A 121,896-nucleotide genomic window follows, 5' to 3' on the forward strand; every position below is an offset into this window, starting at 1 on the left:
AAGTACACGGACTTTCTCTTTATTGAAATGGAAGCATTATGACACAAAATTTTGACAAAATTCAGGGTCGCAAAATAATTCTAAACTTACTATGCAAAACCAATAAAAATGTGACTTTCACTTTTAGTAAAGAAATTAATTATAGTTTTTCTCAACTTCGCTGGACTAAAATTCGAGCTGACTTTGTCATTGCAAAAATTGGATGACTTTAACCAACTCACATGATCATGGACACAGCGCTTTCAACTTCGTCCTACATAAAGTGTAAAGCATTACAAACATTTTGTATGTTTGTAGGAAAACTTATTGCTTCGTCTGATTGATTTCAAACTATTTAATTACATGTGTGAAAATTTATACATTCATAAACCGCTTGTAACACTATCTTCCCTTGCACAAATAATTGAGGCATCTTTCTCTCAACTTCTCCTGTCTTATGGTACACGAATAGCAAAAATATATATTCTTACTTGACCGGTTAAAAACACTAAAACATCTCCTGGTTCTTGTTCCAAATGTATTCCTATGACGGCATCGACACTGGCCTTTATGTAGTCAGCAACTGGACTGATAAAAGATAATGACGTAAATGGTTTGAATCCGGGAGTATCGTTACATGTTTGTAGATGTAGATCCTCCAGGGTTGTATAGTCCTGAGAAGGACTGTTTTTGTTGTTGTTGACTGACGTTTCAACCACCTTAGCGGTAGTCATCTTCAGAGTCAAAAAAAAGAAGCAAAATATGAAGATGACTCTGAAGATGACTACCGCTAAGGTTAAAGAAACGTCAGTCAACAACAACAAAAACAGTCCTTCTCAGGACTATACTAACCTGGACGATCTACATTTACAAACATGTAAAAGATAATGACATGGTTTCTTTAAGAGATGTTTTAAGATTGTAGTTGTACTTCTATGTAATCCTTCCTGAATTATTTGACAATCATCTTTCTCCTAATAAACAACATTAAACTATGGTATACATCTCTCTCTTCATAAACATTTCACTATGGTATACATCTCTCTCTTCATAAGCAACATTTAACTATGGTGTACATCTCTCTTTTCATAAGCAACATTTAACTATGGTGTACATCTCTCTCTTCATAAGCAACATTTAACTATGGTGTACATCTCTCCTTCACAAGCAACATTTAACTATGGTATACATCTCTCTCTTCATAAACAACATTTAACTATGGTATAAATCTCTCTTTTCATAAACAACATTTAACTATGGTATTCATCTCTCTCTTTATAAACAACATTTAACTATAGTATACATCTCTCTTTTCATAAACAACATTTCACAATGATACACATCTCTCCCTTCATAAGCAACATTTCACTATGGTATACATCTCTCTCTTTATAACAACATTTAACTATGGTATACATCTCTCTCTTGATAAACAATATTTCAGGTAACAAAAATTGTGCTATGCAAGTTAGTATTGAGTGGCAGTTTTCAAAAAAAATTTCCTTTTACCTTAAGACATAGTAGATTTCAGTGGGGAATGTTCGTCCTTCGACAGACAGAATTGCAGCCGTATCTTTGCTAAAAAAATCAGCCAATGAAAAACTCAGAAATTCACATCAAGCAAAACACTTTATCATCGTTATTACAGAACAAACCTTTTATCCTTGGATATGTTTGTGTTAAAAAAGTCTCTGAACATCTACAGAGTTTAGCAATAGTAAGACGTCATTATCAAAGATTTACTACAAGGCTCATGATTGGATAACAACGTATAAAACTTGAGAAAAATAATTTTTAACCTCTGCATCCATTGTTGCTGATGTCACGATGAGTTTAAGATCTTTTCGTTTCTTTTGTATCTATAGACGCAAGAAGTAAAAAGTTTTGAAAAAACCAACACAAAAGCAAAATTTTACATCAGACGGGAAAGTTACAAAGCCTGCACTCTCCATTGGATCGATAGTGACTTTCTCAAGCGTGTTTAAAAGGCGATTTTAATTCTTTGTGAAAATGAAACTTTGATAAGTTTGAGTTAACGTTTTATTCCATTTGCTAACCAACAGATAATGAAGTTTTAGTTTAGCAACAGTTGAAAACCATAAAAGACTAGTTTATCGATTTTATGTGAAAAGCATAAATCTTCATGATGTTTTACAAAAAAGGACAAAAACTAAAAGCGAAAAACAACGAAACTTTTTAACAAAAAGCAGTATTCAAACCTTCTTACAATTACACAGCTACGCAATAGACGAACAATAGTGCATAACAATCTAATGAACCTGGGCCCGAGTTTCACAAAAAAATATTTTAGCAAACCTTTTTGAGCAAACCCAAAATGACGTCAGTGTATAATGTCCTCTCATGTACTTCATCTAACATTATTACAGTGTACTTCGTTAGTAAAGGATCCGCCATCATTTCACGGATTAACATTCCATCTGTTACAAAATAAAATTTTAACGTCTTTAGATTAAAGCATGTTGAATTTACTTACACTGGCATGGATATAGAGAGAGGGATGTTGAGGACATAGGACTGGCATGGATATAGAGAGAGGGATGTTGAGGACATAGGACTGGCATGGATATAGAGAAAGGGGATGTTGAGGACATAGGATGGTGGTGAGGTTTGAAGCACATGTAGAGGAAGGTTGTAGAAATAAGAAGAAAGAGGGTTCTTGGATTGGAAGGGAAGATGGTTGTGGAATAGAAAGAGCGGAGTTGGATAGATAGTGAGATAGAGGGTTTGAAGAATAGGAAGAAAGGGGGGGTTGGAAAAATAGGAAGAAAGGCGGTTGGAGGAATAGGAAGAGCAGAGGTTTGATAAATAGTGAGATAGGGGGTTGGAAGAATAGGAAGAAAGGGGGTTGGACAAAAAGGAAGAAAGACGGTTGGAGGAATAGGAAGAGCAGAGGATGGATAAATAATAGGGAGAAAGGGGGGTTGGCGGTATAAGAAGAAAAAATTAAGGTTGAAAAAAGAGGAAGCATGGCGGTTGGAGGAATAGGAAGAATGGAATAAGAGGCATAGGCAAAGGTGTTGATTTTACATGGAATGAGGGTTAAGGTTTTAAAAAGTGGTTGGTTCCATGCATAGAAAGGGAAGTAGAGGTACTGAATATCAACATAAATTAAGAAAAAACACAGCACTATTTACAATAAATTTCCTTACTTTGATGGCAGTTTTCTGTGGGTCAGTACAGTCATCAAATCGTATGTGATAACCAACTTCTTGACCAATCATGGTTCCTTTTTCTTCAGCAACACGCATAGCAACCTGATAATTACAACAACAAAAAAAAATGATATGGATCCTGTAAGTAAAAGAAATTCTACCAGAAAAGAGCTGCTTTCTCAAAGTTCCAACCAATCATAACAAAGATAAAATGTAATTTATGGCATTTATCAAAGTTCCAACCAATCATAACAAAGATAAAATGTAATATATGGCATTTGTCAAAGTTCCAACCAATCATAACAAAGATAAAACGTAATTTATGGCATTTTTTGAAGTTGCCGAAAATCTGACACGAATTTTTCCAAAGTATTTTTTTTAACAATTTTACTTACATATTCTTTTACAAAAGTATCAGTAGGTATTATGTTTATTGAAGTTGTTTTCAAATTTGTCTTTGACAATCACCAAATCATAAAAAACTTTTTGGCTGAGAACTCATGAAAGCAATGTGTTTTTCTTACCCTGGACTTTGCTTTGGGCAAAAGCCAAGTTCTTGATTAAACAAAACACATTGTTTTTCTTTGTTTAGTCAATAAGTCATAAATGTTTTTATCAGATCATGGACTAATGTTAGACGGTAATTTCTATTTTTTACTTACTGATGTTGCAGCAACTCTTCTTGGTTGAGTTACACCAATAACTTTGCCATGTGAAGCAAGACCACTTTCAAATAAATACTGTAAGATTATGGAAAAACATTTCGACATTAATGACTTCTTAAAAACACAATGTTTTTGTAATTTACAAATTCAAACTAATAGCTATGTTTCAAAAGTACATTATTGACCATTTTCTAAGATCTTGTGAAGTTTGGATAGCAACAGATAAAAATAGATAACAATGGATAGCAATGGACAGCAATGGATAATAATGGATAACAATGGATAATAATGGATAGCAATGGATAAAAATGCATAGCAATGAATAATAGTGAACAGAAATTGATAAAAATGATAAACATGAAAAGCAATGAATGGCCATGGGTAACAATGGATAGCCAAGTGCAACCATGTACATCACCATATTCATATCATTAGTTTGTCATCATTTGTTACAGTGCTTACCTGAGGGATCTAAAAGGAAAAGAAAATCAATTAACTTTGGTTAGTGGTGAGAAACTTCAATGAAAATGGAGTTTATTGAATGTGTCAATCTAACAAATAGAAAAGAAACAAACCTGTGTTGATTTACCACAACCAGTTTCACCAACAATTATGACTGTCTGGTATTTTTCAACAAGATATAAAATGTTTGTACGATGCTAAAAAATATATGAATGATTTCACTTTAAAGTTACCATATGAAACAGGAGGGAAATCATTGAACTGCACTGATTCACTATCATAGCCAGCCAACACATTTGGTAATAATGTCTTGTTTTACTTATATAGTGTACCAGTTGCAAAAGGTCAAGAATTTTGTCTATAAGAACATTCAACATTTCACATCAATGTCTGCACAGTTAGTCTACATCTACATTGATAGTAACTGTTGCAACTAACCAGGTAAATAACCTAAGGGGGTAGGGGCAAGAAGATTTAAGTTCCTTGATGCATGTGTTAACTTGCAAACAATTACAGCCATACTATAAAAGACTTCAGAGCACAACAATCCAATTGCTGACCTGAATTGAAGATATTTTACTATTTTAATAAACTTAGGATGTTGGATGAAGTTAAATGCATGCCCTCTATACCTACCTTAAACACAGGCAATCGTTGACGCAATCTCGCGATAGACGATGACACAACATCACTGGGAAAGGCAACTACTCCAGCTTCCTCGCCATCTTTATCAGTCCTTTCATGTTGGATGGAAGGCGCTTCTGTCCCTAAAATTCATAAAAGAAAGCAAGGAGGTTTTTAGTGAAGTAAGGAAAACCTCGAGACTGTCAGAATTAGTTCTTACGAGGAACTTAAGTAGTTTCTTACCTGGTTTCCAAAACTGCAATCTCATCCCTCCAGCCGCCATATTTAAGAAAATTACGGATATATGGAGATAAGTTAACCTATAATCCAAAGCGATAATCTCAAGGATTTAAATCTTTCTACAGTGACCAAAGAAATGAAAGAAATGAAAGCCATGCTGTTTCAAATGTTGGAAAAGTTAGTCTGTACATAAAACACAACAATCTAAAATGCTGGAAGATATGTACATTCAGGGTGAAAGTAACAGTTTGTTTTGAGTATGTCTTATGTGATATCATATAACTGGACGACAAACGTATCGTTCTCAGTTCTGTTCACAGAAGTGTGGATCACATGAGAGAGATTGAGGACTTTTTACACCCATGTGTGTAGAGTTTTGCGTCAACAGTCGCAGGGCATATTAAACAAATAATCATGGGATACTGATATTGAAATCTATTCTCGTTAGTTTTTAGTGTCATGGCAACGACAATACCGTTTCTAAAGTAAATGGTTTGAATCATTGGTTTGAGCCCGGGAGTATCGTTACATGTTTGTATATGTAGATCGTCCAGGTTGGTATAGTCCTGAGAAGGACTGTTTTTGTTGTTGTTGACTGACATTTCGACAACCTTAGCGGTAGTCATCTTCAGAGTCAAATGAAGTTGAGTGGTCTAAAAGTAAAAGTGAGTAGTGAGAATACCGTTTCTGTTTGTAAAACTTTTAACATATAGCTTCTTTCTCAAGCAAATAACACTTACTGCTCCCTCAAAAAGGCAGCATTTACTGTCTTTTACCTATTCTAAGGGATAATTCTCTATTTTACTCAGTGACATTGCAGCCTAAGATCTTTTCTTCCTGTTCTGTAAAAAAGGACCTTCCTCATTTTTTCTGAAACAATTATTCAAATTTTCCATATATCTTTTATAAAACAGTTCACAACTCCATCCAACGTCATGTTGTTGACTAAAACTTCATTTGCTTGAATTCACTCACTTCACTTACCAAATTGTTTATGTCTTTTGTAGATCTGCTTCATTTCGTTATTTTGCTTAACATAAATATGTTAAAATATAAACCTGGGCGTTGTGATTCTTTCCTTTTAACTTCCGTGTTTATGCCACGTCGACAGAAAATTTCAACTTATCTTCTTGTAAACCAATAATTTCGTGTCTGTGGATTGATTTTGACACTGAATTATATGCAACAACGTATAAAATGGCTTGTCGCCCTAATGATGACGATTCATATGGATATGATGAATCAAGATTTGAAAGCCCTGTCAACGATAACTTTTATTGTCCAATATGTTTTAATGTCATGAAAGACGCCAGAATGTGCCATAATCAACAAAGTTTTTGTTGTTCCTGTATTAAAGAACATCTACAAGTTAATGCACAAAGATGTCCTCAATGTCAAGATAATTTGACTGTAGCTACACTTCTTCCAGCGCGTTTTGTAAACAACTTGATTTCAAAGTTCAAGATAAGCTGCGACTACGCTAATCGTGGTTGTCCAGAATTTATCAACGTTGAAGATCTTGAACGACATGTTGAAAATTGTGGTTTTGCTCCAGTGTTGTGTTCCAATGAACGTTGTGACAAGGAGATAAACAAACGACACAAGATTAAACATGAAACTGAGTTATGTGAATACAGAAAGATTCCTTCTCACGATTTTGCGGAGACAAAAGAAATGTTTCAACAAAGTTTTGGGGATCAAGTGAAAATGCCAATTGATAAAATAAATGGAAAAATGGAGTCATTTACGTGCCAAAACTCAAAATCACAGAAAGAAATAATAGAATCGAAAGGAGAATTAAGAAAAATTCAACAAAATCTTTCCACAGTTACCAAAGAAATGATGGAATTAAGGAAAGAAATAAAAGATGTTCAACAAAATCATTCTACAGTGACCAAAGAAATGATGGAATCAAGGAAAGAAATAAAGGATGTTCAACAAAATCTTTCTACAGTGACCAAAGAAATGATGGAATCAAGGAAAGAAATAAAAGACGTTCAACAAAATCTTTCTACAGTGGCCAAAGAAATGATGGAATCAAGGAAAGAAATAAAAATTGTTCAACAAAATCTTTCTACAGTGACTAAAGAAATGAAAGAAATGAAAGTCATTATGCGTCAAATATTGCGAAAGAAGACTGAAAATGAACATGTCAAAACATTGCCATCATCAATTGAGGGAATGATGAACTCAGGAAAAGAAGATATTTTGATTGCTGGTGGTTATCCACATGGTTCCTTCAAGAGAGCTGGAATATTTTCATGGAAGGATAGAAAATGGTTTAAGATTGCATCAATGGAAAATAAGCACAACAGTGCTTCATCATTTATTCATAAGGATAGTTTGTTTGTTGTTGGAGGAATTGACTGCAAGTCAATGGAGACATTGAATATAAAAAAGTTACCTTCGACATGGAAGATATTTTTCACAAAGCTTCCTTATGAATGTTTTGGTCATCAAACTGTTGTTTATAAACAACAAAACCTTCTCATTGGAGGACACATTGATTGGGGAGCATCAGATTTGATCAGTGAAATACAGATTACTGTTACAGCATCTTATGTTTTGAAAAAGTTGTGTCGTATGCCTGAACCACGGTATGACCATGGAGCTGTTGTTGTTGATGATAAAGTTTTTATATTCGGAATGAAGGGAAAGGATGGCAAAGTTTTGTCAAGGGTTTTAGAGTTCGATCCAAGGACTCTTACATTTAAGGAAATGCCTCCATTACCTCATCCATGGACTGGAATGGCTACAGTTTAATGGAGAGATAAAGTTGTTCTTCTTGGAGGTTCTGATGGAAGAGAAAAATTTAACAGTGTTATCATGTATGACAGTAATACAGGTAAGATTACAGTCTTACCATCCATGTTGGGAAAGAGACGTGGGTGTTGTGCAGCTATAACTGGTGATACAATTGTTGTCATGGGAGGTTTGAATTATGAATATCTTAAATCAGTGGAGTGTTTCGAAATGGGAAGTAGTTCTTCATGGACATATCTTCCTTCAATGAGTCAACCACGAGAGGGAGCCATTGCTGAAGTTTTACTCTTTTGACAAAAGCATGTCTGAATAAGAAAATATTCAACAAATGATCTGAACATTATAACTAATTAAGAACTTATTAAAATATGCATAATTGAACATAATTGAACATTAAAATATGCATAATTGCCTTTCTTTGTCGGAAAATTCAAAAGGCTTAGCTGATTGTGTGCTGACAGAAAAGCAATTTTCAGCATTTTAGGTATAGTGACATTTTTACATTCTTCTGAATATCTCGATGACAACGAATATAAATTGTTACTTCCTTTTCTCAAAAGACTGTCGTGAAAACCAGTATACAAATAGAGGCGTAACTAGAACTTAAATTGGGGGGTGGTGGTTTATATTCATATATTCCGTTGTGCCATATTGATTTCTTTTGAAAGTGATTTGAATTTCAAAAGAAATCAGTAGCGCACAACTGAATATATGAATATACACCCCCTCAATTAACGTTCTAGATACGTTTGCCAAAGTTTTTTCATTGTCTTTAGTTTATGTCTTTGATCTCATGCGAATAATAAATTTTCCTTGTATAACTGCAGCTAGATGTTTGTTCGTACTTATGGACACAAAATGTTCAGAAATATTTGAAAAAAATGTTATTTTTCTGGTAATATTAAATCGGATATCAACTGCCTCTGGATCTAAGGACCCTCCTCATTGGTTTGGGAACTTTATGTCTTTCATATTAGAGCTGGAAGAACCTGGCAAAACCTCTCGACCATTCACAAAAGTTAATCCAATAACTGAAATCAACTACCAGCAAACTAATTCATCAACTTACATATTATTCAACTTTTTGATATTTTATATGAAATTGTTCACAACTCCATTACGTCATGTACTTGACTAAAACTTCACTATTTTTATTAACTTCAAACAGCTCTCCCACTCACATCAATATGCATACACATACTTAAAATTGTTTATGTCTTTTGTAGATCTGCTTCATTGCGTTATTTCGTTTAATTTTTTTAATTGTCTTTGCTTTGCTTGACATAAATATGTTAAAATTTAAAACTATGCATTGTTATTCTTCACTTTTAAACTCCGCGTTTGTCAAAGGTTGCCTGCCAATTTCAACGTATTTTCTTTCTTCAACTTGTAGCGATAAACAAAGAAATTCGTCAATTCTTGGACTATCTTTGATGCTAAATTATATAGGAAGACCTATGAAATGGCTTCCCGCCCAAATGATTACGAAAGTGGATACGAACAATCGAGATTTCAGACTGCTGTTGATGAAAATTTTCACTGTTCAATTTGTCTACATGTCGTTAAAGAAGCAAGAATGTGTCAACATAACGAACACATCTTTTGTCGTTATTGCATTGAGGAACATCTACGAGTTAATGCACAAAGATGTCCTCAATGTCAAGATAATTTGACTGTAGCTAGACTTCATCCAGCGCGTGTTATAAATAACGTGATTTCAAAGTTAAAGATCAACTGCGACTACGCAAATCGTGGTTGTCCTGAATATATTAAGCTTGAAGATCTTGAAAGACATGTTAAAAATTGTGGCTTTGCTCCAGTGTTGTGTTCTAATTAACGTTGTGGTCTGGAAATAAACAAACGAGACAAGATTAAACATGAAACTGAGTTGTGTGAGTACAGAAAGATTCCTTTTCACTACTTTGAAGAGATTAGAGAAATGTTTCAACGAAGCTTTAGAAATCATGATGACCAAATGAAAATGCAGATGAGGGTAATGAAAGAAAAACTAAGTCAAGATATGGATGAAAAATTAATTGAAATGAACGAATCAATAAAAGAGACGGTGGCGCTTTGCAAAAATACACAGAAAAAAATGATGGAATCAAGGAAAGAAGTAAAAGATGTTCAACAAAATCTTTCCACAGTGACTAAAGAAATGATGGAATCAAAGAAAGAAATAAGAGATGTTCAACAAAATTTTTCTACAGTGACCAAAGAAATGATGGAATCAAGGAAAGAAATAAAAGACGTTCAACAAAATCTTTCTACAGTGACCAAAGAAATGATGGAATCAAGGAAAGAAATAAAAGACGTTCAACAAAATCTTTCTAAAGTGACTAAAGAAATGATAAAATCAAGAGTAGAAATGAAAGATCTTCAGCAAAATCTTTCTAAAGTGACCAAAGAAATGGAAAAAATGAAAGCCATGATGTTTCAAATGTTGGAAAAGATAAATATAAATGAAGAAAATATTCAAACATTGACATCATCAAGTAAAGAAAAGAAAATCTCTATGAGATACGATATTTTGGTTGGTGGAGGTCACCCAGATGGTTCCTCAAAGCGTGTTGAAATATTTTCATGGAAGGAGGAGAAATGGTTTAATATTGCATCAATGGAAAATGAACACAAGTATGCTTCATCATTTATTTATAATGAGAATTTATTTGTTGTTGGAGGATTTCGCTGCAAGTCAATTGAGCAATAAAGTCTTGATCAGTTACCTTTGACATGGAAGACATTTCCTGGAAATCAGTATTTTGGTCATCAAGTTGTTGTTTATGAACAACAAGTACTTCAGATTGGAGGACGTATTGGCTGTAGAAGAAAGTTATCAGATTCGATATGTGAAATACAGATTACTGGTGTAACATCTCATGTTTTGAAAGAGCTGTGTCACATGCCTGAACCACGGTCAAGCCAAGGAGCCGAGGTTGTTGATGATAAAGTTCTTATTTTTGGAGGTGGTGGAAAAGACAACAAAGTTTTGTTCAGTGTTTTGGAGTTTGACCCAACTTCTCTAACATGTAAAGAATTGTATGAATTATCTCATCCATTGTTTGGAATGGCAACGGTCGGATGGAGAGATCAAGTTTTTCTTCTTGAGGGTTATGATGGAAAAGAAATATTGAACAGTGCTATCATGTATGACAGCAAAACAGGAAAGAGCAAAGTCTTGCCATCCATGTTGCAAAAGAGATGGGGATGTTGTGCAGTTATAAAAGATGATACAATTGTTGTCATGGGAGGTGTAAATGATAAAGATGAATCTCTTAAATCAATGGAGTGTTTTGGAATTGGATGGAGCTCTTCATGGATATATATTCCTTCAATGAATGAACCACGAGAAGGAGCCTTTGCTGAAGTTTTACCATTTGAAAAAAGTATATCTGAGCAGGTGTTTCCACTTAAAATTTTGTATTTTCATTCAATAAAGCCATATTTCCCCTTTTTGCGAAAAATTCGTGTCAAGAAATTGGGAAATTTCTTCCAAATTTCTTTCTCTGTTTTTAATGATTCAAGGTAAAAATAGATCATCAATAGTAAAAGAAAGCAATATTTTTGAATATTAAAACAAAGAACAAGTGCTCTGTCTGTGCTCTAAGGCACGAATCAAATGAGCAAGTCTAATTATAAAATAAACACAATGAAACGCGTGCGCTGATTGTTCTAGAGCTGTGTTTACATTAGCCTATGAAAAACACATCTGAGCTCAACCAATCAAATCAATCAAAACAATCAATCATTCAAAGAAAATTCGCAAATCGATCATGAATACATTTTAGATGAAAAATTAAAATGTTCGTCCTTTTCGTAAAAGAAATAAAAGATGTTTTTCCTGTTCTCACTGATTTATGCAAACCTTGGAGACGTTTGTGAGAACTCCAGAGCAGGTGCAACCCTCGACCTTCGGTCTAGGCTTGCACTGATCTGCTCTCGTGTTCTCCCAAAGTCTCCTCGATTTGCATAAGCCCGTGCAAGCACAATAAACATCTTTTATTTCTTAAATAGAGTACAATATAAGTGCCATAATTTGAGCACAAACATAAACGTACGTATGTTTTATAGACTAGTATTGTGTAAAAATAAGACCTAGGGACTAACACTAAAATAATTTTAGTTATTCATTATCAACAATTACTGATCATGATTGAAAAGATTCAACAATTAAAAAATTTCGTTTCATTCGGAAGTTGAATGAACAGAAAAAAAAGTTGAATGAAAGAGGAAAAATCATTCAAACTTTGCAATGTGTACGCGCGATTGAAAAAAAATTCCCTTTCCGAATTGCTTTTTGGCTTTATCGTGTTCTTGTGCAAGCTATTTAAAAAGTGTTTCTCGGTTACACAATTCTTATGCTATTCTACAGTGTGAGATTAACCATTAGAAGTCAAACTTCTTATTCCACCAAATGTTTATGAAGATCTTGCACGCTGAAAACTACAGCGACGTTTTCGTAACTGTTCAGTTTTTTTATACACTCAATGTACACCACCGACACGACATTATAAACTAAGTAACGTTTGTCGGTGATGATGAATCAATAACAGACAAAAAATCTCCTGACAATGTTTACGTGAAACATAAATATGTATGAATTTAATTGGTCTAATCTAAGATAACAATGTCTACAGGAAATTACACAAGTATAAATTTAGAGAGAACTAAGTTTACCTTAAGACTGAGCAGAGTCATTTTTCTTTTCTTCAATTCGCGAAATATTCTTGATCAGTCTAGAATTTTTTTTTGACTTTTTCAACACTTTAGCATTCTGAATTTGTAATTCTTTAATCATTTTAATCAACGTCACTAGATCTTCATTTTTTTCGACTTGCTCCGAGCTCACGTCTTCTTTATCGGAGGAAAAATCATAAAATATAATTCCATCAACAAAATTAGATAATCCACCTTCTTTGTTGGGCAATTCCACCAAAGGACTTTTAAGTGGCTTTTCTTTTTTCGTGAAATAAGAAAATATGAACTTCTTTCTTTCAAGGTTGATGATCATGTTCGCCTATTAATTGGTTGATAAGACGGAAATAAAGAATTCAGTTGCACGTTACAAGGAATTTATAACTTTTAATCTACTTCGTAATTTTATAGTGTAAATTCTAATTTTATCTTAGATTATATTAAAAAATGATACTTCACTAATTCGATCGTTTTGCCATTTTTCTTACCGTATGAATATGTTTCCGCAATTTGGCGTCCTTTTTAATCTTAGATACATCCTCAATGGCAAGGGCGAGAATGAGGTTCATAATAACGACAGGCATGACGACGACGAAAACGACAAAAAGAACTATCTGTGTTGGGTAAAACATGTTGTAATAATGGTGACGAAGAAATGTCTCCTTAAAATCAATTTCTCCGATCGTCATGATCGCTGTAGTTAACATCGAGGTTCGAAAATTCCCGAATCCCTCTCTGTCATTCAGTATCACTGTAAAAGCTGCTGCAAACGCGACGAAGAAAAATAATAACAGACTCAAAACCTAAACAAAAATATGAGGAATTATTTTAAGTCCCGTTCACACGATCCGATTTGTCGGATATTGATATCCGATTGTTTCGGTTCCGACTTTTGGTTGCTTTTTAAAACGGTCCAATAATTTTGCCGATATTTATATTCGCTTAGATATTTATAGTCTTGGGAGCAGACATTTGTGGTATTCAGTACATTTATCGATATATTTTTCGTATTTTTATTCTTGTTTCCAAGCCTTTTTCAAACCTAATGTTTTGCGCCAAGTGAAATTTGCAAAGTATGGAGAGTGAAAGGTCCGGGACTAGTCGGCTTTCTTTGATCTTGTTGGATGAAAATAGAGCAAGTTCTATTTCCATCCGATTTTTAGACGGACAGATCCGACTGTCGGAGGCTCGCTTTATATGTGTTCTCACGATCCGTTTTTTAAGATCCGATAAAATCGGGTGAACGGCCTTAAGTCTGAGAAAACTTTGATTAAATATTCAATTAAATTGAGCGTCTTAGATATTATTTCTTAGAACGTTCTTGAACATTGCCTTGTTTCGTGTTCGAAATATGTTCTTTAACATGAGCTAAATGATAGACACCAGGGCCCGGTTGCACGAAGCCTGGATAGCGTTATCCAATGGATAGCAAAAATTTTCAAACTTGTAAAAAAGGTGCTTATATTTTTCTTACGACAAAGAAATTTCGTAATCTTCAAAACAATATTTTTTTTCAGTGATTGTTCAGTTTAAATCTTATACTTTTTGCTATTTAAAAGGTTTTATAATATATTAATCCTAACACGATTTTAATATGCACATGAAAAACATGTGACTTGGACGAGATTTGAGCTCGGTTTTGAACTCGGGAAAAGGTTTTATAAAAGTTTGAAAAAACGTGATATCCAATGGATAACGCTATGCAGGCTTTGTGCAACCGGCTCCTGATGGATAAATGACAGTAATGATTATGGAAAAACGCTAATGTGAATGACGGTTACACGATTTAATTCTTTGCGGATGTTATTTTGCACAGCCAACGTCTGCCACACATGTTTCTTTTTGCAAAATTATTTACCATGTAGACGAACCTTGATCAATGTGACGAAAATTTTCCTCATCATTTGTATAACAATACCGTAGTAGGCAAATCTTCTGAAATACATAATAAGATTCATCCAAGCACAGAACAACGCCACAGAACAGGCTTTCCATTGTAAACTTGTCTTTACAGAGATATTGTCGTTAATCGGTGCAGTAAAGATGAATGTTGATATGAAGAGAGTCCATTCCAAATAGTTGACTGGGTCGCGTAAATAACTCTCCCTGTTAAGCACCAACTAAACAGCAAGAACACGATTTCAATATGCAGCCAGATTTTTGGCATGTATACAATTACGATACTTTCTTTCTCATATATCAATGTGTTATGATGTAAATGAAATGAAATGATATAATAAATTTGAAACAGAAAAAAACATAGTGTTAGAAAAAAATACACACCTGACAAATTTCTTTCATTGTCTGAAAGCCGGCAGAAACAAGACAGATACTCATCGCTATCATAACAGTTATTGATGCATCTGGTAATTCTTTAGGATGTATAAAAATGACACAATTTGTTAAACAACTGAAAATTTTGTAAAATCACATATATGGTCAAAATTTCGACTAATAATTTATAATACTTATATTTTTTGGTCGCAAAGTTGGTTAACTAAATTGTGTTCTTGGTTATAACTCTTGAAATCTACCGAATCGGTTAATATGCCAGACCAAAGCAGTTTCTTAGTATTAAAGGGGTACATCACATTTCGGCTTATACATAGCCAAACTAAGGACTGTTTACATGATCCTGGCTAACCGAGATACAGTGAGGCGTGAAATGATTTTGAGTCATTCAAAGGAGGTACATCTTCAAGCTCAAAAATTATAATTTTCATTAAGCACCACATTCCTTTTGTAATTCTCAAACTATGCCAAAATGGTTGTGTTCATTTTAAAGGTTTTGCGTAGTTAATAAATCAGAATATTTTGAAAATGCAAAAGAAGATTTATTTGATGATAACTATTGATTCGTTTCCATTTGTCAGAATCATTTAACGCTTGTCTGAATCCTGACTACCCGGGATCATATAAATAATCAGCCTTAAGTAAGTCTTTCTGACCTTGATTATTAATTGACTCTTCGTATGAAGGAATTTTGAACGCATAAACGTTTAGAGAAACCAGAAACACGACATAAATTAAAAATCCAACCAAATAAACTTTGAATCCAAATGCCTTCCATTTTTCTTTCAGATATTTACAGCAGACAGGATGCTGTAAGCATTTGTAGCTGCCACTTTTTACCATCGCTTCGATGGCAGTCAGCGGCTTCACATTTCCTATCAGAGAAAACAAAAAATGCCTAAATGATTTTTCAATGTCCATGACATACAATAAATTATGACATATTTGCTGTATCATACCATTTGCTCTAGCATTATTTTTCTGTAAACACATAAAGTCGTATTTAATTTCGTAATTCTTGCTTTCTGGATCACCTGTGTGCGTCTCGCTGTTAACGAGTGCTTGATATGCCACTTCGGACATACCTTGGGAAATCAACTTTTTCATCGTTGCTTCAGGACCATGCTTTGTTGTTTCCATTATCTAAAGAAGAAACACAGTTTCCAACAAATTCTTATTTCTTAAATGATATGATAGGGTGACTTATTCAAACAAAAATGAAATTTATTAACTTAAATGTTTAATACACTGTAAAAACTGATTGCTTAAAATAACCATTAAAATTGGTTACCTCAAATGCATTTAACCACTTTAACTAATATTTTTATGGTCACTATAACCAATCATATGGCTATTTTAACCAATCATTTTTCACGGTGTAAGGAAGAAAGTTTCAACCGTTTCGGAAAAGTGCTTTTTAATCGACAGTTCAATATGAAAAAAAATGAATAAAAACCTCTTTCCATCTTTCATGGCACATCATCGCCATAGCTGTATCTTTATTTCCATTACTAATCATTGCGTCAAAATAAGAAACGTAATCCTTGCTTGTAACTTTATTTCCATTACTAATGTCTGCTTTATTATCGAGTAAAAATTTCACTACATCTGTCTTGCCATTCGAGCAAGCTTTAAACAGTGGTGTCTCTCCATCTTTGTCTTTGTGGTTGATCAAGGAAGGTTTGTGTTTTAGCAGCAATTTAACAGTTTCGAGATGTCCATGACACGCTGCAATATGAAGTGGAGTGGGATAGTCGATGTCGCTATATAAAAAGAACCAAAAAAATATTGGCTTAAATTAACGTCTCAACTCCATCAACGCTGCGGCCTGCGTTAATTTGTGTTCTCACGTGGATTTAGCTTCTTAGAAACACAACAGATAGAAAATTTACCTCGTCATAAATATTTCGTATTTCAGAAGATATTCAACGACCCGTGAGCTACTATAGTATGCAGCTGTATGAAGCGGAGTTTCATTGTTGTCATTAACCTTGACAATTAACTCTCTACAATTGTCAAGTAATAATTTAATCACACCAAGATTCTGAGAACTAACAGCGCAATGTAATGGCGAACTTTGGTTTTCTGAGAGGACGTTCAGATGAGCACGGTTGTCAATCAAAATTTTCACACTCTAAAAAAACGTTGTTTACTTAAACCTAACGTTGCTAACAAGTTAACTTCAAAGGAAACGAGCTCAAATACCTCGACTCGGCCTTCTTTAGCTGCGGCATGAATTGGAGCATAACCATCGTCTGTTCTTTCTTCATTTATCAATGAAACAATGTCACTTTCCTAAGAAGTAATTAAAATTCCAGCTTTTCTATTTACCCCCAACATAAAATCCGAAAAAATTATACCTTCAGCAAAATCTTCAGTAGTTCAGGATGAGCTACTGCATAATGAAGAACTGTGCCATTTTTATCTCTTTTAACGAAACGATTTTCTTTTAGAAATTCTTTCACGTCTTCAACATGACCACCTTCTACTGCAAGGAGCAAGGCTCGATGAGAGAAACCTGCATAACGATCGCGCGGACACGTAGGCGACGCTTGGCCGTTGTGCGGGATTTCATCACTGTTGTAAAATGAAGGTAAATGCAAATAAATAGGTTAGGCTGGTGATAGATCAAATAATATCACAAGGCCATTTTAAAGTAAATAATACTGATGTAATGGACTTGTGTGCGTTTAAAACATTCTTCATGAAGGCATGAAATTGTGAAATAATTTAACATGAAAGTAAAAATAACTTACGATAAATGATTGAAATTCGATTCTTCTCTTATGTTGCGTCTCTTGCTTTTTGTATCTCCCCTCAGTTCTTCTATTTTCTCGTCATGCTGTACAAGTGAATCTCTCACCAATTCTTTTCTTTTCTCGTCAAGCGGTACAAGTGAATGTCTCACCGGTTCTTCTATTATCGCGGCATGCTGCACAGGTAAAGCTTCCTCCGATTCTTCTATTATCGCGGCATGCTGTACAAGTAAAGCTTCAACCGATTCTTCTATTAACGTGGCATGCTTTACAAGTAAAGCTTCCACCGGTTCTTCTATTATCGCGGCATGCTGTACAGGTAAAGCTTCCACCGGTTCTTCTATTATCGCAGCATGCTGTACAAGTAAAGCTTCCACCGGTTCTTCTATTATCGCGGCATGCTGTACAAGTAAAGCTTCCACTGGTTCTTCTATTATCGCGGCATGCTGTACAGGTAAAGCTTCCAACGGTTCTTCTAGTATCGTGGCATGCTGTACAAGTACAGGTAAAGCTTCCACCGGTTCTTCTATTATCATGGCATGCTGTACAGGTAAAGCTTCTTGCGGTTCTTCTATTATCGCGGCATGCTGTACAAGTGAATCTCCCACCGGTTCTTCTCTTATCTTGTTTTGCTGTACAAGTGAATCTCCCAACGTATCAATAAACCTTGACAATATTTCCTCCAAGCCGTTTTTACGGACAGCGTCAACCAAATAACTACCACCACTATTCATTTCTTCTTGCAAACAGGAACGTATCATATCTTCATCTTGTTGCAGACAAACTTCTACAGTACTTTCATCTCCGCTGTCCACAACTACATGAAGTATATTTTGGTGATGTTTCCCGCCATGCTCCTTGCTGAACAATAACTCTTTCACTCTACTTTTTTCTATGGAAAAGACCATTTATAACATTAAAGAAAATAAACAGCAAACAGTCTTTACACTTTCTAAAATATAAACTAAGATACTGCGTGTTCGCGTATATCGTGATGAATGAACAACAGAATATGAATAGTAATAACAGTCTTTATCATACACCTAAATTAAAAACTAACATAAGTTGTGTCCGTTTGGGATATAAAAAGAGCACAATTCATTCTTTTTTAAGTTTTTGGTGGCCATAGTCTATAAGCATTTATGCATGACATGAGCAATGTACAACAAAACAAAAACATTTTACCATGCTTTAAGAATAGATCGAGCAAGCCAGCTCGTCCTTTTTCTGCAGCGATATACAATGGTGATCTGTTTGAGCCATCAACTTTTGTCATATTTCCACCATGTTCCAGCAACACCTTGGCGACGTCGACAAAGTTGTACATGGCAGCAAAGAAAAGTGGCGAGCGGCTATTCTTGCTTTCAACATCGTTCACAAGATGAACAACGAAATCATGATCCAACAATTTTTTAAGAATACCTACATCAGAAATTGATGCAATATTATTAAAATCTACTTCTTTAGCCTTTCAGAACTGGGTATTGTTCTGTTCAAAGTAAAGTGAACTCCCACAGGCTAAAGCAATGAAAGTAAACTTCATACAGCTGAGCCAAAGTTAGATCTACAGCATCCCTACCAATGATTTACATCTTCCTTAGATTTCTACTAACTGCGGTGTCAAGGTCAGTAAACTGAATATTTAAATAGCTGGAATCATAACTGAAGCCAAAAATTGAAGCCAAAAAAATATTTGTCGTCATCATTTGTCATCACTCGTGTTTCTCGCGTGTTTATAAACAATTTGTATTTTTTCGCATCCTAGATCTTTAGTTTGACCTCAGTTGATTTCATTTTACTAGTCAGTTTTATCTTCACGAAGAAAATTTTTTGAATTATATTTATTTCAATTCTACATCATCCTCAGTGCAAAAGTATTATTACGTTTTTCAAATAAACTAAAAGGATTTGTTGGTATGAATTTTTATTCGACAAAATTTACATATAGAATGAAAACATCTTTAATATAGCTACTATATATTTTTGTCATACACAGTCGATCTGCTCTTAAGCTGAGGTTTTCCTTTAAGACATATCAAAGTCTTTAAGGATATTTAATTATTGATATCGAGATGACAACTATTTAGTATTTCAAGCACTATCAAAATCGATGAAAATGACAATCGCTCTGTAAAAAGTAAAAATGCAAGTTATAGACTCAATATTTTTTATGAAACTGGATATTCAAGTTTCTTTTTTCTTCGGAAAAACAGATCTTTAAATCCACTGAAATGACAAAAAAGACAAACACTGTCTGACATCGTTTGAAAATTTACCTTTCGATGTAAGAAAAATTTATGCTTGAATATTTTCTCGTCATATTTTTTATTGTATTGTATTTTTAGCATACAGTGTATTTTTCAGTTGGCTTTTCCTCGTTCCAACTCGTAAGTTAGAACGAACTCACTGTAGTAAAGTTTCAGCTGTAAAAAATAACCTTTTGCGAAGAGTTAGCCTCGTGTGTTGTTTGTCGTGATGTTGTTTATATGTTTATGCTTTAGCAAATTTGTATTCAAATTTATATTGGCCGTGTATGTTTGTCACTCAGGGAATGAAACTGACGTACAAACTGCGTGAATATTCGACTTTGAAGGACTGGAACTGACGTACAAACCATGCAAGAGACTAGGACTTAGGCTTCAATTTTATATATATAAAATGTATTGTCGTTATCATTCCATATATATATATATATATACTAGGCTCACTGCGCGTGCGTAGTTTGAGCACTCTAGGATTGTGTAGAGAGTCTCATATGGAGACGTTCACCGTGTTCGCGATATGCAAAGCTCACCTTTATAGGTTTGAGCACTCTAGTGACTGAATAAAACAATCCATAGGATGTGTTACCGTACGTCCTGTGTCCCAAGTGCAGGAGTCACCATTTTAATATGGTGACAGCCGGGAGGGCACATTGTTATACACTTTGTACATTACTACTTATATATATATATAAGGATGGAGTTCACTGTTCAAGGTAAGGAAAGGACCGCCATTTTGAAAGGTTGTGAAAAGTAAACTTTAACAAAAAAAAGTTAAAAGAAAATTTCAAACTCAATCCTATCAAACATTTTACAAACCAAACATAGAGCACCAACCTTGCAACTCTATATCAACCCAAAAAAAGCAGAATTTAGAGGTAAATTAATATTGTCGATTTTTCTACCTTTCAATATGGCGGCTTTCCTCAATCGTAACTATAGAAGATTTGAGAGGGTAGGAATTTAGTAGATTCGGTTCTTGGTCATTGACCGTTACGTGCTTACCAGCGTCATTCATTTCCGTGGCTACATGAAGTACAGTTTCTCCATTCTTAGCTGTCACACACTTCGTATCTTTCACTTGATTTAACAAACAAGTAAGCGCACGAAGACTTCGGAACTCCACGGCATAAAATATGCATGGTCGTCCTTTTTCATCAAGTTCGGCAAGTAAGTTTTGAACTGAAAATGAACATTTTTTTAATTATCAAACTGGAAAGAAACATTATTTACATCTTATTAAAGGCATACTAACTTTCTCGTTCACTTGTTTTCTCCCTCAAGATATCGTTGATCATTTTCTCATCATCGTTAAATACTGCAAATTTCATTCGGTTAATATCCTTCATCTTATTGTCATCTCGTTCTACTATATTTGTTTCGCTCTCTGCTTCGATAGATAACAGGGGTGTCAATGCTAAATCCTTGGGTTCGTTGACTGTGTCTTGTGTGAGGTCCAGCTTAGTCCACTTCCATGATCTGTTAGACATTGCTGACAGAAATAAAAGAATTCTTTTCAAAAGGACGAAGCGTTAACAAACCATGAAACTGAAACAAAATGTCATGCTATTGTAATAAACATTTACATTTCAGTTGTTTTTAACTAATTTTTCAAATTTACTGTTTTCATTAAGTTATGAAAGCATAAGAAAGAGTAGAAAACATGTAAGTAAGAAACAAATAATAATGCCAACTATTTTGCAAGATGATGAGGTTCGTCCCACTTAACCGAATACAATCTATAAATTGTGTTTTGTAGTAAAGTAAATGGCTTGAACAGGGGAGTATCGTTACATTTTTGTAGATTTAGACCGTCCAGGTTAGTGTAGACCTAAGATGGACTGTTTTTGTTGTTGTTAACTGACGTTTCGACAACCTTAGCGGTAGTCATATTCAAAGTTAACGATTGGTTGTCGAAATGTTAGCCAACATCAACGAAAACAGTTCTTCTCAGGACTCTATATTGACCGGGACGGTCTAAATCTACAAACATGTAAATTGTCTTGTGTCGTACTGAACGACGTATTCTTTATAAATAGCTGGTAAGGAGTTTTGGTACAGTGTTATGTCGGATATAAATGAAAACTTTAAAGTATGATGTTGATTGATTATGACTTATTTTCTCAATACTTCTCTCCCACGTTGCCGTATGCATGGCAATATCAAGGAAACCATCCATAACTGATAGAACAAAAAAACTTGGAAAATAAAGGAATGAAAAAAGCGCAGCATTTGACAGTTCATCAAACAGAAAACATTGTAAAAAATGTAAAAAAATTGGTTTTACTATAAAGTGCTCCAGCAAGTTATGGAAGCAATAATGACTATTTCATTTATTTTAAGGAAGATAAATGTTGCAGGTAGCTACGTTCTCATGGAATCACAAAAATTTCGAAAGAATTCGTCGCCATTTTGATCAAAGACCATTTTTTTAAAATAGCCATCCACATCTTTGATTTCTTTTTGCAAACCTTCATCTTGATCAAGGCAAATTCTACTGTCCTTTCATTACCAGTGTCCACAGCTACAAAGACGCTTTTTATCGTCATTGCAAATCGTTGCATGTTTTATTATATCAAAATCCGTCATCTTATTCCCAAGTCACTCTACTTCCGTGGTGTCTTTTTCCTAAATATTTTCCTGTTTAATACCGAGTGATGTCATTAAGTTTGCAAATTCTTCATGAAGGTAAATAGTGACGGTGGACTAGGTAAAGCGCTATTTGGTCGTGCTGTGTAATTATGACATCATGCATTCGCATTATTCATTTCATTAGAAATCAATTCATTTTTACAGTGAATATTTACGTAACACTACCCAGCTTGCTTGTTGGCTACGTTGCTAAACTAATAAGAATTACTATCAGTCGTGCAACTGACTTCCACATTTCAAATTGAAATAGTGATAATTACTTTGATTTTTAAAGCCAGTAGTTGAACGATTAAATTATGTTTTTGACCAGATCATTGGGATTTTAAATGATCTTGAAGGATTTGACTGACAAGGAGAAAGCATGACTTGATAAATGAGAGAGCCAATGTTAACTTTTAATTGATTGTTTTGTTCATTCTTTCAGTTGTGTTATCAGAGAGGGGCCTGGGCACGCACGTGTCAATTGCAACTTAACTTTTCCTCCACCTGCCAAAGTTTACTCTATTTTAACTATAAATAGAGCGTTCTTAGTTCGCAGTACTGGAAACTGGGAAAGAAGCACGAGGCATTATCGTTACTTCTCTCAAGGAATTTACACATTTCTTACTACAGTACAAGAAAGCGTTCTGTGAACAGTAAAGTTTGCATGGCAGTTATTTTTTATATATTTAATATTGTGCATAAGATGCACAAATCCGTGTTGGTGAAGAAGTGAGAACTAAAAAAATTAAAAAAATTCATTTTGTGAAAGACGTATCGATTTTTCTCTTCGAATTTTGTTGTGCACACGCAAAAACTATCTTTTGGCTAGTGCTCAGTTCGAAAGTGAAACTTTATGATAGTATTGATAGTTGTTGTATTGGGAAAAATTGTTTTGCAATGTAAAACATTAGATAGATAGATAGATAGATAGATAGATAGATAGATAGATACCTAATCCTAACCCTAACCCTAACCCTAACCCTGACCCTAACACTAATCCTAATTTATAACTTAAAAAACTTGCAGCCTCTGTAGCATCATATTGGCTGAAAAACGTATAAGTATTACAAATATAAAAAATTGTGTATTAAAGTAACTGTATGCTGCTATTCAAAAAGCAATTTCACGAGATAAAGTAAGGAAACATGTACTGAGTGTTATGAATAGCACGTCGAACAGAGTCAGCAAAATATTGTATAGTCTTGTGCTACTTTTTTAGATTTATTTATAATCTAAAGCTTTCGATCTGATGACGCTGATATAGGCATTTCGTGCAATATCGGGATTTCCATAAAACAGCCATGAAACATTCATGACTTTCACTAAGACAGCAAGTCTGAAATATTTAGATCGAGATGAAAAGGAAGAATACTGAAAGTCGTAAATTTTTTCACAAAAAGTAAAGTATTTTTATTATGAGATATTTGGGACGAAACAATACTTTCCGCAAATGAATAATTTAATATAAAATGTGAAATCCCGATTTCACTGCCGTAGTATGACGTAAAACAAATAAAGAACTCCCAATAAGTTTAAGTAGTCGCTTGAAAATTGAAATTGCGAAAAATTCTGAAACAATAACAAATATTCTGATGGAAATCATGGAATTATCTTATATAAAACTCAACATGTTTGTCAAAAATAAAAAGCGTGAACAAGTTGAAAAAAATCCTCCTTTTGTTATAAAAAGTCATATAATTTCCGTGTTATCTTCGCATTTCTGATATACAGTGTTATGCAGTGATAACGATAAACGTCTCAGACTGCCCAAATTTCATAGTGTGGTATTTACAAAGGCAGAGTTGGAAGAGGTGTAGTATTTCAAAAGGATGAATTGAAACTTCCGACCCGACTAGTAGAATGAGTGTATTATAATTTAAGAGAACAGTTGTAATTCTTTTCTAGCCTTAAGTCCCGTGTTGAGAAAAGGTTTGTTATGTTTGATGAGAAGTGCTTCAAGGAAAGCAAGAATGTGGTAGTTGTTAGATTTGGTTGAGTGAAGTATTTATAGTTGTTGAATACGATATTTTCTATAGGAGAGGGAGTTCTGAGAGGTGGAGGGAGATCATTGAGTTGTGAGAACTGGTTTTGTAGAGTCGCCAGGAATTGAGCTTTTCGCACTCAGAGAAATGCTGGCCAACTGCACTAGAAAAATAAGTCTGGTTGCATGTTCTCTGAGCCATACAGACAGGCATCTTTTTTTCATGCCGATGTAGGTTTTACCACAGCCAGGGAAAGTTATTTCGTGTACAAGATTACTGCGAGAAAGTGAAGGAAGTTTGTCCTTGTTAGAGACAAAATAGGAGAGTTTTCTGGTGTCATAAATAGTAACAAATTTCACCGGTTGAGAAAGATGTCTTTGTATTTTCTTAAAATAAGACTTTAAAAGGAAATCGCCACGCATGGCAAGATAAGGAATGCGAGCCCAGATTTTAGGTAGATTATCATCTATAGCTAACAGTCTTACCCACCTGTGTTACCCATTTGTGCGAAGGAATCTTTCAACAATTAATATTTCACCACACGGACACCATTTTATACCAGTGAAGAGTCTCTTGTCACAACGACAGAATAGATACAAAACAGAAGCGCCACTCGATGTCGGAACCTTTGAAATTCGTGTCACCTGTTTTATGGATCTATTCTGTGTCAACACCATTATATAGACATCCTGTGACAAAAAAATAATGAATACTCTTACGTCATGTAGCAACACATGACCGTATTGTTTATTATATGGAATAAAATAAAACAGACAAAAGGGCCGTTTTGGCTCCATAACGGTTTTTTTGCTCTTCAATTGGTGCCAAATTGCTTCGAGATCAACTTGATGACTGCATCGAATCGGGTGACTCAATCTTGTTGTTTTCTGTAGCTCAGCTTCAATACTGAATTTTGCTCCTATACTGATTCTGAACAAATAAAAACACATTGTTATATATGCTTTAATCATTCTGGTTAACAAAAGCCTATTTTTTGTTGAAAATACTTGAATAATCTTAAATTGCACAAGGAATGCACGAAGTTTGCTTCTTTTCTTATTTACATTCATGTACTTTCTATTCGTTGTTGCATAGTAACAAAAAACTTAAGTGTAAAAATTTGCTAATGTGGAAGTGATTTAAGGTAAACAATTTTTTCCACAAACCCAAATCATTGTTAAATTGTGTGCACCATGTGCATTCATCTAAAATCTGCAACATAATGATATGCTGGTTTCATTTTTCTTCTTCAGAGTGACAGCTAACCTGTAACACCAATTCAGGTTGATGCACTTCTGTTGCTGATCATTTTAGTTATAATACAGTATTACACATTAGCAAATTTTTACATTTAAGTTTTTTGTTACTATGCAACAACAAATAGCTGGGTACATGAATGTAAATAAGAAAGAAACAAACCTCATGCATTCCTTGTGCAATTTGAGATTATTCAAGTATTTTCAACAAAAGATAGGCTTTTTGTTAACCATAATGATTGAAGCATATTTAACAATGTGTTTTTGTTTGTTCACAATCAGTATAGGGGCAATATTCAGTATGGAAGCTGAGCTACAAAAAACAACAAGATTGAGTCACCCGATTCGATGCAGTCATCAAGTTGATCTCGAACCAATTTGGCACCAATTGAAGAGCAAAAAAACGGTTATGGAGCCAAAACGGCCCTTTTGTCTGTTTTATTTTATTCCATATAATAAACAATACGGTCATGTGTTGCTACATGACGTAAGAGCATTCATTGTTTTTTGTCACAGGATGTCTACATAATGGTTGTGACACAGAATAGATCCATAAAACACGAATTCAAAGGTTCCGACATCGAGTGGCGCTTGTTCTATTCTGTGGTTGTGACAAGAGACTGATAAAATGGTGTCCGTGTTGAAAATTCCTTCAAAGATTTTAAAATGAGTGAGTGGGTATTGTAGCTATAGATGATAATCTACCTAAAATCTGGGTTCGCATTCCTTATCTTGCCATGCGTGGCGATTTCCTCTTAAAGTCTTGTTTCAAGAAACATTGTTACATTTAATAATACATAAAGTCATGGTTACATACAATAATACATAAAGTCATGGTTACATATGAAACATTGTTACATTTAATAATACATAAAGTCATGGTTACATATAATAATACATAAAGTCATGGTTACATATAATAATACATATAGTCATGAACCACAATGGTTCTGTTTTTGGGGGAGGGGTCCTCTAGCTTAGATTAGTCTTTGATAACTTGTTGCTATAAATATTATGTCAGACATATGGAGAAATCTTCTTACTTGTTTATTAATGTTACGAGATTTCTATTGTTGGTTTTATTTGTATTTTTTTGTAGTGATAATAGTAATAGCACCACCATAAGTCCTGCTCCTTCACACCCCTCTCCTAGGCTCATTCCTACCAGTGTGCGAATTAGTTCAGAAAAAACGATGTACAATTTTTTTGACAAAAGTGTTTCCTTATAGGCATAATCAAATCGATATTACGTTAATTATTATATAGCGCTAATTGCTAAATTAATATTTTCAAAAGTGAACAAATCCATATGATTTACAACAGTGTTTTTCGTTAAAACCGCTGATTTTTGCACATCGTTTGAAAAAGTGATGTGCAATTGCTTTCATTTTAGCTAAAACGATGTGCAAACTGCACATTGCACACCTTTTATTCGCACACTGATTCCTACTTAAACTTGCTGTGAACATTCATTAATAGTTCATTTGTAATTTTTAGTGCCCAAATGCAATTTGCCAGTACCTCAAAAGTATGCAAGTTTATTGTCATTTGTTCAATAAATGGAAATTGAAGTACTTCTAAAAATCTAATTTGCAATTTAGTAATATTTTACTTGTTTCAGGATTGGTCACGGAACTACAAAATTCCAAATCATGTAAGTACAATACACTAACAGCAGCTCATTTATTATACAGTATAGTAAGAATATTAAGCTTAAGTGGGTGGTTAAAGTTAAAGGCTTACAAAAGTTATTAAGGTTTAAGTCCTTTTAGAGGTGAGCTGATGAATGATCAGCTTTTGTTTTAGATTTAGTCTCTCAACGGCCATTTCTTTACCCATTTTATAAATTTCAAAACCACATTTGTAGTTCTAAATTTCTGACATTATCTTGCCCCTAAAATAGCCTCTAACCATTTTTTCGGGAGGAGAAGACTGGTCAGAACAAATATTTTTGTGTTTTAGTATTCTTATGCTGTTGAAGCTGTGCTGAAAACAGAGTATTTACATCCAAATCTGATTAACGAGCTCATCAGAGATGTCTGCACAAGATATGTGTGCTAAGATATACAAACCAACCCAGAAAAACAGAAAGTGTAAAGATTGCGCTTATGATTGTTGAATCATATCCATTCCTGAAGGATCCACTATTAGATACAAACTCAAAGCCATGGGTAAATGATACTTAAAAGTGTTTATAATATGACATTTTGTTCAATTATCGTTTTGTTTTGTTTCATTATACTAATGTGTCAAATAATAATGAATGTTTATCACATGAATGTTAGCTCCTTGTAAGCAATAGGAATTTCTTAAAGCTGACATGTGTGATGTCATTAATTGTATTTTACTGTTAGCAAAAGTAAGAATGTATGAACTCTCAAAAGTGATTTTGCCAGACAAGTTAAAACTTTGTACTTCAGAAAGCATTTTGGGCAGTTACAAAGTTTTAACTTGCCTCAATAAATCTCTTTTAAAGAAACCACACGTTCTTTTTGCTAACAGTCATGACAAATACATTTAATGACGTCACACCTCAATATCTTATTATCATGCCTGCTAAAATCATTAACTGGGTGACTAACTAACTAACACAAAAATGTAAATCAGAGATGTGTATTCACGATTTTTTTGGTAGGGGTGTGTCTTTGGGAATAGCTTGGGTGTGGTTTAGGTTACTACTTGTCTAGAGTGGATGTGATTTCTGTGAGTACGTATTTGTTGCCAAAGAATGTCAGACTTATATTGTTAAATTCTGTTATATATTTATTACGTTCGTAGATTTTACCAATTATAGTGACATCGTCCATTTATTTCTATTCACAATTGCTTTTGATCTGACTGAACTCCACATTTTTGGGATTAAATTACTTACAACAATTAGTAAGCGCGTTCTCATACACTTATAATTGATATGAACCTTCAATGTTGATAGAATTACTAGGCTTTAGTATTTGTGATGAGAAGTGGACGCATCTTCCCATCCCATCCCTTAATCCAAACTATGTGATGCAAATGTACATTATCACCTTGTTATATGCATGTTAGTTGTAATGGGCTGCTTGCGTCTCTATTTTGTTAATGATAAAAAATAAATTTATTTGTCTTTTATTACTTGTAAATGAAAGCTTTCTTTTATAGGGATCTATTGAGATGAAAATCTATAACCTATTCAAAAAATTGCAAAGAAAGAGATCTAACACGCCTGTTACCAATGTCTCGCAAACTAAAGGCAAAACAACAAAGAAAAGGAACAGTCACTTTGGACGAACGTTCCCGAGCCGTGTGAAAGTGAAGATCTTACAGCAGTGGTATCAAAAATAAAAAGGAGTGGCAGTCAGCTAAAAAGGATCATGAAAAAATTCAAGAGTTGATGGCTGCATGCTATGCTTCAAGGAGATCACTTGTCTTAGAAGACGTCAGAAGAATAGTGGAAGTTGTTGAAATGTTCCCTCCTTTAAAAAATCTGCTATACGTTAGTAGCTAGTTGTATTTTTATCCCATAAAATACGTACATAAGTTTAGCAAAGCTTAAAGGTAACTGCTGTTATATTGTATTACTACAGATCAAGGCTGAATTTGCAAAAGTTATGGGAATAAAGACGTAGCTACACAGGTAAAAGAAAACTTCAAAAAAGTCTGGCGTCACAGGCTGTTGGCTTATGCTGAGAAAATATGGGGGTAAAAATTCAGAAGACTTGAACAAAACGCACAATGCTTTTGACAGTGGTATCCTTGAAGAAGGTATTTCAGCTGATAATCAACTTTATACACATCAGAAATTCTCTTGAAGAAAATAAAGCTAAGAAGGATCAACAGTTGTTTCTCGATCAACATTTGTGTAGCAGTGTGTGCCATTTTTTAGGCGAATGTGCTGGTAGAGCAGCTATCAAGATCGCTCAAATTGTCTTCAAGCAGCCAAACAGTAGTAGGGACCCCTCATGTTAAAGAAGCTGTTATCAAAGTTGTTAAGGTAAAACTGGCATTATATCTTTACTATAAAATGAGTATTACCATACTACTTCATTTTTGTTTCTCACATAACAAAAAGTAACTTGTGAACCCTAATGAAAGTAGACACTTAAGACATTATTGTGCAGTCTCAAGCTTATTTTCTAAATTTTCTGCTATGTCTTTTTATCGTAGAATGGCGCTTTCCTTGCTGAAAGGGTAAGAACGCAAGTTCAACCTGTATTTTGGTAGGGGATGACATTTATCAAAGTGACATTATATATGTGGTGGCAGAAGGAATAGTTTTGTACCATGTAACAAACAAAAAGATTGGCGATGCTCTGGTTGCTTTGTTGGCCACATATTACATGTACAATGTAAATACATTGAGGGCAAGAATGTTTATAGCTTTCTTGACATGGCATTGTTGAAAATCATCCCAGAGAAGTGTTAATCTTCTGTCAAAAGTTTGGTTGGAGTTTTATCAAATGTCTCCAACTAATGACGCATGCACCAGCAGGCATGTATGCTATATTAGAGCATGTTTTATTTCAATTCTACATTTGTAAAGTTTATTTGTGTAAGGTGTTTTACGGAAGATGTTAAACATTTATGTGCATGTGTATATTATACGAGACTTGTTAATTGCAAACTTTATGTAGTGTCACTTCTTTCCTGGGCACGGGGCTGCTTTTGAGCCATGGCCGATTTGATGAAATAATGGGGCTAAATTGGCTATTCTGTCTAGAGCTGAATTTCACACAAAAGGGGCAAAATAGCTCCCTATGGGGCTAAATTGGTCCTCTTACCTGGGGCTGTTTCAGCTACGTTTTGGGGGTAAAATTGGCAAAATAAACGGGGCTAAATTTGGCCCCTCTTTAAAGGGCCAAAATTAGCTCTAAATTGTGGGGCCGTTCTGGGGTCAATATTTTGGTCCCATTTTGGGGTAAAATAGCCCTTTTCCTTTTAATGTGTATAAGATGTGTTTGTACATGCGCATCTTGTTGTTTTCTTCCTCCTGGGTGCACGAGTTTGTTTTGGATTCGATAAAAACCGTTAAAAAAACGTTGAAATTTTACTCAATGTTTAAGTACTTACTTACCTTTTATATTGTAAAATAATAAACAGAGTAAATTACATTTAGCAAAATCACACCTGTGAGGTATTTAAGCAGGAAGTTTAATGTCAATTTATATTAAATTCCTCTAGTCGTGTACGACATTGGATTTAAGGCCTCAGTAAAAATGATCACACAGTGCCATGTTTTCACCTAACCCTAAAAGTTTTTTTTATCAAAATGTGATGTGTTTCTTTGATCGCTTATATAAATGCACGTAATTTCCATATAAAGACCATTAGTGGACAATTAAGACGCCATATGCATATTTCTTTTATAACGTATTTCTTTAAGCTGTGCATATTTCTTTTATAACGTATTTCTTTAAGCTGTGCATATTTCTTTTATAACGTATTTCTTTAAGCTGTGCATATTTCTTTTATAATTTATGTTGTAAAAATAAATCTCAAAAACGAGCTGCTTTGTATGACACAGTAATTGCAAGCAATCTTGACTGGATGATACAACATCACTGGGTGAGGCAACAACTCCTGAACTCCAGCTCCTTCGCGATCTTTGTCAGTCCTTTCATGTTGAGTGGAAGGTGCTTCTGTCCCTAAAATTCATATAAAGAAAGTGAAGAGGTTTTCTATGAAGGCAGAGAAGCTTCAAGACCATCAAAATAGTTTTTCCGAGAATCTAAACAGTTTCTCGCCTGGTTTCAATAACTGCAATCTCATTCCTCCAGCCGCCATATAAAAATAATATATAATCCATAATCCATAGCGATGATCCATTTAGATAATCCATAATTTTGAATCCAACCAGTGTTCTTGGATCCATTTGTGTATCCTAGAATCCATTTGAGTGTTCTTGAATCCATTTGTGTATCCTTGAATCCAGGGGCGGATCTAGAGTATGTCAAATCCGTCGCGCGACTGATGTTTGAAATTCAAAAATTACCTATTCATATTAATTAAAAAATCACTAATTATTCTTTATTATCGCATTTACTTCGTGATAAAAATCCAGCTTTATTTATTATTGAAAACTAATGACTAATGCAACGAATATCTCCTTGGTAACCAGATCAGTTGAATTTTAATTGACCTGGAATAACCGACTGATAAGCGGGGTGGCTTGACTGGTTCGACTTATAAAGGAGTCTATGAACGCCAGAAACGCTATTTTATTGGTCAATGGCCAGATCAGTGGACAGTCTGGAATAATCTCGACCGATAATAGGGGTGGCCGGACCTATAAGGAGTCAATTGCTATCTTACAATTGGTTCATTTGAATTTTGTCTTACTGTGATTGGTTTGACCGATTTCGACTGATAGCCAACTGAACTAACATAGTCAAGCTCACTGTCTGAATTGAATGTTTGATCGTTCATAGTAATTTTCTGAAGCATGATAGAAACTAAACTACAATCAGATGGAATTTATGGAAATCTTTTACAAATTCATATGTTGACATGAATGCTGCTTTCCAAACTGGGAATTTTTCAAGAGGGTGAAAAATTTATGGATAAATTGTAAATGCTTGGCAAAGACGATCTCATGAGCGACATTTCAGTCATTGATGTTCAAAAGCAAGCCAACATTGTTTTGAGTTTTATCAGCAGAAATTTACATCGAAAATCGTAAGTAAAGGACAAGTGAAGTGTATGCATGAATGCAATATATCAAAGTCAATTTATGCGAGTGTGTGATGCGATTTATGTTAATATGGCGTATGGTAAGCAGATTGATGCTTCTAAAATTGTTGTTGCCGAAGGACTTTTAGCTATGATTTCTTTAATGCTTGGGAATCGTGGCCGTTATATGGCAGCGAAATCCTACATTTCAAATATATTTCAATGGACAAAAATCTGTAGCCATAAGGTGCCATACTATTATTTACTTTATCATAAACAAATGTTTGGGGCTTTTCAGTTTATGATCATTGATCATTCAATCATTGGACAGTTATACTACATATTGTTTAAGATTTGAGAAAACTAACATTGATTACATGAGAAGCTGTTTACTATAACCTGTGATTTTGAGTCTTATGATCCATGAAGCTTTTATTTTGACAATTTGACTGGAATGGTATTAAACCTGAGTATTTCACATACATGAAATGTTGTCCCATGTCACATATTGTCCCCTTTTCTAACTGAACACCTCATGTAGAGATGTAAAGGTGTGTTAATCTACGGCTCATACCAGATTGTTTGCCATAAATTCCAAAGGGCTATTGATGTATGAATAGCATTTTCTATAAAGTAAAATGTCTTCCAATGTATGCAGATAAACCTTGAAATTTGGCAAAACAGCAAAGTATTTTCATGATCACTAGGTAATTTTTCTGATGATCAGTATAATTTCTAAACTAAATTATTTCAGATTTACATTTAAACGAGCTTTGATCATATGAAAGATATTTATCATAAACAGTAAGCATGACACATGAACCAATTTTAACATTCATGTAATTATATAATTAAAGACATGTTGGTTACATTCTGTTTGTATTTGCAAATACAATGCTACTAGTGATTGCTATATAGCACACCTTGCATATACTTACAGAAGATAGTGAAATGCCTAAGAAACATTCATGGCATTAAGCTGTCCTTAACTGCAATTTTTCACTTTGATAATTTTCTTAATCTTTGACAGAAAAAAATTTTGAGTTTTTCTCAAAAGTGAATTGCTGGCTCTGATGTGGAGATGGGTAAAGGGTTACAATAAACTTGCATGGTTTGAAGTCTGAGCTTTTCTATATTTATGAACTGTCACTTGTAGTACCAAATTTCTAACTTAACTTATTACATAGCGGTTTGAATGGGGGTCTCTAGGGGGGTCTATGCCTGACAACTTGGTAGAAATTTTTAAAGACTATATCTGTCTTTGAATAGCATTATTGTAAAATAAATTTTACGTTCCTAGACATGCTAATGAGCCATATATTTGGCATGATAATGAGCCTAATTATTTGGCAAAACATTCAAGTATTGTTCACTTCATTTTTTTTTTGAAAAAAACGTAAGCAAAATGTGTTGTTTTTACCGAAAAACGATGCCCACAAAATACATCTTGTATTGCTCTAAAACGCTGAAAATGGCATTTTAGAGGTTCTGAAATTCAAAATTTCTCAGGGGAGAATGCCTCAGACCCCCCCCGGCGCGGAGTGCCTCCGACGTTTTATGACTGATGTTTGAAAAATCCTAGATCCGCCCCTGCTTGAATCCATTCTAGTGTTCTTGAATCCATTTGTGTATCCTTGAATATATTTCAGTGTTCCTGAATCCATTTGTGTATCCTAGAATCCATTTCAGTGTTCTTGAATCCATTTGTGTATCCTAGAATCAATTTCAGTGTTCTTGAATCCATTTGTGTATCCTAGAATCCATTTTAATATTCTTGAATCCTTCTCTGTACATTTTAATTCATTGCAACAGAAAGTATATTTATTCTGACAAGATCGTATAATAAACAATATTTTCCACGTAGGAAAATTGTTGGCAAACTTCCGTGTTCCTTAATTATTCAATTCATAGATATGAACAAATGAAGGATTTAGTTACTAACATACGATATGATGACAAATTGTATTTCAAGACGTTGGCAAAAAAAAAGGAAAGACAATTCCATGCTCACTCAAATTAGTGGTAAAATAGATTGAATACAAAGTATCCAAAACATTTGCTATTGCATAAATATGTAGATTTCACAATTGTTACTATTTACTTTATGACATACATAGAGGCACAGAATAAGTCACTGTATCCCATAGTTATATGATACATTTTACTAAGTTCATCCCACAACTACACATGATGTGAGACATAGTATATAAAAATACAATTTATCCACTTTAGGGAGACTTAAAGAAGTGTCAATGTTTCTGGACCATGAAAGACTGGATCATTGTTAATGTTTCTGGACCATGAAAGACTGGATCATTGTTAATGTTTCTGGACCATGAAAGACTGGATCATTGTTAATTCAAAGAGACAGTTTGAAACAACGGTTGATGTTCCAGAACAGAGAAGAAGGTATTTAAAAAATTCTTCCCATAAGCCCAATGAGCACAATTTTTGGGAAAAAATGTGGACAACAAAGGCCAGGTTGAGCTCAGAAAAAGACATGGTATGTCAAACAATGGGGACTTGTTTAGCTAACAGTCAAATTGAGTAGTAGTATAAGGAAGAGTTTTTGGATTAAAGACATTAGTACTTTTCAAACAATGCTCTACTCTTCAATAGTAATCATCATCATCCCTCTTGTCCTCCTGTTTTATTGTGAATTTAAACCTCTGCATCCATAAGTATCCATCAGTATCTCTCATCAGCAAAACCACTGTCATCTCTATTCATGTTTGGCTCTTTTTGCTGCTAATTCTCGAGCCTACAATGAAATATCATTTATATTAAGCTGGTGCTCATTCCCTTCTATAGACCACAAAGCTGCTTACAGTGCCATATTCATAATAATGAGGAGCTAGTTCATACAGCCAAGAGGACTGGATCTAGAAAAGAAAAAACGAAAGACTTGGTCATGTTTACTCAGTGACTCAAACCCAGTCTTCAAACTAACACGACGCTCATGGAATTGTTTTACGAATGAAGAGATGATATCTACAGCTGTTTGAAAGTACAAGCAAAACTATTTATTGAGAAAACTTTTAAATGACCTAATTGAGACGTTATTCCGAAGGAAAACACGAACTGTTATTAAATAAAAATAATGAATTAGTCACAGCTGATTCGTGTTACACAAGAGCCAGATCACCCTCTCCTCCCACAAGAAAAAAAATATAACAAAGTTTATTTCATCCAGTTTATAACAAAGTTTAAAGAGACTGCAGTCACCGACAATTAAAAGTAACTATCCAATGGGACACGATATCTTGGCTTTGCAGCTTCTCTATTTACCCCCAACATAAAATCCGAAAAAAATATACCTTAAGCAAAATCTTCAGTAGTTCAGGATGAGCTACTGCATAATGAAGAACTGTGCCATTTTTATCTCTTTTAACGAAACGATCTTCTTTTAGCAATTCTTTCACGTGTTCAACATGACCACCTTCTACTGCAAGGAGCAAGGCACGATGAGAGAGACCTGCATAACGATCGCGCGTATACGTAGGCGACGCTTGCCCGCTGTACGGCATTTTATCACTGTTGTAAAATAAGGGTTCTTCTATTATCGTGGCATGCTGTACAGGTAAAGCTTCATCCGTTTCTTCTATAATCGCGGCATGCTGTACAAGTGAATCTCCCATCGGTTCTTCTCTTATCTTGTTTTGCTGTTTAAGTAAATCTCCCATCGTATCAATAAACCTTGACAATATCTCCTCCATGCCATTTTTACGCACAGCGTCAACCAAATAACTACCACCACTATTCATTTCTTCTTGAAAACAGGAACGTATCATATCTTCATCTTGTTGCAGACAAACGTCTACAGTACTTTCATCTCCGCTGTCCACAGCTACATGAAGTATATTATGGTGATGTTTCCCGCCATGTTTCTTGCTGAACAATAACTTTTTCACTCTATTTTTTTCTATTGAAAGACCATTTATAATATTAAAGAAAATAAACAGCAAACAAACTTTACACTTCCTAAAATATAAACTAAGATACCGCGTGTTCGCGTATAAGGAGATGAATGAACAACAGAATATGAATAGTAATAACAGTCTTTATCCTACACCTAAATTAATAGGAAGCCAATAATATAAGAAACTGGTTGTATTGATAGCCCGAAAAACTTAAGAATTAAGCGATCATGTCAGAAAAGATGAACAACATATGGAACAGAGCAAGAATATTGAAATAAAACACATAAATTGCAAAAACCGTGTAAAAAGGAGAGCATGTGCTCTTTAAGATAGAGAGAAGAAACACAATGAATCTGAGTGTTGTAAATTTTTAAAGAGTAGAGCAAGAAGCAATATGGCTTGAGCGAAAAGTATATAAATTTGTCTTAATTAAAACACCAGGAATGGTTTGGAAAAACAGGCGGCATGAACAATATAGCATATAGACAAAGAGATAGCAAAGACAATGCATTAGCAAAATGATAAAGTGCGTCATATGAGAAACAGCTGTTCAAGTTGTTAATTTATATTATAGTTTATATTGCCTTTCATTAGTAATAAATAGACGATCTTATAATGCTCAAAAAGATGTGGTCTATCTTATTGTAGAGTTGTTAACTCCAACGAAAAATATTTTCGACTTAGTTTCATCTCTTATTTTTCACCTTCATATTCATATAAAAATATATTGATATGTAATACATTAAAAGATTCGTCATTAGCTTTATAAGATTATAAAATTACATATTCACTCAATATAGAATCTCCTAAAATGCCAACAAAGACCTAAGCAGGAAAAAAGTAAACCAAGAATACAAACAACTCACCGTGTTGATAGCATTTCAGAAAAAGATAAATGTCATTTATAAACCCGTACTGCATTTAAGAGTTTTTCGATATTTGCCCTAAAATAGCTCTTTTAGAGGATAAAAAAACATTTAAAACACTTTTTGAGCTTAGAAGAAATTGAAAAAAATGTTTGCACCTTGAGGCTTTGAAACTCGTGTAAAAACAGAAAAGTTTTCCGTCCTTGCTGATAACTGATAGGCTGGTGGAAACACGATATTCACGTTTGTGCAAAGAAGTTCCAAAAATAGTGACGTTGCGAAGTTGTTTGACTGTTTTCTTTCTTGTTATCATCGTCAAGAAAGAATGTTTGGCTGAACCTAGAAAGATCGGGAATGATTTTTTCGATGACGATAACGCTCACGTATTTTTGAAAAGCAAAAGACGCATAAAATATAAACCAAGCCAAGGAGATAACAACATATTTGGAAGTATTCTAAACAAAGAGAATAAGGAAAGAAAAGATCCGAAGAACGGAAGAAAAAGAGACGAAATGACTGGAGTTAAATATTAGACAATTCAAACGTAAAATCAGTAGATGTTTAAATGGAAGAAAAAAATAATGTCAAAGGAAATTAGGAAATTCTCGCGACAAACATTTCCTTATTATGATACATGTATATAGAGTAGAATTTTCGCCATATGATTAAAGTATTCTCACAGTTAATTAATTTTTTTTGTTTCTATGAAAACATTCCATGAAAATTTTGATAAAGACCAAAAGAAAACATAATGTTATGGTCTTAATATTGGCAATATACATATTAAACACAGAATTTGAAGTTTATTCAAATAATCCCTTACCTACTGAAAAGAAATATACTGGGAAAATGGCGTCAGTCTAAATTTGACCCGAGTAAATTGTCAAACGACTGAATCGCGATACAATATTAAAATGAGAACTAAAACTAAATTTTAGAAAATTTCTTTTTCTCAAGTGTTACATGTTTGCCTTCTTGTGGCTTGCTACATAGCAAATTGTAAGTCTGCGTCTAGCTGACGTTACCCTTGTTATGGCACTGCAACTTTTGTGTTAGCAAATAACTATCATATTAATATATGCATGATATACTAATATATTTGCCTTTTGAAATCCATTGCTATCTGCAGAATATAACATGCAAACATGAATACGTTTCAGTCTTAGAGACAACTGATTTCAATAAAAGAAATAATAAACTAGAACATGCATTTATGTATATGTCTCGCTCAAATATCAATCATTCAAAGTCCCTTAGTTGTCTGGGAGACAGCGATACCCCACACAGTAGAGCTCGACAGCTTTGGTCATACTAAAAAAAGTATTTGATTTAATTTTGTTTATTTTCAATTCAGTAGCTTTGAATGATATCGCCTCACGGTTATCTGTTACCAGTCTTTCTATTAGCATGTGCGACCTTCTGTTGGAACAGAAAAACGTGATATCTATTAAAGCAAAATATATTTAAACAAGGGAAACAGAAAACATGACTTGGATGAGTAATAAACAACTTAAACAACCTAGCAAGCAGAAACTTGAATATAGAAAAAAATTATCTAGTGTGGACAGGAAACAATTGATTTGAAGGGAAATGATGGCAAAAATACACCACCAACATATATTTTCATGATGGGAAACAGGACTTATACGGAAGGTTTTAAGATTTGTCCGTGTTCTATGTTCTTCAGCGTATGATCACGCACAATAGTTCGTCTCGTAATATAGTTTCTTAACTGTTTGTTTTTTTAATTGCTTTTTTCCTTTTGACTACATTATGTTGGAGTGAGGTTTGGTCATTGATAAGAAAAAATGAGTACACTTTTAAAAATTTGGAATTCAATTAATCATAAACGTTCATGTGGAATACTAAATTCTAAATGTGCTTCCAATTAATAAAACTCACACTCTAAAATTTGTCGGTGTCTGAGACTCCGATGAGACCGTGATGTCGATGTCTGATGGCTTACTGAGACCCTTATAGGAAATAGCATAATTTTATTAAGCAGCTGACATTAAAATATTGGGTTTTATGGACGTTGCAATATCTGCCCTAAAACCATCAAAAATGTTCTGAGGGTGTTTATAAGAGTCATTGATGCATGTTTGCACCTTTGCAGCTCCACATGTTTTACTAAAGTATAAAAGCAAGAAAGTGTCAACAAAGCCTGAGTAAGTGGGATAGATTCTGTTTTTTGCAAAAACATTGTGTAAATGAATGAATTGCGACTATGTTTAACTGTGATTTTCCTGACTCTATGGTCAAAAGATTGTCTGTGTGTGCAAAAAAGTATATGAGATGAATTTTTTGACGACGATAATAACGCTTACGTGTTTTTGAAAAGCAAAAGAAAATCTGAATATCAAAATACATAGTACGTGTCAATGAAATTTTTCTTCCTATGATCATTATATAAAAAACAATATAATATATATATATACTACACAATCAGACGCCGAATCCAAGAATCAAGATCACACAAACAACTCCATTCCAACACAAACGAATTTGTCACAAACATCTTGAGCAAACCACAACCGAACAGCAAACTAAAATTCTAAACAAAGGATCAAATTGCAACTTAAATAACCAGAACAAACTTGACTAGATTGCCGACCTGGAATCTGCTTTAAAATACACCAACCTAACAGACCAAACAAAAGAAACATTCGTCCGAAAATCACCAATAACCTTTGCCACCAACCACCAGTCACCATGGGCGACTCGAGGATTTTTGTTCTTAGTCAAAATGGCCTGAGGCGTTAGCTGCCTAGAGGGCAGCCGGAGGCATGCACCCTCCTGAAAAGGAGTTTTTCAAGAAAATAGCTTAAGACTATGGAACTTAATCCGTATCGCTCAATATCAGAGCTCATCAGCATAACTGGGATACAGTTGATAAATGAAATTTTTATTCACTGTAGCATTTGACATGGACGGCCAGGCCTTAGCAAACCCAAACTTAAAAAAATTCTTTAAGATTAGCCACGATAATTAGCAGTTGTGAGCATGATGATTATTACTGAAGACACACCACCAAAACATAAAACATATCTTAAGTCAAAAAAACAAAGAAAATCGAAACAAGACTCGCAGAACACAAAAACGCCATAAAACGACGAGATCTAAGCTCAATACCGGCAGAACATACCCACGGAAATAACCACACATTCGACTGGACAGAAACTAAAGAACTAGCACGCGCACAGACTAAACACGCAAGCAAAGTTAAAGAAGCTTGGTACTGCAAAGACAACGACACGATAAACAGACATATTGACATACCAATTTTATGCTCACAACTAAAGAAAAAGGACAAAAAAACTACAAATAACACCAAAAATACAACATTACACTTGAATAATATAAACACCAAAGATATTCACAATACATCAAAACCATGACAACGTATTCCACACTATCCAATCACATTAATCCACCGGCTAATCCAATTAGATGATCCAAACGTCTACAAATTAAAAACAATTGTAAACAACTTCCTATTTCATTCTGATGAAGGCTCGAAGCACCGAATCGAAAGCTCATTAAAATTATTTATAAAAATCCGGAGAAACTTTTATTTTTAAATAATATATTTTATTGTATATGAACTATGCATAAACAATAATCGTGTTGTGCTTTTAAAAAATCGTTTATATGAAGAAATTTTTTGCGAACACATATGGCTAGCATGATATTTTAAGCATGAATAAAGATGAGATGAAAAATATAAGATGAAAACGTTGCTAAACGTCGAATACTTAGAGACGGTTTTTAAAAGTATTATCAATTTTACAGGTTAGAAGTATACCTTCAAGATAGATAGAATGAAAAAATGCCATAGAAATAAAAGATGCTATTCAAATGACCGGAATGACGACCTGAGAGCAAGAACAAAAGTGAAGGATGTCATCGAGAAAGTTAATAAAGCCAAAGGAAAGTGGGCAGGACATCTAGCCCGAATGAAAAATCATGAATGGGCAAAGAAAACAACCGAATGGACCCCGTGGGACAAGAAAAGAGGCAAGGGAAGACCAAAAAGGAGATGGAGAGATGACATCGAGCAGAGAGCGGGCAGCATGTGGACCCAGAGAGCCCAAGACCGTAAAGAGTGGAGAAAGATGTGGAGGCCATCCGCCAGCAGTGGCGTGACAGGCTGATGATGATGATGATGATGATTCAAATGACCTAAAAGTGTTTGTTGATTTGAGTGACCAGATGTATGAGTGAATTATATTGAATATGACTAAGCTATATTAGCTCGTTAAATAAAAAGCAACCAATGTGTTTATGCAAATTCTATAAGCATCAATCAGTCAGCTATAATGAAAATTATAAACACAGCACAGAACTGTTAAGCATAGATTGTTAAGCAATTTCTTTTGAAATTTACAGAGCAGAGGGTCTTAAAGTTTGTTCTTGTTTATAAAAACGAGAAATGGTTATTTTTATGATATCAATATTTGCAAATTCTTTTATCCTTACAACTACATACAATTAATTGCAGGAAGTAAAATGAATACCTCGGAGCATGCAGGAATACTGAAAAGCGTAAAAACACACACAAATAATTTACATCATTACAAAATGTGAAAGAATAAAGATGATTATTCTTAACTCTGGAAATGAGACCATAAAATGGATAGCAGCATCATAATTGGAAAGTGGAGAGATGTGTATTTAAGAAGTTTTGTTTTCAAGAGTTTGAAATATTCAGGGGCGGATCTAGAGTATGTCAAATCCGTCGCGCGACTGTTTGAAATTCAAAAATTACCTATTCATATTAATTAAAAATTCATTAATTATTCTTACTTTATTATCGCATTTACTTCGTGATAAAAATCCAGCTTTATTTATTATTGAAAACTAATGACTAATGCAACGAATATCTCCTTGGTAACCAGATCAGTTGAATTTTAATCGACCTGGAATAACCGACTGATAAGCGGGGTGGCTTGACTGGTTCGACTTATAAAGGAGTCTATGAACGCCAGAAACGCTATTTTATTGGTCAATGGCAAGATCAGTGGACAGTCTGGAATAATCTCGACCGATAATAGGGGTGGCCGGACCTATAAGGGAGTCCAATTGCTATCTTACAATTGGTTCATTTGAATTTTTGCCTTACTGTGATTGGTTTGACCGATTTCGACTGATAGCCAACTGAACTAACATAGTCAAGCTCACTGTCTGAATTGAATGTTTGATCGTTCATGGTAATTTTCTGAAGCATGATAGAAGCTAAACTACAATCAGATGGAATTTATGGAAATCTTTTACAAATTCATATGTTGACATGAATGCTGCTTTCCAAACTGGGAATTTTTTCAAGAGGGTGAAAAATTTATGGATGAATTGTAAATGCTTGGCAAAGACGATCTCGCGAGCGACATTTCAGTCATTGATGTTCAAAAGCAAGCCAACATTGTTTTGAGTTTTATCAGCAGAAATTTACATCGAAAATCGTAAGTAAAGGACAAGTGAAGTGTATGCATGAATGCAATATATCAAAGTCAATTTATGCGAGTGTGTGATGCGATTTATGTTAATATGGCGTATGGTAAGCAGATTGATGCTTCTAAAATTGTTGTTGCCGAAGGACTTTTAGCTATGATTTCTTTAATGCTTGGGGATTCGTGGCCGTTATATGGCAGCGAAATCCTACATTTCTGCAAATATATTTCAATGGACAAAAAATCTGTAGCCATAAGGCACCATACTATTATTTACTTTATCATAAACAAATCTTTGGGCCTTTTCAGTTTATGATCATTGATCATTCAATCATTGGACAGTTATACTACATATTGTTTAAGATTTGAGAAAACTAACATTGATTACATGAGAAGCTGTTTACTATAACCTGTGATTTTGAGTCTTATGATCCATGAAGCTTTTTATTTTGACAATTTGACTAGAATGGTATTAAACCTAAGTATTTCACATACATGAAATGTTGTCCCATGTCACATATTGTCCCCTTTTCTAACTGAACACCTCATGTAGAGATGTAAAGGTGTGTTAATCTACGGCTCATACCAGATTGTTTGCCATAAATTCCAAAGGGCTATTGATGTATGAATAGCATTTTCTATAAAGTAAAATGTCTTCCAATGTATGCAGATAAACCTTGAAATTTGGCAAAACAGCAAAGTATTTTCATGATCACTAGGTAATTTTCTGATGATCAGTATAATTTCTAAACTAAATTATTTCAGATTTACATTTAAACGAGCTTTGATCATATGAAAAGATATTTATCATAACCAGTAAGCATGACACATGAACCAATTTTAACATTCATGTAATTATATAATTAAAGACATGTTGGTTACATTCTGTTTGTATTTGCAAATACAATGCTACTAGTGATTGCTATATAGCACACCATGCATATACTTACAGAAGATAATAGTCTAGTGAAATGCCTAAGAAACATTGCAAAACTGTCCTTAACTGCAATTTTTCACTTTGATAATTTTCTTAATCTTTGACAGAAACAAATTTTGAGTTTTTTCTCAAAAAGTGAATTTGCTGGCTCTGATGTGGAGATGGGTAAAGGTTTACAATAAACTTGCATGGTTTGAAGTCTGAGCTTTTCTATATTTATGAACTGTCACTTGTAGTACCAAATTTCTAACCTAACTTATTACATAGAGGTTTGAATGGGGGTCTCTAGGGGGGTCTATGCCTGACAACTTGGTAGAAATTTTTAAAGACTATATCTGTTTTTAAATAGCATTATTGTAAAATAAATTTTACGTTCCTAGACATGCTAATGAGCCATATATTTGGCATGATAATGAGCCTAAATATTTGGCAAAACATTCAAGTATTGTTCACTTCATTTTTTTTTGAAAAAAACGTAAGCAAAATGTGTTGTTTTTACCGAAAAACGATGCCCACAAAATACATCTTGTATTGCTCTAAAACGCTAAAAATGGCATTTTAGAGGTTCTGAAATTCAAAATTTCTCAGGGGAGAATGCCTCAGACCCCCCCCGGCGCGGAGTGCCTCCGACGTTTTATGACTGATGTTTGAAAAATCCTAGATCCGCCCCTGGAAATATTTACATACAAAAATTACGATATTCTTATTGCTTGTTGAAGAACGTATAAATCATGTTAACACCTTTGCATCTATCACATGATCAGTTGCAATATAAAACCAAATAGTGTTATGGTCTAAACATAAAAAGAACAGACATTTGCTTGGTATGTTGTTGACGAAAAATTTTGTGACAATGGCTCTTTTTCGATTGTGTTTAATAGTTATTTTCCTGGCGTTTATTGTCAAGAAAGAAGATCTCGTTGAGGGAAGGAGCATTGTGGGCGAATTGTCGAACGACGATAACTCTAACGAAATTTTAGAAAGCAAAAGAGATGGATTGGTGATTTTGAGTAAGGAAGACCTTGCAAGAATTCGGAAAGCGAAGTTAAAGAAAGCAAATGGTGCCCTGACGTATGCTCGGGGGAAAGAACGTGATTATTGGAACTAAACTTTCTACGATTATAAAGCTAAACAAACGACTATGCAGCTATAAATATGGATATAAAAATATTGTTGAAAAAAGTTCCTTAAACAACCGTCGTTGTAATTAATATGTAGAACATATTTGTAGTCATTTAAATAAAGTGGTGTCACAGTTGATTTAATGCCATTTTATTTGAATAAATTAAGATATACAACGACTCCATTTTCGATAAAGACAAACCATGCATTATGATTAAATATTAGACTGGAGATTTCCAGTTTGCTCATGAAGTTTTCAGACAATGCCTCGTCATTTAATGAGACTAATACGCATAACAACTTTGATTGTCAAAATTCTATTTAAGTTAATGTTGAAGAGCGTTTTTTCACTACGATATTTCACTGCATAAAAATATACTCAAAAACGTTTATGAGTGTGTTAAACTTTGCTTTTTGTAAAGTACAAGCTATTGAGTATTGAGTAAGATTAGTATCTGGGCTATGCTTTCTTTAGTACGAAAGTCACCCAAACAGGTGAATATTTTACTTTAATTTAAATCATTGGCACGTCACCTTTTTTGACATTTTTGCTTATATCACTGCTCCGTATAAGCATTTATTTGTCACCTGACATGTGCTCGTGAATGTATATTTCTATGTTCTAAGTTCTTTGACTTTGTGGATCAAAGTCGTTCACGCATATGCCATGTTTAATATAATATTTCAGCGTCAACGTTTGAAAATTAGAGCCCAAAAATATAAAGAAGGAAGCTTGAGACTACAATAGTAGTCGCAATAATTGTATATGATCTGTAACCAGGACAAGCAGACAATCGTAAGTAAAGCAAAATAAAACAGATTCCGAAAACGGACATCTCGTTTTCTTGATATCCAAGGTAATACAAGAGTTTGAAAACTAAAGATGGTGTAATATTTCGTCTTTATTCCAAAGACATCATCAGACTAATAGTTTACAATGCAGGCTGCGTAGTTTAAGTGCAACAGGGTTACTCATGTTAACAAGGTTACTCATGTCAAATAAAATGGGAGTTTAACATGTTTAAATTTTAACACATGTAGATTTTTGACAGAATCCTTTGCTTATTAAATTACAACTAAGTCACAAATGGTTTGACAGTTAATAAGTAAAATTCAATTTCCTTTGAAAGAGGAAGATTTTTTATGAGAAGAGTTTTTATGAATTTTTATAAATAAGAATTGTCTTTACATAAACATGACTCATGTTTGTGTACCTTCTAAAACCTTATATTGATGCATCACATGATTTGGCAGCATCTATAGCTATCAATATTTAGCTACGTACTTATGAATAATTTAACTCACCAAAACATTTATATAATGCTAGCGACAGTTTCAAATGATGATGACGACGATGATGATGACTTTGACGACGATGAGGTAAAAGATACTTTCTTCGAAGCAAATTTTCTAAATGATGATGACGACGATGATGATGACTTTGACTACGATGAGGAAAAAGATCCTTTCTTCAAAGAAAAGTTTCTAAATGATGACGACGACGATGATGATGACTTTGACGACGATGAGGAAGATCCTTTCTTCAAAGAAAAGTTTCTAAATGATGAATATGACATTCGAGATGATGTGCACGCAAAACTCAGAAGGTATATACTTCAAACTAAAATTCAGCTAAGTCTATGCTAATAGTTTCGTAATGGAAACATTGATAAAAGTTAACGCAATAACTTGATTTGAAGAGCCCTTAGAATGTACAAATGCCTGAAACTCATTCTTTCGTTATAATAACTAAATCTTTCTTCTATTGCAAACAGTTTGGAGAATTTCCTTGTTTTATGATCCATAACTTGGTCAAACAATTTCAATATTTCTTTTAGCATTCACTTCGTAATCGCTTTATTGCAAGAATTTTATTTACATTTAAACTTCATACAGTTTACCGTGGATACGAGGAGAGTATGGAACAATTGGTCCTAACGAGATAATACCCTACGTTCACGTTTGTGTCACAGTTGACTATGAAAAAGGAGGTTCTGATGAAGATGTTTTGAAGAATGAAATTGATCAAAAATTGGGAACTTGAACTTCGAAGTATGTCGAATTCCGTAAAAAATCATATGAGAAACCGAACCTTGAACTGTTATCGGATATTGCTGTAAAAAGAAGTAATGAGCTATCAATAAGAGGTACATTGACTATGTTCTGTTACAATAACGACAAGCACCACGCGTTGACCTGTTTTCATGTTGGTTACAACAAAGATGATATCGACCAATTTCCTGATATGCTTCATGAAGTAAATAATGACCCTAACGGAGTGGAGTTGTCGTTGAATTCAAATAAATACTTCTACACTCCACCTGAAAACCCTTCTGAAATTCCATTGGGCCATCGATGCAGACTTTATAGTGTAAAAGAAGATACTGATATCATGGCCATAGAAGTCGATGAGAATGTTGATGTAAATTGCAAACGACAGGGAATTAACCGCCCTCGCTGGAGTTCTTTGTGGAAGGAGCTTTGTTGTAATTTACCATTCTCTGGCTTTATTTAACTTTAAAACACAACTTAAAATACTACAAAACAATAATATGGCGGATTATATATAAGAATGAGTACCGCTGGTCTGAAGTACCGCAGATAGTGGCACAGGGAGACCAATACCAATAAAACAATAATACAAAATTCTCCCTCCCTTAAACAGAACTGATAATAACACTTATGAGTTCAAAGTTTAGAGCCTATTGGTCTTCAAAACCTTAACGGGTTGGTGGTTTTACGACACGCACTGAGCGCCTCAGAGGGCATGTTGCTGTCCCAATTCAGTTGAAATACTCTCCTTCTCAACTGCTTGATGCTCAGCCGGAACATGTGCCTGGTCCTTTCCCTCTGCAATAGGCGGCGCGGTGGCAGGGATGGTGTGATTGTGAGCTGGGGGCCATGGTGCCAGATCTCTCAGTGATACTGTTGATTCTCTGCCGTCCAAATATTTAATATGGGAATAAGTAGGGTTAGCTTCCTTCAACTCTACCTGGTCAACAAGTGGGTCATTCTTGCTTGTTCTCACATACCGGTGGAGCAGAACCGGTCCGGGGGACTGTAACCAGGTGGGAAGTGAAGTACCATGTGTCGAACGGCGTTGGAAGCCAAAAATCTCTCATGTGGAGTTGAGTTGGTGGCAGTGGAGGGGAGAGACCTTGCTGAATGAAGCGCGGCAGGGAGTACCATTTCCCATTTACTGTCCGGCAGGCTTGCTGACTTGAGAGATAAGCGAATAGCTTTCCACACTATACCGTTATAGCATTCTACTTGGCCATTGCCTATCGGGTGGTAGGGTGTAGTTCGGCTCGTGGCGATGCCTCTCTGAGAGAGGTATTCTTTAAGTTCCTGGGACATGAATGAGGCACCTCGGTCTGAATGGATGAAGCCCAGCGTCTCACACAGAGTGAATAACTGATCCAAGCATCTGATAACGGTTGATGAACTCATGTTTGGGCAGGCAAAGCAAAAGGGAAGCGTGAATACTCATCCACGACTGTTAGCATATAGGGATTATTACTAGTCGTAGGTAGTGGACCTTTAAAGTCCACGCTGAGTCGCTCCATAGGTCGGGTAGCCTTGATGAGGACTCCTTGCTGTTGTTTGTAAAATTGGGGCTTGAGCTCAGCACAGACCCTACAACTAGAACACACCCTCTTAACTTCTTCTGTAGAGTAAGGGAGGTTTTTCGACCTTATGAAATGTAACAATCGAGTGACACCTGGGTGGCATAGAGCAGGGTGTATCTCAGTAAGGCTAGCTGCAGGTATGGAAGCTGTGAAAGCCCGAGTAAAAGATTGGGGAGCAGCGTTATCCTTACCGGGCCGGTATTTTATGGTGTAGCTAAAAGAGGCTAGTTCTAGCCTCAAGTCCTGGATTTTATTGTTCTTTACTTTGGTGCGTCTTCGGTTGTCAAACATAAAGGCGACTGACTGCTGATCGGTTTTGAGTGTAAAATGTCTGCCTGCAAGAAAATGTTGCCACTTCCTGACAGCTTCAATTATGACCATTGCTTCCTTCTCTACCGCAGGATAGTGGAGCTCACTTCCTTGGAGGGTCTTGGACATAAACGCTACAGGTCTGCCTCCTTGATTTAGTGTAGCAGACAGGGCAGTTTCTGAAGCATCAGTCTCTACAACGAAGGGGAGGCTCTCGTCAATAGAGTGTAATGACGCTTTCTGCAGCTCCTCCTTCAGCATTGTGAATGCATTCTGGGCATCGCCATCAAGTGGAAATGAGGTTGTTTGTAGTAGCGGTTGTACTTTGTCATAATAGTTTGGTATCCATTTTGCGTAGTATGCAAACATACCGATAACTCTTTTCAAGGATTTGGAATTTTCGGTAGGAGGGAAGCTTTTAAGTGGACGAAGCCTTTCCTGGTCTGGGGCGATGACACCATTCCCTACACAGTAACCAAGTAGATTGATAGAAGACTTGGACTCTACTGTCTTGTTTTCATTCAGAGTGAGGTTTCGGCGCTTTACAGCCTCTCTGAATTTCCTCACATTTTCGTCATGCCCAAACTGATCGTAGCCTGCAACAGTTATATTATCGAGGTAAGCAAATGTATCTTTCAGGCCCTCCTCTTCTACGAACTTGTCCATCGCTCTTTGGAAAACTGCGACGCCGTTGATTACTCCAAAGGGGATGCGACAGAACTGGTAAAGCTTACCATTGGCCTCGAAACCGGTAAATTTTCGGTCGGCTTTCTTGATCGGTACCTGGTGATAGGCACTCCTTAAGTCGAACGTTGAGAAGACTCTATATGAAGCTAGGTTGTTGACCATGTTGTCGATACGGGGTAACGGGTATGCATCGAGTTCCGTGTAGAGGTTGACGGTTTGAGAATAATCAATGCAAAGCCGCTTCTTGTGTCGTTGTAGTGGGTCCTTTGATACGACGACTTGAGCCCTCCAGGGCGAGGTGCTAGGTTCGATTATGCCTTCAACGAGTAGGTTGTTAATTTCTTGTTTGATGAATTCCTGGTCCTCCCTGCTGAATTTCCGCGACTTGCTTGCGATAGGCTTACATTCGGGGAGGATGTTCGCGAAGAGAGATGGTTCCTCAATAGATGCTGCTGCAAGAGCACATACAGGTACCCCGTTGGGTACTTTAAGTTCGGGCTTTTCCCCACCGAACTCAATGACAACACTTTTATGTTTCCTTTGAAAGTCCTGGCCAAGAATGATATCACTACAGAGATCCTTCAGTACCCCTAGACGTACAGATGAATAACCCTGGTGGCCTAGTTGGATGTCAAAAAAGCAATGGCCAAGAACTTTGGCTTTAAGTGATGTGAGAGCCATAGACAAACTGTCATCTGACTTGAGTAATTTGAGTTTGAGCTGGATAGCTACCTTGTCGTTGATGTAGCTATCTGAACTCCCAGAATCAACAAGGGCAGTAAGAACAGTACTGTTGACACTGACTTTGGTGGATGCTTGCATAAGGCTCTTTGGAAAGGCGGCACTTATGGAGCAGAGTGAGGCAGATCTTATTGATGCTGTAGTCTTAGTCCCTTTTACAGCCTGAGACTGGCAAACTTTAGCGTAATGGCCAGTTTTACCACAATTGTTGCAGACACAACTGCGTGCAGGGCACTCCTTTCTATTGTGAATAGGGCCGCCACAGAAATAACACTTTCTTTGGGGTTTGACTGCTGCTGACACATGGTTATCACTTGGTAAAGGATCCTCACCACCACTTTCAGTAGAAATAGAAGCTGCCGAGTTTTCGGTTGGAGCATAGGCTTCAGAGTTTTTCTGGGCTAAGTCTAACGCGTTGGCCTGATCAAACGCCGTCTTCAAGTCGAGTTGCCTGTTCTCCAGAAGTCGTTGGCGGATTAGTGGTGATAGAAGACCATTAATAAATGAGTCACGGACTAATTCCTCCCTATACTGTTCTGCAGTCACACTTCTGACGTTACAATCCTTGCTTAACCTTTTAAGTTCCTGTAGGAACTCTGTAAGCGACTCACCAGGCTTTTGGCGCCTTGTAGCAAGTAGATGACGTGCAAATATTTCATTCGGAGGCTTGATATACAGATTATTTAGTGCTTCAATAGACGAGTCGAAGTCCTGACAATCTTCGATGTAATCGTAAACGTTGTGAGAGACATAATTGATGAGAGTACGGTGTTTGTTTGGGGCTTTATCGCCGCATTCTTGAATGAAATTGTTGAACGTTCGGAGCCAATGTTTCCACTCTTTCGCGGCTGACGGCGAATTTGGGTCCAAGTCGAGACGTTGCGGTTTCAATATCGTTTCCATATTGAAGAATTTAAATAAAGTTAAATAAATTGTTGTAATTTACCATTCTCTGGCTTTATTTAACTTTAAAACACAACTTAAAATACTACAAAACAATAATATGGCGGATTATATATAAGAATGAGTACCGCTGGTCTGAAGTACCGCAGATAGTGGTACAGGGAGACCAATACCAATAAAACAATAATACAACAAGCTTCACAAAAGAGTTAATAGTCGCGTGACTCCTAACCCTATAGTGATGAAATTTGTTGGTGAAAATAATAGAAAAGGAGAAATTTTTAGGACTAATTTCTGCTATTTTAATGAGGAAACAAACATTGACATTAAGAATGCTGTTCTAGTAAAGAGCAAGAAGCATTTTCTTAAAAATGGTGAATCGGGAGTGCTCGTGTTTTTCATAGATAAAAAAAACAAAAAACAAGCCTTTGGATATGGTGTTGCAAGATGGACGTTTGAAGAGGATGAAGAGGAGAAACCTGTTCCTGATCCCGAATATCCTTATTATTACATATGCTTTAAGCTACACGTAATTAGCTAAATTACGAGGGCTTTACGTAATTTATTTGGCGAAGGAAATTTTGAGAGATGTGGCTGTTTTGAACGATGTGCAAATGGAGACTACAACCCAAACGGTCTTCCTACAGTTTAGAAATAACTAACAAACAAACTAGCCTGAAATTTTTATTTGCATGATCTTGTTTTTAGTTTTTAGCCGTGGTAAATTTCCAATGGGTAAAGGCCACGATGATGAATAATATGTTGAAGACATTTTTTTGTTCACTGCAAATCTATCCAGTATATTTATTAAACTCCCATTTTTTGCAGTGCCGTAGCCAGACATGATTTGTCACCGAGGCAGAGATCACCCGAGTGTGCTCTTAACTCCTATCCCCCAAGAAAAATTTTGAAATTCTCATGGTCGCGGGAAAATGGTTTCGCCACAAAATGCTTTAAACGTTTATAAATATTTATACAATGTAAATTACCACAATTTTTTAACTGTCACTAAACTCCGTTTTATTCAAATACTTGGTTGACTAATTGAGCATCATGTTAAATTCATTTTGATATATTACTTGCAAAACTTGTTTGGGGGTATATTTCAAATTTCAGCAAACACACCACAGCGGAGAAAAAATGACAAATTTTGCTTACTGTGTTTGAAGGGCTTGTACAAACGGAGGAGACTTTCGGAAAAAACTTGAGAGCAGATTTGTGTAAGCCCGAGACCGAAGGGTTTCCATCTTTGCACTGTTTAAAATAAAAATAATTTAAAACTAGAGGGCACTCAGACTGCATACCTCCGCCAGGTTCATTATTTTAATTTCTGCAAACGTACCTTGCAGTCTAGTTGGTCAAATATGTAACATGGCGACGAACTCGCTCACGAAATCCATTTTGTTTAAGTAGGTATGTAAATGTTTTTCGGATAAACACAGATAGATTTAAATCACAGGTTTGATAAACTAGACAACGGTGTACTCAGAATAAGTAAACGTTTTGAGATTGCTTCCTTTTTTGCGTAGCAATATATTTATTGTTGTAAGATTACATTTATTGTATTGATCTACTTACGCATTCAGTAAGTTTGCAATAAGCAATAAAAATTTTTCTTCATTTCTTCGTCAATTTTAATCCAAATTCAACCAAACTTTTATCAGTTCTTCCTTCACCGGTGTTTCGTTAGTTATCGAGCGCACAGACAATCACAAACACATACACATACAAGTGAAAGCATAACCTTCCTGTTGGAGGTAACAACTTTTTCTTTCAAATTATGTTCATGATTGATTTGCAATTATTCTCTTTTATTTAACTAAAGGCCCATTCTCACAATCCAATTTTGTCGGATCCATCCTAAAAAACGGATCAAAATGGACCAATAGTTTAGATAAATAGGGGGAGAGGGGTTTGGAGGAATAGAAAGAAAGAGGCTTAGGGAACAGGAAGAAAAGTGATTGGTTGATAGGAAGAGTGCATTTAGAGGCATAAGAAAAGATGTTGGTGTCATAGGGAAAGAGGGTTAAGGTTTTAAAAAGTGGCTGGTTCCATGGGTAAAAGAGTAAGAGGAATACTTAATTAAGATCGAAATAATTTGAGAAACAAAACAGAGCACTAGTTTCAATAAATTTCCTTACTTCGACGGCAGTTTTCTGTGATCAGTACAATCATCAAATTGCATGTGATAATCAACTTCTTGACCAATCCAAGGTACCCCTTTCCTCAGCAACACAATGTCTGAATTACCTCATCCATTGTTTGAAACGCCAACGTTCAGATGGAGGGAGAGATCAAGTTGTTCTTCTTGGAGGTTATGATGTAAAAGAAATATTGAACAGTGCTCTCATGTATGACAGCAAAACAGGAAAGAGCAAAGTCTTACCATCCATGTTGCAAAAGAGATGGGGATGTTATGCAGTTATAAAAGATGATACAATTGTTGTCATGGGAGGTGTAAATTATAAAGATGAATCTCTTAAATCAATGGAGTGTTTTAGAATTGGATGGAGTTCTTCATGGATATATCTTCCTTCAATGAATGAACCACGAGAAGGAGCCTTTGCTGAAGTTTTACAATTTGAAAAAAGTATATCTGAGCAGGTGTTTTCACTTAAAATTTTGTATTTTCATTCAATAAAGCCATATTTCCCCTTTTTGCGAAAATTTCGTGTCAAGAAATGAGGAAATTTCTTCCAAATTTCTTTCTCTGTTTTTAATGATTCAAGGTAAAAATAGATCATCAATAGTAAAAGTAAGCAATATTTCTGAATATTAAAATAAAGAACAAGTGCTCTGCCTGTGCTCTAAGGCACGAATCAAATGAGCAAGTCTAATTATAAAATAAACACAATGAAACGCGTGCGCTGATTGGTCTAGAGATGTGTTCGCATTATTCTGTGTAAAACACATCTGAGCTCAACCAATCAAATCAATCAAATCAATCAATCATTCAAAGGGAATTTGCAAATCGATTATGAATAAATTTTAAAGGAAAAATTAAAATGTTTGTCTTTTTCGTATTATTGTTATTTTGTAAAAGAAATAAAAAATGTTTTTCCTGCTCTCACTGGCTTATGAAAACCTTGGAGACGTTTGTGAGAACTTCCGAGCAGGCACAACCCTTGACCTTCGGTCTTGGGATTGCACTGATCTGCTCTTGAGTTCTCCAAAAGGTCTCCTCGGTTTGCATAAGCCTGTACAAACACAGTAAACATCTTTTATTTCTTAAAAAGAGTACAATATAAGTGCCATAATTTGAGCACAAACATAAACGTACGTATGTTTTATAGACTAGTATTGTGTAGAAATAAGACCTAGGGACTAACAAAATAATTTTAGTTATTCATTATCAACAATCGCTGATCATGGTTGAAAAGATTCGACAATTAAAAAATTTAGATTAATTCGGAAGTTGAATGAACAGAAAAATAAAGTTGAATGAAAGAGGAAAAAACATTCAAACTTTGAAATATGTACGCGCGAGTGAAAAAAAATACGTGTCCGAATTGCTTTTTGGCTTTATCGTGTTCTTGTGCAAGCTATTTAAAAAGTGTTTCTCGGTTACACAATTCTCGCGCTATTTTACAGTGTGACATGAACTATCAGAAGTCACATTTCCTATTCCATCAAAGGTTTTCTCAGATCTTGAGCGCTAAAAACTTTAATGACGTTTTCATAACAGTTCAGTTTTTTAATACAATCTGTGTACACTGCCTACATTATAAACTAAGTAACGTGTGTTGGTGGTGATGAATTAATAACTGATGAAAAAATGTCCTGACACCGTTTACGCGAAACATAAAAATATATGAATTTTATTGGTTTAATCTAAGCTAACAATGTCTACAGGAAATTACACGAGTATAAATTTAGAGAGAACTAAGTTTACCATGAGACTGCGCAGAATCATTTTCTTATTCTTGAATTCCAGAAATATTCCTGATCAGTCTAGAATTTTCTTCTGACTTTTTCAACACTTTAGCATTCTGAATTTGTAATTCTTTAACCATTTTAATCAACGTCACTAGATCTTCATTTTTTTCGACTTGCTCCGAGCTCACGTCTTCTTTATCGGAGGAAAAATCATAAAATATAATTCCATCGACAAAATTATAAAATCTACGCTTTTGGTTGGGCCATTCCACCAAAGGATGTATAAGTGCCTTTTCTTGTTTCGTGAAATAAGAAAACATGAACTTCTTTCTTTCTAGGTTGATGATCATGTTCGCCTATAAATTGGTTAATAAGACGAAAATAAAGAATTCATTTAAACGTTAAAAGGAATTTATAACTTTTAATCTATTTCGTTATTTTATAGTGTAAAGTCTAACTTTATCTCAGATTATATTAAAAAATGATGCTTCACTAATTCGATCGTTTTGCCATTTTTCTTACCGTATGAATATGTTTCCGCAATTTGGCGTCCTTTCTAATCTTAGATGCATCCTCAATGGCAAGGGCGAGAATGAGGTTCATAATAACGACCGGCATGATGACGACGAAAACGACAAAAAGAACTATCTGTTGTGGGTAAAACATGTCGTAATAATGGTGACGAAGAAATGTCTCTTTAAAATCAATTTCTCCGATCGTCATGATCGCTGTAGTTAACATCGAGGTTTGAAAATTCCCAAATCCCTCTCTGTCATTCAGTATCACTGTAAAGGCTGCTGCAAACGCGACGAAGAAAAATAATAACAGACTCAAAACCTAAACAAAAATATGAGGAATTATTTTAAGGCCCGCTCACACGATCCGATTTGTCGGATATTGATATCCGATTGTTTCGGTTCCGATATTGGTTGCTATTTAAGAAGGTCGGATAATTTTGTTCATATTTATATTCGTTTAAATATTTATAGTCTTGGTAGCAGACATTTGTGATATCCAGTACATTTATCGATCTATTTTTCGTATTTTTGTTCTTGTTTCCAAGCCTTTTTCAAGTCTAAAGTTTTGCGCTAAGTAAAATTTGGAAAGTATGGAGAGTGAAAGGTCCGGGACTAGTCGGCTTTCTTTGATCTTGTTGGATGAAAATAGAAGAAGTTCTATTTCCATCGATTTTCAGACGGACGGAACCGACTGTCGGAGGCTCGCTTTATATGTGTTCTCACAATCCGTTTTTTAAGATCCGATAAAATCGGGTGAACGGGCCTTTAGTCTGAGAAAACTTTGATTAAATATTCAATTAAATTGAGCATCTTAGATATTATTTCTTAGAATGTCCTTGAACATTGGCTTGTTTCATGTTCGAAAGATGTCTTTAACATGAGTTAAATGATAGACACCAGGGCCGGATCGGTTGCACAAAGCCTGGATAGCGCTATACATTGGATAGCAAAAGTCTTCAAACTTGTAAAAAAAAGGTGTTTATATTTTTCTTACGACAAAGAAATTTTGTAATCTTCGAAACAATATTTTTTTTCAGTGATTGTTCAGTTTGAATATTATACTTTTTACTTTTTAAAAGGTTTTATAATATATTAATCCTAACACGATTTTAATATGCACACGAAAAACATGTTACTTGGACGAGATTTGAACTCGGTTTTGAACTCGGGAAAAGGTTTTATAAAAGTTTAAAAAAACGTGATATCCAATGGATAACGATATCCAGGCTTTGTGCAACCGGCTCCTGATGGATAAACGACATTATTGATTATGGAAAAACGCTAATGTTAATGACGGTACACAATGGTATGGAGTGATCACGTTTTTAATTCTTTGCGGATGTTATTTTGCACAGCCAACGTCTGCCATACATGTATGTTAGTTTCTTTTTGCAAAATTATTTACCATGTGGACGAACCTTAATTAATGTGACGAAAATTTTCTTCAACATTTGTATAACAATACCGTAGTAGGCAAATCTTCTGAAATACATAATAAGATTCATCCAAGAACAGAACAACGCCAGAGAACAGGATTTCCATTGTAAACTTGTCTTTACTGAGATATTGTCGTTACTCGGTAGAGCAAAGATGAATGTTGATATGTAGAGAGTCCATTCCAAATAGTTGACTTTGTCGCGTAAATAACTCTTCCCGTTAAGCACCAACTAAACAACAAGAACACGATTTCAATATGTAGCCAAATTTTTGGCACGTATGCAACTACGATACTTTCTTTCTAATATATCAATGTGTTATGATGTAAATGAAATGAAATGATATAATAAATTTGAAACAGAAAAAAACATAGTGTTAGAAAAAAAATACACACCTGAAAAATTTCTTTCAACGTCTGAAAGCCGGCAGAAACAAGACAGATACTCATCGCTATCATAACAATTATTGATGCGTCTGGTAATTCTTTAGGATGTATAAAATTGACACAATTTCTTAAACAACTGAAAATTTTGTAAAATCACATATATGTTCAAAACTTCGACTAATAATTTATAATACTTATATTTTTTGTCGCAAAGCCGGTTAACTAAATTGTGTTCTTGGTTTTAACTCTTGAAATCTACCCAATCGTTTAATATGCCAGACGAAAGCAGTTTCTTAGTATTAAAGAGGTACATCACATTTTGGCTTATACATAGCCAATATAAGGACCATTTACATGATCTTGGCTAACCGAGATACAGTGAAGCGTGAAATGATTTTTGAGGCATTAAAAGGAGGTAAAACTTCAAGCTAAAAAATTACAATTTTTTTTAAGCACCACATTCCTGTTGGAATTCTCAAATTAGGCCAAACTGGTTGTGTTCATTTTAAATGTTTTGGGTAGTTAATAAATCAGAGTATTTTGAAAATGCAAAAGTAGATTTATCTGAGGATAAGTATTGAATCGTTTCCATTTGTCAGAATAATTCAACGTTTGGCTGAATCCTGACTACCCGGGATCATGTAAATAATCAGCCTTAAGTAAGTCTTTCTGACCTTGATTATTAATTGACTCTTCGTATGAAGGAATTTTGAACGCATAAACGTTTAGAGAAACCAGAAATACGACATAAATTAAAAATCCAACCAAATAAACTTTGAATCCAAATGCCTTCCATTTTTCTTTCAGATATTTACAGCAGACAGGATGCTGTAAACATTTGGAGCTGCCACTTTTCACCATCGCTTCAATGGCAGTCAGCGGCTCCACATTTGCTATCAGAGAAAAACAAAAAATGCCCAAATGATTTTGCAATGTCCATGATGTACAATAAATTATGACATATTTGCTGTATCATACCTGTAGCGTTATTATTCTGTAAACACATAAAGTCGTATTCAATTTTGTAATCCTTACTCTATGAATCACCTATACGTGTCTCGCTGTTAACGAGAGCTTGATATGCCACTTCGGACATACCTTGGGAAATCAACGTTTTCATCGTTGCTTCAGGACCATCCTTTGTTGTTTCCATTATCTAAAGAAGAAACACAGTTTCCAACAAATTCTTATTTAAATGAAGATATGATCTTTGCACTTTGCTGGACAATTTAAGCAATCGTCTCAGGACCTGAAAAAATCAGGTGACTCAACGGGATTCGAACCCATGACCTCTGCGGTGCCGGTGCAGTGCTCTGACCAACTGAGCTATGAAGTGACACAGTGGTGAGCAGGTAAATATTGTTGGGCTCATGTTTTCTCGTGAAAGGAATGTCGTACGAATGTTTTATGCAGTGCGGTGTTTGAAATTAAATGAAGATATGATCTTCGCACTTTGCTGGACAATTTAAGCAATCGTCTCAGAACCTAAAAAAATCAGGTGACTCAACGGGATTCGAACCCATGATTTTTTCAGATGCATTTAACGACTTTAACCAATATTTTTATGGTTACTGTAACCAATCATATGGCTATTTTAACAAATCATTTTTTACGGTGTAAGGAAGAAAGTTTTAACCGTTTCTGAAAAGTGCTTTTTAATCGACAGTTCAATATGAAAAAAAATGAAAACGTCTTTCCATCTTTCATGGCACATCATCACCATTGCTGTATCTTTATTTCTATTACTAATCATTTCGTCAAAATAAGAAACTTTATCTGTGGTAATGGCTGCTTTATTATCGAGTAAAAATTTCACTACATCTGTCTTGCCATTCAAACAAGCTTTAAACTAGCAATTCAAACTAGCAATTCAGCCGCAAGGCTGCAATTAATATTTTAATAAACTACCTACCTACCTACCAAATAGTGGTGTCTCTCCATCTTTGTCTTTGTGGTTGATCAAGGAAGGTTTGTGCTTCAGCAGCAATTTAACAGTTTCGAGATGTCCATGACACGCTGCAATATGAAGTGGAGTGGGATAGTGGATGTCGTTATATAAAAAGAACCAAAAAAATATTGGCTTAAATTAACGTCTCAACTCCATCAACGCTGCGGCCTGCGTTAATTTGTGTTCTCACGTGGATTTAGCTTCTTAGAAACACAACAGATAGAAAATTTACCTCGTCATTAATATTTCGTATTCCAGAAGATATTTAACGACCCGTGAGCTACTATAGTATGCAGCTGTATGAAGCGGAGTTTGTTTGGTAGCATTAGCCATGGAAATTAACTTTCTACAATTGTCAAGTAACAATTTAATGACACCAAGATTCTGAGAAATAACAGCGCAATGTAATGGGGAACTTTGGTTTTCTGAGAGGACGTTCAGCTTTGCACGGATGTCAATCAGAATTTTCACACTCTAAAAAAACGTTGTTTACTTAAAACTAACGTTGCTAACAAGTTAACTCCAAAGGAAACGAGCACAAATACCTCGACTCGCCCTTCTTCAGCTGCGGCATGTATTGGAGCATAACCATCGTCTGTTCTTTTTTCATTTATCAACGGAAGAATGTCACTTTCCTAAGAAGTAATTAAAATTCCAGCTTCTCCATTTACCCCCAACATAAAATCCGAAAAAATTATACCTTAAGCAAAATCTTCAGTAGTTCAGGATGAGCTACTGCATAATGAAGAGCTGTGCCATTTTTATCTCTTTTAACGAAACGATCTTCTTTTAGCAATTCTTTCACGTCTTCAACATGACCACCTTCTACTGCAAGGAGCAAGGCACGATGAGAGAGACCTGCATAACGATCGCGCGTATACGTCGACGCTTACCCGCTGTACGGCATTTTATCATTAGAGTGCAATAAGGGTTCTTCTATTATCGCGGCATGCTGTACAGGTAAAGCTTCCTTCGGTTCTTCTATAATCGCGGCATGCTGTACAAGTGAATCTCCCATCGGTTCTTCTCTTATCTTGTTTTGCTGTTTAAGTAAATCTCCCATCGTATCAATAAACCTTGACAATATCTTCTCCATGCCATTTTTACGCACAGCGTCAACCAAATAACTACCACCACTATTCATTTCTTCTTGCAAACAGGAACGTATCATATGTTCATCCTGTTGTAGACAAACTTTTACAGTACTTTCATCTCCGCTGTCCACAGCTGCATGAAGTATATTTTGGTGATGTTTCCCGCCATGTTTCTTGCTGAACAATAACTTTTTCACTCTATTTTTTTCTATTGAAAGACAATTTATAACATTAAAGAAAATAAACAGCAAACAGTCTTTACACTTCCTAAAATATAAACTAAGATACCGCGTGTTCGCGTATAAGGGGATGAATGAATAACAGAATGTGAATAGTAATAACAGTCTTTATCCTACACCTAAATTAATAGGAAGCCAATAATATAAGAAACTGGTTGTATTGATAGCCCGAAAAACTTAGGAATTAAGAGATCATGTCAGAAAAGATGAACAACATATGGAACAGAGCAAGAATATTGAAATAAAAAACATAAATTGCAAAAACCGTGTAAAAAGGAGAGCATGTGCTCTTTAAGATAGAGAGAAGAAACACAAAGAATCTGAGTGTTGTAAATTTTTAAAGAGTGGAGCAAGAATCAATATGGCTTGTGCGAAAAGTATATAAATTTGTCTTAATTAAAAAACCAGGAAAGGTTTGGAAACACAGGCGGCATGAACAACTTAGCATACACAAAGAGGTAGCAAAGACAATGCATTAGCAAAATGATAAAATGCGTCATAAGAAAAAACAGCTGTTCAAGTTGTTAATTTATATTATACTTTATATTGCCTTTCATTATTAATAAATAGTCGATCTTATAATGCTCAAAAAGGTGTGGTCTATCTTATTGTAGCGTTGTTAACTCCAACGAAAAATATTTTCGACTTAATTTCATCTCTTATTTTTCACCTCCATATTCATATAAAAATATATTGATATGTAATACATTAAAAGATTCGTCATTAGCCTTATAAGATTATAAAAATTATATATTCACTCAATATAGAATCTCCTAAAATGCCAACAAAGACCTAAGCAGGAAAAAAGTAAACCAAGAATACAAACAACTCACAGTGTTGATTGCATTTCAGAAATAGATAAATGGCATTTATAAACCCGGAGAGCATTGAAGAGTTTTTCGATATTGGCCCTAAAATAGCTCTTTTAGAGGTTGAAAGAGCACTTAAAGCATTTTTTGACCTTAAAAGAACTTGAAAAGCATGTTTGCACCTTGAGGCTTTGAAACTCGTGTAAAAACAGAAAAGTTTTCCGTCCTTGCTAATAACTGATAAGCTGGTGCAAACACGGTATTCACGTTTGTGCAAAGAAGTTCCAAAAATGGTGACGTTGCGAAGTTGTTTGACTGTTTTCTTTCTTGTTATCATCGTCAAGAAAGAATGTTTGGCTGAACGTAGAAAGATCGGGAATGATTTTTTCGATGACGATAACGCTCACGTATTTTTGAAAAGACAAAGTCGCATAAAATATATACCAAGCCAAGGAGATAAAAAAATATTTGGAAAAATTCAGAAACAAGAGAATAAGGAAAGAAAAGATCCGATGAACGGAAGAAAAAAGAGACGAAATGACTGGAGTTAAATATTAGACAATTCAAACGTAAAAGCAGTAGATGTTTAAATGGAGGCAAAAAAAAGGAAAATAGGAAATTCTCGCGACAAACATTTCCTTATTATGATACATGTATATAGAGTAGAATTTTCGCCATATGATTAAAGTATTCTCGCAGTTAATTCATTTTTTTTTTGTTTCTATGAAAAAATTCCATGAAAATTTTGATAAAGACCAAAAGAAAACATAATGTTATGGTCTTAATATTGGCAATATACATACTAAACACAGAATTTGAAGTTTATTCAAATAATCCCTTACCCACTGAAAAGAAATATACTGGGAAAATGGCGTCAGTCTAAATTTGACCCGAGTAAATTGTCAAACGACTGAATCGAGATACAATATTAAAATGAGAACTAAAACTAAATTTTAAAAAATTTCTTTTTGTCGAGTGTTACATGTTTTCCTTCTTGTGGCTTGCTACATAGCAAATTATAAGTCTGCGTCTAGCTGACTTTACCCTTGTTATGGCATAGCAACTTTTGTGTTAGCAAATAACTATCATATTAATATAGGCATGATATACTAATATATTTGCCTTTTGAAATCCATTGCTATCTGCAGAATATAACATGCAAACATGAATACGTTTCAGCCTTAGAGACAACTGATTTCAATAAAAGAAATAATAAACTCGAACATGCATTTATGTATATGTCTCGCTCAAATATCAATCATTCAAAGTCCCTGAGTTGTCCGTGAGACAGCGATACCCCACACAGTAGAGCTCGACAACTTTGGTCATACTAAAAAAAGTAATTGATTTAATTTTGTTTATTTTCAATTCAGTAGCTTTGAATGATATCGCCTCTTATCTGTTACCAGTCTTTCTATTAGCATGTGTGATCTTCTGTTGGAACAGAAAAACGTGATATCTATTAGAGCAAAATATATTTAAACTAGGGAAACAGAAAACATGAGTTGGATGAGTAATAGACAACTTAAACAACCTAGCAAGCGGAAACTTGAATATAGAAAAAAATTATCTAGTGTGGAAAGGAAACAATTGATTTAAAGGGAAATGATGGCAAAAATACACCACCAACATATATTTTCATGATGGGAAACAGGACTTATACGGAAGGTTTTAAGATTTGTCCGTGTTCCATGTTCTTCAGCGTATGATCACGCACAATAGTTCGTCTCGTAATATAGTTGCTTAACTGTTTGTTCTTTTTAATTGCTTTTTCCCTTTGACTACATTATGTTGGAGTGAGGTTTGGTCATTGATAAGAAAAATGAGAACACTTTTAAAATTTGGAATTCAATTAATCATAAACGTTCTTGTGGAATGCTAAATTCTAAATGTGCTTCCAATTAATAAAACCACACTCTAAAATCTGTCGGTGTCTGAGACCCTGATGAGACCGTGATGTCGGTGTCTGATGGCTTACTGAGACCCTTATAGGAAATAGCATAATTTTATTAAGCAACTGAAAGTAAAATATTGGGTTTTATAGACGTTGCAATATCTGCCCTAAAACCATCAAAAATGTTCTGAGGGTTTTTATAAGAGTCATTAAAGCATGTTTGCACCTTTGCATCTCCACATGTTTTACTCAAGTATAAAAGCAAGAAAATGTCAACAACGCCTGAGTAAGTGGGATAGATGCTGTTGTTTGCAAAAACATTGTGTAAATGGATGCATTGCGACTATGTTTAACTGTGATTTTCCTGACTCTATGGTCAAAAGATTGTCTGTGTGTGCAAAAAAAGATCTGAGATGAATTGTTTGACGACGACAATAACGCTTGCGTGTTTTTGAAAAGCAAAAGAAAATCTGAATATCAAAATACATAGTACGTATCAATGAAATTCTTCTTCCTATATATATATACTATACAATCAGACGCCGAATCCAAGAATCAAGATCACACAAATAACTCCATTCTAACACAAACGAATTTGTCACAAGCATCTCGAGGAAACCACAACCGAACTGCAAACTAAAATTCTAAACAAAGGATTAAATTGCAACTTTAATAACAAGAACAAACTTGACTACGTTGCCGACCTGGAATCAGCTTTAAAGTACACCAACTTAACAGACCAAACAAAAGAAACATTCGTCAGAAAATCACCAATAACCCTTGCCACCAACCACCAGTCACCTTGGGCGACTCTAGGATTTTTTTTCTTAGTCAAAATGGCCGGAGGCGTTAGCTGCCTAGAGGGCACCCGGAGTCATGCACCCTCCTGAAAAGGAGTTTTTCAAGATAATAGCTTAAGACTAATGGAACTTAAGCCGTTTCGCTCAATATCAGAGCTCATCAGCACGCCTAGGATACAGTTGATAAATGAAATTTTTATTCACAGTAGCATTTGACATGGACGTCCAGGACTTAGCAAGCCCAACCTTAAAAAAATTCTTTATGATTAGCCACGATAATTAGCAGTTGTGAGCATGATGATTATTACTGAATACACACCACCAAAACATAAAACATACCTTAAGTCCATGACAAACGCGGAATGTAGTACACAGATCTTGCATCAATAGATGAAGCAATCTACATCTTTAAGCAAAACAAAGTATAGATTTTCACTCAGTACAATACTTCATATAAAATAAACTTCAAGTAAAACAGAGAACGCTTATGCTGGTTAAAGCATTTGACGTAGTAATTTCTTTTCAAGCAAGATGTATATTGTTAGAAGTGAGAACTGTCGATATAACTTAATGTTTTATGAAATAGAATAAAATGGAGTGAAGTAAAAAAGGTTTTCTCTTTTAGCTAAAAGCCAACTTAATCTTCCTCTTTTCCTTTGTAAACAAGTCAATAACTTTTTGAATATCCAACTCTATGTCATTGTGAATGTAAAGCAACGCTAAACCATTTAAACGAGTCTCGACCATCGTACTTCGACTATACTCTTTAAGTCTCCAGACGACATCGTTGCTATTTTTAAAAAAGACAAAACTGAACAAATACTACACGCCAAAAACAATACCACAAATAACATAACCTTCACTATAGACGAAGAGCACGACAAACAGCTTACTTTCTCCAACATCCTACTGACAAGAACAGATGACGGTACATTAAACACACAAGTATACTGCAAAACCACCCACACAGACCAAATACTCGATTTCAACAGCAATCACCCAACACAACACAAAATAAGCTGGATTCGAACACTTTTTAACAGGATAAACACTCATTGTAACACCGAAGAAGCCAAGAAAACAGAACGCAACTACTTATACTCCACATTTATTAAAAACATTTACCCTAGAAACTTCATAAACAAAACTATATACAAAATACAAAACAAAACACAAACTGACAAAAGCAACAAGCAACCGGACGACACAGTAAAAATCGTCACATTACCATACATAAACGGAACATCAGAAATGACTGCCAGACTTCTTCGACCATTTAATATTAACATCGCCCACAAACCTACATAAAACTCAAATCATGTTTCACCAAACATAAAGACAAAACAACAATTCATGATACAACTGGCGCGATCTACATGATACCATGTAAAGACTGTTCAAAGCAATACATAGGACAAACATCAAAGAAAATCGAAACAAGACTCACAGAACACAAAAACGCCATAAAACAACGAGATCTAAACTCACTACCGGCAAAACATACCCACGAAATAACCACACATTCGACTGAACAGAAACTAAAGAACTAGCACGCGCACAGACTAAACACGCAAGCAAAGTTAAAGAAGCTTGGTACTGCAAAGACAACGACACGATAAACAGACACATTGACATACAATTTTATATTCACAACTAAAGAAAAAGGACAAAAAAACTACAAATAACACCAAAAATACAACATTACACTCTAATAATATAAACACCAAAGATATTCACAATACATCAAAACCATGACAACGCAATCCACACTATTCAATCACATTAATTCACCGTCTAATCCAATTAGATGCTCCAAACGTCTACAAATTAAAAACAATTGTAAATAACTTCCTATTTCATTCTGATGAAGGCTCGAAGCACCGAATCGAAAACTCATTAAAATTATTTATAAAAATCCGGAAAAACTTTTATTTTTAAATAATATATTTTATTGTATATGAGCTATATATAAACAATAATCGTGTTGTGTTTTTAAAGAATCGTTTATATGAAGAAGGTTTTTGCGAACACATATGGCTAGCATGATTTTTAAAGCATGAATAAAGATGAGATGAAAAATAAAAGATGAAAACGTTGCTAAACGTCGAATACTTAGAGACGGTTTTTAAAAGTATAATCAATTTTACAGGTTAGAAGTATACCTTCAAGATAGATAGAATGAAAAACGCCATAGAAATAAAAGATGCTATTCAAATGACCTAAACGTGTTTGTCGATTTGAGTGACCAGATGTATGAGTGAATTATATTGAATACGACTAAGCTTTATTAGCTCGTTAAATAAAAAGCAACCAATGTGTTTATGCAAATTCTATAAGCATCATTCAGTTAGCTATAATGAAAATTATAAACACAGCACAGAACTGTTAAGCATAGATTGTTAAGCAATTTCTTTTGAAATTTACAGAGCAGAGGGTCTTAAAGTTTGTTCTTGTTTATAAAAACGAGAAATGGTTATTTTTATGATATCAATATTTGCAAATTCCTTTATCCTTACAACTACATACAATTAATTGCAGGAAGTAAAATGAATACCTCGGAGCATGCAGGAATACTGAAAAGCGTAAAAAAACACACAAATAATTTACATCATTACAAAATGTGAAAGAATAAAGATAATTATTCTTAACTCTGGAAATGAGATCATAAAATGGATAGCAGCATCAAAATTGGAAAGTGGAGAGATGTGTATTTAAGAAGTTTTGTTTTCAAGAGTTTGAAATATTTACATACAAAAATTACGATATTCTTACTGCTTGTTGAAGAACGTATAAATCATGTTAACACCTTTGCATCTATCACATGATCAGTTGCAATATAAAACCAAATAGTGTTATGGTCTAAACATAAAAAGAACAGACATTTGCTTGGTATGTTGTTGACGAAAAATTTTGTGACAATTTGCTCTTTTTCGATTGTGTTTAATAGTTATTTTCCTGGCGTTTATTGTCAAGAAAGAAGATCTCGTTGAGGGAAGGAGCATTGTGGGCGAATTGTCGAACGACGATAACTCTAACGAAATTTTAGAAAGCAAAAGAGATGGATTTGTGATTTTGAGTAAGGAAGACCATGCAAGAATTCGGAAAGCGAAGTTAAAGAAAGGAAATGGTGCCCTGATGTATGCTCGGGGGAAAGAACGTGATTATTGGAACTAAACTTTATACGATTATTAAACTAAACAAACGACTATGCAGCTATTAATATGGATATAAAAATATTGTTGAAAAAAGTTCCTTAAACAACCGTCGTTGTAATTAATATGTAGAACATATTTGTAGTCGTTTAAATAAAGTGGTGTCACAGTTGATTTAATGCCATTTTATTTGAATAATTTAAGATATACCACGAATCCATTTTCGATAAAGACAAACCATGCATTATGATTAAATATTAGACTGGAGATTTCCAGTTTGTTCATGAAGTTTTCAGACAATGCCTCATCATTTAATGAGACTATTACGCATAACAACTTTGATTGTCAAAATTCTACTTAAGTTAATGTTGAAGAGCGTTTTCTCTACGATATTTCACTGCATAAAAATATACTCAAAAATGTTTATGAGTATGTTAAACTTTGCTTTTTGTAACGTAATAGCTATTGAGTATTGATATGGTTAGTATCTGGGCTATGCTTTCTTTAGTACGGACGTCACCAAAACAGGTGAATATTTTACTTTAATTTAAATCACTGGCACGTCACCTTTTCTGACATTTTTTCCTATATCACTGCTCCGTATAAGCAATTATCTGTCACCTGACATGTGTTCGTGAATGTATATTTCTATGTTCTAAGTTCTTTGACTTTGTGGATCAAAGTCGTTCACGCATATGCCATGTTTAATATAATATTTCAGCGTCAACGTTTGAAAATTAGAGCCCAAAAATATAAAGAAGGAAGCTTGAGACTACAATAGTAGTCGCAATAATTGTATATGATCTGTAACCAGGACAAGCAGACAATCGTAAGTAAAGCAAAATAAAACAAATTCCGAAAACGGACATCTCGTTTTCTTGATATCCAAGGTAATACAAGAGTTTTAAAACTAAAGATGGTGTAATACTTCGTCTTTATTCCAAAGACATCATCAGACTAATAGTTTACAATGCAGGCTGCGTAGTTTAAGTGCAACAGGGTTACTCATGTTAACAAGGTTACTCATGTCAAAAAAAATGGGAGTTTAACATGTTTAAATTTTAACACATGTAAATTTTTGATAGAATCCTTTGCTTATTAAATTACAACCAAGTCACAAATGGTTTGACAGTTAATAAGTAAAATTCAATTTCCTTTGAAAGAGGAAGATTTTTTATGAGAAGAGTTTTTATGAATTTTTATAAATAAGAATTGTGTACCTTCTAAAACCTTGTATTGATGCATCACATGATTTGGCAGCATCTATAGCTGTCAATATTTAGCTACGTACTTATGAATAATTTAACTCACCAAAACATTTATATAATGCTAGCGACAGTTTCAAATGATGATGACGACGATGATGATGACTTTGACTACGATGATGTAAAAGATACTTTCTTCGAAGCAAAGTTTCTAAATGATGATGACGACGATGATGATGACTTTGACTACGATGAGGAAGAAGTCCTTTCTTCAAAGAAAAGTTTCTAAATGATGATGACGATGGCGATGATGACTTTGACTACGATGAGGAAAAAGATGCTTTCTTCAAAGAAAAGTTTCTAAATGGTGATGACGACGAGAATGATGACTTTGACGACGATGAGGAAGAAGATACTTTCTTTAAAGCAAAGTTTCTAAATGATGATGACGACGATGATGATGACTTTGACGACGATGAGGAAGATCCTTTCTTCAAAGAAAAGTTTCTAAATGATGAATATGACATTCGAGATGATGTGCACGCAAAACTCATAAGGTATACACTTCAAACTAAAATTCAGCTAAGTCTATGCTAATAGTTTCGTATTGGAAACATTGATAAAAATTAACGCAATAACTTGATTTGAAGAGCCCTTAGAATGTACAAATGCCTGAAACTCATTCTTTCGTTATAATAACTAAATCTTTCTTCTATTGCAAACAGTTTGGAGAATTTCCTTCCCTCCACTTGATATTTCCTTGTTTTATGATCCATAACTTGGTCAAACAATTTCAATATTTCCTTTAGCATTCACTTCGTAATCGCTTTATTGCAAGAATTTTATTTACATTTAAACTTCATACAGTTTACCGTGGATGCGAGGAGAGTATGGAACAATTGGTCCTAACGAGATAATACCGTATGTTCACGTTTTTGTCACAGTTGACTATGAAAAAGGAGGTTCTGATGAAGTTGTTTTGAAGAATTAAATTGATCAAAAATTGGAAACTGGAACTTCGAAGTATTTTGAATTCCGTAAAAAATCATATGAGAAACCGAAGCTTGAACTGTTATCGGATATTGCTGTAAAAAGAAGTAATGAGCTACCAATAAGAGGTACATTGACAATGTTCTGTTACCATAACGACAAGCATTACGCGTTGACGTGTTTTCATGTTGGTTACAACAAAGATGATATCGACAAATTTCCTGATATGCTTCATGAAGTAAAGAATGACCCTGACGAAGTGGAGTTGTTTTTGAATTCAAATAAATACTTCTACACTCCACCTGAAAACCCTTCTGAAATTCCATTGGGCCATCGATGCAGACTTTATAGTGTAAAAGAAGACACTGATATCATGGCCATAGAAGTCGATGAGAATGTTGATGTAAATTGCAAGCGACAGGGAATTAACCGCCCTCGCTGGAGTTCTTTGTGGAAAGAGCTTTGTTGTAATTTACCATTCTCTGGCTTTATTTAACTTTAAAACACAACTTAAAATACTACAAAACAATAATATGGCGGATTATATATAAGAATGAGTACTGCTGGTCTGAAGTACCGCAGATAGTGGCACAGGGAGACAAATTCCAATAAAACAATAATACAACAAGCTTCACAAAAGAGTTAATAGTCGCGTGACTCCTAACCCTATAGTGATGAAATTTGTTGGTGAAAATAATAGAAAAGGAGAAATTTTTAGGACTAATTTCTGCTATTTTAATGAGGAAACAAACATTGACATTAAGAATGCTGTTCTAGTAAAGAGCAAGAAGCATTTTCTTAAAAATGGTGAATCGGGAGTGCTCGTGTTTTTCATAGATAAAAAAAACAAAAAACAAGCCTTTGGATATGGTGTTGCAAGATGGACATTTGAAGAGGATGAAGAAGAGAAACCTGTTCCTGATCCCGAATATCCTTATTATTACATATGCTTTAAGCTACAGAGGGCTTTACGTAATTTATTTGGCGAAGGAAATTTCGAGAGATGTGGCTGTTTTGAACGATGTGCAAATGGAGACAATAAGCAAAACGGTCTTCCTACAGTTTAGAAATAACTAACAAACAAACTAGCCTGAAATTTTTATATGCATGATTTTGTTTTTAGTTTTCAGCTGTGGTATATTTCCACTGGGTAAAGGCCACGATGATGAATAATATGTTGAAGACATTTTTTTGTTCACTGCAAATCTATCCAGTATATTTATTAAACTCCCATTTTTTGCAGTGCCGTAGCCAGACATGATTTGTCACCGAGGCAGAGATCGCCCGAGTGTGCTCTTAACTCCTTTCCCCCTAGAAAAATTTTGAAATTCTCATGGTCGCGGGAAAATGGTTTCGCCACAAAATGCTTTAAACGTTTATAAATATTTATACAATGTAAATTACCACAATTTTTTAACTGTCACTAAACTCCGTTTTATTCAAATACTTGGTTGACTAATTGAGCATCATGTTAAATTCATTTTGATATATTACTTGCAAAACTTGTTTGGGGGTATTTTTCAAATTTCAGCAAACACACCACAGCGGAGAAAAATGACAAATTTTGCTTACTGTGTTTGAAAGGCTTGTACAAACGGAGGAGACTTTCGGAAAAAACTTGAGAGCAGATCTGTGTAAGCCCGAGACCGAAGAGTTTCCATCTTTGCACCTGTTTTCAAGTTCTCCCAATTAAAGGTACAATAACAACAGCCTCTTTAAAATAAAAATAATTTAAAACTAGAGGGCACTCAGACTGCATACCTCCGCCAGGTTCATTATTTTAATTTCTGCAAACGTACCTTGCAATCTAGTTGGTCAAATATGTAACATGGCGACGAACTCGCTCGCGAAATCCATTTTGTTTAAGTAGGTATGTAAATGTTTTCGGATAAACACAGATAGATTTAAATCACTTTTGATAAGCTATACAACGGTGTACTCAAAATAAGTTAACTTTTGAGATTGCTTCCTTTTGCGTAGCAATATATTTATTGTTGTAAGATTGTATTGATCTACTTACGCATTCAGTAAGTTTGCAATAAGCAAAACAAAATTGTTCTTCATTTCTTCGTCAATTTTAATCCAAATTCAACCAAAATTTAATCAGTTCTTCCTTCACCGGTGTTTCGTTAGTTATCGAGCGCACAGACAAACACAAACACATACACATACAAGTGAAAGCATAACCTTCCTGTCGGAGGTAACAACTTTTTCCTTCAAATTATGTTCATGATTGATTTGCAATTATTCTCTTTTATTTAACTAAAGGCCCATTCTCACAATCTAATTTTGTCAGATCCATCCTAAAAAACGGATCAACATGGAGCAATAGGTTGGATAAATAGGGAAGGAGGGGGTTGGAGGAATAGAAAGAAAGAGGCTTAGGGAACAGGAAGAAAAGGGATTGGTTGATAGGAAGAGTGGATTTAGAGGCATAAGAAAAGATGTTGGTGTCATAGGGAAAGAGGGTTAAAGTTTTAAAAAGTGGCTGGTTCCATGGGTAAAAGAGTAAGAGGAATATTTAATTAAGATCGACATAATTTGAGAAACAAAACAGAACACTAGTTTCAATAAATTTCCTTACTTCGATGGCAGTTTTCTGCGGGTCAGTACAGTCATCAAATCGTATGTGACAACCAACTTCTTGACCAATCTATGGTACCCCTTTCCTCAGCAACACAATGTCTGAATTACCTCATCCATTGTTTGAAACGCCAACAGTCAGATGGAGAGATCAAGTTGTTCTTCTTGGAGGTTATGATGGAAAAGAAATATTGAACAGTGCTATTATGTATGACAGCAAAACAGGAAAGAGCAAAGTCTTACCATCCATGTTGCAAAAGAGATGGGGATGTTGTGCAGTTATAAAAGATGATACAATTGTTGTCATGGGAGGTGTAAATGATAAAGATGAAGATCTTAAATCAATGGAGTGTTTTAGAATTGGATGGAGTTCTTCATGGATATATCTTCCTTCAATGAATGAACCACGAGAAGGAGCCTTTGCTGAAGTTTTACTATTTGGAAAAAAGGATATCTGAGCAGGTGTTTCCACTCTTCAAATTTTGTATTTTCATTCAATAAAGCCATATTTCCCCTTTTTGCGAAAATTTCGTGTCAAGAAATGAGGAAATTTCTTCCAAATTTCTTTCTCTGTTTTTAATGATTCAAGGTAAAAATAGATCATCAATAGTAAAAGAAAGCAATATTTCTGAATATTAAAATAAAAAACAAGTGTCTGCCTGTGCTCTAAGGCACGAATCAAATGAGCAAGTCTAATTATAAAACAAGCACAATGAAACGCGTGCGCTGATTGGTCTAGAGCTGTGTTCGCATTATTCTGTGTAAAACACATCTGAGCTCAACCAATCAAATCAATCAAAACAATCAATCATTCAAAGAGAATTTGCAAATCGATTATGAATACATTTTAAAGGAAAAATTAAAATGTTCGCTTTTTCGTATTATTGTTATTTTGTAAAAGAAATAAATGATGTTTTTCCTGTTCTCACTGGCTTATGCAAACCGTGGAGACGTTTGTGAGAACTCCCGAGCAGGCACAACCCTTGACCTTCGGTCTTGGGATTGCACTGATCTGCTCTTGAGTTCTCCAAAAGGTCTCCTCGGTTTGCATAAGCCTGTACAAACACAGTAAACATATTTTATTTCTTAAATAGAGTACAATATAAGTGCCATAATTTGAGCACAAACGTAAACGTACGTATGTTTTATAGACTAGTATTGTGTAAAAATAAGACCTAGGGACTAACACTAAAATAATTTTAGTTATTCGTTATCAACAATTGCTGATCATGATTGAAAAGATTCAACAATTAAAAAATTTAGTTTCATTCGAAAGTTGAATGAACAGAAAAAAAAAGTTGAATGAAAGAGGAAAAAACATTCAAACTTTGAAATGTGTACGCGCGAGTGAAAAAAAATACGTGTCCGAATTGCTTTTTGGCTTTATCGTGTTCTTGTGCAAGCTATTTAAAAATTGTTTCTCGGTTACACAATTCTCGCGCTATTTTACAGTGTGAGATGAACTATCAGAAGTCACACTTCCTATTCCATCAAAGGTTTTTTCAGATCTTGAGCGCTAAAAACTTTAATGACGTTTTCATAACAGTTCAGTTTTTTAATACAATCTGTGTACACTGCCTACATTATAAACTAAGTAATGCGTGTTGAAGGTGATGAATCAATAACTGATGAAAAAATGTCCTGACAATATTTACGTGAAACATAAAAATGTATGAATTTAATTGGTTTAATCTAAGCTAACAATGTCTACAGGAAATTACACGAGTATAAATTTAGGGAGAACTAAGTTTACAATGAGACTGCGCAGAATCATTTTCTTATTCTTGAATTCCAGTAATATTCTTGATCAGTCTAGAATTTTCTTCTGACTTTTTCAACACTTTAGCATTCTGAATTTGTAATTCTTTAACCATTTTAATCAACGTCATTAGATCTTCATTTTTTTCGACTTGCTTCGAGCTCACGTCTTCTTTATCGGAGGAAAAATCATAAAATATAATTCCATCGACAAAATTAGAAAATACACGCTTTTGGTTGGGCCATTCCACCAAAGGATCTATAAGTGCCTTTTCTTTTTTCGTGAAATAAGAAAATATGAACTTCTTTCTTTCAAGGTTGATGATCATGTTCGCCTATAAATTGGTTGATAAGACGAATATAAAGAATTCAGTTGCACGTAACAAGGAATTCATAACTTTTAATATATTTCGTAATTTTATAGTGTAAAGTCTAATTTTATGTTAGATTATATTAAAAAATGATGCTTCACTAATTCGATCGTTTTGCCATTTTTCTTACCGTATGAATATGTTTCCGCAATTTGGCGTCCTTTCTAATCTTAGATGCATCCTCAATGGCAAGGGCGAGAATGAGGTTCATAATAACGACAGGCATGACGACGACGAAAACGACAAAAAGAACTATCTGTTGTGGGTAAAACATGTCGTAATAATGGTGACGAAGAAATGTCTCTTTAAAATCAATTTCTCCGATCGTCATGATCGCTGTAGTTAACATCGAGGTTTGAAAATTCCCAAATCCCTCTCTGTCATTCAGTATCACTGTAAAGGCTGCTGCAAACGCGACGAAGAAAAATAATAACAGACTCAAAACCTAAACAAAAATATGAGGAATTATTTTAAGGCCCGCTCACACGATCCGATTTGTCGGATATTGATATCCGATTGTTTCGGTTCCGATTTTGGTTGCTATTTAAGATAATTTTGTTCATATTTATATTCGTTTAAATATTTATAGTCTTGGGAGCAGACATTTGTGATATCCAGTACATTATCGATATATTTTTCGTATTTTTGTTCTTGTTTCCAAGCCTTTTTCAAGTCTAATGTTTTGCGCTAAGTGAAATTTGGAAAGTATGGAGAGTGAAAGGTCTGGGACTAGTCGGCTTTCTTTGATCTTATTGGATGAAAATAGAAGAAGTTCTATTTCCATCCGATTTTCAGACGGACGGATCCGACTCTCGGAGGCTAGCTTTATATGTGTTCTCACAATCCGTTTTTTAAGATCCCATAAAATCGGGTGAACGGGCCTTTAGTCTGAGAAAACTTTGATTAAATATTCAATTAAATTGAGCATCTTAGATATTATTTCTTAGAATGCCCTTGAACATTGGCTTGTTTCATGTTCGAAAGATGTCTTTAACATGAGTTAAATGATAGACACCAGGGCCCGGTTGCACGAAGCCTGGATAGCGCTATACATTGGATAGCAAAAGTCTTCAAACTTGTAAAAAAGGTGTTTATATTTTTCTTACGACAAAGAAATTTCGTAATCTTCGAAACAATATTTTTTTTTCAGTGATTGTTCAGTTTGAATATTATACTTTTTACTTTTTAAAAGGTTTTATAATATATTAATCCTAACACGATTTTAATATGCACACGAAAAACATGTGACTTGGACGAGATTTGAACTCGGTTTTGAACTCGGGAAAAGGTTTTATAAAAGTTTACAAAAACGTGATATCCAATGGATAACGCTATCCAGGCTTTGTGCAACCGGCTCCTGATGGATAAATGACATTATTGATTATGGAAAAACGCTAATGTGAATGACGGTACACAATGGTATGGAGTGATCACGTTTTTAATTCTTTGCGGATGTTATTTTGCACAGCCAACGTCTGCCACACATGCTAGTTTCTTTTTGCACAATTATTTACCATGTGGACGAACCTTAATTAATGTTACGAAAATTTTCTTCATCATTTGTATAACAATTCCGTAGTAGGCAAATCTTCTGAAATACATAATAAGATTCATCCAAGAACAGAACAACGCCAGAGAACAGGATTTCCATTGTAAACTTGTCTTTACTGAGATATTGTCGTTACTCGGTACAGCAAAGATGAATGTTGATATGTAGAGAGTCCATTCCAAATAGTTGACTTTGTCGCGTAAATAACTCTTCCCGTTAAGCACGAACTAAACAGCAAGAACACGATTTCAATATGTAGCCAGATTTTTGGCACGTATGTAACTACGATACTTTCTTTCTAATATATCAATGTGTTATGATGTAAATGAAATGAAATGGTATAATAAATTTGAAACAGAAAAAAACATAGTGTTGGAAAAAAAATACACACCTGACAAATTTCTTTCAACGTCTGAAAGCCGGCAGAAACAAGACAGATACTCATCGCTAACATAACAATTATTGATGCGTCCGGTAATTCTTTAGGATGTATAAAAATGACACAATTTCTTAAACAACTGAAAATTTTGTAAAATCACATATATGTTCAAAACTTCGACTAATAATTTATAATACTTATATTTTTTGTCACAAAGTCGGTTAACTAAATTGTGTTCTTGGTTTTAACTCTTGAAATCTACCCAATCGTTTAATATGCCAGACGAAAGCAGTTTCTTAGTATTAAAGAGGTACATCACATTTTGGCTTATACATAGCCAATATAAGGACTATTTACATGATCTCGGCTAACCGAGATACAGTGAGGCGTGAAATGATTTTTGAGGCATTAAAAGGAGGTAAAACTTCAAGCTAAAAAATTATAATTTTTTTTAAGCACCACATTCGTGTTGTAATTCTCAAATTAGGCCAAACTGGTTGTGTTCATTTTAAATGTTTACGTAGTTAATAAATCAGAATATTTTGAAAATGCAAAAGAAGATTTATCTGAGGATTAGTATTGAATTGTTTCCATTTGTCAGAATCATTCAACGTTTGGCTGAATCCTAACTACCCAGGATCATGTAAATAATCAGCTTTAAGTAAGTCTTTCTGACCTTGATTCTTAATTGACTCTTTGTATGAAGGAATTTTGAACGCATAAACGTTTAGAGAAACCAGAAATACGACATAAATTAACAATCCAGCCAAATAAACTTTGCATCCAAATGCCTTCCATTTTTCTTTTAGATATTTACAGCAGACAGGATGCTGTAAACATTTAAAGCTGCCACTTTTCACCATCGCTTTGATGGCAGTCAGCGGCTTCACATTTACTATCAGAGAAAAACAAAAAATGCCCAAATGATTTTGCAATATCCATGATGTACAATAAATTATGACATATTTGCTGTATCATACCTGTAGCGTTATTATTCTGTAAACACATAAAGTCGTATTCAATTTTGTAATCCTTACTCTCTGAATCACCTATACGCGTCTCGCTGTTAACGAGAGCTTGATATGCCACTTCGGACATACCTTGGGAAATCAACGTTTTCATCGTTGCTTCAGGACCATCCTTTGTTGATTCCATTATCTAAAGAAGAAACACAGTTTCCAACAAATTCTTATTTAAATGAAGATATGATCTTCGCACTTTGCTGGACAATTTAAGCAATCGTCTCAGGACCTGAAAAAATCAGGTGACTCAACGGGATTCGAACCCATGATTTTTTCAGATGCATTTAACGACTTTAACCAATATTTTTATGGTTACTGTAACCAATCATATGGCTATTTTAACCAATCATTTTTTACGGTGTAAGGAAGAAAGTTTTAACCGTTTCTGAAAAGTGCTTTTTAATCGACAGTTCAATATGAAAAAAAATGAAAACCTCTTTCCATCTTTTATGGCACATCATCACCATTGCTGTATCTTTATTTCTATTACTAATCATTTCGTCAAAATAAGAAACTTTATCTGTGGTAATGGCTGCCTTATTATCAAGTAAAATTTCACTACATCTGTCTTGCCATTCAAACAAGCTTTAAACAGTGGTGTCTGTCCATCTTTGTCTTTGTGGTTGATCAAGGAAGGTTTGTGCTCCAGCAACAATTTAACAGTTTCGAGATGTCCATGACACGCTGCAATATGAAGTGGAGTGGAATAGTTGATGTCGCTATATAAAAGGAACCAAAAAAATATTGGCTTAAATTAACGTCTCAACTCCATCAACGCTGCGGCCTGCGTTCATTTGTGTTCTCACGTGGATTTAGCTGCTTAGAAACACAACAGATAGAAAATTTACCTCGTCATTAATATTTCGTATTTCAGAAGATATTTAACGACCCGTGAGCTACTATAGTATGCAGCTGTATGAAGCGGAGTTTGTTTGGTAGCATTAGCCATGGAAATTAACTTTCTACAATTGTCAAGTAACAATTTAATGATACCAAGATTCTGAGAAATAACAGCGCAATGTAAAGGCGAACTTTGGTTTTCTGAGAGGACGTTCAGCTCAGCATGGTTGTCAATCAGAATTTTAACACTCTAAAAAACGTTGTTTACTTAAACCTAACGTTGCTAACAAGTTAACTCCAAAGGAAACGAGGAAAAATACCTCGACTCGGCCTCTTTTAGCTGCAGCATGTATTGGAGCATAACCATCGTCTGTTCTTTTTTCATTTATCAACGAAAGAATGTCGCTTTCCTAAGAAGTAATTAAAATTCCAGCTTCTCTATTTACCCCCAACATAAAATCCGAAAAAATTATACCTTAAGCAAAATCTTCAATAGTTTAGGATGAGCTACTGCACAATGAAGAACTGTGCCATTTTTATCTCTTTTAATGAAACGAGCTTTTTCTTTTAGCAATTCTTTCACGTCTTCAACATGACCACCTTCTACGGCAAGGAGCAAAGCACGATGAGAGAGACCTGCATAACGATCGCACGTGCACGTAGGCGATGCTTGCCCGCTGTGCGGTATTTCATCACTGTTGTAAAATAAAGGTAAATGCAAATAAATAGGTTAGGCTGGTGATAGATCAGATAATATCACAAGGCAATTTTAAAATAAATAACACTGATGTAATGGACTTGTGTGCGTTTAAAGCATTCTACATGAAGGCATGAAATTGCGAAATAATTTAACATGAAAGTAAAAATAACGTACGATAAATGATTGAAATTCGGTTCTACTTTTATCTCGCCATGCTGTGCAAGTGAAAGTTCCATCGGTTCTAGTCTTATCTTGTCATGCTGTACATATGAAAGTTTTTTCCTCCCTCTTAGTCTTATCTTGTCATGCTGTACAAGTGAATCTACCATCGGTTCTTCTATTATCACGGCACTCTGCACAGGTAAAGCTTCATCCGTTTCTTCTATTATCGTGGCATGCTGTACAAGTGAATCTCCCATCAGTTCTTCTTTTATCTTGTTTTGCTGTACAAGTGGATCTCCCATCGTATCAATAAACCTTGACAACATCTCCTCCATGCTATTTTTACGCACAGCGTTAACCAAATAACCACCACCACTATTCATTTCTTCTTGCAAACAGGAACGTATCATATCTTCATCTTGTTGCAGACAAACTTCTACAGTACTTTTATCTCCGCTGTCCACAGCTACATGAAGTATATTTTGGTGATGTTTCCCGCCATGCTCCTTGCTGAACAATAATTCTTTCACTCTACTTTTTTCTATGGAAAAGACCATTTATAACATTAAAGAAAATAAACAGCAAACAGTCTTTATACTTCCTAAAATATAAACTAAGATATCGCGTGTTCGCGTACATCGTGACGAATTAACAACAGAATATGAATAGTGATAACAGTCGTTATCATACACCTAAATTAAAAACTAACATAAGTTGTGTCCGTTTGCAATATAAAAAGAGGGCAATTCATTCTTTTTTAAGTTTTGTGTGGCCATAGTCTATAAGCAATTATGCATGACATTAGCAATGTACAACAAAACAAAAACATTTTACCATGCTTTAAGAATAGATCGAGCAAGCCAGCTCGTCCTTTTTCTGCAGCGATATACAATGGTGATCTGTTCGAGCCATCAACTTCTGTGATATTTCCACCATGCTCCAGCAACACCTTGGCGACGTCGACAAAGTTGTACATGGCAGCAAAAAAAAGTGGCGAGCGGCTATTCTTGTTTTCAACATCGTTCACAAGATGAACAATGAAATCTTGATCCAACAATTTTTTAAGAATAACTACATTAGAAATTGATGCAATATTATTGAAAATCTTCTTCTTTCGCCATTCATAACAGGGTATTGTTCTGTTCAAAGTAAAGTTAACTCCCACAGGCTACAGCAATGGAAGTAAACTATAATATCTACTCTTGTTTCACAAAATGATTTAAAGAAGCTTTCGCTTTCAACTAATCTTCATACAGCTGAGCCAAAGTCAGATCTACAGCATCCCTACCAATGATTTACATTTTCCCTAGATTTCTACTAACAGCCGTGTCAAGGTCAGTGAACTGAATATTTAAATAACTGGAATGATAACTGAAGGCAAAAAATTATTTGTCGTCATCATTCGTCATCACTCTTGCTTCTCGCGTGTTTATAAACAATTGTATTTTTTCGGATCCTAGACTTTAATTTGACCTCAGTTGATTTCATTTTACTAGTCAGTTTTATCTTCACGAAGAAAATCTTTTGAATTATATTTATTTCAATTCTACATCATCCTCAGTGCAAAAGAATTATTTTGTTTTTTAAATAAACTAAAAGAATTTGTTGGTATGAATTTTTATTCGACAAGATTTACATATAGAATGAAAACATCTTTAATATAGCTACTATATATTTTTGTCATACACAGTCGATCTGCTCTTAAGCTGAGGTTTTCCTTTAAAACATATCAAAGTATTTAAGGATATTTAATTATTAGTATCGAGATGTCAACTATTTAGTATTTCAAGCACTATCAAAATCGATGGAAATGACAATCGCTCTGTAAAAAGTAAAAATGCGAGTTATAGACTCAATATTTTTTATGAAACTGGATGTTCAAGTTTCTTTTTTCTTCGGAAAACAGATCTTTAAATCCACTGAAATGACAAAAAAAGACAAACACTGTATGGCATTGTTTGAAAAATTACCTTCTAATGTAAGAAAAATTTTTGATTGAATATTTTCTCGTCATATCTTCTTATTGTATTGTCTTTTTATCATACAGTTTAATTTTCAGTTGGCTTTTCCTTGTTACAAGTTTTAAGTTACAACGAACTCACTGTAGTAAAGTTTCAGCTGTAAAAAATAACCTTTTGCAAAGAGTTGGCTTCGTGTGTTGTTTGTCGTGATTTGTCTATGCTTTCGCAATTTATATTCAAATTTATATTGGCCGTGTATGTTTAGCACTCAGGGGAATGAAACTGACGTACAAACCGCGTGAATATTCGACTTTGAAGGACTGGAACAGACGTACAAACCGCGCAAGATACTAGGACTTAGGCTTCAACTTTTTATCTATAAAATGTATTGTCGTTATCATTCCAGATATATATATATATACCGTACGTCCTGTGTCCAGGAGTCACCATTTTAACATGGTTATAGCCGGGAGGGCACATTGAATATACACTTTGTATATATATTTATATATTTTATATATTCATATATTTATATATATATATGTATTGATAAGAAGAAGAAAATACACAAAACTACAATTTCATCCCGACAAGCCTGTTTCGTGATTTCTCACTCTTATTAAATTCTTATTATACTCTCAATATTAAATTTAATATTATCCCTGAAGAGTGAGACATCACGAAAGGCTTGTCGAGATGAAATGTAGTTTTTGTATTTCTTCTTCGTATCAACATTTACGCTTTGCTCTTAAGCATCGAGCACTGTACTTACGGAGATTCAAATAAACAAAACTTCCTATATCTAAATGTATATAAGTTTGAAAATTTGTAATCCAGGCATTGAATAGATAAAAGATAAAAGTTTCTCCGGATTTTAAATGATTTTTAATGAGCTTTCGACTCGTTGCTTCGAGCCTGCATCAGAATAAGGATATTTATTTGCACGTGATTTTAGCTTGGAGATGTTTAGAGCGTCCAATCACATTAATCCACCAATCACATTAATTCATCCAATCACATTAATCCACCCACTAATCTGATTAGACGCTCTAAACGTCTCCAAGCTAAAATCACGTGTAAATAAATATCCTTATTCTGATGAAGGCTCGAAGCAACGAGTCGAAAGCTCAATAAAAATCATTTAAAATCCGGAAAAACTTTTATCTTTTATCTATATGTATATATATGGAGTTCACTGGTCAAGGTAAGGCAAGGACGCCATTTTGAAAGGTTGTGAAAAGTAAACTTTAACAAAAAAAAGTTAAAAGAAAATTTCAAACAAAATCCTATCAAACATGTTACAAACCAAACCTAGAGCATCAACCTTAAAAGCTGAATTTAGAGGTAAATTATTACTGACGGTTTTTCTACCTTTCAATATGGCGGCTTTCCTCAATCGTAACTATAGAAGTTTTGAGAGGATAGGAATTTAGTAGATTCGGTTCTTGGTCATTGACCGTTACGTGCTTACCAACGTCATTCATTTCCGTGGCTACATGAAGTACAGTTTCTCCATTCTTAGCTGTCACACACTTCGTATCTTTCACTTGATTAAACAAACAAGTAAGCGCACGAAGACTTCGGAACTCCACGGCATAAAATATGCATGGTCGTCCTCTTTCATCAAGTTCGGCAAGTAATTTTTGAACTAAAACAGAACATTTAATTATCGAACTGGAAAGAAAAATCGTTTACATCTTATTAAAGGCATACTTACTTTCTCGTTCACTTGTTTTCTCCCTCAAGATGTCGTTGATCATTTTCTCATCATCGTTAAATGCTGCAAGTTTTATTCGGTTAGCATCCTTCATCTTACCGTCATCTCGTTCTACTATATTTGTTTCGCTCTCTGCTTCGATAGATGTCAGGGGTGTCAATGCTAAACCCTTGGGTTCGTTGCCTGTGTTATGTCTGAGGTCCAGCTTAGTCCACTTCCGTGATCTGTTAGACATTGCTGACAGAAATAAAAGAATTCCTTTCAAAAGTATGAAGCATAAACAAAACCGTGAAACTAAAACAAAATGTCATGCTATTGTAATGAACATTCACATTTCAGTTGTGTTTAACTAATTTTTCAAATTTACTGTTTTCATTAAGTTATGAAAGCATAAGAAAGAGTAAAAAATGTGTAAATAAAAAAACAAAGAATAATGCCAGCTATTTCAATATGATGAGGCTCGTCCCACTTAACCGAATACAACCTATAAATTGTTTTGTAGTAAAGTAAATGGTTTGAACACAGAAGTATCGTTAGATTTTTGTAGATGTAGATCGTCCAGGTTAGTGGAGTCCTGAGAAGGACTGTTTTTGTTTATGTTGACTGACGTTTCGACAACCTTAGCGGTAGTCATCTTCAAAGTTAACGATTGGTTGTCGAAATGTCAGCCAACATCAATGCCAACAGTTCTTCTCAGGACTTTATATTAACCGGGGCGGTCTAAATCTACAAACATGTAAATTGTCTTGTGTCGTACTGAACGACGTATTTTTCATAAATAGCTGCGGTAAGGAGTTTTGGTACAGTGTTATGTCGGATATAAATGAAAACTTTAAAGTATGATTTGATTTTTTGTGACGCATTTTCTCAACACTTCTCTCCCACGTTGCCGTATGCATGGCAATATCAAGAAAACCATCCAAAACTGATAGAACCAAAAAAACTTGGGAAATAAAGGAATAAAACAAGCGCAGCTCATCAAACAGAAAACATTGTAAAAAAAGTTAAAAAGCTTGGTTTTACTATAAAGTACTCCAGCAAGTTATGGAAGCAAGCATGACTATTTCATTTATTTCAAGGAAAATAAATATTGCAGGTAGCTACGTTCTCAAGGAATCACGAAAATTTCAAAAGAATTCGTCGCCATTTTGATCGAAGACCATTTTTTTAAAATAATAAATTACCTTTGATAATTTCACTTTCAAACGCTTGTAAAGGGTTTCCGTATGATACGTCGTATATATGGATAAATCGTTCCAACAAGGCATTGCACTTACCGCATTTAATATTTTCTTTATTATTTAATCGACAATTTAGGTATTCAAGAATGTTCATCAATACCACTCAAGTATTGAGAAGTGAGAACGTTTTATATGGAATGCCAGAGCTGTCTTATGCCATGATATTTTGTTACGTCTTGTTAATTCATCATTATATGCGGTCCATTATATGCAGTGATACTTTCGTTATATGCAGTCCATCTGTCATTATATGCGGTCCATTCCTCATTATATGCAGTGATATTTTTGTTATATGCGGTCCATTTGTCATTATATGTAATGCACTTTTCATTATACCTTAACTTATTATGTGGTTATTTCGTTATGTGGTAATTTCGTTATGTGGTTATTTCGTTTCGTTATTATACATAGGATTATATCATGTATTTCATTATTTATAATTTACATGAAAAAAATTCTCAACTCTAATTGGTTAAGTGCAGGGCTATTAACGCAAATGCTATTGCCTATTGACTATTTGACTATTCAACGTGTTGAACAAATCGTTTAATACAAATTACAAATGTTCAATTTGAGCCTGTGTTGAACAAATCATTTAATACAAATTACAAATATTCAATTTGAGCCTGTTCAGTTAATCGAAGGTACTTTATGTTAAATATCACATAACGAAGAAAAAAAATGAACACATGATGAGATAACCACATAACGAAATTACCACATAACGAAATAATCACATAACGAAATAACCACAAAACGAAATTACCACATAACGAAATTACCACATAACGAAATAACCACACAACGAAATTACCACATAACGAAATAACCACACAACGAAATTACCACATAACGAAATAACCACATAACGAAATAACCACATAACGAAATAACCAGAAAATAAGTTAAGGTATAATGAAAAGTGCATTACATATAATGACAGATGGACCGCATATAACAAAAATATCACTGCATATAATGACGAATTGACCGCATATAATGACAGATGGACTGCATATAACGAAAGTATCACTGTATATAATGACGAATTGACCGCATATAATGACAGATGGACTGCATATAACGAAAGTATCACTGCATATAATAACGAATGGACCGCATATAATGATGAATTAACAAGACGTAACAAAATATCATGGCATAAGACAGCTCTGGCATTCCATAAATGCTCTTACGTCATGTAGCCACGTCATGTGTTTAGGTACTTATTTATCTTTTATATTGTAAAATAATAAACAGAGTAAATTACATTTAGCAAAATCACACCTGCGGGGTACTTAAGCAGGAAGTTTAATGTCGATTTATATTAAACTTCTCTAGTCGTGTACGACATTGGATTTAAGGCCTCAGTAAAAATGACCGCACAGTGCCATGTCTTCTCCTTACCCTAAAAGTTTTTTCTATCAAAATGTGATGTGTTTTTAAGATCGCGTGTATAAATGCACTTAGTTTCCATATAAAGACCATTAGTGGACCATCAAGATGCTATATATATATTTCTTTTATAACGTATTTCTTTAATTTCGTAAAAGCACTATTGCCAATGCACATTTAACATAAACGACAAGTTTTTTGAAAATAGACATGTTTCGACATCTCATGATGCCATCTTCAGTATGAGTGAAATAATAGGTCATACAAGGTTTATATAAAAGTAATATGATACATAAATTACAACAATAAAAAGGAAATAAGATAAATAAATGGGGAGCGTCCGAGCGTATTATAAACTAAATATTGTATTGAATTTAAAAACTTGAACATTGAGGACAGGGTTAGTGTTGTTAATGTGGAGTGAATGAGGTGTCGGCAGTGTCGATGATTTTGAAGCAAAAGGGTGAATAGTTGGTTTTACATGAGTGAGATTTAAGAAGGTGTCGGTAGATATGAGAGTTTTTGTCTGTTGTGCTATGTTCCCTGATTCTGGTGGATAAATGGCACGAAGTTTCGCCAATGTATCGGGAACTACATCTCGCGCAATTGAATTCATACACCACCATAGATTTAATTGAATCAGGGATTGGGTCTTTGAATGAGAAAAGGTTTTTAATTTTGAATGATGTGAAAATTAGTCGTATGTCAATATCTGTACAGAAGCGTTTCATAATGTTTGTAAGTCTGCGTTGTGTGTGTCATGAGTAATGTCCGATGTATGGTAGTTTGAAGTATAGAGTTGTTATTTTGGAATTTTCATTTGTGTTGGTTGTGATCGTCGTGTCAGGAGTTTCGGTGTTTAGCTTGAGGTTGTTGCTATGTTTGTTGTCGAGATATCGTTTTACGGTTCTGTTAATAAAGCGTAGTGGGAAACAGTTTCGTAAAATTAGTCGAATGTCAATATCTGTACAGAAGCGTTTCATAATGTTTGTAAGTCTGCATTGTGTGTGTCGTGAGTAATGTCCGATGTATGGTAGTTTGAAGTATAGAGTTGTCCACTCTTTGAAGTATAGAGTTGAAGTACAGAGTTGTCTGAAGTATTGTTTGAAGTATAGAGTTGTCCACTCTTTTACGAAACTCTTTCCCACAACACTTTATTAACAGAACCGTAAAACGCTCTCGACAACAAACAAAGCAACAACCTCAAACTAGACACCGAAACTCCTGACACGACGATCACAACCAACACAAATGAAAATTGCAAAATAACAACTCTATACTTCTAACTACCATACATCGGACATTACTCACGACACACACAACGCAGACTTACAAACATTATGAAACGCTTCAGTACAGATATTGACATTCGATTAATTTTCACATCATTCAAAATCAAAAACCTTTTCTCATTCAAAGACCCAATCCCTGATTCAATTAAATCTATGGTGGTATATGAATTCAATTGTGCGGGATGTAATTCCCGATACATTGGCGAAACTTCGCGCCATTTATCCACCAGAATCAAGGAGCATACCACAACAGACAAAAACTCTCATATCTACCGACACCTTCTTAAATCTCACTCATGTAAAACCAACTATTCACCCTCTTGCTTCAAAATCATCGACACTGCTGACACCTCATTCACCCTTAAAATCAAAGAAGCACTCCACATTAACAAAACTAACCCTGACCTCAATGTTCAAGTTTTTAAATTCAATACAATATTTAGTTTATAATACGCTCGGACGCTCGCCATTAATTTATCTTATTTCCTTTTTACTGTTGTAATTTATGTATCATATTACTTTTATATAAACATTGTATCACGTATTATTTCACTCATACTGAAGATGGCATCATAAGATGTCGAAACATGTCTATTTTCAAAAAACTTGTCGTTTATATTAAATGTGCATTTCTTTAAGCTGTGCATATTTCTTTTATAATATATGTTCTAAAAATAAATCTCAAAAACGAGCTGCTTTTTATGACACAGTAATCGCAAGCAATCTTGACTGGATGATACAACATCACTGGAAAAGGCAACAACTCCTGAACTCCAGCTCCTTCGCGATCGTTGTCAGTCCTTTCATGTTGAGTGGAAGGTGCTTCTGTCCTTAAAATTCATAAAAAGAAAGTGAAGAGGCTTTCTATGAAGACAGAGAAACTTTAAGATCGTCAAAATAGTTTTTTCCGAGAATCTAAATAGTTTCTCGTATGGTTTCAAAAACTGCAATCTCATTCCTCCAGCCGCCATATGAAAACAGTAGATAATCCATAATCCACAGTGATAATCCATTTCGATAATCCTGATGATTTAAATCTACATGACAGAACGAAAAGGAATACTGGTAAATGTTGGGTACAATCAGTGGCGTTGCAAGGATTTTGCGGCGAGGAGAGAGTGTAAGCTAAGAACTAATTTTTCAGCGGAGAGCGCATCAAAATTCGCCCTACTTAAGAGGTGAACAAAATTGTACTAAGAATTTTCTCTGCAGTGTAATGTAAAAGAAAACGAAAACATCAATCAATACCAGTGATCCCACCCAACACAGGGAGTTTGCATTCTTTAACTTCCAAAACTGGGCGGACTTGTGCATTATGACAAAACACGTTCTCGTCGCAGTCATTACAAGTACATTACTGTTTACTGGAGCGCTAGTTTAAAATTGTGAAACAACATTTGCCTACTATTTCAGTAATAATAGAAACAACAACTATAAAGTGATCACTCACCCCGGCGGCTCGTGGATACTTTTTGCATTTTTATAACAAATGACGTCATACCCGTGTATCTATAACTGTATAGACAACAGTTAAATGTTATCTATTTGTTAAAAGGATATAGCTGTTCCAGTGTGTCCACAGTAACCATACTATACCTTCATATATCCTACCTCAAACACAATTAATCGTTGTAATCGTAAGAATTTGTTATGTTGAATGATAAATTTATATTTATCAATAACTAATTAAATTATATGTGATAAGTTAAATAGTTCAAATTACCATCACAAAAATACATCGCCTTTCTTTTATTTTGTGAGAGAACGCGTTATGGTCATAGTCATTAAATGTACGTTACTGTTCACCACACGAAAGTTAAAGTTCTTGGATCAACATTTGCTTATCATTCGAATAATATAATAAACAACATCCTCACTTTTTAAAACATCCGTTTCTAAATATGACTCACTCTTGGATTAAGCGTAAATAAGAGTTTAGAGACAAAAATTTATTATAAATCAAGAGAAAAAAGAAAGACAGTTAGTCGGTAAAACACGTGCTGTTCGAACATTGTCACAGTAAGGTGATATAACACAGTATACTAACATGAAGTAGTTAAATGATGCACGATAGTCCATGACCATGTCATGTCTTCATTTCATTTTCATGTCTTCAGATCGTATCTTCATTTAAGTCCATGACCATACTAATATTATTTCAGTTATTGTTGCTACATTTAAATTCAATGTTGTTGATTTGTTGACGTTTAACGGTTTTTAGTTATACAAAGGGGAGGGAGCTGAGTCTATTACGGTGTGATTACTTTACTGTAGGCAAGCTGAAACGGTGTGACTACAGGGTGTATAAAAACTGAACAGTTAGGAAAACGACTCCAAAGTTATCAGCGCACAAGTACTGCAAATACCTTTGATGGAATAGGTAGTTGGACTTCCAATGATTCAATATTGTGACAATTGATTTGCCAGGCCGAAAGCGAATTATAAGTATAAATTGCCCAGCATAAAACTTTCAATATGACCGTGGGTAAATAGTTTTTTATTAATAACGTTTCCTCTTTAGCTTAAGACATCTTTGGATACCACTAAATCTCATCTAATTCCATTCAACGCCACTCTATACCTTAACGAAAAAATTCACACAACACTGTCATCACTATACCTTGTAATTTAACACTCTGTAAATATTACATAATTATTATACATGATTTCTAACAGCCTATATGTATGTATTCCAACTTGAAGATGTCTTAGGCTAAGGACGAAACGTTATTATTAATAAAATTCTTTGTTCATGGTCATGTTAAAAGTTTTATGTTGGGCAATTATATTCCCACTAAGAATTTCAATGATTCATCTGATGGTAAAATTTTTGAAAATAATGAACATTTTCAGTGTGAGAATTGTTTTACCGAGAAGCACTTTTGATATAGCTTGCGCATGAAAGTGACAAAGTCAAAAAGCAATTGGTACACCCACGGTTAAAATCCATATGGCACTTGTTGTTCAAGCTTACAAACTTCCTGAAAATTTGGCCCAACCGTGCAAAAACGCTAGACATTCAAATCGTGGATTATTTTGCGCTTTTTCCTTTTTAATTGCCATTTTCCTGAAACCTTCATCAATTATTCATTGTAGTGGCGGAAAATAATTACAGCCTTTCCAGTGTGGAGGAAAAGTCTGCAAGATATATCATTTATTCATAATATGATAGATATAGCCTTGTCATTGTGCTCACAAAAACCTTGAGGTGTCATGTATACATTTCAAAATACCTTACAGAGTATGAGTATAATTATGTTTTTTCGAAATTCATAGATCTTAAATAATTAATTTTAAACACTGGATCCGTTACTGCGCTATCTTACTAATTGATCAATCTATTCCAGATCAGAGCTTAACTGAAATACATTATTACAAACGAAATCCCAAGGATTTCCCTATTGACGAACATTTCACGTTAATTCAAGGGGAACATTTTTCAGTGATTTTACAAACTCTACGTGCTTTGCATGAACAGTGTCCCAATGTTCTTGTTTTTGAATCTCATTTAACCAAGAATGAATTGACGGCCATAATTTCATGTCGATGCTCTCCATCCATTCAAGTTGAATTATCACCGTGGCAACATAAAAATCTGCCACAGTTGGTTTGCTGACACAGATCATAAATTTTGAATCTCGTGCAAAATATTTTTTCTCCATCGATTCCAGAACGCCGACAGTCTTCTTCATCGCTTCCTTGACATTCAGGTCATTTTCTTGGGATGTTCCAAGGAATTGTGGGTAAACAAGTTGGTAACCAATCAAACTGCAGGAAAGAAAATTCACGTCGCTTTCTATAAATCATGGGAGCAAATGACATGAGCCGGCAAACATACCTGTGTAGTTCAGCTGCAGCCCATTCTAAGATATTGTATATCTTGGACTTTACTAGTGGGTCTTCGTGCCAGCCTTTGTGTCGTTCGGGATATTTTATGTCGAGATGACGAAGACAAGGAACGCTGTGTGAAAAGAAAGACTATTTTGCAATTAAACTACTTATAAAGTAAATGTTTTGAACCCGGGAGTATCGTTACATGTTTGTCAATGTAGATCGTCCAGGTTGGTATAGTCCTGAGAAAGACTGTTTTTGTTGTTGTTGACTGACGTTTCGACAACCTTAGCGGTAGTCATCCTCAGAGTCCTTTCTGACTTTGAAGATGACTACCGCTAAGGTTGTCGAAACGTCAGTCAACAACAACAAAAACAGTCCTTCTCAGGACTATACCAACCTGGACGATCTACATTTACAAACTATTTATGATGATATATAATAATTTGTCGACTTTCGATGACAATTTTTACCCGAATATGTCGAGCGCCTGTAAATCTAGCGAGTTTATAGATGCATTTATCAACTTAAATTTCAGTAACGATTGCTAAATTTTCCACGAAAAGTCTTGTTTAAATTTAACAATTAACTTGTGATGTACTTTTAATTCATTCGTAATTGCAGACTTGTAGCATTGTTCTAAATTTACCTTGAATCAATTAAAACTCGAAGAAAACGTTTATAATTTTATCTCGTTAGCAAACAATACTTACATTCCGACTATACTTTTTTGCTCATCTTCAATAATCGGTAATCGTCTGTGGTCGCCATCAGCTAATTCAAACTTTGAGCTTTTGTCGTTGATTCGCGCGAATATGTCAACATCGATTAACTCAAAAGGGATTTCGTTCTATAAATGGTTTATTGGATAAAATTGATGTTTCTTTAAGCTAAGTTGTTTGATTTGCACAGAAATAAACACTTCTACCAACATGACCTCTGTTCGAAAGACGACATCATTCATAAATTTTTCAGTTTGTATTCAAAAAGAGAATAAATTCGCGTGGTTCTATAATGTCTGATATTTGTTGAACATCGAATAATTGAAAATTTAAATGCGTACATACAATAAGCCTTTAAAATAAAAATGTTGGGCGATCATGAGTTATGTCATGGGAGCCATTCAACAGTTTGCAACGCGATTGTAAAATTATGAAGGAAATTTTGTATTTCGCTTGACGAAATTCAAGTGAACAAAATGCCATTAAACACTGCGGATATTCATTAGTTCAAGTTTATCAATCAACAAAGCACTTCTCGACAATAGCAAAAGTCTCACCTGTAATAAATACAGCCAAACGACGCGACAACAAGGCGAAACGCGAACCAAATGAAGTTTCAAAGCCTTCATATTCCTGAAAGGCTCAGCTTACAATCCTGATTAGTAAAGACTGATAAAATATTTCTAGTTTTGCGAATATGTCGTATGGTCCGGCGACTTAAACGGTCACACAATTTGACAATTAACGCTATGTGCCAATGGCAATCGAAAGCTTCGATGGCAATTTCTGCTTGGCTGAAACACTTCACTCAATTGATTCCTGTGACGCTTAACAATATTTACTCGAACGATTTATACTGTGAACTAATCCACGGAGAAATATTGATTTGTCCACAGAACAAAGCGACAATATTGACAAATGAACGTCTAATTGATGCAGACGGTGAGCGCGTGAGCGTCATAGCAAAAATGTTTCTGATTACATACCCCCCGGTATTGTAAACGTCGTCATAGCGACTGTGATTCTAATCGCAATCAAAATGGCCGCCGAAATTTCAAAATTTGTGAAGGCCATTTGAATGTCTGAAATGCAGTTTCCTCCGTTGGCTCGGTGAGTTTTGAGAAATATTTTATTAATTGAATGTATTTATATTTTGAAAAGTTGGTTTTAAAGCATTGAATAATTGACTTACTTGTTATTTTTTACACATTAAGCTTACGAAAATTTGTTTTTTTTTCAATCAAATCCTCGTCAAAGACCGTCACTTATTGATCCCAGACCCGTTAAAAACAATGGTATATTACCAAAATCCTACTCCATATCTTGTACGAACATCAAATACAATTTACCCGCCGTCGACACCCTGCAGCCTGGCGTGGAAAGTCAACCTGGCAAACTGGACATATGGCCTGCAAATGCCGAGGGACCAACTCCCCCCGTCGTAGTTAAAGAAAAGCCAACAAAGAGCGTTGAGTTTCTTCCCAAGGGAAATCAAAAACCAAGATTTCTTAATCAACTCGAGACTTTCTTACAAAAAGAACTCAAGGCATTAGACTGCACAGAGAAAAAGCCAAGTGAGAAGAGATTACAGGTTAGATTATAAAGGAATACCTCTTTCTATTATACACATACATCTCCAAAGCATCTCTTTTGTCCGTCTGGTCTCCCATTTATCCATTATCTCCTTCCACCTCCCTTTCACCTTCCTTTATCCCTTCTCCTTTGTCTTCCTCCTTCACCTTCCTCCTTTATCACCTATCTCCTTTGTCACCTTCTATCTCCTTTGTCACCTTCTATCACCTTTTTCACCTTCTATACCCTTTGTTACCTTCTATCCTCTGTGCCATTTTCTATCCCTTTATGTTACTTTCCATCCATTTTTTGGCCTTCTATCTACTCTTCACCTTCTATTCATTTTCCATTTTCCATCATCCATTCCCTTTTGCATCTTCTATCACATTTGCCACCTTCCATCCTCTTTATCATCTTTTATATACTTATCTGATGCCACCTTCTATCCCTTTTGTCACCTTCTTTCCATTTTTCTACATGCTATCCCTCACCTCAAAAGCTATGCTCTTGATACAGGTGTTTCGTGAAGTGTTTGAAAACTTGATTGAAGATTTCAAGACATATCGTCCATTGTTGTCTGCAATAAAAAACGAGTATGAAATGATGCTGATACATTTGAGGGACAAAATACGAGAGCTTGAACCATTGAAGGTAATAGAATACAAGCTTTGTGCATATGAACCTAATTTGCACATTCATGATTTAGATGTTATTGTTTTATTTATAAGTCTATGCTGGTGACCGTCTCAGAGAAATGTGAGAAAAGTTTGTTGGAAATAAAGGAGAAAGAGAAAGAAGGTTCAATAAAAACAATATTTTTATTCAACATTCAAAGTTTTGTACATGACTAGTTGTAGCAGGTTTATAATAGCTAGAAATATTCACATGATGTTCACTTTCATAGATCTTCAAGTGATCAAAGATGAAAACAAAAGACTTCAAGGTGTCATTAGATCCTTACAGTAAGTTTCAATGTTTTTCAAAGAACAGCCTTGTTCACAGTTTTTGGTAATGCATAGGAGAATAATGAGAATGTAAAATCAATTTTTCATTTTAAATCTTTTCTAAAGCACTAACATTTAGTTTTAACTTTCGTATTATGGTTCCAAGGATGTACATGTTTGTTTAATTTACAAGTCAGCCCGACCTTTTTCTGCTACAATGTAAATTTTTCTGCAAAATTATTATTCATTTCTTTCGAAAATTAAATCAATTCATTGTTTTTCCATTGACTGAACACAAAAATATTTGCATTGTAGAAGTAATGAAAGGGCTTGGTTTGTTAATGGTTATGAGTATTGTAGATTTTTTTAAATTACCGTTGCTATCAGGGGACTAGTTGCACAAAGGCCAAATAGAACTATCCTCTTGATAGGTAATTAGCAATACTTTTGAACACTTCAAAAATTTCTTAGACAGGAAAAATCTATGATTTGAATTTTACAATCAATGAGCTACAATATTTTTCTAGAATACAAATTTTCATCATCGCAAAGAAAATATAAACACTTTTTTCACAAGTTTTAAAAAATTACTACTCAATAGATAACACTATCCAGACCTCATGCAACTGGCCCCAGGACCCCACTGAAAAACACTCAAGTGACATGGGTTTCCAGAATACATATAAACATAATAAAGTAAATAAATTATTATATGAACATGTGATGTACAGACTTTCATTGGCATATGAGCATGTGACATAAACATATGATGTACAGACATTCTCTGGCACATGAGCATGTGACATAAACATGTGATGTACAGACCTTCCTTGGCACATGAGCATGTGACATAAACATGTGATGTACAGACTTTCCTTGGCACATGAGCATGTGACATAAACATGTGATGTACAGACCTTCCTTGGCACATGAACATGTGACATAAACATGTGATGTACAGACTTTCCTTGGCACATGAGCATGTGACATAAACATGTGATGTACAGACTTTCCTTGGCACATGAACATGTGACATAAACATGTGATGTACAGACCTTCCTTGGCACATGAGCATGTGACATAAACATGTGATGTACAGACTTTCCTTGGCACATGAGCATGTGACATAAACATGTGATGTACAGACTTTCCTTGGCACATGAGCATGTGACATAAACATATGATGTACAGACATTCTCTGGCACATGAGCATGTGACATAAACATGTGATGTACAGACCTTCCTTGGCACATGAGCATGTGACATAAACATGTGATGTGTAGACTTTCCTTGGCACATGAGCATGTGACATAAACATGTGATGTGCTGACATTCTTGGCACATGAGCATGTGACATAAACATGTGATGTACAGACTTTCCTTGGCACATGAGCATGTGACATAAACATGTGATGTGTAGACTTTCCTTGGCACATGAGCATGTGACATAAACATGTGATATGCTGACATTCTTGGCACATGAGCATGTGACATAAACATGTGATGTACAGACTTTCCTTGGCACATGAGCATGTGACATAAACATGTGATGTACAGACTTTCCTTGGCACATGAGCATGTGATATAAACATGTGATGTACAGACATTCCCTGGCACATGAACATGTGACATAAACATGTGATGTACAGACATTCCCTGGCACATGAGCATGTGGCATAAACATGTGATGTGCGGACCTTCCTTGGCACATGAGCATGTGACATAAACATGAACATGCTATTTACTGAAGAGAAGGCAAGCACAAGTTTTAGTCGTGCTATGTAGATTTCAGGCCATCATTAGTTTCAATTTCTATATAAATGTTGTACTTTTAAATTTGCCCAGCAACACTACACAAGCAGACTGATTATGCCACTGACTTCTTAATGTATTAAAATTTATCATAATGCATTATAATTTATAAGAAACAAGTAAAACAACATCAGAAAATGTGTGAATTTTGCAAAATTTCCAGTTTTCCTGATTCTTAATTCCCCATTACTTCTGCATGTTGTGTTCTTGTTTCTGCTTTGTCAAAAAATTTAAACTTTAGTTCAGAGGTTTTGTTTATTTTTGCATTAGAAATGACAAGTTGATGATGAAAGCACAAGTTGAAAAGGTAGTTACGTCTGTCTAAAGTTTTACTCTGGTATGATTAATGTCAATTTAACATTTAGAAGTAGTGACGTAATGCTGTCATTGAAATGTCATCATTTGACCAGTACCGTAGTAGTTACGTCTGTCTAAAGTTTTACTGTGATATGATTAATGTCAATTTAGACATTTAAATGTAGTGACGTAATGCTGTCATTGAAATGTCATCATTGGACCAGTACCGTGCATAGATAAAGGAGTACTGAAAGGGATGCTGTCTGTTTAAATGAGAGTAGCACCCCCCGGACTAAACGTATTACTTCATTTCAATCATAACTTCACTTACATACTGAGAAGGGGGGAGGGAGGTGTGTGTTTTAAAAAATATTGGTCTTTCCCTTTCATTCTTACTAACTTACTTATTATGATGCCAAAACCTTAAAATGCTTTGTCAGTCAATCATTAACTTAGAACTATATAATAACTGGAAAACACCTCGCGCCTTTGCACACTACATATTTATCATCGCGTCCACCCAAGCTCAATAGTACGGTCTTACAACACAAAGAATTAAAGGCCAATTTATACTTCTTACGACATGTGTCGCGCGACACTCTGGCTTGTGCAATCTATGGGCACGCGCCATCCGACAATCAAATAAAACATTTATAGTAAACGTGACAACCCATGCGACAACCGCGCGAAATCTGCATACAAATTTCAAATTATGTTGACATTTACATCAAATAGTGCATTGGCAGCATTGTTAAAATTCTTTGTGAATCAAATGAATTCATTTCTGCTAAAATGCTAGACAACTACGACAGGCTAATGACAATAGCAGGTATAATTTTTCAGCCAGGATTACCACTCTTCGATGTCAAACGCTTTTTGGCTTTCGTAAATCTGTCCCGTATTTTCTTCCATTTTTGTCTGCAAACAGCATCATTTGTTTCGAGCTTTTCGGCGATTTCCTTCCATGAATTCGTAGTTTTTTGTAGGTCTTTATAATCCCTTCTAGACGAGTCATATATATATAAGGGTATTTCCTAACTTCTTCTGCTAATCTTTCTTCGAATCCATCCATGATTTAATATTTTTCCATATTTGTGATAAACATATGCTGAGACAAACACAAATGACTTACCACGTGTTATTAGATAGCCAATTATCTTGCGCGACAATTCGATAAAATGTCTGCGACGTTACAACTTTTTGCGAGGTGCACGTGTGCGACAATACGGTGAAATTACGTCAAATGTTACTTCCGTCTTGGTGATATGACGTCATATTCCTCATGTGACATGGCGCGCGACACTTGTCGCATGAAGTATAAATTAGCATTTACAAGTCTTCTCTGAGATCACGCGTTTTGACACGTGAGAGGGGAGAGAGTGTATGGTCTCTTCAAAGTACTTCAACTTTTTCTATGTAATATTTATTTTTAGCTTCAACTTTTTACCTGTGATAATTTTTTTTAGCTTCAAGATGAACTTGGCAAGGAATATCTAAAATACAGAAACGAATGTGACGCCAGGTAAACTTTCATTACTTTTAAACATCATGTTTTCACTGTCAGTTCTACGCTCACGAGTTTTTTAACTGATAAAATTGAGAAGCAAAACCTGCCACTGCTTGCCTCGTCCTTGTCATATGTCATGTTGAGTCTTATAGTTCTCTAATTACGTAACTATCACTTCCGCTTGTAAATAATTATATAAAAGTTTCGCAGCCTGCATTGTAAACTATTAGTCTGATGATGTCTTTGGAATAAAGACGAAATATTACACCATCTTTTGTTTCAAACTCTTGTATTATCTTGAATATCAAGAAAACGAGATGTCCCTCTTCGGAATTTGTTTTATTTTGTTATGTGGAGGAGGGGATCCCATACCTCACAGTGAAGGAATCTCCTCAGCTAACCTCACGGGGGGGGCAACATCCAACGCTGAAGAGCGAGTCCTTCCCCACCTTACAATAAAAATGGGAAGAAAAGTTCTCATTCTTTCTGATATTTTTTATCCTACTGTATCTTTAAAAATCTCTTATAAACACTGTTGTAGAAAGTTGTTGATTGCCGACATCAACGATCTTCGTGCTCAACACGAAGACATGGCGAGGACTTCACGAGACCAACACGACGACATTTCAAAGACAGACATGGATTTCATGGATGGCAAGAGCGAAGATCCGGTTTTTCTCAGAATAGCTTTAAAGTTAGTTGATACATTTAATCACATTTAATCATATCACTTGACTTAAACATAAAGTTTTTTTTTATTTTTTCATCACCACCAGCCTGCTCTCGATTTCTCCTAAATGTCTCTTAGGTTTGCATAAGCCTGTGCAAAAACAGTAAACATCTTTTATATCTTAAATACTGTTTTACATAATATCTTGATCTTTCGGCCACCATAGATTTAAATTAGTTTTCATCAGTGGTGTATCTAGTGTACCTCAAAGTAAGTGACCCCAACACATTTTGGACCATATTTACATTTCTAAGCCCCTTAGAGACATGTCCACTGGTATAACTGTATTCTTTAAAAATTGAAAATAGTTCTAAAGATAGCAAATACCATAGTGAATGGTAAAAGTAATATAATAAGTTGAGAGTTGTTAAAAGAACTGTTTTAAGTAAAGAGCACAAACCTAATAGTTCTAAATTAAACGACACGATGCATTTCGGCAGACTACTCCTCAACGTCTACTAAACGAAAAAGGAGCAGACGTTGACACCTGAGGGGTAGTCTGCGGAAATGCATCGTTTCTTTTAATTTGGAACTATTCGGTTAGTGCTCTTTATTTAAAACAGTTCTTTTAAGAACTATCAACATATTATATTACTTTTACCATTCACTATGGTATTTGATATCTTTGAACTATTTCCAGATTTGTCACCACAACAAAGTCTCTATTTTATTCTATAAAATTCACAACAAATAATGTTTTTCTGAAAGTACTTTTAATTTGATATCAAGCAGCTATAATTTGTTTTGACGAACTCTGGATCCGCTACTGGTTGAGATTGCCCTGCTACCCGCCCCTCCGTCTCAAACTTCAGACTGTGGTCCTGCTTTGTCCCCTTTTTGTCTCGAACTCCTTTGACTGGTGCTTATTTGTTAAACAGAAAAGCGCGGGAAGACATCGAATTAAAGAATAACAAACTTGCCCAAATGGAAGCAGATTATGGTGACGTGGTTCCCAGGCGGGATTATGAAAAACTCAAGGAGAGCTTCCACTTGTTGGAAAACGATCTAGAAAAAAGTCGTAAGGATCAAGAACTTCTAATGAATGAGCACAGGTACACTGGAAGATGTATTCAAAATAGCTTGGCGCTAGTGCAAATGCATCATGGGTAGCATTTTTACGATTACGTCATCTTTTCTTGTAGTGCTCTTCTAGATACACAAAGAAAAATGGAGATAGAGCGAAAGGAGTACGTCAAGGAATGTGAGAACATGCGACGCTGTGCAACACCTAGGTATGTGGGCTCACCTTTTTTCTTACGTAAACATAAGGAATAGAAAAGAACTTGGAAATGAAAAAAGCAATAAATTATTACATTTTTTACTAAATAACAAATTGTTTTGAATTCAAGCCCTTTCAACTCTCAGCCATCGCCCAAGTATAAAGATTCGTTTACTTTAACATTCCAGACCGCGCTGGGAGAAATGCGGTCAGTATATTGAAGGTGGGGTGGAAAGATGGAAAGAGATATCACGTGATCAGACCAGTGACGTCATGGTCGATCTACTCCTAGCCGAGATTACTGGTACGGATGTTGCAGTTATTCAAGCAGGATCGGGCACAATCGAGGAATTTTTTGAAGGACTGGTAATGAGTAAATGGCATTTTGAAGAAAGCAAAAATCTTTTTACATGTGTCTCATAACCTCTCTGACTAACCAGGGGACTGGAGCGAATGTTCCAAAATATCTACGTTGTGATGGAAAGATTCGGAACAAAAGAATCAGTAAACGAGACGCTTTACTTTTGATAAAAGATGTTTGGCAAGAGAGAAGGTTGACTAAGATAGAGGTAAATGTAACGAGTGAGTTGAGTAGCGATCTTTTAGAATCGTAGTGTTTGTTATAAAATACCGAAGAAAACTTTTGTTTAACCCATTTTAAAAGCCAAATGTTAAAAGCCATACATTTACACGTTAAAAGCCACAAAACAACGCCATCTTTGAACGATCATGTGACAAAGATAATCATTAAATTTGTCTTAAGATGAAGTTCCTCACAAACTTGGTTTTAAGTAACATTCTTATTGATTAAAAAAGTATACTGAATAATGTACAAATTATTTAAAATAATGTAGAAATTCTGAATTGTATTTAAGTATTGTGTGATGATTTATTTTTTCTTTGAAGGTGCAAAATAGAAGAAAAAAATGACGTTATGAGTTAGGAAATGTAGTGACGTCATACTGCCGAATAAGTTGTGACGTCATTACTCTTTAGTCTGTTTTATATTTGTCTAAGTGTGGATGTCTAATATTATCATCACGTGTTTTATAATCTGTACTACCATTTTAAAATTTTAATTTTCATTTTAGAAATCCGATCCAGAATACGAGTCTCTCCCTTGCTTCCTGCACACGTATTTGGAGCGGAGATATGGAGCCGAGAACCTGACGTTCGAATGGGCTTATAATCTCCACGACGCATGCGTAAGATATCAACACGATCCAAGGATTTCAATGTTTAATGGAATATTATTGGATGAGGTGTGTTATCTGGTTTGACATAATCACGATTTTGATAACTTGGGACTGAGTTCTAATTATACTTGAGACGTAACTGCGCACTATCCGATTCTCTTGTTTGACACAGTGTATTCATTGTGTTTAATGAGGATCAAGCTAAAATCCTGCCAACGTATTTTCAATTTAAAATATCTTGATACCCTAATGATATTTCGACTTTATGTCAAAAAGTCATTATCACGCTAAATGATGATGTCTTTGATAATGACTTCTTTTAAATTTTATTTCTTGCTAATACAACACTGACCGGTTGCACAAAGCCTGGATATCAAGCTAAATGATGATGTCTTCCATAATGACTTCTTTTAAATTTTATTTCTTGCTAATACAACACTGACCGGTTGCACAAAGCCTGGATATCAAGCTAAATGATGATGTCTTCGATAATGACTTCTTTTAAATTATATTTCTTGCTAATACAACACTGACCGGTTGCACAAAGCCTGGATATCAAGCTAAATGATGATGTCTTCTATAATGACTTCTTTTAAACTACATTTCTTGCTAATACAACACTGACCGGTTACACAAAGCCCGGATAGCGTTATCCATTGGATCGCAAAATTTTTGAAACTTGTAGAAAAGGTGTTTGTATTTTTCTTACGACAAAGAATTTCTTATTCTTCGAAACAGTATTTTATTTTAGTGATTGCACAGTTAAAGTCGTATATTTTTCTTTTAAAAGAGAATTTTGAACGTTCAGAAAAACTCGCTATCCAATGGATAGCGCTATTCGACCTTCATGCGCTCGGCCCCTGGAATCTTGAGTTGACAAGATGGTGTTTTTGGATTATATTTTATCATATATTTCTTCAACTAACTATATTTCTTTGACTAATCTTCAATGTCATTGGTCAAGTATTTTCTCCAATGTCATTGGTCAAGTATCTCCTCCAATGTCATTGGTGAAGTAATTCTTCCAATGTCATTGGTCAAGTATTTCCTCCAATGTCATTGGTCAAGTATTTTCTCCAATGTCATTGGTCAAATGTTTCCTCCAATGTCATTGGTCAAGTATTTCCTCCTGTCATTAGTATTTCCTCCAATGTCATTGGTTAAGTATTTCCTCCAATGTCATTGGTCAAGTATTTCCAAAACATTTTATTTGTCGATGGGCTGTTCTTACTTACTTTTCCCAACTTTTCATTCGCCCCAGGACATTTTCTTAAGATTTCTCTCACATTTTCTACGTATAGATTGACGAGTCTGTGTATCACGACCAACGTGCGATGTTTAAAAGACTCTCAAATTCTTTGAAAGCTGTAAAGAAAGAGGATGAAGATCACTCCGAGGATGTAAGACACGCTTTATGCTTCTCTATTTAATATCAAAAGTTTAAGCTTTGCGTGTATATTGGAAGTCCGAAATCCTGCAAAGTTTAAGCTGTGGATTCTGGAATCTATGTGTACGAAATCTTGAATCCACTAGTATGGAATGCGGAATCCACTAGTATGGAATCCGTCATCCACAAGTACGGAATCCGTAATCAAGCAAATTCAAGCTTTAGAATACGGAATCAACGATTATGTAATCCGGAATCCAGCAAAATTCATGCTTTTGAATCCCTGTCCATATCTAGTTTAGAATCTAGAAAAATGCTGCAAAATTCAAGCTTTGGAATACGGAATCCACAAGCATGCTTGATCCGGAATTCCACAACCACAATGGATTCCTTTACGTAGGGCAAAAAAACATTTATTTTAATATTTTTTTTTACAGTGGAGTGTCACGAAAGACGTTTTGAAGACATGTCTACAAGAAGGTTTTCAAACAATGAGTGAAACAAACATAACAGAATTATTGACTGTTGCGGAGAGCGAAATGACACCAGAAGGAAACATCCTGTATAAAAATATTCTAAAAGAGCACAATGAGGGAACAACGACGTTGTTTATGGATAAAATTGTTGAATTTGATCGCATCGAAAGAATTGCTTTTGTCAAAGATGTAGAGAATTCTCTACCGGCAAAAAGGTAGTAGCATGTAGGTCCCTTGTAGATCCCTTGTAGATCTCATGTAGATCCCACGTACGTCCCATGTAGATCCAACGGAGGTCGCATGTAGATCCCCTGTAGATCTCATGTAGATCCCACGTAGGTCCCATGTAGATCCTACGGAGGTCGCATGTAGATCCCCTGTAGATCTCATGTAGATCCCACGTAGGTCGCATGTAAATCCCATGTAGATCCCTTGTAGGTCCCATGTATATTTTAAGTCGATTCTATGTTAATCCTACGATCTACGTTAATCCTACGTAGATCTTAAATCCATTCTACGTTAATCGTACGTTTATCTCATGTCGATCTTAAATCGATTCAAAGTTAATCCTACGTGCATCCCATGTAGATTTCACATAGGTCCTACGATCATCTCATATAAATTCTAAGTTCATTCTACGTTGATCTTGCATGCATCCCATGTAGATCCTACATAGACCCCAAGTACATCTTAAGCTAGTTCTTTGTACATCTTATGTATATCCGAAATAGATCTAAATTTCAGTCTGTGACGTACATCACATGTTGATCTTATAAAGTTCCCGCGTTAATCCTATCAAATCCAAACATTTCTGTTGAGATTCTTCTTGAAGTTATATCACCATTTCATTTTTCCTAGAGAAATTAACGAAGAGGAGCTTCGTCAAGCCATCCTTAACGTAAATCCGACGTTACCCTCGACATTACTTGATCAGTACGTTTGCCGAGCGTGTCCCGAGGGTTTCACGAAGGCTGACGATGTTGTGGATCGAGGTACAGTAATCAAGAAATTGCAAGGTTTTATTGTTCGACGTTTTTAAATTGAAGTTAAGAAGAGAGATTTGACAAGGAGTCTATTGACAGGTTGTATAAAATTATTTTACACAATGTTTTTATTTCCCATTGTATTCATGCTTTCTGTTTCCCAAATTATTTATCTTCTCCGATTCATAAGGTATTCATGTTCGCTAAAAATTGTTTTAAAAATAGCATTTGCCATGTCGGATGGCCTAAATAACCTAATAGTTCTTAAGGGAACTGTTTTACAACTAATGCCAACCAAATAATTTTAAAAAGAAGGACAGTTTTAAAAAGTAAAAGACACGATACATTTCGCCGACTTCTCATAAGGTATCAATTACATTTTACTATTTAAGAAAGCGTTAAACTTGCTCTCTTTTTCCCAAGGTATTTATTTTCTCTATTTCCTAAGATATTCATGTTCTCTGTTTACTAAGATATTCATGTTCTCTATTTCCTAAGATATTCATGTTCTCTGTTTACTAAGATATTCATGTTCTCTGTTTCTTAAGATATTCATGTTCTCTTTTTCCTAAGATATTCATGTTCTCTGTTTCCTAAGATATTCATTTTCTCTGTGTCGTAAGGTATTCACTTTGTTAGTTCTTTATGCTGCACACGATACTAAAACTTTCAAATTTCTGGCATTTAGTGATAATTTCGTAATCAGACAAAATATTTAGTGCCATCTCTTTTCTAAACGCTCTTTTTTGCTGGTGAGTTGCCATGGCAACTCATACATCATGCAACAGCATTGACGCAGACTGCTCTCGACACACTCGTGCAAGCAGTCATTGTCTGACTTCGTTCATGTTTTGTCATCGGTATTCTTTTAAACTTCTGAAAAAAAACTTCGTGCGTCATATATAATTACGTCGGTATAGCGTGTGTGGAATATTGTGAAAAGGTTTTTCGTCAAATATAATGGTCCTCATTGTTCCCCCTAGATTTGACGTCTTTGCACTCATTTCAGACAAAAAAACTGTGTGAATTCTTACAACAAACGATAAATTTCTTACGATGTATAAATAGCTTTTGAACTGCAGAAACAACTTTGTGCTTAAACAGAAGAATTTAATCAAGATGATATTTTTTCCCACATTTACAAAATCTCGCTCATTTCATCGCCCCACACCAGATCACAAGCATTTTATGAAATTTCCATGTCCTTCCACTGCAGTTCAAGCTATATCTTTGAGCCAACTGCGTGTTCTCAAATAATTTCCCAAGGGAAGGCACGTTCCCAGCCGACCCACTGACGTTTTTTATTGTTTTGACTTGAATAAACCTCCCCTTTTCTTTAAATTAGACCGATTAGGGCACTTTTTTTTAACATCTCATTTTCTATGTATAATGTGAAAACACGAAACTCTGAATGAGCCTCCAATGTCACTATTTGTAGCTTCTACAGGTTAAGGGAAAATAATCCATAACTGATTTGACGTTTGTTCAAAGGATTGCAAAAGTAAGACTACATTTATATTATCGCGTGATTTTGGTTTGCGTGAGGTCAAGCAAGGTAAACGCGGTAATGACTTAGAACCTTGTGTTTTTGTTGTTAATTATTGTCGTGATCATCGGCGCGGCAAATGTTGATACTCTTAGCTACACGAAACAAAAACAGTTTTTCCGGCGCACAATCTACAATATAAACTACGATTACGTTTCGTCCGTTGGTTCTGTAATGATGAATCAACAAAAGAGAGAGAGAACGGTTTGAAATCTCCCTTAAAATTCGCAATAAGTTCTTGCATGATAGTTTCAATCTGCCCGCTGTGCAATGATAATCTTTTATGTTGTGAAGAGAATGAAGTGGTAGCTAGCAACAAAGGCTGTGTTAATTATGCATCGCGTATATTGATGATGTAATTATGCTTGAAGAAAAATCAACATCGAATTAAATCTGTGAAAATCTGCGAATCGAAGACGATTTGCTGATGTATTTTATCGGTTCAACTTTCCACATCGAAACTGTTGAAACTTGGAAAGTTTTTAAAAAGAACAAGGTTTGCGGAAGGACACGTGAAGGCGATCAACTTTTGAATACAAAACATTAAATTGCGATAATGACCGAACCCATTTCTGAGTCACGCTATTATTTTGAAGTGCTCAACCTCTGTACATACAGCGCAGGGAATGGGAGAAAGATCTTCCCTATCGTGACGAACACGAATAATCGCTCAGGATTTCGTGCAGAAATCTGCAGCTGCCATATTTGGCAAATTAATCTGACCAAACATCCAGCTCTCATTATCGCGTGCAGATAAGAATAGGCCACGATAGATGTCTATTTACACTCGCTGAGTCGTGCAGTCACATGTCGTGAGCTGGTTGGAGCAATTTGAGATGCTATCACGCAACCCACACGGAGCTTCGTACGAGCTTATTTAACGCTCCGCCCAGTAACCTTGAGATCAGTATAGCAGCAGCACTCGTAGAGGTCACAATGAGAGAGTCTTCTTCGCTGGCCATGCAAGTGGCTCAATCCTGTATGGAAGCTGTATTGCTTGGAGCGAGCGCATTTGGTCTTGTGATGGTTTACCTTGTTGGAAATGTGGCGATGGTGTTTCATTGCGGCGAGAAGATGGTTGTCAGAATGTTTAATTACATTTCACGCGTTCCCTTACCTAAGGAAACCTTCATCGAGTCCTTGTTCACTGCGAAAATGATGAAAACTGCTTGGAGAATGATTTCTCTCTATATTAAATCAAAAGTGAAAATTGGTGGAAAGATTCCCGATGTGCAGATGATCGATGCAAAAACTATGAGAAGGTAGCCGAGACTTAAACAAGCATTTGTTTGATTATAAATGTGTATTGTCGACCTTATCCAAAGTTAGACTTTTTTTTATTGTCGTTCAGATAAAAGCATTTTATTGCGTGTATATTGCATGAGTGAAGTGTCTTACACGCGCTTATTAAAAATATCCCTTCCTTTTTACAAAATATCATTTCCTTTCTTTCCGAACATCTGTAGAGTAAACCTTTGCGATTTCATGAGAAACGGAAGACCGCTGGTCTTGAATTTCGGCAGCTCTAGCTGACCTCCGTTCATGGCCGATCTGCGAAGCTTTATGAAAATGTCGAGAAGATACTCGAGCATCGCGGATTTTGCCATCGTCTATATAGAAGAAATACATGCCGCTGACGGATGGAAGTTTAAGGTATGCACAGTTGGAAATCCTCTTAGTGAATGAGATCTAGTTTTAATCAGACTAGTTTAAGTCAGAGACCTTCTCCAATGTACACCCAAACAAGTGTGTGGAATAAAGTTGCAAAATACTTCGTGAGCATTTCATGTCATGTTGTTTGAATTGTCTTTACTACCATTTCAGATGTGTAGAACACCCACACACAAAATCATAGCAGTCCGTGCTCAAATGACAGGCTTTCAATAATTATGCATATTTGACACTCCTAGTCTTTAACTAGTTCCCATACCTCTTCAAACAACGATTGACGATGATAATTAAATGGCGAAATGATGTTTTTTAGAGCTTCAAATTAATTGAAAGTGTTATAAATATTGTTTGTTTGACCGACTCGTCTGTGGGAACAATAAAGACTCTTCTAGTTAATTTTTCCTCGCCCTTGAAAATGGTTTAATTGCTTTAATGACTTCTGTATACAAAGAAATTGGTTCAATTCGACGATTCGTCATTTTTTTATAAGGTTATTGTGTGTTAATTTTTAAATTCGATTTTTTGATGTCGTAGGACAACGTCGTCATCAATCAACATCGTTCTTTGGACGAACGCCTGCAAGCAGCCAAACTTATGAGCAGCGAGGTCGACTTGGGCAACGTTCGCCTCTTCTTAGACACTATGGACAACAAAGCGAACGAAACATTCGCCGCCATGCCAGAAAGGCTCTACGTGCTTCACAACGATCGAGTATCGTATATTGGAGGCCTGGGACCGTTGCTTTATTGTGTGTCGGAAGTCGAGAATTGGTTGCGAGCTTTTGCAATGAGCAAAACGAAAATGCCGGCTTTCACAAGGAAACCTAACCTTTCAAAGGGAAAATTAATTAAAATCAACGTAAAAGGAAAAAGGAAGCGAAGCTGGTTGCCGACTGTGAGGAAGACTAAGCCTTTTAGACAATGGTTTCATAAGTCTGCAATTGAAAAGCACGGAATGTAGGGACGTATGCTTATGTGAACCATATACATTCCCTTCGACACACTTTTACAGAAAATAGCCCATTAAATACAACTTTCAATATCCATTGAAGATATGATAAAAAAGTTATTATCAAACACGTTCGTCAGATGACTTATTGCGCACGCGTAAAACATGAAAAACATTCATACGTCATAAGCGCATGTACAGTGTAAATACATATATGTACATACTTATACAATACAAACGTATAATATATTTCGACATATACTTAGATTATGCAATATTATTTCGTATATATTTCCACACGTATTGTTCGCTTACAAATAATTTCATAAATTATGACGGATTTCGAGGGAAGCATTCGACAGAATGTCTTGAAATCCCGATGACATTTTAAAAGCATTTATGTAATTAATTTGCAAGAAAACGATGCAGTTGCAAATGTATTGATATTTGTAAATAATTTGTTGAGTATTCTGTATACAAAATTAAACATCGATCATTTATATTAACTTACTCGACTCCTCGACCGATTTGGCAAAAAGCTGCAATTACATACTTCAAATTGACAGCTAATGTCCTCCGCCACTCCCACCTCGTTGGTGTGAAGTTTTAAATCTCATTTCACTTCAACGGTTGTCGTCAGCGTTATGTTTGAAGTACCCAATGAAAGTTACAATTGCACTCGTTTCTCTAGGACCTAATCAAAAGTTAACTGAATTAACCGTAGCATTTCCTTACTGAAAGCAAGGTCAAAGACTCGCTCCCTTTATGGAGAGAGTACTTCGTTTGGCCTCGAGCCTAATCCCACGCTTTTACTTAATCGAATCGACTCATGAACACTCCAAACACTTGATAAAGCCTTGTAATCTCCTCTCTACTTCGACCCTCAAGCGAACGGGCTTTACTTTGATTTAACGCTCGAGGAAAAGCCGTGTAAATCTTCCCATACAAATTTACATCTTGGCAACGAAGCCATATATTATTCTCAGGATATTAAAATCGCAGATAAGATTTTGCTTCGCCCGTTCAATGTCCAAAGATTAATACAACAAGACTTAACGTGAATTAGTATAAAACGCAAAAGCAAATAATTATGTCTTCATCAAAATATCTCTTAGTTGTGTTTTAAGTATACTAGTGCAGTAAATACTTCTTAGTGTTTTAGCAATAGCTGCTCATTTAAATTCAGTGCACAAACTAGAAGAACAAAATTTGACTCTAAAATTGGAAGAACAGCGAGCTAACTTAAATACATGTCTTTGTTTCTTTTTAGTAAAGCACCAAAATATACTGTTAAATCTTCTATAAATTAAAATCAAAAATAGCTATATCCATTTCCTCAATAAAGTACCACGTCCTTAGACGATTCATTGTGAAAAATTAAAACATTGACTTCGTCAACAAGTCAGTCATCTATTTCCGCAAGAAGCGGACGTTTCGTGACTGCTGGCATATTAGATAATTAATTGCCCTGCCTGTGTGCTGGCTGGACACTGGAAAGCACTTGAAATGCTAGCAGGGTTCCAACGATGTATTTTAAACACGCGATGACCATGCCTGGAAAGCGTTTCCGTATTTTTAGCATGTTTTATCGTGAGAAGGCTATCGCGGTCACAATTTCAAGAATGTGGCTTCCCATCTTAGTTGTTATCTTCTGTTATTTTTTCAAGATGCTCACTTTTCGTTTTTATCGTCTTTCTTTCCGCCGTCATTAAGCAATTATGACATACACGGACGGGTGCTTTACACAAAGAGCATATATTGCATGATACACGTCTAAGGAAGGCAATTTTTCTTCTTCTAATGGCATCCATCGTTCCTTTCAACTTGAAACGAGATTTTCTTAAATTTTCAGGATTCGTGCTTAAGATGTAAAAAAATGAGTAGAAATGTAGCTATATATGTTGCTATTTAGCTATATATGTTGTTTATCGACTTCATAAAGCAAAAGAGTTGATTTACAAAGTAGAAATTTTGAATTTCATATAGCTTTATGGCAATGTAAACCTTTTAAAAGGACCTACGGAGGGCAGAAAATTTTAAAATTACTCTGTAAACGTCAGTCAACTGCTACAGACACCAATATAAATCATCCAAAGTTTCGTGCAGACATGAACAAAGAAAAAGTTCAATTATGCCTTGACGTCTGTTGTAAGGAAATGCTGTTATTTTTCACTAAATTTACTCTGTATGACGCGAATGCTCGCTCTCGATACCTATATCACACACGCAATTCGGTGCAGAACGCTAAAAAAAGCCCTCACATGCAGGAATAACGAGATTCCACAAGGCATTTTTTGTCGTCAGGAAATATGTCAAGTATTTGTTTAAACAATATAGTTTACAAATATTGTCCACCTATAGTTACTCTTTAGAAACGAGATTGCACGATATATGTAAGTTAAAGTTACAATGTTTTCATGTCGAAAACCTTTTTGTTTCAACTATTAACGTTTATTAAAAACCACGGCAGATACGAAAATTCAACTTGTTTTAAAAATGTCCTTCATGCGACAATTCGTTCTGTAAACTAAATCCAAAACAGTGCATTATTTTCTAATTATTGACACAGTAATCTTCTATCAACATTGTTCATCGCAAATGAGGCCGACAAAATGTGCGCATGTATCTTCATTTTGCAAGAAAGAATTCTATTCTAGATTGATCAAGTCAGCCTACTTCGTCAAAACACACAAAATTATCGTACCACATTAGACGGCAATTATGCTCACGAAACCAACGTCAAAGAAAACCGTGTCTTCCGTGCTAAAATATGCAAGCAGCAAAATTAAAAATTGCTTTTTGTATCAGCATGTCGTTGCGCAAGAGTTCCTTTTTTTGAATAGACTGCACTTGTACGATTTAGCTACAGATGCTTAAGGATGAATTTTCGGTGCAACGATAAAACTCTTTAGTGCGAGCTTGAAGGCACGAAAACACAACTGCCAGCGTTTCTATTTAAAGAATTGTAAGTTTGCGTGCTTCTACGTTTGATGATATGCAATTTTTTTAACAGTTGCGTGATATCGTGAGTGTGTGTCCTACAGGGGGTTAGTTTATCAGTCACGCTATGTGATAGACGTCTTTAGAATGCGACTCCATCCAGCGCAAGTGCCCCGAAAATTGTTTAGTATCTCGCTGTTTTTAGCCGTATGCCATAGTTCACTTGCACGAAGAGGCAACAGTTGCTTTGAAGCAGCACAGTTTGTCGACATTAGGCGAAATGAAACGAGCTGTATGTGTTGAATACAATATGAGAGATTGGCTTTTGCGTTTCATATTGGGAGATGTGGGGATCTATACAATTGTCTTTGATGTTTATCAGTCTGACTGGGGGCTTTTTAAGTTAGAAAAAACACTGCGTTGCACGAAATGATTGATGAATTCTCGTTGGACAAGGTCTTTGACTCACTCCCTACTTTTTAGCTATGAGGCGTTTTGTAATAAACACAACTGAGCATTTTGTATTTCTTGTACAATTTAATGCTCCGCAGAATGCAACTAAAACCTGTTAGATAAGACGAAAGATCTAGAAAGGAACTAGCTTCCTTTTCTCCTTCAACATGACACACGACCAAATCTGTCATGCATTGACGCAGACATGAATGAAATTATGAATATTAACATGACAAGGTCAAAAGTGTCTGCGCAATTCAAACAATTTTCACTCCATCGTCGATTAATGTATATTATAGCTACATTCTCTAACGATTTGCGTATAAGTCCTTGGCTTTTATTTGTGGTTTATCGCTGCGGTTTCACGCGGCGAGAAAGATGTTTGCTTACAGACTTTGAGAATATCTGCACAATTATTTAGTACACGTGGTTGTCTCGAAGATGATCCATTTGAGGGAACCCTCTGATATCTCAGCTCACAAATTGATTTGCCTTTCACATGCAATGATGGCTGTATAGTTCCGTTGAAGCCAGCCCAAAAATTCTTCTATGCAAATGCAAATATTTTGGATGATATCGCTACCACTGACCACCTAGCACAATAGAACATATTCTTTTTACAAAAGGGCCGATGTATGTATGTATGAGAAAATAACTAAGAGCAAATTATTTGATGTATAATTTTTGCAGGATCACTTTTACTATCGGCAATATGTAAATCCTTAGCTAAACTCTTGTCTATAGCTACCTATGGTAAATCTGGCTATATACCCTGCTAAATTGACCGTAAATTGTGTAGTATTTCATGGTCTCAATAAATCGATAATTCTTTAACTTAAAAAAGAAGAAGACAGCATATAAGAGTGCGCGAATTGTAACAGTTCAGCAGTTGAACATTGTATCCAAGGGAATTAATGGTCATTAGCTTCTATAATATACAGTCTTTATTTCATAAAGATATGGTGCACCTACTACAACGATAGGCTTTATTGTTGACAGGATTAGGAATGGCTATATGTAAGTTAAGTAAATACTTGTCGAGCTTTCAAAGCCTTTGGTAAATCACGCGATGTTTTATCTGATTTGCTAGAACACATATGACTACACTTAGCTGGCTACAAACTCAGGAAAATGTATTTCTTATTCACGCACAACCTGAGATTAGCTATTCTCTTTCTCTGTAAGAAGCCAATTGCTTTTGTACTCGTTTAACATTGACAGCAGAACATATAGATCTTTCACTTGTATGTAACTTTCGTTTCAGCATGTTTTCTTATGCTAAATCGTATAGGCGGAATTATGAACTTGTTTGATGTGAAGCTAGCTTGCTGAGTCATTGTTTTGATCTTCGCTTTCGTGAGCAAACAGAATGTTGTGCAAATATACCTTGTGAATGAATGTTAATGCTGTTTATGGATTTATTTGCCGCCTTGATAAACATAGAAGGCCCATAACTGCTAAAAATTTGAAGGTGAACGCTTTTTTTGAACAATGAAATTCTTTTACGAAAGTCGAGTGCGGGGTATTTCCCATTAGAAAGTCCGCTCGCTGTCTCGGCAACAACCAAAACACTGCGGACGGCAGAGAGGGTTTTCAGTAGCTACAATAGCTACAAGCCTCGGAAAGCTGAAAACGGCTTGCGTTTTTGATGACGTCGATTTCTTGTTGAAGGAAGAAGTGCTTTCTTCGATGAAATAAGCATGACAAGTGCGAATGTAATGATGATATCGAAGATTGAATGAAATCTATATACATATGCATCGGTTCTCTATTTCTCAGTACAAAAACTAAGCTGGTCTTGAGCTTCTCCGATCGAGAAAGGATGTACATGCTCACTGCACGGCGGAAAGAGCAAAATATTGATTCACAAGCTTCAATAAGACTTTCAAGATTGCGTGCGCTCGTGCTCGAGGAATGCTTACTATAAATATTGTCTGAGTAAACCTTTCTAATGTCATCAAAACTTGACACGCGATCCATAGCTCTCGTAGCTACAAGCTATATGGACGAACAAACTGTGGGCGATCGTATGAAATATTGCATCATTGACATGAAACAAAAACTACAGATTCAAAACAAAAGCGTTCAAAAGCAGGAACTATTAGACTTAAGCCATATGCCTGCATGCCGTGAACAAAAGTCGCGCTTGTTCTTTACTTTCGTGCGATGGAAAGTTTGCAACTAGCATCGACTGTAATCTTTTAAAATCCATGCGAACAAATAATTTAGCATATGCGTGGATTACTATCGTCGTATGCTGAAACCTTTAGAGGAAATAACCATATACAGATTCAATGATTTAAAACAATTAACAGTCCAAATACAATAGAAAGAAAATCGATCTTTCTGACACAATTGTCGAGTAAATATGAGGTGAAACTGTAATTACGCCATGTAAATATATTTTTTAAATGTAAAAAGCCGACTTTTCTCTTGACTTCATGCGCGAACCCTGAAAATTTTTTTCTCTGTTTGCGGAACCGAAACATTTCAACATAAATGCCGAAATCTATCAAACTTTTCGTGCCGTGTCAACACCTTAAACGTAAACTAAAGTCATGCGGGCTGTTTTCTATGTACAAAAATGTCCTCCAAATTTTATCCATAAAAGAGCGTCAAATTCCTGCCCAGTTTGTGCCCAGAAACTGTTGAACAAAGAATTTCCACAAGCTTGTAAACTATGCAGACGAGTGCAAAGGCAATATTGACGTCTCCGAGTGTTACAAGAGATTAAATTACTGAATGCGTGGACAAATGCAAACAGTCTAGTCGTAAAACACTACGAAAATAGGCTTTTCAATGCGGGGATAATGAAAAACATTTAAAAAATCGCGCAAACAAAATAAACATTTCATTATTACAGACAACCGATGTGATCACGGATAGGAAAACGCTTTCGAATACATTGCATGACGTTTTTTAGGATAACATGTGTTTCACCTTAAAATATTAAAGCGATAAATTAGCAAAACAAGGGAAGCTAATTACGAGCGACGTCAAATTAAGCAAAACTCAGGCTTGCTGCATCGAAACGAGGTGTCGAAACGTTTTCGCGTGATGAAATTAAAGATTACAATAAAGAGAGTGCTCTTGTTTCCTTAAACAATGAGTCACGATATCCTGCCTCGTCGCTCGTCATTATTTATGAAAGAATTTCCACGTCGGGCGAACAAAAAAAATTGTGTTCCTGTGGACTACGAAGATACATTTGTCTGCTAGAATTTCGTTCGTGAGGGGAAAATCTCGAAATCTTGAAAACAGTGTGATTTATTTTGTGACCTTCGAATGTGACCCGCGTTCGTGTCAAACATTAGAGATACTGCTAAGGTAAACATATATTGGAACGTTCAAACAACAAACTCCGCAAGGGTATAACCATCGAAGTTTCAGCACATTACATTTCTATACGCGTGCGCAGAGTGGAAGCGTTACCACGCATGATCGATACCCAGCACCTATATAACAGAACGAACGATACAGTAACTGGTATATTTTCAGCAGATCTCTGCCTTGAACGTATTGACGAGTTCGAGGACGTTTGAAGTCATTCCGAGCATATGTATTGAGCTTGGCTGGCCATATATGATTTGAAAGGAAAAGACGTAAGGGGCATCTGTCAATACGTAGAAACGGTAAGGGAACACAGAGAGAGATATTATATCAACCAAACAAAAAGCTCGTCTTGCAATAACACTCGTAAGACGCCATAGCTGAGTTTCTCAATTCTCAAGTGCCGTTCTGCGCTATAAATACGCGCACGGCGTTCAATTTCAAAGCGAGTCTAGAAGGAGCAACTTGACAAGAGTGTAATCGGTAGGATAATTGATGCAACATAGCCGGGCAGTGAGTGCCTAAATACTACAAAGAAAGACATCTTCACAGAAGCTCAAATAACCTCATAGAATAAATTGCATTGATTGTGCGCTGGACAAAAAAAGTCGTCATTGCAAGAAAAACGATCACATCGCGTTGATAAACCGTAGGAATATTCGAACTACGACTTTCCATTTCGTCGCTGTGATTTACTGCAGCGAAGCTGATTTTTGAACATTTGTAATACATTTCCGAAGGTGCCTACGAGGTTCCCCTGGCGTTCAATAGAATCAGGAAGTCGAAAATAAAGCTCGCTCAACACAAATCTCCCAGAATATTCATCTCGTTAGAAAAAGACACGAAGTTACTACAGCGGAGGGCGATAGAGAGACGTATTCAGTTCATTAAATAAACATTTTTGATCGGTAATTTATCCGTTTTGAGGTTGCGATTAGAGCTGAACTATATATAATCCAACAACACACACTAGACTAGCCAGAGGCGAAGAAGCGTAGTGTTTTGACTGCATTCAAATGGCTTGGAAGGCAATTTCATTCGCGATTCTCTTCGTAAAACTCGCCCTGTTGTATGTCTTTGGCAACATTTTAAAAAATAATCCGTGCATTCGTACGTTTATCATAAAGAAAATGAACCGAGAAGCGTCGATAGTTATGCCAGTCGATAACTACTCTCTTCTCTTGGAACCTCATTCAAACTCTTTGGAAATACGAAAAGAACGAGCTCAATCACGCGTCCAAGAGAGGTTGCACGGCGCCAAACCTGATTTTGATTGCGGAAACGAAAGGTGAAAGCGTCGTTCACCTTCTGGAATTGGTAAAGCAGAATCGACTGCTCGTTGTAATTTTTGGCAGCTGTACTTGTCCAGTTATCATAGCAAAGGTAGAGCAAATGCTACAAGTACAACGCGAGTTTGAAGATATTGCCGACTTTATCCTTGTGTACGTCCAAGAAGCTCATCCTCAAGATGGCTGGAGAATGAAGGTAAGAACGACTGTGGATAATTAAGGGATGTGTAGAGGATTTTCTAGTCCTACGCCCGTATTATAGAAGCTCACTCGTTCTCATTGATTGCGACGGAAAAATTGTTTTCTCCCACCATTTAATAGCAAACTTGTTTCTCCATTCATGGCGAGGTTATTTTCAAAAAATATTTCAAATCAAAAAATCAGCATAGGGAAAACGCCGTTTTTGAATAGTTATATGCATGAGGTGATTTTGACGCCCGCACTTAGTGACTTTTGGGTGTGAATGAGATTCTAGAACACATTCGTGAGTGTCAAATACAATTCATGTATTTCTATAAACAATAAGAAGATAACTTGATTGGATTCTCTTTAACTGCAATCAACCTCCGAAACATTTTTTCAATAGACTCGTACGAAAACCTCGCCTAATTTTAAAAAATCGTCGCAGATCCTACGATTTTTGTTACATACAGCGATATTTGATATCAAACTTGCTTTTCGCAGTTAAATTCAATATATGTGTGTTTGTTGATTTTCGCTATATCTTCGCGGGACGCTATGAACAATCGTGGGGCGATCAACTGTTTGTTAGCCTTACTTAGGCATCTTAACTGAGAACAATTGGATAAGGAACCGCATGTACTACTCTTAACGGGCGCAACTGGCTTCACTTTGCGTACATTATATACTTTATTTTGCAATACATTATCCGTGCACTTTTAACGAATAATGTTCAAGTTAATTATTTTGAATTTTGATATGCAGCGAAGTAGTTGGCCGTTGGTAATATTGTACACGTGCGTAAACACGTTACTCACGCTGCACCGACATGCGTATAATGAAAATGATATTTTAGTTTCCGCATTACTGAAGTAATAACGTTCCAACTCATTTCCTAAGGGAAGAAATCTCTTTACGACTTTAACTAATTGACAAGACTTATCATTGAGTGTATTGTAGATCGTGTACAAAAAAACCATAAACTCGTAAGTGATAATGCCCAAAAAAACGTTTGGAAATGCCTAAGTATCGGAGTACAGAATAAAAATAGCATTGAAAACCGTTAATGCATTACAATACACAAGTGCATCAAGGTTCCATCAATCTTGAATGAATACATGATGATACACAAGTACATATTTAGTATATCAATGCCGTACCTTGACAAGACATAGGCTATAGAAGTGAGTAGCGTAGTGGGCAAAGTCTACAGCTTTGCTCTCGCTATATAAATATTGAATTACTAAAGTATTTAGAAATCTGTTGTTTTTACAGTAAGTAAACTTAAAAATATATTTTCCTAGAGGGTGTAAAATGTCTGGCTTGCTACTGATAGCTCATAACTTGTAATTCCTTATGTTTTCTTTATAAAACACCTATGTTGTAAGAAGACACGTTTCGATCGAGGATCGCGTGGAAGCCTCGCAGATTCTTCGTGCCTTCGTCCCGACTAACTTTCCGGTTTACTCGGATACGCTGGACAACGCGGCAAGCACTGCGTTCAGCGGTTGTCCGAACAGAATAGCGATCATTGAGGAGGACAAACTGATCTATCAGAATGGACCTGGACCGACATGGTTTGACTTCGAGGAGACCAAGCAGTGCCTCAAACGCTATCGCAATAACAATAAGGCTTAGAAATGAGAATATATGAAAAGCATTTTTTCGATGGCTTTACTATGACGTCAGCATATACTATGACGTCAGCGTAAGATATAAATACTCCGGAACAAAAGTTTTGGTATAAAGTTAACAAAAATATTCGCGATCTTCATCCGTTTTATCTTCTCAGCTGTTCAAAGCTGGTATAATCCGACTTGTTATTCATATTCTACTGACCAACAACAATCTCAGTAATGCTGAACAATTATGAATGCTATGTAGTAGACAGGGCTTGGAAATATTCATCTAAGCTGAAATTTCAGACTGATTTGACAGACTGATTCGAGGTTGGAATATTGGCAATCTTTGCTTCATCATACCAACGCACAGCAAAAAATGTTTATGGAATAGTTACGCCGATGCAAGATTAATTCAATTTGAAGGAAAATACATCCGCTAATCGATGAAGCAGAATGCTTTTTTCCAGCCTTGTTTCAGCAAAGCGTTTCCGTATTAAATGGGGGAAAAACACATTGAATTTTATCCAGCTCATGATATAAGCAATAAATATGTATCAAATGTATAATTATGTATAAAGAACTTATCCAATACACGTATAGTTTATCACGATATATCCATTATTAGCCTGCGACACGAGACCTCTGGAGTTGTTATATAGCTATAGATGAACTCTTGATATGATATGTGTGGCAAAAAAAGCAGATTAAAATGTTATCAAATTATTTAACGCATCGTTTCTGAAGTGTCGTGTTGTTTTTTTTTCTGTTGTCAAGATTAATCTACCCTTCGTGATCAGTATGATAAAGACAACATGGCCGTACTAGCGTAGCGAGCTCGCAAATTTCACGCTTATAATCTAAAATATAAAATAAAACGGTAAAAAGACATCTTTTATACACAGTTTTTCAAGTTCTAACCAAGATAATTTAAACTGTAATATTTCGGTTTTATTTCACGGACCATGCATCATCAGACAGAATGATATATATTCACAAGCTGGCTGTTAATAATGTATATATACAGTTATATAAACTAGCTACTTTGAAATTGAAAATTTTTTGTATTGCTGGTGTGTTTCACCAAGTATTGAACATAAGTAAGTATTTAACTTTTTTTCTTTTTAACTTCATTTTCGTTTTCATTACCAACTTAGTCCTAATGGAGGAAAAACCCTATAGTTTAATTACAATTATAGCGTGGTTTATATCAGGGGTGGGCAACATGCGGACCGCGGGCAGGGTTCGGCCCCTGAGGGGTTTTTGACTGGCCCGCCGACTGTAGAAGTTGCCCACCCCTGGTTTATATGAAGCCTGTTAACATTTGCTGTGGAAACAGAGCACCTGAAGAAAACCTAGAATTTTCTTGACAACTTTCTTTTTCATGTGACCAGCCCACATGCAGGTCACTTAAAATACATTAACACAAGGCTACTTGGCTGGAATTAATCTAGTGGGCAAGGAACCTTTTAAATTGTTTTGAAAATCTTTTAAAAGGCAGAAAGGCATTTATACAGGACAGTCAATAAGGAAAACGTGAATTCAAAGAGAAAAATTTCATTTTCGTGAAAAATACAGCCACCTTTTTGCCACGCTCGAAAATTTTGTCGAAACTCAACTTTGAAAGTGCATTAACCCCGTCCCCCCGTGATCTTCAAGGTGAAAAGCTTGGGCACTCTGGATTAAATTTTTTTTACCTTCCTGATCACATTAAAAAATTGGATAAGACATAAAAACACACCGTAGTAAAAAAACACGACCGTAGTCACGAGGTTTGTCATGAATGGCAAGTGAAAAAAGTGTTTTCATTGTAGCTTTGGCCTCCAAACATCCATGGAATGAGACCTGCCTTTAAAAAAGACCTGACTAATTACTAGGCAGCATGCAAGAAGCTTAGAGCATCATCACAGCATATATTTAGATGAGAGTTTTTCGCTAAATACACTCATTAAATTACGATTATGCAGAAGCAGTCGAAAAGAGCTGCTCGTAGTTTGTCTGTTAGATAATGACGTTTACGATCCGCGCAAAAGATACATTGATTTAACATACAGCATGTCTAGCCGATGTTGCAAAGCTGTAACTAAAATAAGACCAGGATCCAGTAGTTATCAAACATATCATTTTTTGTTGGGTAACTTATACTTCGTGTTTTTTCCCACTCCCCTTCCTCCCCACCCCACTGAGACACTGTTAGTGTTTAGTTCGTTACTCCATTTCCAACATCCTTTCCTCCTCCTCGCAAAGTCTTCGTTACTGAAATAGATCCCTTTACTTCGTTACACATGCAGACATGGCAACAGAGTTTAAAATGGTTCAAACGAAGAACAGGTCAAATATGCCGACGCGATAATAACGCAAAATTTTCATCTTTTAATACTGTCATCCTATTTATGGGTCTACATGTTTTGAGATTCACGGTTTTGTTTTTAGTAAATATATTGCAAGTCATATTGTTTATAAAAAGAACGTTCGTTTCACTGGCAAAGTCTCTCTGATTAGTTTATAGAACAGCAGGAGAACGTATAATAATGTCATTAAAATACGTGGGAATTATGTAAATAGTTTAGTGGAGACGAAACAACTTTCCCATGGCGTCGCGATGCTAACGTTAATTCAATATTGTTAGCTGTTCACAATTACTAAACACGACAGTTTCAATTTTGCACAAGCTGTATTTTCAGAAGTGAAATGATGAATTTCTGATAATGTGAAATGATGAATTTCTCGGTGTGAGTGAAAAATATAAAAGTTATCATAAGTGATTAGTGTAATAATAGAATGTTGATGCGCAAAATTTCAGCAATAAAATTAGATGAGTGAAAGAAGACTGGCAATCTCTAATTTTTAAATTATTTATCAGTGCTCAGCTTTCGGCCAAGTTGTTATGCGAGCACTGGAGTCAATGCGAGTCAAAAGCCTATTTCAAAGTCAGATCATGCACTTATGATGAAGATTCAACATTGAATCACCTCAAGCAAACACTAGACTGCTTACAAAACTACTCAAGTTTTAATATCAGATCACTCCTGAATATACACACGAGTTATGTAAGGACTACTTCTGATTCAAAATCAAATCACTCTTAATGAAAACACTTGACTTAAGTATTATATACAAAAACTCAAATTTCAACATCAGATCACTCCCGATGAAGACATTCCACTTGACTACATCAGAAAGACTCGATGTTCGACATCCCAACGTGGCTGATCAAGAAATTATATTGATACAATCTATAAAGACAAAACTTTCAACAACACTGTATATTTTATGGACTGTTAATTAAATCTAAACCAGACGTCAATATTGCGTGCACCTCCAACGCAAATCACATTCGTCGCAAGGAACGAAAATAAAATTGTTTTCTCACAAACAGTCACGCAACGGAACACGATTTTTCAAATTGTTTTTCTCACTTCCTTTCAAAACGTACTCTATTGCTTTTTAATGACAGCTTTAATCCGGAAGAAGACTCAGAATGAATGTATCCACGCCAGTTTTAGTAATCGAAATATGGACATCTCGTCATCACATTGTTTTCGGCACGTTTAAAAAAATATAAATTAATGATGAAACTTTACGCAAGAGACAAAGTTGATTAAAACACGCAGACAAAATTAAGCACAAACATACCATACGATGCGGCAAAGAAAGAACTAGTGTTGTATGTGCACTGTGCAGTAGTATAGACATTAACTATCCTGCAAGTTTTGTGCCTGTGTTCTAAAAGCGCCCTCACATCACACTCAACGATTGCGACACTAAAAACGCACTCCCGCTAATCAATGATAAACTATTTCTTTATTCATAACAAGATTTTTGCTGAAATATTTCTTGTGGAGCAATCGTTGCAGTAGACATTGCCTTTAGATGGTTATGAGATGATTTTGAAGCCACACTCAGTGAGTGTGTGAGTTTTAATAACACCGACGCTAGTTATGTAAATTTTAGAGCATTATTATTATTTTCTTTCTTTTTGAAATCTGTTGTTTTCAAAGTGAGTAAACAGAAAAACATTTGGATGGCTACCCTACCGATTGCGTGGTTTCATAAGTAAGTTAAAAAAATTCCATTCGAAGGTATCGGTTTGCTCAGTTGGTGATTTAATCAGAAATTATATTGAAAATAAATGTCAGATCTATTTCAAATCGGAATGCAATGAAGCAAAATGTAATTACTACACAATTAACCTTATTTGGTAATGGATACACATTATTTTTAAGCATTCAAAAAATCAAGTAAAGTATTCTTAAGTAATAAAAAACAAACTGCGACTGAAGAAATTTTTTTTATAAGTTGTCCAATTATAGTTTATGGCTGACGAAGCAATGCCGTTACCGTTTTTAGCACTTTCAAATATGAACTATCATAAATGACGTCATGTGTAGTGATGATCTGTCTTCTATGGTTGCCATGATGTCATGTCAAAATTCACAATTAACTTATTTAACTACATTTTCATCCACTTATAACAAAAAGAAACTTAAGTGGAAAACTACCATTGAAATGATATTGTTTGATCGTTTTCGTTATATCAAAATTAAATTATCATTCCTTAACGTTTACATAAACAAAGATGAAAGGAGAAATGTTGACCTTCAGTAGACTTCCCTGTGGAATGAATTCACACGAGCTAAAATTAAATGACGGCAATTTCTATTTTGCACCTTGAACAATGACGTAATAATTATTATATTTAACTCGCGACTGTGCCAAAATGTGAAGTGGTCCGATAGATTTAGGAAAAATAACTTGAATAGGAAATCCTATTAGTTTGTTTTTCTGTCAAAATATTTTTTAAATGTAAACTCTTTCGATGTACACAACTTTAAACAATTGTCGCAGATGACTACACGCACAATCATACGGGTGGTTTGGAACAGAATGTTTAAGCTCTAAATTTAAGTTTCTGTAAACACCGATTTCCAATCTCTTC

At 35.1% G+C, this 121,896-nt stretch overlaps 10 protein-coding genes and 5 long non-coding RNA genes across 16 annotated transcripts in view; 6 read left to right on the forward strand and 9 right to left on the reverse strand.

Annotated features, from left to right (window-relative positions):
- Positions 1-5,420, reverse strand: part of LOC124436179 (probable ATP-dependent RNA helicase DHX35) — a 12,849-nt gene extending 7,429 nt beyond the window's left edge. For both annotated transcript variants that reach the window (XM_046986124.1, XM_046986123.1), the window contains exons 1-12: positions 5,147-5,420; positions 4,916-5,046; positions 4,393-4,476; positions 4,280-4,288; positions 3,815-3,892; positions 3,150-3,254; positions 2,296-2,427; positions 1,779-1,838; positions 1,635-1,678; positions 1,489-1,557; positions 471-567; positions 222-253 (exon numbers count right to left, since the gene is read on the reverse strand). In XM_046986124.1, the coding sequence (XP_046842080.1) occupies positions 222-253; positions 471-567; positions 1,489-1,557; positions 1,635-1,678; positions 1,779-1,838; positions 2,296-2,427; positions 3,150-3,254; positions 3,815-3,892; positions 4,280-4,288; positions 4,393-4,476; positions 4,916-5,046; positions 5,147-5,186 (881 nt within the window). In that variant the 5' untranslated portion in view covers positions 5,187-5,420. The remainder of the gene's footprint in view (positions 1-221; positions 254-470; positions 568-1,488; positions 1,558-1,634; positions 1,679-1,778; positions 1,839-2,295; positions 2,428-3,149; positions 3,255-3,814; positions 3,893-4,279; positions 4,289-4,392; positions 4,477-4,915; positions 5,047-5,146) is intronic.
- Positions 5,421-12,480: 7,060 nt separating this feature from the next.
- On the reverse strand, positions 12,481-25,236 carry LOC124436474 (transient receptor potential cation channel subfamily A member 1-like). Its single transcript, XM_046986404.1, has 15 exons — positions 25,016-25,236; positions 21,166-21,402; positions 20,916-21,092; positions 18,835-19,071; positions 17,650-18,541; positions 17,254-17,470; positions 17,099-17,188; positions 16,786-17,027; positions 16,350-16,656; positions 15,853-16,036; positions 15,550-15,768; positions 14,885-14,973; positions 14,473-14,721; positions 13,090-13,404; positions 12,481-12,923 (listed from the first exon to the last, which is right to left on the reverse strand). The coding sequence occupies exons 1-15, from the start codon at positions 25,026-25,028 to the stop codon at positions 12,585-12,587; spliced, it is 3,807 nt and encodes a 1,268-aa protein (XP_046842360.1). The 5' UTR covers positions 25,029-25,236; the 3' UTR covers positions 12,481-12,584.
- A 14,306-nt stretch (positions 25,237-39,542) lies between these two features.
- On the forward strand, positions 39,543-44,857 carry LOC124436481. The gene is made up of 2 exons (XR_006945364.1): positions 39,543-39,584; positions 44,479-44,857. It is a non-coding gene; the product is annotated as an uncharacterized LOC124436481 (long non-coding RNA).
- Positions 44,858-48,165: 3,308 nt separating this feature from the next.
- LOC124436099 lies at positions 48,166-50,988 on the reverse strand. The gene has a single exon (XM_046986027.1). It carries the CDS (start codon positions 50,986-50,988, stop codon positions 48,166-48,168), a length of 2,823 nt encoding a protein of 940 aa, XP_046841983.1.
- A 3,648-nt stretch (positions 50,989-54,636) lies between these two features.
- LOC124436475 (transient receptor potential cation channel subfamily A member 1-like) lies at positions 54,637-78,234 on the reverse strand. Its single transcript, XM_046986405.1, has 9 exons — positions 78,158-78,234; positions 77,846-78,087; positions 77,432-77,716; positions 76,956-77,133; positions 76,652-76,870; positions 75,988-76,076; positions 56,801-57,049; positions 55,387-55,701; positions 54,637-55,220 (listed from the first exon to the last, which is right to left on the reverse strand). Exons 3-9 carry the CDS (start codon positions 77,492-77,494, stop codon positions 54,906-54,908), a joined length of 1,428 nt encoding a protein of 475 aa, XP_046842361.1. The 5' UTR covers positions 77,495-77,716; positions 77,846-78,087; positions 78,158-78,234; the 3' UTR covers positions 54,637-54,905.
- Positions 57,594-59,048, reverse strand: LOC124436478. Its single transcript, XR_006945361.1, has 3 exons — positions 58,895-59,048; positions 58,183-58,360; positions 57,594-58,097 (listed from the first exon to the last, which is right to left on the reverse strand). It is a non-coding gene; the product is annotated as an uncharacterized LOC124436478 (long non-coding RNA).
- LOC124436480 lies at positions 63,487-67,435 on the forward strand. Its single transcript, XR_006945363.1, has 2 exons — positions 63,487-63,677; positions 66,936-67,435. It is a non-coding gene; the product is annotated as an uncharacterized LOC124436480 (long non-coding RNA).
- Positions 68,485-69,537, forward strand: LOC124436479. Its single transcript, XR_006945362.1, has 2 exons — positions 68,485-68,902; positions 69,213-69,537. It is a non-coding gene; the product is annotated as an uncharacterized LOC124436479 (long non-coding RNA).
- Positions 73,428-74,516, reverse strand: LOC124436477 (transient receptor potential cation channel subfamily A member 1-like). The gene is made up of 2 exons (XM_046986406.1): positions 74,178-74,516; positions 73,428-74,011 (listed from the first exon to the last, which is right to left on the reverse strand). Exons 1-2 carry the CDS (start codon positions 74,394-74,396, stop codon positions 73,697-73,699), a joined length of 534 nt encoding a protein of 177 aa, XP_046842362.1. The 5' UTR covers positions 74,397-74,516; the 3' UTR covers positions 73,428-73,696.
- On the reverse strand, positions 77,842-82,612 carry LOC124436100 (ankyrin-1-like). The gene is made up of 7 exons (XM_046986028.1): positions 82,378-82,612; positions 82,132-82,308; positions 79,534-79,770; positions 78,712-79,240; positions 78,313-78,532; positions 78,158-78,247; positions 77,842-78,087 (listed from the first exon to the last, which is right to left on the reverse strand). The coding sequence occupies exons 1-7, from the start codon at positions 82,610-82,612 to the stop codon at positions 77,842-77,844; spliced, it is 1,734 nt and encodes a 577-aa protein (XP_046841984.1).
- A 6,789-nt stretch (positions 82,613-89,401) lies between these two features.
- LOC124436563 lies at positions 89,402-91,799 on the reverse strand. Its single transcript, XM_046986513.1, has 4 exons — positions 91,416-91,799; positions 90,850-90,986; positions 90,144-90,266; positions 89,402-90,073 (listed from the first exon to the last, which is right to left on the reverse strand). The coding sequence occupies exons 1-4, from the start codon at positions 91,485-91,487 to the stop codon at positions 89,719-89,721; spliced, it is 687 nt and encodes a 228-aa protein (XP_046842469.1). The 5' UTR covers positions 91,488-91,799; the 3' UTR covers positions 89,402-89,718.
- Positions 91,800-91,814: 15 nt separating this feature from the next.
- LOC124436564 (translin-associated factor X-interacting protein 1-like) lies at positions 91,815-103,384 on the forward strand. Its single transcript, XM_046986514.1, has 16 exons — positions 91,815-91,968; positions 92,116-92,449; positions 92,947-93,081; positions 93,159-93,228; positions 93,335-93,392; positions 95,457-95,493; positions 96,950-97,005; positions 97,532-97,684; positions 98,599-98,772; positions 98,863-98,952; positions 99,128-99,305; positions 99,380-99,508; positions 100,031-100,201; positions 101,437-101,535; positions 101,960-102,213; positions 102,857-103,384. Exons 1-16 carry the CDS (start codon positions 91,937-91,939, stop codon positions 103,035-103,037), a joined length of 2,151 nt encoding a protein of 716 aa, XP_046842470.1. The 5' UTR covers positions 91,815-91,936; the 3' UTR covers positions 103,038-103,384.
- Positions 92,789-101,496, reverse strand: LOC124436566. Its single transcript, XR_006945389.1, has 3 exons — positions 101,371-101,496; positions 96,931-96,976; positions 92,789-93,007 (listed from the first exon to the last, which is right to left on the reverse strand). It is a non-coding gene; the product is annotated as an uncharacterized LOC124436566 (long non-coding RNA).
- Positions 103,385-105,503: 2,119 nt separating the features above from the next.
- On the forward strand, positions 105,504-107,652 carry LOC124436565 (type I iodothyronine deiodinase-like). Its single transcript, XM_046986515.1, has 3 exons — positions 105,504-105,789; positions 105,994-106,180; positions 106,733-107,652. Exons 2-3 carry the CDS (start codon positions 106,070-106,072, stop codon positions 107,156-107,158), a joined length of 537 nt encoding a protein of 178 aa, XP_046842471.1. The 5' UTR covers positions 105,504-105,789; positions 105,994-106,069; the 3' UTR covers positions 107,159-107,652.
- Positions 107,653-115,184: 7,532 nt separating this feature from the next.
- On the forward strand, positions 115,185-117,683 carry LOC124436997 (thyroxine 5-deiodinase-like). The gene is made up of 2 exons (XM_046987001.1): positions 115,185-115,354; positions 116,710-117,683. Exons 1-2 carry the CDS (start codon positions 115,262-115,264, stop codon positions 116,974-116,976), a joined length of 360 nt encoding a protein of 119 aa, XP_046842957.1. The 5' UTR covers positions 115,185-115,261; the 3' UTR covers positions 116,977-117,683.
- Positions 117,684-121,896: the final 4,213 nt, after the last annotated feature.

This window comes from Xenia sp. Carnegie-2017, unplaced genomic scaffold (genome assembly GCF_021976095.1).
Source record: "Xenia sp. Carnegie-2017 unplaced genomic scaffold, XeniaSp_v1 HiC_scaffold_16, whole genome shotgun sequence".
NCBI classification, from domain to species: Eukaryota; Metazoa; Cnidaria; class Anthozoa; order Malacalcyonacea; family Xeniidae; genus Xenia; species Xenia sp. Carnegie-2017.

What these genes read in the sequence shown, in the direction of transcription:
- LOC124436474 (XM_046986404.1), bottom strand. An exon ending in TCGAATTTCAATCATTTATC is followed by an intron (nt 17,471 to 17,649) that starts GTAAGTTATTTT and finishes ATTTTACAACAG; the next exon opens with TGATGAAATCCCGCACAACG. An exon ending in CTAAAGAAGGCCGAGTCGAG is followed by an intron (nt 17,028 to 17,098) that starts GTATTTGAGCTC and finishes ACGTTTTTTTAG; the next exon opens with AGTGTGAAAATTTTGATTGA.
- LOC124436099 (XM_046986027.1), bottom strand. Translation starts at nt 50,988, where the DNA reads ATGGAAACGATATTGAAACCGCAACGTCTCGACTTGGACCCAAATTCG.
- LOC124436477 (XM_046986406.1), bottom strand. Translation starts at nt 74,396, where the DNA reads ATGTTAACTACAGCGATCATGACGATCGGAGAAATTGATTTTAAAGAG. An exon ending in TGCGGAAACATATTCATACG is followed by an intron (nt 74,012 to 74,177) that starts GTAAGAAAAATG and finishes ACCAATTTATAG; the next exon opens with GCGAACATGATCATCAACCT.
- LOC124436475 (XM_046986405.1), bottom strand. Translation starts at nt 77,494, where the DNA reads ATGATTAGTAATAGAAATAAAGATACAGCAATGGTGATGATGTGCCAT. An exon ending in AGAGTCAATTAAGAATCAAG is followed by an intron (nt 76,077 to 76,651) that starts GTCAGAAAGACT and finishes TACATCCTAAAG; the next exon opens with AATTACCGGACGCATCAATA. An exon ending in TGCGGAAACATATTCATACG is followed by an intron (nt 55,221 to 55,386) that starts GTAAGAAAAATG and finishes ACCAATTTATAG; the next exon opens with GCGAACATGATCATCAACCT.
- LOC124436100 (XM_046986028.1), bottom strand. Translation starts at nt 82,612, where the DNA reads ATGTCTAACAGATCACGGAAGTGGACTAAGCTGGACCTCAGACATAAC. An exon ending in CGATCTATTCTTAAAGCATG is followed by an intron (nt 79,241 to 79,533) that starts GTAAAATGTTTT and finishes TCTTTTCCATAG; the next exon opens with AAAAAAGTAGAGTGAAAGAA. An exon ending in CCGAATTTCAATCATTTATC is followed by an intron (nt 78,533 to 78,711) that starts GTACGTTATTTT and finishes ATTTTACAACAG; the next exon opens with TGATGAAATACCGCACAGCG.
- LOC124436563 (XM_046986513.1), bottom strand. Translation starts at nt 91,487, where the DNA reads ATGAAGGCTTTGAAACTTCATTTGGTTCGCGTTTCGCCTTGTTGTCGC. An exon ending in CAAAAAAGTATAGTCGGAAT is followed by an intron (nt 90,267 to 90,849) that starts GTAAGTATTGTT and finishes CTTTTCACACAG; the next exon opens with CGTTCCTTGTCTTCGTCATC. An exon ending in GCTGCAGCTGAACTACACAG is followed by an intron (nt 90,074 to 90,143) that starts GTATGTTTGCCG and finishes TCTTTCCTGCAG; the next exon opens with TTTGATTGGTTACCAACTTG.
- LOC124436564 (XM_046986514.1), top strand. Translation starts at nt 91,937, where the DNA reads ATGTCTGAAATGCAGTTTCCTCCGTTGGCTCG. An exon ending in TGAAAGCACAAGTTGAAAAG is followed by an intron (nt 95,494 to 96,949) that starts GTAGTTACGTCT and finishes AATTTTTTTTAG; the next exon opens with CTTCAAGATGAACTTGGCAA. An exon ending in AGGAATTTTTTGAAGGACTG is followed by an intron (nt 99,306 to 99,379) that starts GTAATGAGTAAA and finishes CTGACTAACCAG; the next exon opens with GGGACTGGAGCGAATGTTCC.
- LOC124436565 (XM_046986515.1), top strand. Translation starts at nt 106,070, where the DNA reads ATGGCCGATCTGCGAAGCTTTATGAAAATGTCGAGAAGATACTCGAGC. An exon ending in CTGACGGATGGAAGTTTAAG is followed by an intron (nt 106,181 to 106,732) that starts GTATGCACAGTT and finishes TTGATGTCGTAG; the next exon opens with GACAACGTCGTCATCAATCA.
- LOC124436997 (XM_046987001.1), top strand. Translation starts at nt 115,262, where the DNA reads ATGCTACAAGTACAACGCGAGTTTGAAGATATTGCCGACTTTATCCTT. An exon ending in AAGATGGCTGGAGAATGAAG is followed by an intron (nt 115,355 to 116,709) that starts GTAAGAACGACT and finishes TTTTCTTTATAA; the next exon opens with AACACCTATGTTGTAAGAAG.